Below are 122,542 nucleotides of genomic sequence, written 5' to 3'. Positions count from 1 at the left end.
TTCCCTCCACACTGTCATTGTTTTTGTAAAACGCTTTGATAGCAAATGCACGTTGCATTCCACGTCGCACCACTCCAAAGATCCATAACAACTAAATGGCAGGTTAGGTTAGAGAGGCTGGCGCCACTTATCAAGTGGTACCAATCGCCCACGGCTACCAACACAACTTTCAAAATTTCCCGTTTCTTTGAATCACTCTGAATAAAGCATTAACTACTTTTGGGATCTGTGTTATGATGCTAAGATGTTATTAGAAAAATAAAACAGTAAGCTCAAGAGCTATTTACAAAAAGTAAAAATAAAAAACTGAGATAAGCAATTCAATCGTTAAACAATCATTATTAATAGATTAGAGTACTAATGAAAAATAACCATAAAATACAAAAAGGAAATATTAAAATACATGAATTAGTAAAAAAGATACTTGTACTTTTAAATTATAAAACGAGAACTGAAAACTCAAAAAATGATGTAATTTTGCTATGAGCCACCCAAGCAGAAAGTTATATGTTTGCTATATACAGTAATGATCAAATTAATCCAAATACAGAGAATTTTTTGTTTATTTGTTTATTGTGGCTACACTGCTTGAGCATACCCATTTTTAAGTGTTCTATGTAATGGGAGGTTATTGTTTTTTGTTATTTAGCAATTTTCATGTTATAAATTTGTAAAAGTCTATTTCATTTTTTTACAAAATTATATTTTTGAATTTTTTGTTCAGTATGTCTTGAATATATAATAATGGACATTATTACAAGAAAGGGTTTGAAAATTGTTTCTCTTTCTGAGTATACCAGTATGACAATGATAAATAACTTCTGAGTGTGGTGCTGGACTAGGGACAGTGAATACTATTTTAAACAATTTAAAGGTTCCTTTTCAACTCAAAGGAAAGTCAAATGTGACCGTAAAAAAAAGGTTACTTTAGCACAGGATTGGTTATTAGTGAAACAAAGTAAATTTGATTAAAAATCTGCTGTAGACTTAAATCAAGAATTAGCAGTCGGTGAAACAGATTTACAAGTGACAACTGTTAGACGCCAACAACTTCTTGCAACTGGACAGAAACTTGGCCAACTAAAACATAGCATTTAACATCAGCAGTGTGCAAAATGTGTGGGCCAAAGCACATGAGAACTGAACCAGAGAATACTGGAAAAAATGCTTTGTTTTCCACCGAGTTACATTTTTACGTTCAGGAAAAACATATGGAGAAGGAATCCATATGTTGGAAAAGCATTAGATGAAAATACATACTGACCCTTTTCAAACAATCAGTAAAACATCCTAAAAACAATGTTTAAGATTCTTTCACAATTGAAGGTTCTTGTTCATCACTTCCAATTGGTGGTATGTTGAAAAGTGATGGATATAGAAAAATTCTGAAGGAAAGAGTTGTGACAAAACTTCAAAACAAATTCCCACAAAGTAATGGAATGTTCCAACAAGATTTGCCATACTGCCAAAAAGAGAAAAAATTTTCAAGGAATGAAATATTAAAGTGCTCCTGTAGCCAGCTAACTCCCAAAATTTAAACTCAATCAAAAATCTTTGGACAATAGACAAAAAACGACTAAGTAAATGAGGAGGTAATATAAAAGCATGAGAAAAGAGTCTGGATAGAAATATGAGCTTACAAATGAATTGTATTACAAAAATTGACCTCATTAAAGTAATAATATCTGTATGGTTTCATGATAAAGAAATTAAAAAGATGTGTAACATTTGTTGAATTGATACCAGATCATGTACATGAAGTAATTAAGAATAAAGTAGGGCATATTAATTACTAGATCTTCACAAATTGTACAGGTATGGTTTTTTTTAATAAAAAAACTAAAGTTACTTTTTATAAAATAAAATCTGTGTTCAAATTAATTTGAACACTACAGTAACTATTCCACCAAACCCTTTAGTTGAACTGTAAACTTCTATTATTTTTATATTTTCTGTTTATTATGAGTCATAACCATAATGGTTGTAATGTCACTCCAAAAGTGACATGACGTGATTTTTCACTCCAAAATATGGTAAGTCTATTCTCAATAACAACCAGTACCCTACTTGAATGTCCAATGTTACCAAGGCTCATATTCATAGAATTGCACACTTTCATGGAATAAATATTGACAAGGTTTTTTTTTTTTAATTAAGGTTTAACTAATTTAAAATATAGTATTAAATATGATCAATAAGCATTTAAAAGGTGAGGATTGAAGTCCGTTCTTTAAAGACACAAACATCCTCTTGTATATCAGCATCCTAATCCCACCCAAATGAAGGTGATATTCAGTCACTAAAGTAACAGTACTATTCATTACACAGACTGATCTTTACTGGAATAGTGAATATCATTACAGTCAGAAAAAGTAACTCTAACTAGTGCCTCTTGTATTTCACATTTTTACTTCAATGTACGAAGTAAAGAAAGTAACTGTGATCGCGAAAATTTCAGTTTCCAGATTTCAATGGAAATATCCATTTTGACCATCCCTGAATCCATTTTGACCATCCCTGAATCCATTTTGACTAATTTTGGTGTGATATCTGTATGTACGTATGTATCTCGCATAACTCAAAAACGATTTACCTTACGATGTTGAAATTTTGGATTTAGGACTACTGTAACATCTAGTTGTTTACCTTCCCTTTTGATTGCAGTCAAAAGCCAAAATCCAAATTTGTTTGGATTTTGGACTTTTTCTTAACTGCAGTAATAAACCCTCATTGAGAGTGTTTCAAAGATATATCATAAATGTTTCTGAGACAGTCTTTTTTCTAATTTAAAAATATAATTAAACTTTTGTAATTGCTATGTACATATGGGTTCAGTTGTAAATATTATTCACCAAATACAAACAAGAAGTAAAATAACTCACCATTTGGAGTGCTTTCAAAGTACCACTTCTTCACTCTCATTATGTTATTAATTGAACACAAAATTAAAATAAAATGACTAAAGTAGCCAAATCATTTAAAATGTAAATCGCTTTCTTTGACCATGGTCAAAGTCTAACTAAAAAGTTAGATCTGCTAAAGGTGAAGGATGCTTGTTGTACTATCCATTGCACATTTGCTGATCTAACATTTTCCTTTAGGCTCATTTGTCTATCCAGACTTTCTTCTCACACTGTTACCTCCAGATTTACTTATCCCTTTTCCTGCATTCTATTATTTTCTTGGGTGAATCCACTTCTTTACATTTTATTATGTATTACATTAATATTCTGCAGTCCCAATAATGTATACAGCTTGTCAATTACTACGTGCTTATCCTTTTAATTAAGACTTTTATTTTTCATCGTTTTACTTTTCATTTTTTGCCTCAATTTGCTTGCTGTTTTGTAAAATAACATGTTTCAAACAACTAAATATAAGGCTGACCAAAACAACCCCCTTCCTTTTTTGCATTTATTTACAAAATATTGATGATATTGTAATTCCACACATTTGATATAACATACTTTAGAATGTTTAATATATCTTTGTGAAATATTAGAATATAATTTTAGTTTTTACATCAAAATTAAAAATATTATTTCTTCTTTTATCCATAGCATAAATTAATAAGAAAGGAAATTATTTTAAATAATATTTCTGTTTTAACAATAAAGAAGGATTTATTTTTATTATTATTTTTATTATTAGGATTTATTTTCTTTATTATGAAATTCAGCTTTACTCTTAATTTTCATTAACCTTTCCATTTAAGATACAAGCTTTTCATGAAGTTGTTTTTTTTTTTAATTTTATTTCTAATAGATCAGTTTATTCAATTTATAGAGTATGGTGTTCAGGTTGTCTTCAATTATAATTAATTAGCTTAGTTTTTTCTAAAAATTATTATATTGATATTGATAAATAACAAAATAAATATCTCAAAATTATTCACCAACAATATTAAAATACTTAGTAACAATATATAAACAGAAGAATATCTAAATAATGATATTGAGCCAATAGTGACAAAAATTTATTTTGAGCTGGTTACTGATTTTTTTTCTCTGGGACCACAGTCAGATATTACTTCAGAGCATGAGATGAATGACAATTTTTGTAGTGTGTGAAAAATGCCATGCTTAACCGGGTTTGAACCCAAGACCTCTACATGAAAGCCCGAGATGCTGCCACTCATGCCATGAAGGCCTACACTGCTTGATTATCTAATTCCACAAAACTTTACTGCAAATTAAAAATAAAATTTTCTCTAATCAGATGTATTCAATTTTCTCTTAAATTGATATTTAAGTGAAAATTGAACACACTAACAAGTTGATGCTTTCATAACAAAAAATGTATTAAAATCTTTGGTCCTAAACAAAATTAATTTATTAATATCTTTTATCTTTAATTAATTTAACATCTCAATAAATACAGAATAGTATAAATGTAACATTCTACTTTCCACAGTCCCATAGCAGCTTCACTAAAATATAATACCAATTTTAAATATTATGTCAAATCAGACAAACAAACAGCAAGAACACTCACATGTTTGAGAGTTTTCAAATTATCACTTCATATTAAACAGCATTATATTATTTTATTTTATTACATGAAACATTAATCAGTAACAGACCTCTGAGGTCTCTGACCATGGTAAAAGAAAGTGGTTTCATTTTAAATGATTTGGTTACTTAGTCATTTTATTTTAATTTTATGTGTTCAATTAATAACATAATGGGACTGAAGAAATAATACTTTGAAAGCACTCCAATTGGTGAGTTATTTTACTTCTTGTTTGTATTTGGTGAATAATATTTACAACTGAATCCATATCTACATACCAATTACAAAATTTTACTTATGTTTTTAAATTAGAAAACAGATTGTCTCAGAAAATTTTAATAAAAAAAAGCAATGTTTCACAAAGAAAGGGTTAATTAATTTGTCATGTTCTTTGTATTTTCTTAAGATATGAAAAACATAAAAGAACCGAAATACAAGAGGCACTAATTAGAGTTACTTTTTCTAACCGTGATGATATTCACTACTCCAGTGAACATCGGTTTTTGTATAAAGAATAGTACTGTTACTTTAGTGACTGAGTATCACCTTCATTTGGATAGGATTAAGGCAATTAATCAATTCCAATTCAATGGACAACCAATTAAATCCAACCAAATCTTATTTATTTATTAATTAGATAAAGATCTAGCCAGATCACAATGAAATGAAATTGGATGGATTCAATGAATTTTTTTAAACAAGGTTGCAAATTTCAAATGTGAATCTAACAATTTACATATATTATGAGTGTGCAAGTACTCAAAGTTCTCAAGTAATCTTCAAGTTAAGCGGATTATTATAGAATCAACTAGAGAAGAGTATTTAAAAATATTTTTACTGAGAAATATTTTAAGATTCATGTATTCTCTATCCCCAATTATTTTTGTGAATAAGATTAAAATACTTCTACTGTGTATTTAATCTCAATGTAATATTTTCATGTTACTTTGAGATTAATTTTATATCGATATTGGAAAATATCACCAGTTTTTGAGTCTCCAAATAATTATGATCTATGTTGAAAATTGTTTGGAAAAATATCATTAGACTTCATCTAAATCAGCCGGTTTGGAAGTCAAGAGTTCCAGTATTCAAGTCCTAGTAAAGGCAGTTACTTTTACACAGATTTGAATACTAGATTGTGGATACCAGTGTTCTTTGGTGGTTAGGTTTCAATTAACCATACTTCTCAGAAATGGTCGAAATGAGACTGTACAAGACTACACTTTATTTACACTCATACATATCATTCTCATTCATCCTCTAAAGTAATACCTGAATGGTAATTTCCAGAGGCTAAACAGAAAAAAGAAAGATTTCATCTATATCATGGAAAGAGTCAGGGAAAATTCTGAAAATAGTCAGCAAAAGTCAGGGAAAACCACTCTCAGAATTTTCAGGGAACCCTGTAACACACGTTCTTATTTCACTAAGACTAATACAAACTTGTTAACAATCTGCTGATATGAAGATATTGTTTCTTCCTTACCGTTTTTCAAATTAGCAGCTACATTGCTTTTTAATCCATATCTCTTTCTTAGGATTTCATATATCATGTACTCTTCAAGTAGATGCTTAACATTCAATAGTATATACTTTCACTACACATTTACCTTTCTTTGTCAAAAAGCATTTATAAATTTCTGACTTTATATGAATAAAATTTCCTTCCATTTTGTATGAAATGATTTTATTCGCATTTAATTTTCTCCATTCTATACTACAAATGTTTCTGATAATCTTTGTTAGACTATTTATGATGTCTGTCACTAGTATATCTGTATTCTTACTATTTGTTGTCAGTCTGGTGGCTTCATCTGGGTTTTCATTTCCTGAGATACCAACACGCCCCGAAGTCCATATAAATACAAATAGTTGACTCATTTGATGTACATAATACACATAGAATGCACAGGATGTTTGGGACAAGAGCATCCTCAATGTTTTTTTCCCCGAATAACAAGTAATGTGAGAATTACCAATTAATTCATTTAGGGTAAAAATTAAAAGTCAGAAAGTATATTCTCTTCATAGATTGTTCTGTAAAGCTAAGAGCTTGCTATGAGCTCTTAGGGGGAGTAATATCCCCAATACAACCCAATTCTCCTATTCCGCATAATCTTATACAAGTTTCCGCAAAACAGTGCCGTGTTTTCATTGTGCAGTGTACGTGTATGCTATGAACTGTACAGAAATTACACACACAGTGAGCAAAACATTGCATACTATTTTAAACAGCCTGTCTATTAAAGAACATAATATATGTGTCTATGAACTGAGATCCTAAGGCGGAGATTATATGCTGTATGCGTAACCTGTCTCTATTAATGGTAATGAGTATAGTGGATGAAAAACATTAATAGGAAAAAAATTTTTTAATGTTTCTCAAAGTGTCATACCATTTCATGAAAATGCTATGACACTTAGTCTCTCTCTGTCTTTGTCTCTCTCTCTCTCTCAAAGAGAGAGAGAGAGAGACAGAGAGCAACCTGCATATCCTAAAAACTAAAATAGAATAATTATACAATATTATTTCCTTTTTTATTTCTTTTACTTTTATGATTCATACAGAATTTAACTACACCACTCAACAATCCCCTTCAATAAATACTATACATCACTCTCATTGCTCAGAAACTATCTCATATAACCTTTCCAATTTTCTTACATGGCATATTTTCCTAATACTTTCATATTATATAACCAATAACATTAATTATCACATGATGAATCTCATTGCAGTATATCTTTGGCAAATTCTTATTCCTAACTATCTTTAATCTGTTACATCTAAAAAAATATGCATACTCTAAAATTAGTCAAATTCCCATCTTATTATGGTTAGGGACACCATAATAAGATGCAGTTAAGGGTAAAACCAGAACACATTTCTCTTAATCACAATTTAAATTTTTTAAGCTCTCCTACTCCCATACCAAAGCTTCAAAATTTAGAACTATGTAAATCACTGACTGACAATTGTTTTATAAACATTCCCTACTTAATTTCTATTCACTGTCTAGTGTTTTTTAAGCAAAATGTAGTTCAGAATGCACAGAACTTAGGCCAAACTTCCTTTAATTTTTGCTGTCTGGCTGAATATTCTGTTCCCAGCAATAATCACACTGTAAAATAAAGCATAAGTAAATTGCTTACAAATTTAATTTCTTCCTCTTTCATACAACACCTCTCACACTTGCTACATGACTCTTTTCATAAATATTAATGGTTTAGTGTTTTAAGCATTAACTCCCAAATTGTCTCAATTTTCTGATATTGTGTTTATTATCCTTTGTGATCGTACCATAGTTCATAATAACAATATTATTACCCAACAATGGACAGGAAATTTTATAGCATCTGCTGGCAGGATGAACACATCTTGACTAACAATAAATTATGTGAAGTCATCTTTAAACAAGAAAAGTGTGTGTTAAAGGACACAAAGCTCTGAACACAAAGCCATAGTTGGATGCTAAGTTTTCAGCATAATTATAATTATCTATTGTTACTGAAAATTCTGTTTTCATAAACTGCTTTAATTTTATTTTAAAAATGTATTAAAATCCCATTTTTGTACTAAAACTATGCTTCCCACTGTTAGTAGAGCTTGAAAATTGACTGGTGGCCCCTGCTTAAATAAAGCAGAGGTGGATGAGGGATGAGAGACTGAAAGAAAAGTTGATGAAAGTACAGTAAATATCGTTTATAGTGATCTCCAAGGGATCGATGATTTTAGGTCATTATAACCGACAGTCACAGTAGCTGATGTTTAAATAGCTTACTGGTACTACTAATATATGCCATCTACACAGGTATTGTAATACAGTAATCATAATAATTTATTCCCGCAAAAATATTATAAAAATAAAAACAAAACTATGCAATAATTAATATAAATACATAGAGTAAAACAAGATAGAGCAAAATTGTAAAAATTACTTTTTCTGCAAAAAGTCTATTATTTTGCTGTTTCAAACATTTTGTGTTGTAATACAGTTTTTGAATTTTCTTTTCTAAATCAAAACAAAATTCTTCTTTTTTTTCATCAGAAACTTCTGTTAAACTAAGAAACCGGCAAACGGTTTTCATTGCCGCTAAAACTTCTGGAAGATTTGGCGGGTTGATGTCTTCATCGATGTCGCTATAGTGAACCTTCGTTTCAATACCTACGTCCCCGTCTACTTCTACTAGTACTGAAGCCACTACATCATCATCTGTTACAGTTTCAACATTTCTAAATCTTTGCCAATCTCTTGATAATCTGCAAACAATGCATTTATTTGACAACTGGTTTTGCAGAGTTATTACCCCATTCTTAAAGATCCTAAAGATTCTTCTTCAAATGCAACGTGGGTAACTTCATCAGCCTGTGGTCAGAATAGTTATTTGTGTTTTCTATTTTTGATCTAAATCTTGAATTATTTGTAAAATTAGGTGTTTTTTTGTAGTAGACTTTTACCGACTTGATCACGCCTTGATCTAAGGGCTGTAAGACCGCTGGTGTTTTCAATGGTAAGAACAGTAACGTTATACACGGAAGATTTTCGACGTGTGGATGAGCCCGTACACTTGTCAATGAGCAGCAGTATTTTGTCATTTTCAATATTTAATTCACGGTCCCATTTTCGTAACCGAGACGTAAAGTATCACTTGTCATCCAAGCTTTCTTGTTACTTTCGTGCATAACAGGAAGCGATTTCCAACTTTTAAAATATCGGGGTTTAGCACTTTTCTCTACAACCAGAAATTTTTTGAAGGTTCCAGTCATATTTGTAGCAATTATTACTGTTAATCTTTCTTTTGATTATTTTCCACCCGAACTCTTTACGCCATTAAACCGAAGGGTTCTTTCCGGCGTCAGTTTAAAAAAAAGACCGGAATCATCAGCATTACAGATTTCTTCGTCCGAATAGCCTTCTTTTAATTTTGGCAAAATGGTTTCTACCCATTTTTCTGAAACACCGGTCGGAGCTGCTGCGCCCTCGCCACTGATTCTCCCCGATACAATATCATGACACTGATGGAACCGTCGTATTCAAGCTGAAATTATTTCACGTGGTCTACCGAATTTTTCAGAAAAATCGTTTGCCTAACCTTGCAATATAGGACCGCCAATAGGGATGTTACTAGTCCTCTGGTTGTTAAACCATTTTAACAGTGCTTAGTCTACATCATATATTGACTAGGCCGTAATTTGTTTGATTTCAGAGAATTTGTTTCAAATTTTTCCCTTATTTTTTCACGGTTCTTCCGTATCACCGAAACTGTCGAATGACCAACGCCTAATTATTGGGCGATATCCTTATTAGTTTCGGCATTCTCTAACCTCCTGATGTGTGCCTTTCCCTCTCGCGTGAATTTTTTTTTCGTGACGTGATAATTAAACCACTATTAAATGAATTACACAGAATACGTAAAATAACACTCTGTACCCGCACGATCTGACACGCTCACAGCAAAAGATTAATAATAACTGAATGTATCTGTTTCATTTTACAATAATCTGGTACATGAAGAAGTTAAAAAAAAAAACTACAGTAAATATGGAAGAAAATTATTTAATGAAAATGGACACTATTGTTGTTAAACCAACATACTTACACACATGTTATTGTGGCAGCCAATAAAAATTGGCATACCGGTAGATTCTATTATACACTTAAGTGGACTGGTATCTGCTTATAGGCTATCCTCCGCATAAATTCACAAGATACTGTGAATTATGGGACACTCATAGCTGTTTATCATTTACAAGTGATTTCCATAATGCCACCTAAAAGAAGATTTTGCAATACAGTAGATTATTCAATGATACTAGTGTGCACATCTGATGCAGGATCTATGTATAGATAAATATATGGTGTAATTAATAATGCTATGTTTGAAATGTTTATTCATATTCTTGTCTCAAAAAATCCATTGCTGTTTGAAAACCCAGTCAACATTACACTTGCATTTTGCAAACAAAGACTCATCAATTTTAACAGTTAACCCTTACCCTCCTATTACTTTGGATATTTCTAAAAGGTTAGCAGCACACAAATCTCGCAAGTAGTTACACCAATCCACATACCTATTGTAGTTTGTTTGTAGCTCACGCTCACAAAACATTATATTCACCATCTTGTAGGTTCAACTTTCTTTTTTTTCTGGTTAGCCTTTGGAACAACCATCAGGTACTTCAGAGAATGAATGAGGATTGTATGTGTGAATGTAAATGAAGTGTAGTCTTGTACAGTCTCAGGTCGACCATTCCTGAAATATGTGGTTAATTGAAACCCAACCACCAAAGAACACCAGTATCCATGATCTAGTATTCAAATCCGTATAAATTTGTAGCTTCAATTCTAAATAAATAACTATACTTTCCTGTAAGGTAATCTTGAGTGATTTAACCAGGAATTAGGCCGTAATTGAACATCTTGTCTGCACTCAGTTTTATTGCAAGCCACCTTTCTTGACTTTCAGTTACACTTATTGGCAAGTTACAGCAATTATTACATTTTTTCTCCCTTAAAAAAGTATTTCACATTTCAAAGAAACAAATACACTATTCTTTAAATTTATGCAAATCAAAAATATTTCCGGGAACCTCCGTAGCTTTTTACAAAATGAAACTGAACACTATAATTCAGGTAATGTACTGATCTGACATTAGGCTGTGCATAAACTGACTGGTATGCTTATTGCAATGATGTGATTAGATATGTTGGTTTACTCCCAAAATACCAAGAAACATTTTACATTAATGGCTACTGGTTTCTTTATTATTATAACACACATCTGTACCTTGATATAAATATATAGAAAATGCTTGAAAATTGCAAACGTATAAAGGAAATTGGTCTATTTCAGAAAATAATTATTAAATTTTTTAATATTCTTTTTTGAAAATTTTGTCTTTAAACAATACAAAAATGATTAACATTCATTATACTTAAGCTTTATAAAGCTTTACATAAGCTTTTATAAAGTAAATATATAAAGAGAAAATTTTGCAAACTTAAATTTTTGACCATGATTGGTAAGTAAAATTCAAAATACAGTTTTGACATTTTTGAGATAGTTTCAAAAAAAAAAGTTTAAAAATACACTTGATTTTGCTTTTAGTAGTTCTTGAACAGGTGATGGCCAAAAATGGTGGCAACAAGTTCAGGCAACCAGCTGTGGATGCAGCATGCACTAGATTCACAACTGTTCAAACTACTACAAGAGTTTTAAAGATGCAATATAAATTATTGATTATGTAAAATGCATTAATATAATGTAATAACTAGATTTGTAAAAATATAACATTTTTTATTTGGATACCTTGCTTTATTACATTTATCTCAACTATATTTTTTTTTATGTAAGTAAAGTGGAGATTTAAAGTGATCAAATATAGGGTATGATTAAATGTAAAAGTTTTCATGATTTTATCCAAAGCTGATTTACATAAGAGAATGTATCTATGCCTTATCTATAGGTAGGTATAATGTGCTTACAGTAGGTATAAGATGTAAAGAAGCCACTGTTATTCTACAATCTCAAATCCTTTACAAGATCTCTTATATTTATTAGAAATAGCTTGTAAAGAAGTCTGTTCACATAGCAGGTGATTCATAATTTTTGTGTTTAATAATTTTACTATTTTAAAAACTGAACTAGCTCATAATTTACTATTACATTTGTTTTTCCAAATGTAGATTTTTCATTTATTATGGTACTTTTCTAAACAACTTTCCTGCCATTCACTAAGACTTAGAATAGCTCTGTGCATATATATGTAAAGATGATGAAGCCATTAATACCTTAACATTTTGAACAGCCTACTTGATCACTTAAACTCTTCTAACTTACCCTGTCTGTTTGTAGCTACAAATACAATAGCAGCTATCTGACCTACAATAAATTTTAGTTTAAGCTATCTCCGTTACTCGTTTTTATCACTTCATATTTTTTATTATGGTTTCTAATTAAAGACCAAACCATACAACCTACAACCAATCTACAACACTAAAGGAAAAGCTACCCGGTAGTTCTGAAAAGTTTTCTTGACAATAGTAATAAAAAAAATAATAATTTATTTTGATTGTCCATGATGGGCAGCTATTAAAACTACTTAAAACTAGAAAGTTTGAAACAACAAGCCAAACTAAATATACTGTAAGGTTTTAAATTAATGTAACATTTTCAACAAAAGAACTTCAAAAAGCTCTTGTGACCATCTTCAGTGATATAAAATCAAATTAAATAAATAAAATTATTATTATTAAATAAATTAGATTAATTAAACTAAATAAGTTATTAAATTTAATCCAGTTTGTTGTTTTAAAAGTTTATATTGAAATAAGAAAGGAATCAGAAAATTAATTATTTTTAAACAATTGCTAATTATCATTAACATAAAAACAAAAGATATTGTAATAAAACGAGTCGATATTTAAAAGTATGTAATTTAATCCAGGATATTAAAATGCTTTTGTTCGAAGATACGTCCAAGCCTCCATATTTTGTATACAGCGGCATATATAATTCTATAACTCCAAATAATTACTATTAACAATATTAAATAGTAACTTATCTCAACACCTGCTTTAAATTCACCATATCGCACGCAGTAAATTAACAATTGGAAATGACCGGTATGTATACATGATTATATAAACACAAATATATTTAAATTTATTTATCAAAATAGTTTATTCGTCCTAAACATTTCAAATTTAATTTTACAAAAATAATAAAATAGTTTTCTTTAGTAAACGAAAAAGCTAAATATATTCTTCGAACCCATCAGTAAAGGACAAGAGTAACTTTCGATTTTTTCCCATACATGTCATGTGTACCTGTACTATAAATGAAAATATACATACTAAAATAAGTTAGGATTCCAAGTAAAGATAAAATATTAACAAACAGTACAAAGATAAAAAAAATTAGGAGACGTATTCAAATACCATTTAGATATGTCTAAAGTATTTTCAAGTTTAAATTTATCTTTGATTTAATTACCTTTAGATAAATATTTTCAAATTTACATAAGAACCTATGAAATTAGGATTCGCAAAGTCAAACAGACAACTTATTGTTACATGAGGGGTAGTATTTTACGCATTTTAAATAAATAATTTATTACATATGCCTGTTAGATATACGTAAAATGAATCACGTAGTCAGCTGATTATATTAATTTTTAAATTCTCTTCGTTAAAATGGCTGCGTCGTTAATGAAGCGAGTGGTGAGTACGTCGATGAAGTGTTAATTCAGTATTTATTAATTTAATTTATAATTTTATTTATTAAGGAATTGATTTACGTGAATGCTGTATATTTATATCAGATATTTAGTTTTTTAAGGGAATAAATTTGACAAGGGTAAATAGTACGTGCCCTCAGCTTTGTTCTTTCCTTATGTAAGGTTAATATGTAACCTATTTTTAGAATTTAGTTTGTTTAAATTACATTGAAATAAATTACCATTTACTGGACTTTTCTCGTTCATTTTCATTGTTCGAGTTTTCTTTAGTAGATAGTATTCCCTCTAGTTTCTCTCTGCAGTATTTTTAATTTTAGTTTGAGGAGTACTGCTTTGTTGATCCGGGTGGCGGTTTTTCAGATTAAAATGTCTATTAGTATATTCAAATTAATGTTGTAAACCTTGTAACTGATTTTTTTTTTTTGCAAAGTGTTGTAATTAAATATTGAATATCATTTTCTTTTTTAATACTATTAAATATTGAGTTATTGAAGCAACGATTGTATGACAGCTTTATATGCGTTATTTTCCATGCTATAGTTTATTATTGGATTACCCATAACATTTTTTACTGAAAATAATTTAAATTCAGAGGACCTTGGATAAAAATTATTTATAAAAATCCTATATAACCTAAGAATTGTTTATATTTATGCATTAATGGATGTATTAATTTTTCCTTAAAGTATGTTGTGTAATTACTTCCATAAGTCGTACATACAGGGTGGTGCACTAAATGATCCAATATTTGGTTTTTTAAAAAATATTTATTTGAATCGCAGTACAGAAAAGTAAAATACAAACTGTATACTTGGAGATTATGTTCTGCTTATCACATGTTCAATATGACCATTGTCACATCTAGCAACTTCTTCAACACGAAATGTTGTTATAACTCAACAATACATATCCTCTGTTATGTCATTGCACACCTCAATGATCATCACTTGTTGTTCCATCACTGTACAACGTTGTTTAGGGAAAATCTTTTTCTTTAGAAAAAGATTTAGGAAAATAACCACACAGATTAAAATCAGAACTGTTTGGGGTCCAGTTCTGTCCACACGCAAAACTTAGGAAATTGATTTGAAATGACATTTGCATTAAAATTTTTATGCAGAAAGTCTAAAACGTTTGCTGTGTGCGGTCTGGCTCCATCCTGCATGAACCACTTGTTTTCTAATTGAATCCCTTTTCCGAGAAGCTGAGGAACAAAATTATTACACAGTATGTTTAGATAATTAACTGTCGTTAAAATAATGGCCCTGTTATCCCACGACTCAAGGTAGTGGCATGTATCATAATTCTTGGAGTGTAACCTTTTCATGAAGCACATGTAGGCTTTTGGAAGCCCAAAAACCCCATTTTGTTTATTAATAACCCTGTCTAGGTGAAAATGTGCCTCATCTAAAAAACCAAACATTGTTCAACAATACATTTTGGTTCACGGCCCATTCAGCAAATGCCATTCATTGATGTTTGTAAACTGTTAATTTAGGCAACACTTTTATTGTGTACGGATAGAAATGCAAATCAGTTTTTAAAATTCACTGCACAGATGGCCTAGAAATCCCAAGTTGTGCTGTTGAAAGCACTACACTTTTTATTTCATTAAAAAACAACAAAGTCTTTACGCACTGTTCAACAGTCAATCTTCCTTTGTCAGCCATCTTGGAACAATACACAATGTTTGGAAAGAGAAGAATTTTTTTTTTGTGAGGAGGGCATACCAGTAATGTACACCCAGTTTGGGGCAGTGTCGGATTCACCAAAGGTTCCGCAAGGTGTTAATTAAAGTGTGTATATGTTCCTGCACCCTACCGACTAAACCTAAACCCCCTCACCAACTTCCTCCGTCCAGGGCCAGACTGGCATTGAAGCATTACCATGGCCCTGGTGGGAGCCTTGAGACCCAGGAGATTCAGAGTCCCCATGCGTCATCACCATCGCCAATCATGCAAGCGCGGACCAGCGGACAGCTCAGAGGGAGCTGTCCTTCACCTAGTCCTCTGAGCTTTTGCAACAGCCTCCCTGGCATGGGTAGTAAATTTCCTGGATCTCTCCAAGTATGCCCTTAAGTACTTAACTACCCTATCCTTTATTATTTGTCCATCTACTACTACAAGTCATATCTTTCAATTTCCGTCGGCCAACCATCTGCAACACCACCATTTTATTGGCAGCCAGCTCCTTTTGTCTCTTCCTTCTTGTTCCAGCAGCCTTGATTACAGCACATCACATTATGTAGTTAATAGCATCAACAGTAGAGTGTCCCTGGATGAAGCCGTACTGATTGTCTGAGAAACCACCAGAGAGCTGTGTCTCCTCCAGTAACTGTCTAGCAATCATCCGTTCGTACAGTTTTTCTATTGAATTAATAAGATCTATAAATCTTATTCTCCTTCAACCAGTTTCCTGGTTTAGGGACCAGGACTAACCATGCAACTTTCCAGTTGTAGGGGAAGTCTCCCCTTCCAAGAGGCAAGTAACTAATATTCATGAACTGCTGTCACTTCTGCCAACATAAAACAAAAATTATTAACCTAAACAATTATTGCCAAAACAAACGTTGGATCATTTTGTGTTCTACCCTGCATAATTTAGTTGTTTCTGGTCAATTGATGGTGGCCAGAAGTCAACTGGAGCACTTGCGTGAGAAACATGCATAACATAATTGCAGATATGACACTCTCAAAAAATTAATTGAATTGAAAAAATTAATTGTGAAAATGAACAAAGCAGAAAACATGCTTCTGCAAATGGATAATTTGTGAAATTTGCAAACATACAAGCGTCCCTCATGTAAATGAATGAATTCAAGTAATGCAAAGCTTTTTATAACTTCAAATAATGGTTCTTATTTAGTAAAGTTCCAGTGATGGTAGTATAAGATGCTCATTTCATGAAGATCTTCCCTGCCATTAATGACTTAAGTCAGTCATCAGTTTGATAAGTAAATATCAAAACGTATTAGTTACACAAGCAATTTATGAAAGCAGTCGTACAGTTTATGGAAAAAATGAATGTCCTCATTTACACACGACACCAAAATATATTCATTTTTATATTAATTTAATTTGAAAATTGATTGGCCAGATGCTGATCTTTAGGCCACATTATAAAAAATATAAGATCTGCACAATGAAAAGGGCATTGTTTAAGTTCAGAAAAATCTCAAATTTCATCCGTGAAATATTAGTTTTAGTAGTTCTCAAACCTATTTCCATTAATATAGTTGACTTAGAATTTGTTCCCAAGATTTGTTTCTTTTGAATTATATTTGTTTGTTGTTGTAAATTAGTGAAAGTTAGCAAAAATCTTGAAAAACAATGATTTAAGAAAACATTACTATATTACTCTTTCCACAGAAAAATTATAAAATTTGGTTACTATTGCAGTGAATTAAGTGAAAGATCTGAATGATGTATTGGATGGTTTAAAAACCACCCAATACATCATTTATTTACTTTGCCTGGTTTAATTATTTACTTCAGCATTTCTCATCTGTTTCATTTCCAGTCATTTAATTATAGCAACCATCTACTTCCTTGAATGAAGTCCACACTCTTCTCAAATAAATTTAATAAAATTTCTCTTATTAAATGTTCCTACTGCACCATAAATTCAAATTTTTATAGTATTTGTGATAAATGTATTTTTAAGTGTTTTACTCCAAGTTATATTATTAAAATTTTAATTTACATCTTTTGTTTTACCATTTTGTGGGTGCATTATTTTATATAATAAATACATTAATTATATTATATAAATTATATTTATATAATATCTGCAAGGTCCTGAAAATAAGTTTTTTTAACATTCTTGGTTTTTTGTAGAGATGGTATTTTTATGTTCATAATTACCTCCTGAAACTTCCTATGAATTTTCACCACAATTACATAAGTTTGTACTTTTTTTCATGTGTTGACAACTTATAAAAATATAGAGCCCAGAGAGCTTGTTTCACAGGCTTTACTTCATCTACATCCTTCCTAATGACTAATCCATAATAAGTCTGGTTTATCTATAGCTATAGTAATTATCAGCATCTTTCATTCAGTTTTTCAGCCCGTAAAGACTCTTTACTTTTCCTTTCCTCTCATTTTTTTTTTAGCGATTCAATGTTTTAAAACCTACAATCTGCAGTCTTGTAATCAATGTATCTGAATATGGTTTAGATTCAATTAGAGATTTTTAGCTTATGAAATCCATATTTGCCATAACTCTGTTTGTTTTGCAATAGATTTAAAGAACAGCTCCTTTATTTCATATATTACCAAGCCAGTTTCATAGTTGAGAATGCCCAACCATCGTGTTGATCTTAGTTGACACAGTAGCAATATTTTGATCAAAGCTTTCAAATCAGAAACTTTACCACTACCAATACTAGTGCAAATAACAATGCTAATAAACACACCATTAATGAATAATGTATGTAATGAAGATTTTCAACTAACACCAATTATCAGATCACACCTAATAATTGAAAATAAATTGTAGTTAAAAATGTAAAATTTAAATTCATTCACAAAATTAAGGAAGTACATATTCTACATAGCTAGCTCCATATTTACATTATCTGATATAATCATCTCGTATGCTAACACACTATTACAATATAAAATATTTTTTAGGGTGTGATAAAAAAATTCACAACTGAAATCATTTTCCTAACACGAGCCTGATTGATTACTGATTATAATCATTAATTTTTTAAAAAGTATCACCAAAAACATGTAAGATTGTTTAGCTCATTAACCTGATTATGACATAAAAGTGATCTTATACATTTTATAGTGTTGTGTAACATCTTAGGTTTGTTTATTCGTGTTATAAATTTTTGATTTTATGGTGTTATCCCTCTTAAAAAATTTGTTGTGTATAACTAAGTATTTTATTTTATTAATATATTATATATTTTGTTGATTACATCTTGAATGAGTAGATATGCTTTTATGTGGATAACAAAAGGAACTGCCTTTGCATTGACAAATCAAGGGAAACTGATAAATCCCTGATCAGACCGCTATTAAAATAAATTATAAAACATATACATTCTATATTAATACTTAAAAATAATAAATGTATAAAATATTAATAGATGTGTGTGAAAAGTTAATAAATTAATGAAATGAGTCCAAAAGCTTTTTTTTTATTATGCAAATATTGATATTGAATGATTAATTTCAGTAAAATTAATTATTATTACATCATAGTATAAAAAAAAGGTATGAAGATTATTATTAAAAATTTGCTTCATTGCATATTTTAATTTATTTTTTCATATTTTCTTGATGCCACTCCTTGTTTATCCATTCACTCAACCAGGAAAAGTATGATATTATTCTCAGTTCCTTGCCACATCCTGCTTTGTGTCAGAATGAATCCCCAATTTATATGCAAAAAAAAAGAAATAATGAATGTTGTCATATTTTTTTTACTGAATTAAGTAAAGCCACTCCATTAAGTAAAAAATTAAACATAAAAAATGTAGCACTCAAAACTGTATTAAACTAAAGAATTCCTGATTTTTTTTATAGAATAACATTTCCCAATGCCTGAAGTATAAGGATCTTTAAATGTGGTTAGTTTTTATTTTTGTCTCTGTAAAGTTGTTTGAATTTTATAGTAAATGTTGGAAAACGTATATTCTCAATTATTTAAAAAAACGACACATTTAAGGTAGTGTAAATTTTAAAGATAATCAAAAATGTCTCTTCACTGATATTTAAATTTTATTGATTTTTTTTTTGATGTCTTAATAATATGTGCATATCTTTGAATCCTATAACCTTCTTGATAAAACTAGTTTTGTTGGTTATTTACTGCAAGCAGGGTGAGTAGGAAATTAAAAAGTTGGTTAGGAAATTATGAAGATAATATTACTGGAATTTTTTAAAATTAACATTCTCGCCCTTATAATGACAGTCTCCTGTAGGAAATTCGGGCTTAACAGTATTCTTTATTACATCTTATTATTTAATACTGAAAAAAAATCGCTGTCCACTCTGTGAGGAAATTTTTTAAAAAATTACCCAACCCTTTTTTTTATCATCACATACTATAGTTTTATTTCATTTATTAGTTTTTTTATTAATACATTATGTATAATGATTAATACTTAAAGAAAATTTAGACATTTTTAGTTGTTCCTTCACATCGACTTTTTATGTTCTGTTAAAAGTGAAAATAGTGCCCTTTTATTTGCAATTTACTTTTTTACTAAAAATAAAATCAATATACGCACTATTACTATTAAAAATAGTGAATTTTTTGATATTATTAAAACAAGTAATCTACTTTCTGGTGTTTTACGTTATCTAAATTAAAACAATTTATAAAAGATAAATTTATATTTTATTACCCATTGTAGCATGATCATAAAATTAATTTTATTAAATTGCCCACTTATATTTACTAAAGTTTTATTGGCATCCCATTTGTTATGGTATTTTACAAGTGGCAGATATATTGTGAACAACTGTGTGTATGTGAGATAGAGTGTATTCATTTGTCTCCTCCACTTGTATGCATTCTCATATAGTTGACGTGTTATATCCATAAAGCCATTTTGGCTGCAGTGATGTCAGTTATGATCTTCCTTTGTTATCAGTTACTTAGCTAAGAGATTAATTCTACTGATATACTATTTATGTTGGCTGTCTTATTTCTGACCAGAAATAAATGGCTGCATACTAATAGATGTGAATTTTTCTGTTTCTATATCATAACATGTGGTAGTTCTGTCAAGATGGCTTCTGTTGAAGTGATTGTAAAAGTCCAGTTTCCAAAAGTTGCAGCCTTATAAGAATTCCAAAGTAGCTGTGACTTTTATAAAATTTAAAAAAGTTTTTTTTTAAGAAGCTAGAGAAATTTTGATAAATTTTATTATAACATAAAAAAACTTTAATTGAATTTTTTCCATATTTTAAGTTTTGGTATTTATAAAATTCATGTGAAGTTTAAAATTTTTTTTTTAAATTCTATTTGACAGTTAACATTTTTGTGACAGATTCAAAATTAAAAATGTATATCTTAACCTCAAAATGTAGTACAAATTTCTCAATATAATGTTATAAAAATCAAGCCATCATATCTTATCGTATTATTACTAAATAATGTGGTTTATTAAGATCGTTATGATTGAAGTATCTTTATTTAAAACTTTTGTTATGGATCTGTTTATGAAAAATGTCTACTATTTCAAACAGAAATATTAAAAAAGCTTTATTTATAAAAACAATGTATAATTTTATAATGGCTACATGAAAAAAATTTCATTTTTATTTAGTTAATTTTTAAAGTATTTTAAAAAATATGTACAAAAACTTATTTTCTAAACATTAATTAAACATTTATAAAGCAGATCTCTGCAAAAGTATAAACTGAAAAAAGTAAAGTAGAAAAATTAACTTTTGAAAATACAAATAATAACGCAGTGTAGTGTTGAGATTATGCAACACAAATAATATAAAATAAGTAAACCATAACTCAAATAATGGAATTGATAACAATGAACTGTCAGTTACTATTCAAATTTATTATTTCTTTTAATAATATTAAAATTTAATTTTTATTGCTCATCATCCTTTGATTTAGTTATGATGCTTTTAAAATTTCAGATTTAGGTAATTTAAAATCATATTTCTATTTATTTTTATTTGTGTAGTATAAGACATCTTAACATACAGTACTAAATTATACATAATTTATGCAGAATTATGATAAATTCACTTTTGAATATTGAAATAACCTAACTAAACAAAATGTGAAAAACCAGCTATAGAGTTTGTAGTCAATATTCTTACATGTGAACCCTTCAAGTGTAGTGTGTTCTATAGCTGCTATGGTGTATAGTAGTCATGGACTGCTGGATAGACAAATTGACTTATTCTTTAGGATTTTGTTATTCCAAATTCCTGCTAATTATACTTAAAAAAATTATTTGCAGTAATTTTTCATCAGTTTTTTAGTTTTGCATTTTCATTATTCCATAACTCTATTAGCAGATTATATAAAAAATTAGTATTTTAAATATGCTTTAAGATTTGTTGTTTAAATATTTATAGATTGCAGATTTCAATGTGTGGCCACTTTGTTTTTAAATCTGTTTTTTCAGCTCTTGGTAAAGATAAAACATTTTTGCAATTAACTATCTTTTTTAAAAATGCAGTTTATTCATAATTTTAAATAAAAATAAGATGGAAAAATGCTTGTTAAGAAAAGAGGATATTCCATTAAAGCTGCTAGCAGTCCTTGGTTTTTACAAGTGAAAAATACAGTGGTCTCCCACCCTTCAGTGAAGCAGTTGTTCAGACAAGTACAATCCCAGTACTTTACGGTTACATGAAGAAAGTGTACAATCAGTGGAAGTTTTTCCCATTTGAAGTAACTGCAAAAGACCACTGTAAAGCAGCCATTCCTAATCAAAAATTGATCAAGAAAACCTATCAAAAGGAAAGAATTGTAGTAGGAGCTAATATCACAAACAATTAATAAATTTGAGAGAATTCTCTAGCTTTCCTGCAGTAAAGGAAGTAAAAGTGAAACAAACAGTCGTGACATAGACATTGAAAGTATGAATAAAACTTGAATATAATTAAATGAGTATATATGTATCATAAGTCAGTTGTATCAGATTAGAGGATTATTTTGTTCTGGTATTATTGCATAATTTAAAGTTTTTGTTCGTGCTCATAAAATTCTAAATTTAAATATTTCTGTACAGTGTGTGTTGATGTAATTATGTACCACTATTTATATTATTTACGAGTATTATATATAAAAGTGATTGTGTTAAATGAATATTAAATTGTTAATATGTTCGTACTTAGTAAATCAGAGTTGAAGAGAAATAATTTCTTCTTTCTTTTTTTTCTGTTACTGAAATGTTTACTTTGTATTGTTTTAATACTGAACAAAGATACATTACTAATTTGTTATCCCTTAGCCTAATTTTTAATGAGGTGAGATTATAGACTGTACTGTGCTAGAAGATTTTTTTTTGTCATCAAAAATATTTCTATTATTTATTCTTACACTTACTAGTAGACTATTCATGAATTAAAATACAAAGAGTACATGTAAAATATAGTAATGGGGAATAAAAAAATCATTCTGTAACCATGTACTATAACTAATATTTAGCCAAGGCTAAGAAGAGAAGCAGGTTAAACGAACTGCACTAGACAAAATATTATACTGAAGTGAACAATTTGCTGTAATTTTTTATTGCATGAATGTATGTTGTAAAACACCAATAGGATTGTGACAAATGTCACATAATGAAAAAAAAGATTTTTAGAAATACATTTTGATAAATTAAGTAGAGGAGGAAATCAGTTCTGGAATCCTTTAACATCGGTGTCTGATGAATTACAAAAACTAATAAAACAAAGAAAATAGCGAGAATAAATTGATTATTTTGGTATTATCTACTTAACTGATTATTTTACAGTGGTCTCTCTCATAACTTTCTTTCCATTAACAACTATTTTTCAGAGTTTTTATTTTTTTGTGTCTAGGTATAAATAAAAACTTTAACATAATTATGAACTGTATACACGTACATAATATTTTATCTGAAACGAAGTTAAGTAAGACTTGTTGCAAAAGTACAATAAGTTTGTCCTTGGACGTTTCCATAGACAACACACCTTTGGCAGTGGGGAATATGCATTCGATCAGTTGCTTCTTCGCTGTCGTAGTGTGTTGTTATTGTATCTGTACATTATATTATTTTTGTGAAACGGCGTAGTTTTTTTTTTTGTTTAGTTAACGGATTTTGTTTCTTTAGATTACAATACGCTTAACATAGAATACTTTTATAATTCCACTTTATTATCATGGAAAGTGAAAGGGCTGCTGGGATATACAACAAGATTAGGGAGCGTAAACTTATACATAGCCAGACAAGATAGTAGCTATTATACTGATGGCTGATAACAAACTTTAGTTATTAATTATTTTTAATTTGATTTCTTATCTTATCGGGTTTGATAAGATAGGTTGCTGTAGCTTGACTCTTTAAGCTGTTGTCTAATTTACATTTGTAATTTATCAAATCCTTTCTGTGTATAATTAAGTATGTACAGAATGCGTCAATAGGTCGGGTACGTCTGGCCTACTACTATGGAGAGATTTCCAGAGAAAGAGTCCTAGAGTACGATGGAGCCCGAGTCCGGTCAGGCTAGTACCAGTGTGACATGGAGGCTGACCAGCCGGAAGGCCTTCCCCCTAGGCCTGCTACGGATGGTAGGAAAGGGACAAAAAGGCTAAAAGTAAGGCTATCCTCTAAGGATGAGGAGGAAGGGAGGCCCCTTGGATTAGAGGTTCTTGTTAACAGATTCGAACGATTGGCGAAAGATCTGAGAAAGAATATTGATAAGAACGTAAAGAAAAGTGTAAAGGAGCTAGAAATGGAACGTAGCATAGCGGTGAAAGATCTGAGGAGGATGTATACTGGTACTTTTACCATTGGCAAAAAGAAACTGACTGCAGAGATGGCGACGCAGATACGGGTTGCTACGGGCTGCCTCATTGAGGATCCTCTGGATAACGGGGTACCGGCGTCCCAGATAGTCGACTTCATCAAAGAGGCTAGCCAAAGAAAGTCTTCAGAAGTACTCATGTTGGAATCCCGGCAAAAAATTGAGGGGACGCCCAGTAAGGTTGCAGTTGTTGATATGCAAGCATTGACAGAACCTAGGTCGATGGACACACTGATTGCCAGGTACCCACAGTTGCCTGGCTGCTGAGTAAATCCGAAATAACAGCTGGGAATGTCGTGTCGCCTGCTCTGGAGACGAGACTAATAGGGGAAGTTGTAGGTGTGGAGGCCCCGGTCTCCAACATGTTCCGTGTCGCTTACGTGGACTCGGATGATGGCGGAGATCTTGCGCAGGTATTAGTGGAGGTTTTTACAAAATCGGAGAACATTGGAGGCCGTCTAGGTCCGCTACAAGCGGAGATATACGGGCAGGACACTGCTACCTTGTTCCGGAAGTTCCTTGAATGTGAAGGGAGAGCGACCTGCTGTCGCTTCTATGTTACTGCCCCGGTTGGCAAACTCTCAGCTGCTTGGAGTAGTGATGTTCCTCCTGAGGGTAACCATAGGACGGAGACTATACTAGTTAAATCGGCGACGTCCTATGCGGACCTCCTTAAATCATTTAAGACGGAGATGAAAGTCCCAGCGGATTCAGAAATTCTCTGTATAAGGAAGGCTGGCGGCAATATGGAGATTCAAGTTGAAGGAGAAAAGGGAAACCTATGGCGCCCTTCAGAAAACACTTTCTTCAACGATAAAAAGTCGTGTTCTCACGAAGACCAGGACGGCCTTTCTCCGGGTATGGCACTTGAAGAACGGCATACAGCCAGGTGAGATCTTACAGGGGCTGTATACGACCTCCAGTCAGGAGTTGTCGGCTGATACGAGAGTGACAATTAGACCGGGTTTTGGAGAAGCCGCAGTGGCGATATATCGCTTCCCGGCACTGATTGTACAAAAGAGAAGGGTGAAGTTAGGGCTTGTGAGCTGTAGAATAGATGTTGATCTCCCTCTGCGATGCTGCCGATGTTTAGAAAAAGGACATCTGACAAGGAACTGCAGGGGGAAGGTTGTATGTTACAATTGCGGTGGGCGACGGACATAACGCTGTAGAATGTAGCAAAACACCGAAGTGTCTTACGTGCAATGCGGAGGGGCACCGCAATGGCAGTGCCTCATTCCCCAAGGGGGCCAATAGTGAGAATATCAAGCAGAACCGGGGGAGGACCGGGCGTACCACAATATGTAGATGAAACTGAAAATTGTTCAGTTGAACCATGCGGCACTGACGCTTGACCTGCTGACAAGGTATGTCTCGGAGCTAGACGTTGATATTGCGCTCATCTCTGAGCCCTACGTTCCTCGCTCGCGGCTGGAGTTGGTAATCTCTGAGATCGGGGTACGGTCATCTGGCCTACCTATGCGGGACGTTCTGAGAGAGCGTGGTTTTGTCAGGGCGAGGATTGGAGGCATTTATTATTACAGGTGTTATCTTTTGCCTAACATGTCTGTGGAACGATACAGGGAAATCTTCGTCTCGCTTACTAGAGACCTTGAAGCTGGCCGGCATTATTGGCTGGGGATTTAATGCCTGCTCGGTTACCTGGGGGTTACCCAGGACCGACGTGAGGGGCAGATTGCTGACTGAGGCCGTTCCATTACTGGATCTAGAATGCCTCAACTTTGGAGGCGCACTAACTTTCAGGAGGAGGGCCACTGGGTATATTATTGATTTTACTTTTGCCACGCCAACTTTGGCGGCGTGGATTCGGGACTGGCGGGTGCGTGAAGACTACGTAGCGAGTGATCACCATGAGTGTTACAGATGGAGGTTCTCCGGGGGCTGAGAGGCCGGTTTCCCGTGGCTGGAGTATGACGGGTATGGACCCGAAAGAATTCGCGGAGACAGTGCGGTACGCGAAGTTACTGCAGCAGAGGACGGGGTCGCATGTCTGGTCGACTGCTTGGAAACTGCATGTGCTGCTCTTTTCCCTCGCAGGTATTGTTGGAAGAATTGTTCCCCAGTATATTTGTGGACAGAAGACATCTTGGAAATGCAGGGAGTACCTTGGGGTTAGGAGGCTCGCACAGCGTAGTCGTCCCTACTCACAAGGACAGTTATACATGGTCCGATATAGGAGGTGCAGGAGTGAGCTCAATAAGCTTATTAGAGACTGAAAAAGCATCTTGGAAGCAGTTCATCTCAGAAATTGATACAGACCCTTGGGGGAATCCATTTAAAACTGTCGTTGAAAGGGCACCAAGAGCTAGAGTTCCCTTATCGTTGGACACCAGAGAGGTTCAGAACATAATTGAGGAACTGTTCCCTCATGGTGATGGGGTCGTTGCGGAAGCTGAGGACGATGTGAATTCCCCTCCACTTTTCAGCAAAGAGATTACAATAGCAGTTAAACGGATGCCTCTGAATAAGGCACCGGGACCAGACGTTTTGCCAAATTTGGCAGTTACGGTGGCTGTTGGGGGCAGTCCCTGATGCCTTTTTGAAGGTGTTTTAGATGAGGGGGTGTTCTCTCGGAGGTGGACACGATAGCGCCTGGTCTTGGTTCCCAAGCTGGGGAAGGACCCGGTGCTTCAATCCTCTTATAGACCACTGGCGATGATCGACACCATGCCAAAGATACTCCAGCTCATGCTGCTACAGACGCTGACCAGAGTTATTGAGGACGCAGGGGAGTTTGGGATAAACAATTCGGTTTTCGCAGAGGAAGATCTATTTTGGACGCGATATTGGAAGTTGTTGGTATGGCAAGGAGAATCATTGGAGAGAGGAAGATCTGTGTGCTCGTGGTGCTTGACGTTCGCAATGCATTTAAGTGTGTGACCCATGACGCCATTAGGACTGTGCTGGAGAGAATAAGAGTCCCCCCCCCCCATATCTGAGAAAGATAATTCTCTCCTATCTCAGTGAGCGCAAATTGATCTGCGAAGTGAAGGACGGAGCGGTCGAACGGTGCATTGATAGAGGCGTTTCACAAGGATTGATCCTTGGGCCGGCCCTTTGGAATATAGAATATAATGGCATATTTCGCACTCCTCTACCGCTGGGCGTTATTCTCGTAGGTTACGCAGACGATTTGACCCTCGTGGTTGAGTCAAGTACCCTGAAAGAGTCGATCGCTCAGATACAAAGCTTATACACAACAATCAAAACCTTGATGGCCGATGTCTGTTAACTATGGCTCCAATTAAGACGGAGATTGTTGTGATTACAACAACCAAACCAACATTGAAGATTGTGCTTGAGGGCCAAAGGATAATTTCAAGGACTGCGATAAAATATCTTGGAATATGGGTGAACGCCAGGATGCGTTTCGGCACCCACGTCTTGGAGGCCTGCTCGAAGGCTGAAAAGGTCATGCGTCTGGTTGCTAGATTACTGCTGAACTGTGAGGGACCGAGGCAATAGAGGAGGAGGCTGCTGTCTGGAATGATATACTCCACGTTATTTTACGGCGCCGATTAGGGGCCATTAGCTATGGGGTGTACAGGGATGCTCTTAAAATCAATACACAGAAGGAGCTCCTCCTTATTACAGCTGCATATCGCACGATTTCTCAAGAGGCAGTCGAAGTGTTGGTGGGAATATTGCCTGTCGATCTGGAGGTCGCCCGCAGGAAGAAGATTAAAGAGCAACGGACGTGCAGGAACACATATGCATTTAATAACATCTTGCGGAACCTGTTAGCGAGCCTGACACTGCTTTGCGCCCATAAACGGGGTTCCTGCACTTCTTTAAAAAGTTATTAATGAATAAGGTTATTTGGACGGTTTATCGGTTTTATTTTTTTTGTCGTGAGTTTGGAATTTGGTGGTGAATACTTAATGGTGAAATTTTGTGAATTTCGGTAAGCTGATTATATTTTTATTACAATTTTTGTGTATTATTACTGGTTGTATTTAACCTATAAAGTATTGGATTTATTCTAAAAGTCTTTATACGTGCTTGTGCAGGACAATTACGTCATTGTCCATATTAATAAACAAGGACCTTGAATAATTCTCCCCAGTTCTAGAAGTATATTATAAGGGGAAACTTGCAATCGCGTTATTTCCTTACTCCTTCAACCAAATCCAAAATCTTCTCGGTTTTAACCGAATCGTGACCTTTCCCAACTTTTGACCCCCCAAAGATTTTTTTTTTTACCCTGGATTCGGGGTCATACATTTTACCTACACCCCCCTTAAATAGGTTAATGGGATGCCTAAGAACTGGTTTTTCGGCGTATAACTCAGTTTTGACATCAGCTAGTGTGTATCTCTTTTCTGGAAGCAGATAATTCGAGAAATATGAGTACAGGGGACCCGGGAGAGTGCTGGACCGTTCCCCACTGAGATCCACGTCTGCATCTGGTAGTGGTGAGGCAGAAGTTATTCCGACGATTAGTGCAACGCCCGTAATAGAGACTACGTCGATTTCATCGGATAGAAGAGATTAAACCTAAAGACGACAGAAGAGGACGCCCCCCCCCCCCCCAGTACTAAGTAGAGGAAAAACGAAAGTGAATTATTTATAAAGCAAATTACAAGACATGGCAGGTGTATAAACAATTAAACAGATAACACAAAGAGGGAGATAAAATAATTGGCAGTTGGCTTGTCCCAGCTTACTAGCCAGATAGCTGGTTTTAAGGCAGCATTATCTAAGAAGGAATCTGTGCAGGGCACACAGGATTTTGCATTTCAAACTGGCACTAAGGCAGAGTATGAAATGACTATTCAGAAGTTGGCCCAAGGCGTTGAGAATGAGGAGGTTTCTGACCTCATTTTGAAACTATGGCCAAAGGATGCCTTCAGCTTTGTTAAAGTTAAGAAGGATTCATGCTTTGAGAACAAAGAAGTGGATACGGCAGTGGTAGTGGACTTAGCGTCATTAAATGACCCTTTGTGATGAATGTCTTTGGGAGGCTTCCTGAGGTCAGGCGTCTGGCGGATAAGAAGAGCCTGCGGGCTGGACAGCTGTTGACATTCAGTCCTCGCACTAAGGTCCTCATTGGTGGGACGGTGGAGACGGAGTCTCCTACGGTATTTATATCGGTAGTAGATACCTCTCAGAGTGAGTCGCAGGTAGTAATGGATCATAAGAATGGCATTGGGTGAAATTTTGAGCTATCTAATAAGACGATCTTCAGAGCATCTGGTGATAAAGTGAGTATCTATTTAAAGAAACTTTTGGAATATGCCGGTAGACGCAAGGTGATAAGGATGGAAGTTCATTTAGATCAAAGTTCGGAGCGATGCAAATTAAGTGAGAGGGCGCGTGGCCCCTTGTCGAAGACAGTAGTGGTCTACGCAGAACAGAAGTTACACGGACTTACTGCGTATGGTGAAGAGTGGTGTTGAGGGGATCTCTCGAAGATATTGTCAGTGAGGAAGGGCCAATCGGGCGAGGTACTCATAAGAGTTAAAGATGAGGGTCAAGGTCCAGAGAAGATAACGGACGGGGTGGAGGGCACCAACGTGAGTTGCACGATCAGAGCCCGATCTAAGAAGTAATCAAGGGCACAGATGAGCTCTCCAGTGAGAAGGAAATTAAGAAGGCTATGATAGATGTGGCTGGTTTGGAGGTCGCTTAGGTACAGCTGCTTTCGTTGAGACCTTCGTACTAAGATGGCCATGCTGTTGGTGCCCGTCAAGGTAGCTGACACCTTGAGTAATAATGGCAGAGTGAGAATAGGATGTGTCTCGTGTCAAAAGACCTTCATTTCGGATGTCAAACGGTACTATAGATGTTGGGCTGTAGGCCACAAAGCGTCTAAGAATGACTGATGTGATAGGAGCAGATCCTATTTTACCTGTTGCAAAGAAGTCCATTTCAAGGTCAAATGTGTGAAAAGTAATAGAAGTAAAAATGAACAATTCCCCACTGGAGGCTTGGCGTGCCAAACAGCTTAGAATGATAAGTTGATGTCTAACGCGAACAGGAGCAATTTATCTTATTATCTAGGTGAGAATATTGCTAAACGGTATGATGTAGACGTTTTGGTTACTACTGAGCCGAATAGGTTTGCACAGCCGCAAGAGACGGATAGTGTGCTGACGGGTACAGTGACGTTGTCATACGAGCTGTAAGTGACAGGTTGCGTTGGAAACTGCTCGAGAGAGTGTGATATAGTGGCTGTCGCAGGTCGTACTTATTGGAGCATATATTACTCGTAATTTTGGTCTTCATCAATATATAGAATTCATAAGTCGTCTGCAAGAGATTGTTGCCCGAGCAACCAAAAGGATAATTATATTTGGGGGCTTCAGTTGTAAAACTGTTGAAGCTGGCTGTTCGTACACAAATAGGCGTGGGGAGGTCCTTACTGAAATGTGCATCAGATGGGTCTACGATGTGTTAATGATGGTTCATCTAAATTCGAGGCCAGGGGCACACATCCGTTTTGGATCTCGCTATTATTGATGATCGTTGGGATCGACATTATGTGATTTGAGATTTCTGGCTGACGAGACCGCCAGTGACCATCAGGTGTTGCTTCTTGAGCTGAAGGATATGTCGTTTAGACTGAGGGATGGTGGGCCGCCACTGCATTTGTCAGATCGTCAGGTGGATGTCATTGTCAAGGCCATATCTTATAGAATCAGGAACGAGTTATACCTGTCACTGGAAACCCTACAAGAAGTAATTAAGCAAAAGATATCCAAGATAACATCAGGCGTGGAAGATACAAGGCTGTATACTGATGGACCTCTACAATCGCGCAAATGCATTGTGATTTGCAGGCAAGTAGGAGGCGAATGCAACAATTGCGTTGAAGTGGTGGTGAGGGTCTTGAGGAAGCTACTCGACAGTACAAGGATCGCAGGAGTGTCCTTAACTTTGAAATTAAACCAGTCAAGAAAATGAGATGGAGGGAATTGTGTGAGGACATAGAAGGTGATCCCTGGAGTAGGGCCTACCGAATCGTCATGAAGGGATTTGGCAGGCATCTGCCGCTGCTTGGCAAGGACTAGACGAGGAGAGGGGTTAAAAAGCTCTTCCCTCGTGCTGAACAGGTAGTGGCTGGACCTGTGTTTTTTGAGAGGAGGAGGTTCACAGTTCATGAGGTCATTCCGTCTGTCAATAGATTATGGAACCAAACGAGTCCAGGACTGGATGGAATCTCAGCTAGGTGCTCAAGAGATTGGCTGGTCTATTACCATGGACCCTGATGGATATGGTGAATAAAGAATTGGACAATGGATTATTTCCAACCTGCTGGAAGGAGGCTAAACTAGTCTTCCTTCCCAAGGGTAGAGAGGCGAGAACCCGGTGGAATGGTACCGCCCATTGTGCCTACTCTAAAATATGTCTAAGGCTATGAAGAGAATGCTATCGGTCCGCATAAAGAACTGAATCACGGTGAGGGCATACACGAAAATCAATTTGGATTTGTAAAGGGCAGATCGGGCATACAAGCAGTCACGCAGGTGGTCACTTGGGCTTCGGAAATTCAACGGGGCACTTGGTATAGGAGGACACGTGGTATACCGATGTGGATATTGCTCGATGTAAAAAATCCTTTTGGGTCGTTTTCTTGTTGAAGATGGCTAGTTCATAATTAAGTGATGGATGGATGATGGCGGAGACGTAGGGGCGTCTTTGCTTTCAGGTATTTGGGGGGGGGGTCCCACAGGGGTCTGTGTTGGGCCACTTCTTATGGAGCATTGTTTTTGATGATGTTCTTAGGATCCGGTTGCCACCGCATTCAGAAGTTATCACCTATGACACAACCTAGGACCTAGGACACGCCCTAGGCACCTAGGACAACTTTGTGCTGATGGTCAGCGGGAAGACAGTGCAGGAGGTTCAGGACCTTGGTTGATGATTGGATGAAAGACCATGGGTTGCAGCTTTCACCCACAAAATGTCATTGTATTACTCTAACTGTGAGGAGAAGGGTGGATCCAATTGTGCTGACAGTTGGGAATCATAATGTTCGGGCGGTGAGCTAGGTTAAGTATCGTGGTGTCACGATAGAGCAGTCATGTAAATTTAGTGAGCATATAATAGAATGCCAGTTCCAAACATCTTATTTGTGTTTGGAACCTTTAACTGATCCATTGAAAATGTTGTTATTAATGTAAATGATGATAGCGATTTAAGTGGTGATAAGTTATCAGGAATTAAAAGTAATGATATTATTTAGTAAGTAGCAGTTCAGATCAATGTTTGTACGTAGTATAGTACTTCTTCTCCTTTGTTCTTCCTTCTCGTATGCCAATCACTTCCCCTTCAAACATATTGTGGTTTGCAACAAGCTCAATCTGCAATAATATCACTGCATAATTAATTATTATATGTAGTTTACAAATTCCAGCATTTAGGTAAAGGAAATTAGTCATTACTGACATTATTATATATATATATCCTAAGAAATTAGTCGCATCCTATACATCTATGTTTCTGACTTCAATTTTGTAATTGTGTGATGACAGTAATCTTAATATAATAAAAGCTGTAAAACAAATTAACATCAAGGATGTTATTTACATTGTAGCTGGGGCATAGGGAATGAAATATCTGAAACAACATAGAATAGATCTTGGGGAAAAATTTGGCCTCCAGTAGTCGCAGATGAAGTTATCCCCAACACTGAGGAAGATAAACTCTTGTCATTAGTGCAACAAATAATGAGGCTACAAGCTGCTGTTGAACAAGGTGTAATTTAGTGGTTAAATGAAGATGTAATCTGGAAGAAGAAATGATCAATGATGAAATTACTATTGTCACAGTGATTAATATTGAACAACAAAAGTGAGAATAAATCTGACTGTGATGAACAAAAGATTTCTCACGTAGAAGGTAAAGATGTGCTGCATCTTTACTTTCAATATGCCCTGCAATATGTTGAACAGCAGCTGACTTCAACTCCAATTGATGTTCTGAATCTGCAAAGATGGCGCACAAATGCAAGAGTAATATGAAGCAAAAGAAAATCACAGATTTTTTCTCATAGCTTTTTCAAAAACAGGGTTTTGAACAAACAGTAATTTTTTACTGTACATATGCACTACTGTATTTAGTTTTACAATATTATATAATATAAAATGTGTTTGTGCATAATGTTGTTTGTGTTGGTTTAGTAGAGTTTATATGTAATATACTGTACATAATTTTTACGCACCATAAAATTTCATTTCATTTATCCTATTGATTATGGGAAAAGCAAAATTGAGGTATTAAGTCATTCATGTATACAGTATTATTACACATAATTTTATTAGATATGAAACTAGTATAATCCTATCATTTTATATTGTCTCTTACAATATGCACTTAATTTCACGGTCTAAATTGGGTTATATCACAAATACAGAACATATAATCAATTGGTTCTATAGGATTGTAAATGAGATGCAGTTCTATTATTGGTTGGTTCCACCCAATTCTGTGAGAGAGAGGATACAATATTTACATTACTTCATATTTGTTAACTATAGCATTGAAACATTTTAGATAATTACATTTTTAACGTAATTTGCCTATTCTACCATATTATTTTTTAGATTTAAATTTTACTTAATAATCGGAAAAGGAAGAAGAAACATTTTAAATCAGTTTTTAATTAGCAAGGAATGAATTGCAATGTATAAAAAATATACCTAAAAGAAGACTAGAAGGCTGTAGTGTATTTAAAAGAAAAAGCAAACAGTAGTAGTTTGAGTTATGGATGGTGTTTTAACAACTGTTAAAACACTCTCGAGACAAACTTGTCTCGAGATAATTAAAATCGAATAATTAAATAATTAAATAATTAAATCGAATAATTAAAGCCACAAAAATCTAAAAATAATTTTTTTTTTCAAAGGAAGTTCTTTTTTCATTTAAACCAAAACTGCTTTGTGAAGGTAATAGAATGGTCCAATTAATATTTTTATTGAGGTTAAGGCCTGGATAATAAAACTATATTTAATTCTGTGTGTATGTGTGTGACCAACATGCACAACTTTTAAATTTGAGTATGCCTACTATTGAGTATTGAGTATGCCTACTTGTAAAATGTTATAATTATTTGCAAATTTACTCATAATGATGTGAATAGAAATAATATTGACATTCTGAAAAACTGAATGATTATGTTTGAAGTAAAGTAGTAACGGTACAGGGAAGGGAACATCATATGTAATAATGCCCTTGACCCCACTGTTGTAAGAGATAAGTCTGCCCTTTTTCACCAGGGACAAATAGGCGTTAATGGATGTAATTTATTATTTTTTTTGTATCATTTTAAAATATTTTTTGTATAGCTATAAAATTTTTCTATTATAATTTTCAGTGTTATTCAAATGTCAATTTGAAGATCTTATTTGTGATGTTCATGAAATGGCATTTTAAAGAAAATTCATCACTGTTAATGTACAATAATAATTTAACTTCTTTTATTATTTTCTTAAAAAAGTAAAATTTTTATTAGAAGATGGGTTTCATCTTAGTGAAATAGTTTTATAAAGTGTAATTTACAACATAATTCTTTTTACGAGCATGAACGTTTTGAAAAATGTTTACTGTTACATAGCCACATTTTCTTATACAGTTATGGAATGGAAACTTAATATTAAAAAAAAATTAATGAATTTAAAAGTTCTTGATATTTCTTAAAAAAAGGTTTTTCTTGAAGATATTAAAAGAAATTTAATTCCCCCTCCCTGTCATCACCTCTGAAACTTCTTTGTTGTAGGCTTGATTTTGCATTGAATAAGTAAAAAATGAACTTGTGCAAATTTTTACTTTTTATTTCCTGTGTTTACTGGATTCGTTTTGCATATAGTTCAATCTTGTTGCAACATAGTGAAATTTATTCTTTTTTGTAGGTTTCATGCAGTTTGCCTTTATCTCGACACTACAGCAGCGGGCTACGTAAAGTAACTCTTATTCCTGGAGATGGTATTGGTCCTGAAATATCGGCGGCTGTTAAAGATATATTTGAAGCTGCCAAGGTATTATTGAAGTTCATTTAGCTCATTTGTTTTATATTAAGACATAAAATTCATATCCATAAATTTTGTCATTCAACAGTAACATTCCATTTTAGATTTAATTTAATATTAAGTATTATTTTAAATTAAATGTTTTAATAGGTTGGGCTTATTATTTGCTTGTACGAAGTAAAGGAAGTATTGTGATCACAAAAAATTCAGATTTCAGTGGAAATATCCATTTTGACTAATTTTGGTGTGACGTATATGCATATGTACGTACGTACATATGCATATGTATCTCGCTTAACTCAAAAACGATTAGCTGTAGGATGTTGAAATTTTGGATTTAGGACTGTTGTAACATCTAGTTTTGCACCTCCCCTCTTGATTGCAATACACTGAACCAAAAGTGTCAAAAAAAAAGCCCAAAATCCAAACGATTTGGATTTTGGATTTTTTCTTAACTGCAGTAATAAGCCCTTGTTGAGAGCTTTTCAACTATACATCATAAGTGATACTTATTTTCATTGGTTCCAGAGTTATAGCCAAATAAAATTTGTCCTAATGAAATATTTGGCTCTTACAAGAAAAAGGGACATCGGTTCGAATCTGACTTCATCTTCTTTTTTTTTTTAGTTTAGATATATTGATTTAATTTATTAATAATGATTAACTTCAGATTGTACAAATATTTTTACAATAAATAATGATTCAGTAACAACAATAAAAAAAAAAATCAGAAGTTATTAATGTAATAACATTTTTTGTACTTTTCGTTGTAAAAGAATGTGTGTTATTTAATAGGCATACAAGGAAGTCATGTCCACATCAGATTTTTCTTTATATACTGTTATATTCATTTGTTTTATTCAAATTCATTAAAAATAAATGAAAAAAATTATTTATTCTAATACTGAAGCTCTTTCTTCAGTGTGATTTCCAAGCTCAGTAACTTATAAAAAATTAATATGTGAAACATATTAGTAACGTAAGTTATTTAATGTGTACTTTATCTTTAACCTTGGTTCAGGTCATTTTGGCGATTGTTTATGCAATAGTAAACCTCTTAAAATATTTTATATATATATGTGTGTGTGTGTGTGTGTGTCTGCTTCTAGTTATTGTATTGAAATGATTATATAAGAATAAACAGTATTATTACAGAAATTCAAAAATGCAGTTGCCTATAAAATTGGAATAATATTTATCAAGTTAATCAAAAAGGTATTTTAACCATTTTCATAGTTTCAAAAATATTGTTTACATAAGAGAGGGAATAATGGATTGCATAAACTGCAGCTTATTATTAAACACGTCATAGTCTTTGTGCAATAATCAGTTATTGTTCGTAAAATTTTTTGCTTTTAGAAATATAATAGGTTATCTATTATTTTTTTGTTTTTTAAATAAGTAGCTGTCTGTGAAAATATTAAAGTCATATTGACCTTTGACAGTAATATATAGTTTTTAGTGGCAAGAAATATAACAGACATTTAAGTGAAATGGATTATTATTAAAATGTTAATTTTATATTGAGTTCAATTTCTTTAACTCATTTATGAATATAATAATAATGTTAATTACCCATTATTCTTGCTATATGTAAACTGTTGCAAATTTTAATTATTATTGATCCATGCAACAGTACATTTACATAGGTATTAAATACATATTTATATAACAGTATTAATGTACATATTAATAAATTTTACATAGATATATTAATTTATCATACATATTATCATTTTTTTCTTGTAACTTTGTTGTAATTGGATTTAAATGGGCTGTATCTAATATTATTAAAATTATATATTTTTTGTTTTCTTGTAACACTTGTAATCTCTAATGTTTAATTAAAATTTTTTCTGGTGTGGTATTGATTATAATTATATTGTTGAAACCTTGACTAACCATAGGTATTGTTCATATACTACATGATTATTTAATAAATCATTCTCTCTCTATGAATCATGAGACCTTGCCAATGGTGAGGTGGCTTGAGTGCTCAGTGATACAGAGTAGATGGACTGAAGGTGCAACCATGTCGTGGAGGTATCTGTTAAGAGCATAAGTCAGGAGGACTTGAACGGCCATATCAACATCACTCAATCTTCTGAGTACTGCGCAGCTGAAAGCAATGGAAAACTACAGTTTTTTTTTCCAAGAAAATGTAGCTCTCCGCATTTTCAAGTAAAAAAAGATGGAGACGCCTTCCTTGGTAAAATACTCCACAGGTAAACTAGTCCCCATTTGGATCTGTAGGTGGGAACTGATAAGGAAGGGGTCACCAGAAAATAGAAAAATAATATTTTACGAATTGGAGCATGGAATGTTAGAAGTCTAAAAAAAATAAGTAGATTAGAAAATTTAAAGAGAGAAATGGATAGGTTAAATACAGATGTAGTAGGAATTAGCGAGGTTTGGTGGAAAGAGGAAAACGACTTTTGTTTGGTCAGGTGATTTTAGAACAATTAACTCTGCATCAAATAAAGGGCAGGCAGATGTAGGTTTCATAATGAATAAGAAAATAGGAAAGAGAGTTGAATATTTCAAAAAGTGTAGCGATAGAATGATTGTAGTAAGGATAAAATCAAAACATAAGCCGACAATGATTTTTAACGTCTACATGCCTACAAGTCCCATGATGATGATAATGAGGTAGTGTGTGTATATGAAGAAATTGATGAAGTAAAAGGGGATGAAAATTTAATAATAGTAGGAGATTGGAATTACAACCATTGGAAAAGGCAAGGAAGGAAATATTGTGGGTGAATACAAGCTGGAATGAAAGAGGTGACTGACTTATTGAGTTTTGTATCAAGTATAATTTAGTAGTTGCCAACATCCAGTTTAAAAATCATAATAAAAGAATATATAAGTGGAAAAAGACAGGCGATATTTCAAAGTATCAGATAGATTGTATGATGGTTAAGCAAAGGTTTAGAAATCAACATGTTGACTGCAAAGCATATCCAGGGGCAGATATTGATAGTAACCATAATTTAGTGATAATGAAATGTAGGTTTGGGTTTAAAACCTGAAGAAAAGGTGCCGGATTAATCGGTGGAATTTATAGAAGTTAGTTTATGATGAAAAGGAGGTGAAGAAGATTTTTGGGGAGGACATTATAAGAGGTCTGAGTAAAAAAGATAAGGTAGAAAATATAGAAGAAGAATGGGAGAATGTTGAAAAGGAAATTTTTAAATCAGCAGAAGAGAACTTAAGCGGAACATAGAGAACCTGTAGAACACCTTGGATATCAGAGGATATATTTCAGCTGATGAATGAGTGTAGAAAGTATAAGAATGCTTATGGTGAAGAAGGTAAAAGAACCTATCAACAATTAAGAAATACTATGAACAGGAAGTGAAAATTAGTGAAAGAAGAGTGTATTAAAGAAAAGTGTTAAGAAGCGCAAAAATAATGATCATTTTTAAAATAGACAGAGCATACAGGAAAGTTATGGAGAATTTTGTGGTGCATAAGTTTTAAAGTCTAATGTGTTTAAAGATGGTAAACTGATTTATAATATGAAAGAAAAGGTTGATAGGTAGGTGGAATATATTGAAGAGTTATATGGTGGAAATTAATTAGAAAATGATGTTATAGAGGAAGAAAAGAGGAGGTCAAAGAGGGTGAAAAGGGAGTTACAAACTGAGATCTGAATTTAATAGAATGTTAAAAGATTTGAATGGCAGAAAGGCTCCTGGGATAGACAAGATACCTGCAGAATTACTGCACAGTGCAGATGAGGAAGCAATAAATAGATTATACAAACTGGTGTGTAATATTTACAAAAAAGGGTAAGTTCCATCAGACTTCAAAAAGAGTGTTATTGTCATGATACCAAAGAAAGCAGGAGCAGATAGATGTGAAGATTACAGAACAATTAGCTAACTACTGCAACAAAAATCTTAATTAGAATTCTGTACAGAAGAATTGAGAGGAGAGTGGAAGAAGTGTTAGGAGAAGACCAGTTTGGTTTCAGGAAAGTATAGGGACAAGGGAAGCAGTTTTAGCTCTCAGATTAATAGTAGAAGGAAAATTAAAGAAAAACATACCAACATACATGGCATTTATAGACTTAGAAAAGGCATTTGGTAATGTAGACTGGAATAAAATGTTCAGCATTTTAAAAAAAGTTAGGGTTTAAGTATAGCAGTAGAAGAACAATTGCTAACATTCGCAAGAACCAAACTGCAACAGTAATAATCAAAGAACATAAGAAAGAAGTTATAATAAAAAAGGAAATCCGACAAGGAAAAGGAAAGGAAATCCCTGTTACTTTTTAATCTTTACATAGGAGTAGCAGTTACTGATGTTAAAGAACAATTTATATCAGGAGTAAAACTGCAAGGTGAAAAGATAAAGATGCTATGATTTGCTGATCTTATAGTAATTCTAGCTGAGAGTAGAAAAATTTAGAAGAAACTGTGAATGGCATGGATGAAGTCCTACGCAAGAACTACCGTATGAAAATAAACAAGAACAAAACAAAAGTAATGAAATATAGAAATAATGTAGATGGACCACTGAATGTAAAAATAGGAAGAAAAAAGATTATGGAGGTAGAAGAATTTTGTTATTTGGGAAGTAGAATTACTGAAGGTGGATGAAGCAGGAGCAATACAAAATACTGAGTAGCACATGCAAAACAAGCTTTCAGTCAGTAATATTTGCTTACATTAAAAATTAATTTAAACGTCAGGAAAGCATTTTTGAAAGTATATGTTTGGAGCGTAGCTTTATGTGAAACTCGGACAATCGGAGAAGAAAATATTATCTTTTCTTGAGAAGAAAAGATTAGAAGCTTTTGCATCCTGGAATAGTCGCTTTGGTATTGGAGGGACAGATAGATGGGAAAAATTATGCAGGCAGGCAATGTTTGGAATATGTAAAACAAATTGTTAGGGATGTAGAACGTAGGGGTTATATTTCAGTATACCCCCTATGTTCTACATGAAACGACTGGCACTAGACAGGGAATCATGGAGATCTGTATCAAACCAATCAAAAAGTAAATAAATGAAAACAAAAAAATAAATAATCTTAGAATAATCACATTTTATTTCTTATATTCTATAAAATTCTGCATCTTTTTTCAACAGCTATACATTATGTTATTCTTATTAATACATGTTTTTTGTTAAATTTATTTGTGAATTTAAAACTTTATAAAATTTTGTATTTAAAATAATCTTATGAAATATTTTGTATGATTTTCAATTTATAAATTCAAGTTTGGTCTAGTTTGACATATCTTAAACTAGGAGCACCATAATAAAGCATTCAGTTTCATTAATGAAAACAAGTCAATAAAAATATCAGAAATTTTAATGAAAAGAAAACCACAATCGATAAAAATAAATTATCATATTTATAAAATAAATTACCAAATAATTTGTGAATATTACAAACAGAGGGGTTTACCTGAAACACACAAGTTAAATAATCCAACTAGAATATTAATTAATTCTAAAGAGAACATCAGCATTTATTCTTAACTGGTATAGCTATCAAAATATTACAATTAAATACATTTGTCAAATAATGTACAAGTATTTATAATATTATTCATATAACAAAAGCAGTATTTAACAGTGGTAACAAAGGCTTGTTATGATCAGTGTCATGACAGTTCAGGTAATGTATTTTATGCTGACAGTTTTGAATACAGTGTATGGAATGACAGCTACTGTAAAAAATACATGTTCTGTTAGTTAGTGAAATTATAAGCAGTTTATTCATAAGGTACAGTTTTATTTAAATTTCAAGCTCTTTGGCTTGCCATTATACAGAACAGAATTGTTGTTAGTACACCTGTGATCTGGTTTTCAATAATCATTTCAGGTTCTTCTATAAAGCCTTTACCAATCTGCACACCATCTATAGAAGTATAACAGAGGAGTTATATATTTATTTTGTAAAAAGGATATTTGTAATATTATTTTTATATGTTCACATGTTAGTGTATAATTTAGTCGTGCTGTCAAACTTAATCTGGTGATTTTGTGTTGTGCTTTGTAAAACATGATACTTTTTTAGCGACCAAATGTTTTTAGATTTTGTTCAGGATGATAGGGTTAAAACTGAATCCTTAAGATGGAAGAATTTCATCTATTCTAAATTTTTAGGTTAACATTGTTTTACATCTTGCATAACACCAGCCTTATTATGAATTTGATAAATCATCATTTATGTTCTTTTAATCAGTACTGCATTTCCACTTCCATTTAAGTGGAATTTGGAGCAGGATTATAAAGTTAACTTATGTTGTAGAACAGAAAAATCATGTCAGAATTATAGTTCATATCATATTAAATCAGTTGCTGGTAAACGATAAAAACTTTAATAATGAAATAAATAGGGCACATAATTGTACAAAAAGTATTTACAAAATGATGAATTATTAGACTAATAAAAAATGTTTAAGTTAAAAGTTAAATTAAATAATAGAGTGTTACTAAAAACATACAATGCATTAAAAAATATATATATTTAATATATAAAAATAACAATGTATAACTGCAATTGTATTTGATAAAGAGAGATATTTACAAGGATATAAAATAAATAATCAGGTTTATAAATATATGAAAAAACAATGAAAAGTAACATAATTATATCTTACATGAGTGCAATAAAATATGTATTGGCAGAATGAGCCTGTCCTTAATACTGAGATTAAAAATATTATCAAAAATCTCAAAAACAATAAATTCCCTGGTATCGATGGAATAAGCTCAAAAATTGTTAAATTAGCGGTAGATCATATATCACATGTCTTAACCTTTCTTGTAAATATAAGCCTCCAATCTGGAAAATTCCCGGACGCTTTAAAAAAAGCAGTAGTAATACCTGTCTTTAAAAAAGGAGATAAAAACTCTGTTACTCAATATAGACCAATATCTCTACTCTCTATCTTCTCAAAAATCTATGAGAAATGTATGAAGAACAGATTAATATCGTACCTCAATAAAACTTCTTTTTTTAGTAAAAAGCAATATGGATTCATGGCTGGGAGCAATACTGAAAAGGCGCTCTTAAATTTTACTACCCAAGTATTTCAGGGCATAAATGATAAGAAATGTGTGAGCGGTCTATTTTTAGACATAACAAAAGCTTTTGATTGTGTAGACCACAATGTCCTTCTATGCATTCTCTGGATGAGTGGTATTAGAGGTGTTTCATTTGATTGGTTTGAGAGCTATCTGATCAACAGGCGACAGTGCGTGAGAATAAAAGGGTGTTTAAGTAACTTTGCTGGGGTACAATAATGGAGTCCCACAAGGATCCGTATTGGGAGCCATACTATTCATAATATATGTAAATAATGTCTGTTCGGCCCCGCTTAAAGGTAATGTATATGCGTTTGCAGATGATACTGCCTTTTGTTATGTCTGCAACACCTGGGTAGAAGTGGCTGAGGTCATGCAATCAGATTTGGACGCACTGCGGTTATGCTTTACAAATCATTATATGATCTTGAGCGTTGATAAAACTTTGTATATCAACTTCTGCTTAAAGGGGAAAATAAAATTGCCTCTTACAATAAAATATAAATGTAAAAAATGTGTGATAAATAAATCCGACTGTTTAGAATATAGTGAGATCGAACAACGTGATATTTGTAAATACTTGGGCATTGTGTTAGATAGTGGTCTAACCTGGAAGAATCATATTGCGCTATTAAAGCAAAAACTTTTAAGCTATCTTAGGATATTTTATTTTTAAACAAACTATTCCCAAAAATAACCATGAGAAAACTTTATTTTGCTATTGTGCTTAGTCGACTAGACTACGACATCAGCTGTTGGGGAGGAACTAATGTTACAAATTTAGATTCCATAATCAAAATCCAAAAAAGATTCGTTAGAATGATAAGTAAAAAAAGAACTTCGGATCATTCTTTGCCAATATTTAGGGAATTGTCTATACTACCGCTATGTTATTTATATGTTTATAAAGTAATGAAAATTTTCTTTATCAGAAGTGGTCATAGAAATAGTATGATAACAGAGTACGAACTTAGAAGTAAAAGGAATGTATATGTCCCCAGAGCAAATAAAACGAGTTATATGAAGTTCTTTTCAAGTACTGCTCCTAGATTGTATAACATACTTCCTAAACATATAAAGACCAGTAGGAACCTAAACACTTTCTTAAAACTACTAAGACTATGACTAATTAATATTGATGACGCTGAATGTATGTTCCATATAATTACATGATTTATGATTACATATATAATTAATTATAATGCTTTATACTATTGGTCTTAACATAGCAATAGATTTTTTACATATGTAACTTAAAGGGTAGCAACCTTTCATCCATTTAAGGTTTATTAGTAAACATAAATATTTGACGACGATTGATCTTCTCTATACTTAACTGCAGAAAAGATAAGTTTCCACCAGAGTAAATCATGAATTGAACCAAAACTAATCCTCCTATATAAGTTAAAACTGTTTAATTTTTCCCCTTACTCTAACTAAAAAGATTAATAGAAAAGGGATGGTGCCACAAAACGGATAAGACCCTTGTGGACACCTAATCTTTCATCTTTCACAAATAATATAAATTAAGTATAATTAAGTTAAGTAATAAATATTAAATTGTATTATAAAACAATGTTAAATTAAGTATGATTAAGTTAAGTAATATTATAATTAGTATTAGGATTACTCCATTAATTATTAATTCTGTAAAAGTGAAAGAAATAAAGAATAAACAGAACATTTAAAATACAATTTAGTAATAAGATTTTTTCAGTATAACAATATATATATATATACGAGAGTAAGTCAATTATTATCCGCAATTTAGTTATATTTTGTTTATGTTGGTAGTACTATTGTGTTCCGTAGATGACGCATGCGCGGTTTAATTGATGTTATGTCTGTGCAGGTTTGATGCTGCTAGGTTAGTTCCATTATCGCTGCCCTGCTGTTAACTATGGCTGCTCCTTTTTCTGTTTGCACCAAAGAAGAGCAACATTCAGTGACATTTTTTGTGGTCAGAAGGTGTATCGGGGGCCGAAATTCATCAAAGACTTTCAGTACAGTACGGGAACAGTGTGTTGCCGCAACGTAGTGTCTACGAATGCATTGAAAAATTCAAAAATGGTCGCACAAGTGTTACACACGACAAAGGAGCCGGACGACTGTTTACAACCACAAATGAGGAAAACATTGAGCGTGCACGTGGCATGGTTTTCTTAGATGATGAAGTGGCACATCGTTTGCAAATTAGTTACGATCCCAAAACAACTCTTGGACATCCTTTAAACAAATGCTCTTGGACATGTGCCAAAAACATTTGGATCGCTAAAGTAACGAACTGGACATCTTCTTAGACAGAATCATCACTGGTGATGAAACATGGATCCATCATTACGAGCCACAGAGTATGGAATGGAAACATCAAAATGCGCCCTGCAAAAAAGGTTCAAGACCCAACTATCCTCAGGAAAACTGATGCTTACAGTTTTTTGGGACTCCCAAGGCCCATACTGGAATATTATGAGGAAAAGGGCATGACAGTAAACAGTGCGCGTTACAGTGAGATGCTTACTGCCAAGCTGAAGTCTGTAATTCGAAGCAAATGCCGAGGACTGCTGTCAAAAGGTGTTGTGTTGTTGCATGACAATGCCTGTCCACATACTGCTACAACGCTCCAGAAACTCAACTTTGAAGTACTGGCTCATCCTCCGTACAGTCCTGATCTTGCCCCTTCTGACTACCACTTGTTTGGTCCACTCAAAGGGGCCGTTGATTTACCTCGGATGATACAGTGAAAGAAGCGGTGCATTCCTGGCTTGCGACTCAATCGAAAACCTTCTTTTATGAGGGCACCAGGAAGCTTGTGCAATGATGGACCAAGTGCGTTGAAATGCAAGGGGACTATGTTGAAAAATGATTTATATGTAAGTTTCCTATTTGTATTGCAATAAAATTTATAACTACATTGCGGATAATAATTGACTTAACCTCGTATGTATGTATGTATATATACATATATATATATATTTTTTAAATATAATGGTAAAAATAACTAATGTAGCAGGATGTCTTATAAACAATGAAGATAATATCACAACCAATGAAAGTAATAATACATATTCTAGAAGTATATGATAATCCCTCACATTTAATTGAAGTAGACAGATATTTATATATAAATTTAAATCAAATTAAGTCATGAATTTAAAAGCATGGTTAAGAGGAAACTATTTAATCTAATTGGCAGTAATGCCATCAGTCATATCAGAGGAAAATTGGTCTCCTTCAAATAGCGGTACATTTAACGATTGGTGGGAATATTTTCAAAAATTTGAAAGCACTCTTATTGGTGAGTTCTTTAACATAATTTGATTTGGTAGTTTATTAAAACACATAATATTATATTGTTATTGTAATGCTATAATTTTTATGAAATAGTCACAACATTGATTATTTCTTGCCTATTGCTTATACTTGATAAATTAGCAAACATATTAATGTTGCACATATAATATTATCCATGCCAGTCTCCATGGTGATGAGGTAGAGCTTCTGGCTTTCATCTGCAAATCTCTGAGTTAAAATACTAGCTTAGTGTTTTCTTCATTCATTACAAAAATTAATTCTCACTATCAGTAACTGTGATCGGGTCAAGTGCCTGTTGTAATTTAAAGAATGAAGAATTATACAAAATAAACAATTGTGTCAGGCCTGTAGATCAATCAAGATTTAATTTTAGATCTTAGACTATTTAATTAGATGTTGGCAATCCATAAGGCAGACTTAATTTTATCTGCTGTTCTTCTAAAGAGCTCTGCAGTAGTTGTACTACGACCATAAAATGTTTTAGTCACAATATCCATCTTTTGGGTTTTCTAAGATTGTTGATAATGTCTAGCAGTATCATGTTATTAAACTTATGTCATGTTATGTTAGCAGGATTGCAAATGATATATATTACAACTTATTCAATTTTCTTAAGAGTGGAAAGAAGCTGTGGCGCTTAGCTATCTTCATAAATTCTATTTTTTTATAATATATACATGATCGTCAGCTATATTCTGAATTTAACAAAAGATATTGACCTTAATATCAATAATAAAACATCAGTTTTCAAGTATTTGAATGTATTATGAAATACAAATACAGAATCTCATGCTATGTTTACTTCTGAATTTTTATTCCACATTCATGTCTGCATTTTGTTGTAGAAAGATGCTTTGTGTTACATTGTTGTACCCGTATATTCTTGTTCACTTTAGTCAGTATCAGATATATTTGATATACATCCAATAATTTTGGGCATACGCATATGTGTTTCACTGCAGTTATAACCAGCTTCTACTTAGTTTCTAGTCATATAACTTAGTAATGAACAAATTGATGTTGCCACAAAGAAAGCTTATACTCAGCTAACCTTCACAAAGGAATTTAGAATTCCGATATTTGCTTTTTGTGATATTAATAAAGTGTAGTATGGTATAGCGAGTGACTGGCAATTGTTGAAAAAACTTTGGCAGATTAAAGACATTTAATGCCATGAATGCCATCAGTGTGAGTAATTGCATAATTATATTTTGGTTGTGCTTGGGGCTCACCAGTTTAGAATACTGATTTCTCATGATGTTGTTGAGCCTACATATTCACTAGGTAACTTGTCATTAATTGGATTTCTGTACAATTAATCCATTTTTTTTTTAGCTACTGCATCGAAAATATCCTTTTGTGTATATTTATGGCTGTTTTGTGGAGGAAGTAGGTGATGTAAAGAAAAAATATAATTGTTTATAATGGTATGTAAAGAACAGTTCAATACATAGCATATCATTCAGGTAAGTGTTAGGAACTTGGTTTTTTATTTACTGAAAATATTTTGGTCATTTTTAAAATGTGTTTACAGCTCTTTAATCTGTATAAATAATTTTATTGTTTTGTGTAGGTGCCTATAGAATGGGAGGTAGTTGATGTTACTCCTGTCAGAGGACCTGATGGTAAATTTGGTATTCCTCAAGATGCAATCGATTCAGTTCAAAGAAATAAAGTAGGTCTCAAAGGTCCACTAGCTACTCCTATTGGAAAAGGTCATCGATCACTTAACCTTGCTTTAAGAAAGTAAGAATTATTTCTTGACATTGTTTTTAATAATTTACATATTAAGTGATGGAAATTTTTAAGTGATTGAAATATGTTATTGAAGTATAAAAGAATTTCTTTGAAATATAACATTTTTAGTTTTCTTAACTAGCTGCATATTTTGACATGTGCTTAATGCTACGTTGTTACTGATATCTTAAATTCATCATCTTAATTTAGTTAATTTTATGTGTGGTTTTATTAAAATTAATTTTTATTTATTGGTGTACAAGTAGTACAATGTCTAAAAAAGCAGTATGTTTAAACCAGCTAACAGAAGAAAATAAAATTACCCATTACAATTTTATTAAAATTAAAATTACATATTTTTATATAAGTATATTGAATTATACTCCTATTATTGTAAATTATTGTATTCAGATCTTATTTAAATCAAAAGAAGAATATAATTTGCATACACTTTTTTTTTATATTTTGATATAACTTTCTATGTTATATAAATACCATTGTTCAGGTATAGACTTCAGTGTCCTTCTTAATCAATTTCAGGTTGTTAACTGCTATTAAATCAGTTTGATTGCATTTTAATAGAAAAATTGATATTAACTTCTTCATTTATCCAGATGAAATTGTTTTGTCCAAGTAAAAGTTTAAAAAAGTGAATATAAAATTCTTAAACAGAATTATCATCAAAAACATAAAGGGAGGTCTGCATTTTAACATATTCACAACTAAATTTATTGTAAAAACCATTCTTAAGACTGAAAAGTAATAAATTAGATACAGTAATAAATGCATTGCATCTGATTCTTTTGCAGCCTCCAATCCTGTTTTTTTTTATTTTGGTACTGTTTTCAGAGGTTAAGAGTAGTCTTGCTTCTTCAGGGACTACAATAATTGCTACAAACTTTACTTTGCATCTAAACTTTAATATATAAATTTATGAGAATGAATTCATGTTAAGATATAAATAAAATATATATTTAGATATACTTTGTAAATATTTGCATTGAAATTCTTACTTTTCTAAGTTATTGATTTGCAATGAAAATTACAAAAATATTATAAGTAATAAAAAATAAATGGCAATTAATTTTCATCATTCACAATATACCTAGACTTACCATTAGTTATGAGACAATAGCTTTTATTAGAACTATTAGAATTATGATTATAAAGATTACAGTTAATGGAAATTAGAACAATCGACAAAAATTATACTAACTAATCAAATTTGTCATAAGTAGCCTGTATTTTATTGTAAAAATGGTAAATTAATTTACTATATTCTAACAATTATTTTCAGGTTGTCAAAAAAATATAGCCTTTTCTAAAAAAATGTTGTAAGACTTTATTATTTTAACCCTTCAATCCGGCATTTAAACTTTTAAAGCCCTACCCTACTGGCAGTAATTTAAATGTCCAAGCAGCAGATATGTTACTGTACTGAAAGTAAAAATTTGGTGGTTGGGTTTCAAATAACCACATATCTCAGGAATGGTCAAACTGAGACTGTACAAGACTACACTTCATGTACACTCATACATATCATCCTCATTCACCTTCTGAAGTATTATCTGAACAGTAATTACCAGAGGCTAAACTGGAAAAAGAAAGCTCTCTTGTAGGTTTTGCTTTCTTCTCAGTGGGTGAAATCCTTTCTATGAAATGCGTTGCAGTAAGCCTCTCTGGTGAGGGTGTTTTAGAAGGTCTACCAAGTCCACGAGGAGCTTCTACTTTTTCATATGTTTCAGTGAGTTCCTGTGAATTCACTTAAAAATTGGCTTAATTTGTTTTACATTTTGTGATCCATTGTATGAGATACATATTGTAAACTTTCATCATCACTACTGCCATCACTGTGTTCAGAATAATATTTATTTTTTTTGCAATTTTCTGGCACAAAATCTTCATTGCTTTCGTCACTATCAAATTCACTGCTACTATCAAATATTCTAATATTACTGTCATATATCTCATTTAAACATTTGATAATCTGTTCTGATGTAAGATTATGTGACATATTTGGTCTGGTCATGATCAGTTGTGTCACTGCCAGGCGCAACTGATTGAAAAACTTCATAAGATGAGAAAAACTTCACTGATTCAACTTCATAAAAAAAAAGTATTTCATCAGCGATATGCTACCTTATGCAGTTATAAAAACATGGAGGGGGAAACAAAGCCTCGTGATAACATGTACCAAGTTGTACAAATGCACATCAACAGATGGCAGAGTTTTAAAACAAGCAGTGCTTGCATGTGAGACTATTGTAAAGTTCACCTGCCAATAAATATAACTTAATACATACGTGGCAGTCTCGTGCCCCTGGCTTGAAGGGTTAAAATGCTTAAATTTTAAGAAATTATCACACATTACTTATTTAAATTATATAATATATAGTGTATTTTGGAAAAAATAGTTGTTAATCTAATATACATGCTTGTTCTTCATGAGATTGAATTTTGTCTAGTTTTCTTTTGTGCATGCTGCAGGTTCCAGAAAAGGAAGACTGAAATTCCATTCTGAAACAAATAGAAATAAAAAAAAACTAAAGTAAAAAGTTGCAATACAATATTAAAAAATTATAAGCATTTTTAGCACGCTAATAATATCACGTTTGCATTTTTTAATTTTAAAAGTTCTCAAATGTAAAGAAAAACTAAACCAATTAGAATATAATTTATATGCCAATTTCAAAATGAAATGAAAATTTAAGTAAATAATCATAAAAAAAAGGCTAATTGTATTATAATTTGAAAAAATTTTCTCAATCAAAACTATGATTGTGTAATTTTAAAGCAAACTGGGTTTTTTTTTTATATAATGATACAATTTCAGAACAAAAAATGTAATTTTTTAGTTTTGTTTGTTTTTTAAAAAGAAAAAAATATTTTCTAATATTTTTTGTTACTACTAAGTTAATATTAAATATTTTAAAAATGTAAGAATGTGATTTTCTGTAATCTCAAAGAAATTGTAAATATACTACTATATATCTTTAATAAAGCTGTTCGAATATAAAACAATGAAAAAGTAAAAACGAACTACACAACCAAACTGAAGAATCATTTCTTCATTGTGTACTGCTAATACACAATAATAAAACCCTTACTGGATGTTGGCAAAGATAGGAGGAATAAAAGAATGCATTATTACCCTTTTTGTGAAGGCAGTGTCATGCACACTGAGCAATCCCCATCTGTGATGCTGCCTTGGTGACACCAGCACTGAATGTGTTAAATTAGTTTGTTCATAAACTTTTTTAACTAAATATCTTATTTCCAGGTAGATTTGTTTACTGTATTTTAGTCATAAATAAAATTACATGACCAATTTCATTTTTTTTTCATCCCTTTCTTACCGATTAAATTCCTTCCTCATTTTTTGTGATATTATTTATTTTTTGTAAATGATTCTTGCAGGTGATTCTACTAAAACTTTAAGAGTATATATTTTTTTTATTAACATTGTTATTTTTCCCTTGTTTGAACAGTGTAACACGTATTGTGATTATAATTTCATTGCATCCCTGCTATTCTCATACAGTTACAAAATATTAATTGTGAGAATCTCATGGAAGAAAAAATATTTGCTCTATTTATCATGTTTTAACTATCCATCCTTGCTTCTGCTCTTAATATAATAAGTGCTAGAATTTTTAATATGAAAATAGATTTGATCACTTCAAGCAGTAATTAATGTTTGTGCTTTTTCTGTATTGTAGAGAATTCAATTTATATGCAAATGTAAGGCCATGTCGATCACTTGAAGGATACAAAACTCTTTATGATGATGTAGATGTTGTTACTATTAGAGAAAATACAGAAGGAGAGTACTCTGGTATAGAACATGAAATTGTTGATGGTGTTGTACAGAGTATTAAATTGATTACTGAAGATGCGTCTAGAAGAGTTGCTGAATTTGCTTTTAAGTTTGCTAAAGAACAGAAAAGAAGTAAAGTTACAGCTGTACATAAAGCAAATATAATGTAAGTTACTTTATTTACTCCTACTTTTTAGAAACATTTTAAACAAATATTTTGTTTTTATCATGCATTAAGAGTCAAAAATTTATATACACGTGTGTGTGTTTGTGTAAGTGCATGGAATAAAAATATTGTGCACTAATAATATAGTAGATAATAGTTAAAAGGGAAAATAACATAATCAAAGACAACTCTTAGTTTGTAAGTTCCCATTACTTCTCGTTTTAGGTTGTTCATTTATTAAAATCACACACCCAGTAAAACAGCGTCATAAGTCTAAAAAGACTTTTGAGAAAAATACAGTTGAATTGTTAGAACTCCAAAATAAAGTACATATACCTTTACTCAATTTCAATAATATTTTGTGAGGTATGACTGTATTTTTCTGGGAAAGAACACGAATTTCTGAACCATTTATTATAAAAATATCTCACAATTTCATGAAAATCTGATTTATGATGTTGTTTTACTGGGTGTGCAATATATTAGTTATATGATTTATTATATTTTATATTATATATTTTAGTATATTAAATTATGTTAATTTATTTATTATATGGCATAACGACATCCTTTAGTAGAATAGTCGAACATAATTAGCTCACTTGGAAACATTCTTCGATTCTTTGGTAATTTTTAGGCTTGAATTTTATTGGGTTTTTTGTAAGCCACATTCAGAAGGTTAATTTCCAACATTGTCAGGCAGAGAGGTTCTAGAGAACCTCAGTTATCTCTTCTCATGTGTATATTGAGCTCTTCTCTATTTTTATTTACTCTACACATCATAATGGAAGGAGCAGTTTTATTTATTACTTTTCAAACGTGCAAGACAGTTGAAGGACCTACTGACAATAAGCTATAATAATCTCTTATCCAATTTTTTGGATGAAAGAAATTTAAAGCCAGCTAAGATTCATTCCCAATTAGTGAAGTTTGTGGTAGTGAGTGATGGAATGATAAGAGAATGGTTTAGATGTTTAACAAAGGATGAGAAAATACGTATAATGAAGCATGTAACCTGCATGCTCTGTTTGAAATTGAGCATCCTTATAAAACATAACCTGCTTTGTAATTTGATGGCTGTTTGATTTACTTGTGCGATCAAGTGGTACCAAGATGGGCCCATTCTTACTTTACTCTTCAAGTTAGTTAGTTACTCTTTAGTCTTCTTTTCCTGAATTGGATAGAGCAATGAGGTACAATTAAGTTACCATCTTCATGTGATTTGATGCCTCATAATTTTTCATTGGGAAATTGCTAAAAATTACATTTTCTTCAAATCTTAACTATCCCTTACCACCTCAAGCTGTTGATTAAAAATTTAGTTGAGTTGATAAATCACAACAAAACTTTACTGGAAAAAATGTATATGTCATTGTTAAGTACTATTATGAATGAATAAGGACAGATGGGCAACACTGAATGTTTCCTCTGATTTGTATTAGACTTTTAATAAACTTTGTTTATTAATTAATAACTGGAGAAATTGACTTTTAGCCCCACCAGTATTTAAATTACATTACAGAAAGTACTGAATCTAAACCAATGTGGACAAGGTGTATTTTATTAAAGATCAAAATGTTCATTATATTACGTGCTGTGGGATACATATAAAAGTAGTGTTCATTCAACTTCAACAAGACATTATTTTTCTTATTCTCATATTTATCTTATAACATTTCTTATAATAATTATAAGAAATATAATACATTATTCTCATTTTGTCTTTTTTTTTATTTATGTAGGCGTATGTCTGATGGATTATTTCTGCGTTGTTGTCGAGAGGCTGCTGAAAAATTTCCTGAAGTCAAATTTGAGGAAAGGTATTTAGACACAGTTTGTCTTAATATGGTTCAAGACCCATCAAAATATGATGTTTTGGTTATGCCTAACCTGTATGGTGACATTTTGTCTGATATGTGTGCTGGCTTAGTTGGAGGTCTTGGTCTTACTCCAAGTGGAAATATAGGATTAAATGGAGCCTTGTTTGAATCTGTAAGTATATTCTGTATATAAGATTGTAAAGGTAGACATTTGATGTTTTAATGCTTTTACTTAATATTTAATTTTCAGTTCTATATCGTTTTATCTTTTTTTTTATACTTATCTTATGTTTTCTGTGAATTTATGGATAGCTGTCTACATTTGTGTAATCAGTTGATAAGTAATAATTAACAATAATAATTAATTTGAAGTAATAATTGATTTTAAGACAGAAAACCAATTATTTTAAATTTGCTTGAAGATACTTTATATTAATATAGGAATTAAGAAATTATATTAGGAAAAAATAAAGCAGCTTATAAAAATATATATTTTGCTAATATTCATTGTATTAGTGACTGCCTCCTTACCCATTTTGTTTTTCACAAAAATTGGTACAGTGAATTATTTGCATAGGATATTGATACTATTCAGTTTTTGAGGAAACCAGACTAAGTATGGATTCAGGAAATATGGACTATGGAGTTACACCTTGAAAGTGTAAATTTGTGTTATTTGAGTAGCTCAGAAGCCAATGTGGTTAAGTCCATTTTTTATATTTTCTGATTTTTGTAAATTTTAATGGAATAAATAACATTATTGGTTATTAAAGGATTTACTCATTGCTTCGTTTGTTGTAGGTCAGACAGCCCTTTTTTTTATACCTTCTGAATATGTTTTAGCCATTTTAGCCATTGTGAGTAAGTCCACTTTTTATAAAAAAATTTTACATTGAAATAAAAACTAAATTAGTCTTCTTCTTTCAATATTTGTTGGTAAATAACTGAAAAACAACAAATTCATAATAACTGTAACTGTTACTTCTGCTGTTCAGAATTGTTTGAGACACGACATGAAAAGAATGCAAATTTTTATTGAGTTTTATGTATGTGTTTTCTTTTAATTTGAAATATCTAAACTTTGGTTAAAACATAAAAATATTACATTGAAGTGTTTGTGAAAATTATTGTGTTATCGAAAACATTAAATATTTTTTCTGTAATAACTGTAAAAACTCTGACTTATTAAAATAATAAAAATAGATTTATTATAAGGGTATAAAAAATTAAAATGTCAAGAGAAATAGAACACAATGAAAGTGAAATGCCATTTTATCCTAATTCAAGGAGAATTAATCATATCAATACTGATACATCGTCAGATAACGAAAATGTAGATAATAATGCAAATGACCGAGAATTTGGTAGGAAACGTAGCAAGAATCCTGGTAAATGGGCTCAAAATACTGAAATACAAAAAAGGATACCAGGTAAACAATATCTAAATAGAAATAAAGAGAATAATTCCTGCAAAGAAATTTGATAAACCTTGTAACTGTTTACAGCTTTGTAATTGCAACATAACCTTTTCTCAAAGAAAGACGGTGATGAAAAGTTTTATACAAGCGCTTAATGGTCATCATAAGCAAAATATTTTTTTAAGGAGTTTGATTAGATTTTGTGCTCTCAAAAGACAATGACCCAGAAATAACACCAAAGGATCAAGATCTCAGTATTTTGAATATTTTATTTGATTTAACAGTCAAAATGTTGGTGTTTACAAAAAATATTTTAAAGAAACATATCAAATTAGCAACGGGCGACTTATAATTGTTGTTCAAAGGAAGATCTAAAGGACCAATGAGAGCAGCATATTCCAGGTAACAAAATAGATGATTCCCATGTAATAAAAGATATAAGTTCATTTCCTGCTATTTCAAGTCATTATACAAGAGCTCATAATCCCAGACACCGATACTTGGATTCAGACCTTTCTATTGCAAAAATGTATAATGTGTATGTCGAATAATGTAATGAAATTTAAAGCCAGCTAAGATTCATTGCCAATTAGTGAAGTTTGTGGTAGTGAGTGATGGAATGATAAGAGAATGGTTTAGATGTTTAATAAAGGATGCGAAAATACGAGCAAACTGTACCAGTAAATGAAAAGTTTTACTACCAAATATTTTCGACAAAATTTAACTTGTCAAAAATGTGATTATTTGGTAACAAAAAAACAATCTACAAAAGATGAAGAAAAACATGTGGCTAAAGTTGAACACTACAAACATTTGCGAAATGCAGAAATTGCTCGTAATAGTATGGTTAATGATTGATTAAGAGCTTCAGATGAAATGTACATGTTTAATTTTGATTTAGAAAAAGCATTATCATTTCCAAAACTTTCCACACCAGTGGCTTATTACATGAGAGACATATGTATATAATCTTGGTTTTCATGATTTTTTTTTTTAAACTAACGAGGGCTACATGTATGTTTGGCCTGTAACCCTAGGATCATGGGGTTCACAAGAAGTGTCATGATGTTTAACTAAACACATTAAATTATATGCAAGGGATTTTCTAAAATTTATAATGTATTTAGATTTGTGTACAGGACAGAATCATAATATAAAAACTATTAAGTTTCTGAAATTTATTCAGAGTTAAGGCATAAAAGTTGAATCAATTGAGCTTAAATTTTTATTAAGTGGGCACAGTTATTTGCCCAATGACACCGATTTTGCAGTTATTGAAGCTCATGCAAAAAAAAATCAGTATATTTTCTTATAATCCTAGCAACTGGTATTACATAATTCAAATTAGTAAATGAAAAAACCCTTTCAGTGTTTTCAAAATGAATCACCAAGATTTCTTTTCTACAAAACCATTGGAAGATGCTATTACCAACAAAAAAAAATCAAGTGGAATATCAGTCAATTGACTTAATATGCGACAGATAAAATTAGAAAGGTCAAACCCAAGCAGCAATTAAGTTCAAATATAATTTTGACAAGGATGATACCTTTCATGTAATTGACATAAAAAAAAAATCAAAATAGGTAGGCCAGCAATCTTAAAAAATATAAATCAACCATTATTGTATCCTAATGGTAGAACAGTTTCAAAATAAACAAAAAAGAACATGATGAATTTATTAAAGTATATACCTCTAATGAAACACAACTTTTACAGGACATTAAGATCAAAATTTGATCATGTTGATCATGATCAAAATTTGACATTTAAGAACATGTGGAGATCAAAATTAGATTTGGATAACTCGGGAGAAGGAGATGTTTCTTATTATGAATAAACATAAAACAGATGACAACAAATGTTATTGTATTATTTTTACATAAATTTCTTATATTTTTCAGCTGCCAAAAGGTATAAGTCCTAAAGTTTTTAAGATGCTGCCATTGTCCCAATAAATACTTGCGTTTTTATTTACACATCCTGTATATAACATGTTTTGTTTTGTAGCAGAGCCTACCCTTAGATAAAAAGCATTATATACTTTACAGATCAAATTAATAAACCAAACATTTTAAAAATTAATGTATTAAAAACATTAACTTCCTCAATTTTTGTTTTCTGGAATTAACCTCATTGGCTTCTGAGTGACTCATTTTTTACTCTTGTAATTTTTTTTAATTTTAAACTGAATTTCTTATTTTGATTTTATATATAATAACTTTAAACAGTTTACCTTTCAAAAAAATTGATCTCCTTAATTTCTTAGTTTTTTGCTGTTTTAATAATTCATTTTATGAAAGTTTCTTTTACATTTTCCATTACTTTAAAAATAAATTAAAGAAATATCTAAAAAATAATTAAAGTACAAACTTACAAACTTCCTGTTTATGTGGATTTTAAAATTTAACTCTTTCCTAAGTATTAGCAGTGGAGATAATGCTTTGAAGTTTTTTTTCTGGAGGAAAATCTCAAAAAATCCACACCAAATAAAATTCATCATTTTAGATGTTAAGTGTTAACAAAAAACCAGGCTATAGTTTTTTACTGTATATTAGGCATCAAAGTGTAATGGCAGCAGTAAAGTGTAGCACATACAATACAAGAATTAGAGAGTAGTAGATAGAGAATGAGAAGAATCAGAGAAGCAGATATATGTATCAGAAGCAATATATATTCCTGAATTTATCAGAAGAATATGAACACACTTCCAATTAAACAGCATTACAATATGAAATTCATATTAGTTGTGATAAACCTTTTATTTGTTTTGGACAATTTGAGCACCTTGGTTATTATTAAACTTCACACTAATTTAATTATTATTGTTACCAACAATTTTAATTTATTTACATATAAAAATTATTTTGTCATTTTATGTTTATTAATCTCTGAAAAACATTTTAAGAACCTTAAATCACTTATTTTCCATTTGCCAAAAATATTATGGAGTAATAACCATAATAGCATTATTTTTTTTATATTTTTTTTTTTTATGAATTTTTGTAGTTTTTTGTAACATAGGAAACTACTTTGTGAAATTATTATAAACTAATTTTAGTTAAATTATAAAGTTACCATTTATTTATTTGTTTGACATTTTAGAATATTTTTTATACACTTCCTCAGGTGAGCACATTTTATGGTGGGAAACATTATAATTCTACATTTAATTTTCTACATGTGTATTAAATGTTTCAAAATTTCAGTGAAAAATATTGAAAAAACTAATGGTTTTCTTTTTCGTTCAAGGTGAAAGTATAATGATATATTTTTCAAATCTTTATTTTAGTAAAGTAGTGGAAGTATATTCAGAATATCATTTTACTGAAATTAATCTTTTTAAGGTTCATATTATTCCTCTGTACTGCTATATTACTTTTTAAATTCTATTAATATAAACCATCTAGTACAGAATATTGAGATAAGACATACATTAATTTAATTTATCATGAACGTACTTTCACAGGATCGAGCATCCTCAATCATGATTAAATATATCATCTTCAGTAATGTTAGAAACATTACATCATGTTCATGGTTTATTTTAATATTTTTATATGTAATTTAATTAAATATTTCAACATGTCTGAGGATGCAGGATCCCACAAAATACTTTCACGGTAAAATTAAGGTAATAGCCATGTCTTATTTCAGTATTGTGTACTAGGTGGTTTATATTAATAGAATTAAAAATATATTCAGAATAGCACAGACATCATGATAGCATCTGATTTCTTAGCACTGTGTTGTTTTTAGTTTTTTTTTTAATAGAACTAAAAGATACCAGAAGTAACAGAACTCAGTAGACTCAATAGAACTACAATACAACTATAATAACTGTAAAGTATTAGTTTTCTATTACAAACTATTACTTACAGTTTCTAATAGAACTATAATTTAACATTCAGAGGCTACTAATGCTATCAGAATGATGTTTGATAAGCATACGTGTATGCTAGGCATCCTTCATAGCATTTTGCATTTAAGTTCCAGACCTTATTCTGACTTCTACTCTTTTATAAAAACCTAGCATATTTTCCCTTTCTAGAAAATAACAATCTTGTGTAATACATAAATTTCTTATTTTGCTGTTTCTACATTCCTAATTATTTCTTCAGCCATTTTTCTACTGCTATCTATGATTAAAATAAGAAATTATATCTGGATATTTATTTTAAGTTATTTAAACAATTTTCTTTGTATAAAATATAATAATTCAATGTCTTCAAGAAAAATGTTAAAAACCCATGTTTATAAGTTTGCCAATCATCCACATGATGATTTGGTCATGTCTGAAATATCAACCTTTCTTTATATCTGTTGTGACCTTTGATCATACTAGGCTTTGATGTTATTTTTTCTCGGTCATCAATCTTTTTTTCTCATCATTTCCGATGAATGTATTGGTGAAAATTAATAATACTGGAGCCTTAGCTATTAATTTGTTATAACTAAAATAAACTATAGTCTACCTCTAGTTTATTACTTATTTCATCTGGTAATCCTTATCTATTAGACCCAATAGTTCTAGTGAAAACTGTGTTTTCAGTGTACTGATTAGCAAAAAAGATGATGAAGAAACTTTTCTCTAAAAATATGATATTCTTTTCAGTCATTGCACAAATATAACATTTTTTTTAGCGCATTCTATTCCCATACAAATCTTCTTTATAACAAAACAAATTAAGAATATACACACAGTATTCATAATTCAATATCCTACTTACAATGATGTTTGTTTGGTGAAGAGGGAAATACCTGTCTTGCTTCCATACTCACTGAAAACATATATTGAAGGGGTATACAAATATTATAGAACTCTGACAAGATGATCAAATAATGGTTGAAATTTATCACAGGAATTATAAATCTGGTTCATTATTTTTTGGAAATTTTTTGTTAGTTACATGGAAAAATTTATCATTTCAAATCATTTATCGAAAACATATTTCTGTAACTAATAAGTACTGTGTTGTGCTAATAGACGACTTTATTGAAAAATTTTTGATTAAAGTATATGCAATAAAAATTTCTTATTTGTGTTCTGAAACAGCAATCTATGAATTTAATCAAGATGATATGTTGTGTGGGGTGTAACATAGTTATCAATATCTGTCAAATTCTTTCATCTATTATTACTACTATACTGAATAGGAGTTATGATTGTGGGACAGTGTTTTGGACTTGATGATTTTAAAAATGAAAAATTGTGAGAGCTGTGAATCATTAATTTTTGTCAAATTATGGTCATAACTATTAGCATCAGAATCCTCTGAATCACTTATCATTTCTCTGTTTATTACTACAGAATTATTTGTAATATCTGTTCAAATTTCTATGTCACGTTTTAACATTGTTTGCATCTTCAGTTATGAAATTTGTACTGGGTAAAAATATCTAACTTCCCTCTGTTTAAGTTGTTTACTGCATTCCCTTCGTTTGGAAATGCAGTAACTTTCCCTTTGTTTACTGCATTCTGGGATATAATGAGAGATTATTTTCATAAACATTAGAAAACAAATCTGAATTATCATAATTTGAAAATTCCTACCAACTTCTGTTTCATTATGTTTTACTGTCACTCATTTTATCGAGATTAGAAAAAAACCAGAAAACAAACTACAACAGCTACATAGTATGAATTTGTTTTTAAACAGTAATGAAAGCAACAGATATGCACAGTTCCCATCTGCAATAACATCTCTTCTAAAACAGCTGTTTTTTAACATTTTTTTAATCATAAAAATTCTTTTACATTGATGTTATGAAAAAATAATGTTAAAAGAAACATGTATTTTAGACCAGTAATGTGTTCCAGCTGGTATTTTTAGTTAGGATAGAAACTTTTCAGTATATCATAAGTCATCTTTAAAAGGTTATTGTTATTTTCTAATCTTTTTTATTATAGGTTCATGGTACAGCACCAGATATTGCAGGTAAAGATTTAGCTAATCCTACAGCATTGTTGTTATCTGGTGTAATGATGTTACGCCACATGGAATTAAATGAGCATGCTGATGATATAGAAAAAGCTTGTCTAGATGTAATAAAAGAAAGCAAATATCGAACTGGTGATCTTGGAGGTAATTCAAAATGCTCAGAATTCACAGATGCAATCTGTCAGAAATTAAGTTAAACAAGTTCTTTATTAGAAAGGAATTAATAATAAATAAAGAAATCTCTAGGTAGCAAATTTAATTGAAATATTTATGTAGGATTCAGTTAGAGAATTAATTTATTTATTTCATAGCTATATTTCATTTAGAATAATTTCGTTTGTAACCTTAATAAAGCGGCGAGTCATTTATGTTGTAATGTTTCAGTTTGTAATTCAATTTTAATTCACATTATTATCTTATGTACTCTTTAGTTTCATGTTATTTATATTATTTCATTAGTAAATAACTAGGAATTTAAATTTTGTTTTTAATGAATTCATTTTAGTAGTAGAAGCTATTTAGAATTTATTGATTTTTTTTCCTATTTATTTGATATTTTAATTTTTTTGAGTTCATTTTTATTATTGTTTTAATGTGTAATACTTGGTCAAATTTTATTTCTTTTCATGTATGAACACATGTTATATCAACTTATCCATTTATGTTCTTCATTTTGTTATTACATTTCTAATAAGTATTTTTTATCTGTGATATACAAAACATGAAGAATACAAAAAAAATTATAAATTTAATTACTATATATGTTTGTTTTCTTGTTCTGATAATTTTTGTTATTTAAAGTTTAACTGCTACAAAAGTAATATTAATATTTACAATTCTTATTATATTACATAATAATATTAATTTTTAATTCGTGAATTTAAAATTAGGAACAATTTTTTCTAATTGATATTTGATTAATGAAACACTATCATGTAACTAGTGTATTTTTATGGATGAATATTTATTAATGTGTACTTTTATTTATTAGCCGTACTTGTTACCCTTCTTTTATATCACACAATAAAATGTATTCTGACTTATAGTGGTTTTCTTTTTTATTTCTTTTTTAATAAAAATGTTATTAATGCTATGTAACTAACTAATACATCAATTGTGTAGTTTGTTGTGTAATGATATGAACTAGATTGTGAAATAAACATTTTTTTTGTATTTTTTAAAAAGCTAAATATAAATTTTAATTCAGTGTTGTTTTATAGAATTTTGTTCTATCTGTAATTGAATAAAAAGTTTGTCAGCTGTCATACTGATTAAAGACAATTTTTTCGAAGTGATAGTTCAGTTATTTTTTTTTTATCTTAACTTTCTTTTATCTTTTTACAAGACTGCCCAAAATGGTGTATAATGTATTTAGGGTATATATATATATATGTATGTTTGTTCCACCATAGCAGCTCAACATTCTGTTGAGCTGCTATCGTGAAATCGATTTAGATGTATTACTCCGCATAGGAATCCTTACATTACTGAGAGTCATAGGCTACATAAATATGTATATATATTAGTAGAGATTTGCCAGTTGAAGCACAAACTTTAATGAATTGTGAATTGTAAGCTGGGTTTAAACTGAATGATCCAAATTAGTTGAATGAATAATATTACATAAATAATAGAATTAGATTTACTTTAACTAAAGTAAAGTAGGGTAAATAAATATTTAAAAATGATGGGGGCTTCCTGTGGGGACTGCATGTAAGGCTAGAGTTGCAAGGTGATGCGAGCACATTATGTGAGGCTAGACCAGTCATCACCATCAACTGGTAACAAATGGGGTGCTCTTATAATATCTCGCAAACAATCGTCCAATTTTCAAAATTCAGACTGGGTATTTGCTAGTATAATACGAAATCAGATGGAACCAAACCAGAACAAAAATTAACTGATAAACTCAGAAAAATCAAGTGGCTGTGCCTGTGCTGCATTGAGACCAGCTTGAGCCTGGCAAGCTCTCACAAATGGTCTTTGTAGAGTTTGATGACGTATAATTAGAAATAGTGCTGTCAGCAGATCGAGGATCAAGGCCACTATTATCGAATTTGATGCTTAAGGGGGCAGGACAAAGTGGAACAGCGCATGCTGCCACTAATATTGTGCTAGGCTGTGACTGTGCATAAACTACAAAGGGCTTACATAACACTGAGTTACATGAGAATTGGAGAGTTTAGCCATTAGTTGTTTGGATCCCAGAAAATTGTTGTATGATCTGCACAATAAAGTCTCTCAAGAAACACTTCAGAAATCTCATTTAGGTTTAGAATGGTATATGCCAATTAAATAAGTAAACTGAAATGTTTACAGCTTCCTCATTTGGCTCAGTGCGTTAAATAAGTTATATCCATAGGTTTTATAATTATAAATTTTTCTCTATGATCACTAAAACGTATTAAATAATAAAAACAATTATAAAAGTTAAAAAACACAACTGCCAAAAAAGTAAAAATAAATTTAACTTAAATATGGCAATAAATTGAATTAAAAAAAAGAAAACAAGCTATGGAAATAAAGGACTAAACATCATTATGCTGTATTTAATTAAATTAAATAATGGGTGACCAATATACTTTCAGGCCATTTTAATCTGTTTAAATATATTTTTCATGTTGTAGAAATAGCAGGATTTAAAGTTGTCTAATGATAAAGTTCTCACCAGTTCTTATATCGATAAGAAAATTTTGTCCTTCAATGAAAATATTTAAATGCAGTTGGGGAGGGGGCTATTTAATATAGAATAATTACTATTCAGAGCCACTGCATTTAAATATCTTTGTTGAATGATAAAATTTTCTTATTTTAAACCAGTTAAAGAACTGGTGAGAACATTATTTTATTTAATTAAATATTGCATAATGATGATTAGTCCTTTATTTACATACCTTGTTTTCTTTTTTTTTAGTTTGATTTATTGTCGTTTTTAAGTTCAGTTTATTTTCTTTTTTTGGCAGTTGTTTTTTTTTTATAATTGTGTTTTATTAATTCAAATTATATAGTTAGTGTTTTGCAGTATAAATTTTTTAAATTTATTTAATGCATGTTTGAAAATGCATTTCAAAAAATAAAACACTACAAACTGTAAATCAAATGTAACTTGTAGAAAGCACTATTGCTGTCACCCAACTAGCACCTAAACGGAACATTGAAAGCTGATCCCTATTTCTTAAGTAATGTTAACAAATACAGACTCCGTAGACATTATTTGTCTTATAATTATTTAGCATTTCTGTTAACTCTAATAGAATGCAGCAATTGTTGAATTTAGTTCAGACTAAAGCCAAATGCTTATGTATCTAAATAGTTAAAAAGTTAATAAAAACAGATGAAATGTTGAATGATATTCACATCCTAGGATGTGTAAGGATCATCAGTACCCTAAAGGTATTACGATTTACTGAAATTATACATTTCTTTATTTCATACTATGTTAACTATAATTGGCTTACACCCAATTCCAGTTACCTTCTCTTGTTTTCTTTTTTATAATAAGAAACTATTTTTTTAGCATATGAAAAATTCTAAACCCAACTGAGCTTAAAAACCTATATGAAAAAAGAGTTGCTACCACTGTACCATTGGCTGGCAAAACGTTCTAAGGAAAGTATATGAGAGGAGGAAATAAGAAATGTTTAGACCATTTTCTACAGGAAGGTCAAACTCTATATGGGGATTTGGCTATCTAGACAGGTGAATGAACTTTCTGTAACAAATATATTATATATTTATGAATAATTACAAAAAAAAATTATTCAGTACTATAATACTGTTAACAAATTACTGTAAATATGTATATATTGTATTTACAAGCTGATGGTTAATGCTAAATTATTCACACACACAAGAGTATAAAAAATTGAAAATTTATAATTACAGAAAAAATCAATAAAGAATTGAATCATGACAAAATGATATAAATTTGAAAATTTTTGAAATCTTATATGAGAAAAAACAGAGTTTAGTTCTATTGGAAGAAAAAAAAATAAAATAAAATAATAGGGTAAAAGTTTTAAATATATTTGTTTCTTTTTTTTTTACGTGTAATTTTTTCATCTTCCAGTAATACGAGACAGGTTTCAAAAGTAAGAGCCAGTTGCTAATAAAAAGTGTTTAGCAATGATAAGTATTTCATATGCACAGCAGCTTCAACCACTTAATTAGATAGATATTGACCTCCGTGTCAGTCTGTTGTTTACCTACTGTGATTAGTGATTGCTACCAAAGTAGACATCCCATTAATGGTGAAATCCGGAGTGTAGTTTGATTTTTCAACATGAAAGGTTAAAATGCTTTTTAAATTCATTGTGAATTATGTGAAATTTATAGTTTTACAGTTATGAGTAAAGGAAAGGTAAGAGTGTTGTGAGTTTAATGAAGGCCATATAAATGTTCATGAGGAATACCTATAGTTTAAAAAGCCGAGAAGTTAATGTAAAAGTTTAAGAACTGATGATTTACAATTAGTGTTAAAGCAAAATTTCACACAGTACAGAGAAAAAAAGATTACTGCAAAATTAAGCTATCATAGGCTGTATGAAAATTGGTTCCCGAAAATGTTGAGTGATGTACACAAAAACCAAAGTATAACAACTAAATGCATTTTTGAACCACTTCAAGAAGACAAAATATATATAGATTTATTCATTCCATTACATTAGTGAGCGGTGCAAATTTTTTTCCCATACCATCAGTAATGAAATATGAAATTCATGTCAGTGTTGAGTTTAAATAATCCATGAAGTATCATTCAAGTTCAGTGAAACCAAAAATTTAAGGAAGCCCAATCAGCTTGAATGATCTTGCAAATGTTTTATGGAACAAAAAGTGTACCCTACTAACGGATTTCAGGGAGCTGGGAACAACATTCATAATCGTACTTTATAAATATGCTTCATATTTTAAAACCTAGATCAGTATTGTAAATTTGAGTTCATTCTGGTACATTTTCTACTAATTTTGAGTAACATCACATATTGTGGGCTGCATATCATTCATATTGCTTGGAAGTATACTTCATCATGCATCTGCAGTATAAAATATTATAATTTTTAACTAGAAATATTCCAGTTGAATTTTAATTTAACAAAAAATGACCTGCAAAAACTTCTTTTTTTTATAGTGTCGCTTTCATTTCTATTATTCCTTGATCCATCAGTTGGGGTATTATAGTACTATTTGCTGGAAAGAAAAATGTTTTTTTTTTATTTTTACCTCTTTTTGCTGAAGATTGGTTTCCATAATTTTTACTAGTTTTGATTTCAACCCTCACTTTTTGCTTGTTACTGTTAACTTGTTTGTTAACTGGCAAAAAATTAAGTTCTTAAATGCCCTTGATTTTTAGAGGAAATTTAAGATAATCACTGACATGTGAGCAAACAAAAATAGTAAGATATCCTTTTCTTATTTTGTACCAGGATTATACTTTTCTGTTGAAAATGTTCTTTTGGTAGGTTTCCAACTAAAACCGATCTCATCTCAAATTAACAATCAACTATAGTTACACAAGTGTATCTGTTTCCATTAGTCAATTTTCTCATTGCAGGAGCAAGAATCATTATCAACTAGTGAGAGCTAACAGAAATTTTACACTGACTTCATTAACATTATCTTTAACTTTATTCTACTATTTCTGTTATAAGTAATGAAAATAGCTGCATTTCAGGAAACACGTGAGACAAGGGTCAACAGGAGTGCCTGAACTATGTAAAATGAAATCATTAATGCTGAAATTTCTTATGAATTTCAAGAGCTAGACTATGAGATTTCTTAATGCAATCCCAGTCTGTTTGCCACTTGGGCAAGTGTGTCAAAAAAACGAAATAGTTTGACTAAATTATTTAACTTTGAAATTTCTTGCATTAATAGTTTTGCGGTGTAAAAGGTAAGAAAAATGTAATCGGTCAGTCTTCATAAGAAATTTGAAGCTATAATTTTTATGAAGTTATAATTTGTTTAAATATTCAGTTCATTTATATATTAGTATACAGTAAAAGTCTGTTGCAACAAGATTCAAAGGACACAGTATGTGCTCATTATAAACAAATGAGCTTATTAATACCACAAAAAATCTTTCCTTCCAAACTCAAGTAAATAACATATACTCAGCATTAAAGAATTCAACATTTTATATGAAATTTGACTAGAAAAGGTAAGAAAAACAAAAATTAAAATCATATTGCATAAAATTGTAAGCACATAAATATTACTGTACATGCATTAAAATGGGGAGGTTATTTTCAAAATTGAACTTGTATAAATTACAATCTAATATGTACACTTTTAAGTGCCACGTGGATTCACAGAGTTACAGATCTAATGGCTGCGTGAGTCGAATGTGTCACCACATGTTAGGTTTAGTTATATGGCCATGTAACTCCGCTCTGGATTCATAGTTCCTATTAAAACACATGGCCAGTATGTCATGAAACTGTTATTAGCCTGTTGATAGGGAGTCCACACTGGTGTCACATGGCTATTACGTTATGATAAAGTAATGAAATAATGCAGAATATCAGTATTACAATATGATGTTATTTTTAATAACAAAAGCAATTGCAAAAAATCTGCTAGAAAATGGGCTTGAAAGTAAAATATAGATAATAAAATTTCAACTTGAAAATAAAAAAAAAATAACTTTTCAGACAAAATATTTATGTACACCAAAAAAACAGTTCAAGCAAAAGTGTTTTTCACACACCACACATTTATATTTGGTTTGAGTAGTTTTTCGCATGGCAAATCTTCCTGCCTTCGGCCTTTGGCTTTTCTTCATAACATTTATGACATCGCCTTCTTCCTTGTCTGCCAACATCGACAAGGCGGTGAGGTTGGTCTACTGGTGTCGGAGGAGGAGCAATGGCACTAATGTTGATCCTGTCAATTCTTTGAATGCAATGATTTGCATGTTTCCATTTGTAAGCTGATTGTATAAGTATAGCGCATTTACTACATTGGTTCCAAGAAGAATTCCACAGCAAGTTTTCTGTACCACATCTCAGAGACAAGCAATAACTCTTGATTTGGTCCGAAGTATTGATGAATGCCTTCCTTTCCTTTGTTGTATTCTATGACACACTTCGGTTTCTGAACAGGATTGTTTCGTCTCTGAACTTCTATCATATCATCGGTGTGTTTGGTTGTCAACATTAGGACATCTTTTCTGCCATGCCATTTTAACACAACTACACTTGGGGATTATTCTTTCTGTTTCGTTTTAAAGTACCAACCAGGTGAGTGATTCGTTTCAGTAGCTCATGGGCTAGTGCTACTGAGGTGTACCAATTATCAGTGCAGAGTGTACGCCCCTTATCCAGTAGATCGGTCATGAGGGCCATAGTTACTTTAGTAGCAACAGAGCTTTGACCTTTATCATCTCTGCAAATGATGTACTTGGAATCGGCAAAAGAGGATGATTATTATTATCAATTTTGTCAGTAGTAATACTAGGACCAGGCCTACCTGTTTTTTGAATGAACATTCTCTTTTTAGATGGTGGTTCATCTTCAAACTCAGAAGTTGAAGGCTGATATTCGTCTGATAGGTAAACGTTGCTGAAAACTTCATCGGACAACAAATCCTGCCAGTTTTTGTAATTCTTTTTACATTGATTCATAACTTCTGTTCATTTTTCAATAAATAAAACACGTAAACCGAAATACAGAATAATAAAGATTGGGTACAGAACCGATATGTAATATAAAAATTGTAAATGCAGAATAACACAGAACTACTTGTAACTCAATTCGTGAACATAAACTAAAACAGCAAATATATTCGACATTATGGTGGCCAATCATAATGTTTTAACTGTTATTGGCCGCGTGAAGCCAATGCGTCATCACACAAAAAAACAATCGCTAAAAACGTATTTTTTACTCAAATGAGTGATAGTTATTACCAATTCATTTTTTTTTGTGATACTGAATTAAATTATATGAGAAAAAAAACATTGGCCATTAAAATCATTTTACTTCCTGTATAGGCGGCACTCAAAAGTGTTAATTAAACATGCTTAAAAAATATCAGCCCACACAATTCTGTAGGGTTACATCGATAAAATGTTACATTTTTTAACCCAACTTAAAAAAAATTGTCTAGTTGCTTGCTTTTTACTTTTATAACCGAGATCGGTTAAACAAAACAATTTGTTAAACTATTTAATCATTGCTATAAACTCACTGCTGACATTATTTGTTTCATAAGCAATTCTAAACTGTCTTTAACTCATGGACAGAAATGAGTGGATTCTCAGTCATTGTCATCATTTTCACTTTTGTTTTTGCCCGTGTTCCACTTCATTAATTATTTCTTCATCTACTGGACTTTTAGTTATTAAGACAACATCATTGGCAATCATGTAATCATCCATATTACATCACTTAAATACAGTTTTGGAATCAATGGTACAACTCCACTCAGAGTGGTAGTTCTGGTTCATAAACTTCTTCAGTTGCAACTGTAGCAAAACTGGATTTTTTGAATTTTAGTTGAAGATACATTACCCCATCATCTGTTAATTAATCTGATTACATCTAAAACATTTTGATTAAATTCGTTTTTATTTTAAGCAGTGAAATAATTGTACATAGCAATAAACATCTGAAGTGAACTTTGAGTGGACAACGCCTTGATCCATTGACAGTAGCTTTGCAGTAAAGTTTGAAGCAAAACTACAATTTTTATGTTAGTGAGGTAACCAGTACTGGATATGCTTGACAGTTATCAGTTTTTTTTTCAGCTTGCACTCCCAGTTATGAATTTCAGCTTCTAAGACTGTAAAAGTCATGCCTTTATATTGGCTAAGAACTTAACCTGAAGTTTTGACGGTCTTAAAACAACAAAGGTTTTTTAATTTTCCAATGACCAACGTTTTATTTTTTCAATTCGTCATATTTGAACACACAAGAATAGTAAGCCTTACTTTTGAATTCATTCTGCCAATAAATTTTTCTTCAGGAGTTAATTTATAAAAAAGGCCAATTTATCAGCATTAAATATCTTCCCATTCATAACCCAATTTTATTAGTGGCCATTTTTCACCCAGCCAACTGCTAACGTCAGAATTATCTACACTGCCGTTGCCATCGCTAATTTTTGCAAAAATGATTTGATGTCTTATCTTCTTTACCCGAGACTGATTTTTTTTTAAAGCTACCCTTAACTTATCATGGTTCTTCCAAATCGTTGAGACAGTGTAAGTAGAAAGCTGATGAGTTTTACTTATCTCAGAATTAGATTGCTCGTTTTCTCATTTCTCAATAATTTTTAATTTGTTGCAAATGAAAAGATTTTTTCTTTCAATACCTGATATTACTTCTGTGCCATAAAAATTTATCAAAAAACACCACAAGCTTACAGAAAGTACACTAACTCCGTTCTAAGTGAAACAAATGAATGTACTGTACAAAGCAACCCGTTTATCAAATGAATCAACTTCCTGAACTCAACTTTAAAATTACCTTTGCAATCACCACACTAACCTGAGTAAACTTTATAATAGTAGAGGAATGGAATTTCCTAAAATCCAGAAATAGCCAAACAAACTGTTCATGGTTTACTATCGCACCTGGGTTGTTTCTTATTAACCATTTTCATTTGTTGTAAAGAGATCGGTCATTGCCTCCCTAGTCTAATTTAACGTTGTTATAACATAGAGTATTAATGACATTTAATTTTGGTATCTGTATTTTAAAATCATTCACATTTTTAATTACTCAGGGAACATATTTATTATTTGAAAGAAAATAATTTGTTCATTGTAACTGACTTTTAACTTCTTTATTAGCTCGTTAAATCAAACTTTTCTATACATTAATAATAAAAGAAACAAACCAATTATTTTATTTTTAACTTGTTACAAGTGGATTCTCATTACAAGCAATTTCTACCGTATTTTACATCAATTAAATGAAATAATGATTATAATAAATAAAATTTTAATCAGATTCATATCATAGTTCCTAGTGATTGTTCCCCATCAGTACGATCATCTGAAATGCATATTTTTCATCTTCCTTATCATATTCATTTTCAAATTCGTACTAGTAAACCTTACCTTAACCATTATCAGAATTATATTCTTTATGATTACTCTTTTGTAAGCCAGATGTGAGTATAAATAAGAAGAAAAGATCTGTTTTGCTTTGATGAGAAATATTATTTCTGAGTGTAATAAAAATATGTTTATTAAAATAATATGTTAATCAAATGGAATTTAATTTGAACTTAAAAATACTAAAATATCTCATTTCTATTTTGGCAGGATAGTGAATTATTTTAATTTAAATCCTGTTCCCTTTAAACATTCAATATAAATGTACTAGTTGACATTTATTTCATACAATATGTTTGTAACTTTTGTACACATTTACTTGCTTATCTGTTCTTATTTTTAATTTGAAGTGTTTTAAATATATGCTTTTAGGTGTATAATTTTTGTCTATTGTTTTTATTAAAATATATATATTGTAGTGATGTAGTGTACAATAATTCTGTATTTGGCCAAATAAGGTAAGAAAGTAAAGGACTTGGGTCTATGGTAGCAAGTTTGATTTCATGAAGTTGGAAAAGATGTTTGCCTAGGTATATGAGTTACTGATAAGCAATAACACTCATAACATATTAATTATTGTGAAAAATGTTAATATAATTTATAGCAACATTGTAACAATTTATATTCATTAATATATTTATAATTCTTCCTTGTTGCAAATCTTTTTAGTAAGAAATTAAATTAAAAGAATTGTAGTGCTTAAAATGTATTCTTTTTAATTTACATTGGAAATTGATTATGTATTATGATACTGTTAGTGCTACACTGATAGTGGAAAAACTCTTAAAAGTGAACTGAAGAAAATATTTCAAAAACATTTTGGTATTAGCAATTAAAAAAAGTATTATGTGCAAGTGAAGAATATACTACATTATACTCTTTCACTATTTAATTGTTTAGAACTTCACTTTTCATAATGAAACACAGATATTAGATATAATTGATGATGCATTTTTAATCTTCTGCATGTTAAAAGTCATAGTGCATAAATTACTAATATACTTTTAAGCATATAGTTATAATCTTGAAAATGAAAACTGATATATACCTTTATTGGCATATGTTTACTTATTCATCTAAGTAATGTTTCTATCATTTAAGGTTTAGGGTCTCTTGTGTTATTTCCCTCATTTAAACATGTTTCTATGGTATTACATGAAATCACCATATATGGAGTAATTTATATTAATTTTGTGTAAGCCATCAGTTGCTCTTTCAAATACAGCTGAATATCTTATTAAAGTTCCCATTCTGTAATTATGATTGTACTAATTTTAATTATGAAAGTATGCATTAAATTGGTTCATTCATTAAGTAGAACAAAATTTTAAAATGTTCTCTAAATAATGAATAAGTAGTGGTTTTTTTTATATGGCCAATTTTAGTATTAATCATAGACATATTTGTGCGGTCACAATTTTTCTATTACAACAGAATTTATGTTACCTTTTATAACTAAAAACCTTCATAAGGTTAACAAAAGTGGGTAAATAATATTCATTTTTTTACCTACATACGTGAAAAATTGTCTATTTTCATAAGTTTTGTAAGGATAAATTTTTTGTAACCTGAAACAAGTGAGAGTTCTTAAAGTTTGGATTTTTCAGCTTTACAACCTAATATTAAATTTGTAAAAAGACACACCTACTGCTGAGAATGTTTCCTATTTTCTATTACCTCTGATATGTACTTAAGTATTACTTACCTTGTTAAGTATTTTAACAAGGTAGATAAAGTGATTGCTGAAAAGTTGGCAGTAATCCACCTCAGTGCTGACAATTATGTTTTCTAGGTAGCTCAATCATTTCTACATTATTATTATAGAATGTAATTTTTAATTTTTTTAAAGATGTTTTGTTTGTATACTTTTAATCCCAAAAATATTGTATTAAAAGATATGTTTGAATGACTGTTAATGAACATTGCATTTTTTTGATTTTACTGGCTATAGCGATGTATGCTGCTACAGCAGCTATAGTTAGGAAAGTATATAGATCTGTCAAAAAATCTTAAAAATTTATATTTTTTTAAGTTTTGTGCTTTAAGGTGACATTATTAGAAAATGATAGTTAACAAAAAAATAAATTTAAATAAATTGTAAAAAAAAAATGTTTTTCCAATGCTCCCAAGTCCAAAAAATCTATTTTGTCAGACAGACATTTGTGCATATGTATGTTGGCCTGTATTAAGTCATATAACTCTGGATCCCATTGACTAATGTTCTTCAAGTTGGTAGATAGGTACAAAAAAAATAGGTAAATATTTTAATGATAATCTTCAAAGTACTTATTCAAACATAAGACTGGTAACACAGGATAAACTGGGCAGTGGTAATGTCTTTGCAGATCTTTTTATCTGCACATACCCTTACAATTTTTTTTGGGTACCGTCTTCTATCCTTTATGAAGAAACATTTTTGATATATGTTGAAGAACAGCAGTAGGTTTTGTTGTCTCATTTTACTAGTTGTTCAAATATTTCATTTGTAAAAACAAGTCAAAATATTGTCTAGTCACTTCCGGTAGATAAAAGTTTCAAGCCAGGAACATTAGTATATGGTTGTTTATTGAACTGAGATCAGTCTTTCCATCAATTTTTAGTGGACTGTGTTATTGGTAATGTAGTCCTTTGTTGTGTAGAAGTGGAAGAAATTAGGGCAGAGGGAGACGGGTCTACAGGTATGCTGACGTTATCTGAAAGGGGTTGTAGGTTATTGATCACTTCATCATTATCAACGCTTTCTAAAAAATTAGATTCACCTGATGAAATAGAGACATCATCACTATCTTCAAGAAGATTCTTTAGTTGTTTGACAATTCCTTATATACCTTTCATTCTTAACTTTTTGCTGAAATTTATTAACTGATGTCGATAATACTGGACTGTGACCAATATAAGACAGCTATCAAAAAATAAACCTAAAAATTTAACCTCAGGAGAGATGGTAATTAGCTCTCAGTTGGGAAGATTTGTGGAATAAAACGGTCCTACAAGCAAAAAAGACTACACATTTTGTTTTCTCAGGTGAAAAGGTGAAGCCAGTAACCTTGGACCAAGCTTCAAGGCAAGATCTAGTGTTCTTAGTGGTCTCTCTGATGTGGCTGATGAATGGGATTTGATATCACACATATATATATTATATTTATTGATGATTTTGCTATATATATATATATATATATATATAGAGCAAAATCATCAATAAATAAAGAACATGAAACAGTTGACTGCACACATTTGCAACACTGTTGATGGCTATAGCAAACATGGTGGCACTTAATACACTTCCTTGAGGTACTCCATTCTTCAAAGTGACACTACCCAAAAAAAATCTCCAAAATGAACACGGAAAGTTCAGTCATTTAAGAAACCCCTAATAAAGGCAAGCATATTGCCCTTGACTCCCCTCCCTTTTTTAAGGATGTTTAGAATACCATGTCATACACCTTCCTTAAATCAAAGAAGATAGCAACAAGGCACTGGTGGAATAGGAAAGTGTTCTGAGTACCTGCTTCCAGTAACATTAAATAGTCAACGGAAGATCTCAACAGGGAGCTTATGGACAGAAACCATACTGTTCTGAAGATAAAAGGCGATGTTTCTCTAAGTACCATGTAAGCCTGTGGTTCACCATTCTCTCAATCACTTTGCAAAACACACTTGTAAATGAGGTAGGGCAGTAGCTTGAGGGGCATGCTTTGTCTTTACCAGGTTTAAGTATTGGTATGACAATGGCTTCTGACCAGAAGGTTGGGAAGACTTATGCAGAGAATAAACAATTATAAATATACAATAGGTGTTGTAGTGACGAATTGGGAAGGTATGAGAGCATACAGATGAATGTTGTCAGGTCCAGGGGAGGTGTCACATGAATTTTTTAGTGCATGCAACTGTAAATGGAGCGTTCATTGAATCACCAGCGTTTAATGATACTATTTCCATCAGTATCTTGTATCTTTGAAATTCGTAACTATATGAGGAAATGAGACACCAAACGGAAACAATATGCCAAGTTAGGTGCGACTGCAGAAGATGACTAAGAAGTTATCCTTTGTGAATAAGTCCGAGAGTAGATTATTAAAAGGAAGAGTAGTTAGTAGCAAGCCCATAGGCTAGGGCTATGGGGATACCAATGCCCAAAGTCTTAAGAGATAGACTCCCTCATCAAGAGTACTCCAATTATAAGGAAACCGACAAATTTATTTGACTGTTGTTAAAATTTTATTTTATGTGTAACTTTCCAAATAAACCAAAGTTTTATACATATATAAAGATCTGTATTAAAAATATTTAAACCTATGTTTGAAATTGCAAGTTGCGAACTTTTACCCCATCTATGGAGCAAACATTTGCACTTGACACTTTTTTGAAAAATGTTTTTGATAGTTTTGATTTAAATAAATAATTATAACTTTGTTATTTAATGAAACACAAAGGTCTAATAGTAGATCTGAGAAAGTTTGAACATTTTGAAACTATTCCTTTTTAAATTATGTCTATTCAAAGTTTAGGTACTCTTGCCCCACTCTGCAGCAATAAATTCAATAAAAAAATTTGAAAGTTATACTTATATTGAAGTTGTATACATCTGACCATTGGTTTTTTATTCTCAAACAACAAACTGCCATGTTCACAAAAACACATGACATGTTTATCTATAATAAAAAAGTTCCATATTATAATACGCAAAACTAAGTATAAATTTCATTAACTCTGAATACAAGTTTATCAAAATTAATATAAATAATTAATTCATATAATATAATACCTTCATCCTTATAATAAATTCATTTGATAGTCATCAGAGAATCTCTTATATGCTAAGCAGTGATTCATAAAACATATTTTTTCATAAATGACCTGTAAACAAAGTTGTTTGGAGGCTTGACGTACTCCAATTGTCTACAAGTATAGATCATGCCTTTACTGTTCTGCAATACATCTACAATCATTTTCATTCAAAACACACATGTGCGCACGCGCACACACACACACACACACTATGAAACTGTGCCTTAAATTCAGGCAGAATTGTATATCAGTGTATACACAACATCAAACAGCTTACTCTCAATTTCTAACACTTTTTATTTCTACTTTCAACGGCATAGTTCCAAGTACAAATATTAAACCTCCCAACAGTATAGAACTGTTACAATATGAAAAAGAAATTCCATTTTAAATAATTTGGTTTAGCATTGAAATAGAAATAAACAAAAAAAATTCCTCCATCACAGCTTTACAAAATGGCCATCATTACAGAGATATAAAAATAATCAAATTGTATTCTTTCTTGATTTTTATGAGAATGTAACATAAAACATGAATCTGTAATAGCAGGAAAAGTAAGTGACATATATTACTAACACATTTCTTATTAACATATTTATTTAACTCATATTTCATAAATAATAATATATATATATATATATATATATACATACAAAGTAATATGACCAATGGTATAACAATGCAATTGAATGTATAGAAAACAAAATTTTAAATTATTGCTTCTAGTATGGCTTACTAAATGTAGCTGCCACACGAGACTGTAAAACAACCATATTATGTAAATTAAATTAATTCATGAATAAATCTACTAATTGTCCAATCGCAACCTACCTAACACTCAACAACAATTTAAATAAATAATAAAAATAATAACAAATATACAAATTATAGCCTGAAAATGACTTTTGTAAATATATTATGCACAATAAAAAATACATTTTATGAAAATAATGAAGAAAACATAAAAATAATTTTACAATACATATTGTCATTTCAGTTTTGCCTGTTACATAAAACATATTCAAAAAATGGAATTTATCAAAATATACAAAGTTATAGAAATTAATTTCTTTCATATCAAGCCAAATTAGATAGGATAATAAAAGGGATGTTTGTTAATATTTAACTGCAGTTTACATTTCAATGCTTTTAATATAAAATTACAATAAAGTAATTTAATGTAATTAAAGTGTGTCAAGAGTACATTTTATAATACTAAGGGTGAAACTTTATCTTAAATACATAATATGTTTTAATTTCACATCACAAATGCAAAACCCAAACGGAATCATACATGGAATTAATTATTCCAGATAAATAGACATTAGATTTTTTTTAAATCGATACAATTTTAAACTGGCATTTAGCTTTGTTCATTTTGCACAATATTCAACATAAAAGTTTTCTGACTGACAACTTCAATGTTGTACATTTCCTGTTCAATTCGTGGTTTTCTGTTTTCTTTTATTATACATCCAATCTTGCATTACCATACACACTTCCTTTCCGGTGATAATTCTGTAACACCGATTTGAAAAAATCTTGTAGTTTTACTTGGAAGTATTCATCACTTGTTTAATTAGTAAAAAATAAATGGTGGTTAGGTTTTGTTTACATATAAGATAAAATAATGAACAAACAATTCTACATAAAAATTTTTTTATGAATGTCTATAATTTATGAATACCTGCTTCATTATTATCAGTGAAAAATGTTTTTGTAAATATCTATTAACTGTTTTTTTTTCTTTTTTTCATTTCAGAGGATGATTTTTTGCATTATCCATGATCCTTTTTCATAATATAAAGTGGTTTGCATATGATCTTCAAAAGTAACTTTTTCTTTTGAGATCGTAACCTATTATCTGGGTCAAAAGATATAAAAATTTAGGAAACTATAAACCATAAAATTAATTGCTGAAATACGTTATATAAACATAACTGAAAATTGTTCATTTAATTAACATTAAACGTTAATTACATCTTTTTAATTAAAATAAGATCCACAACTATTTTTATTTTTAATTTTTTCTAAGAAATATTTTAATAACACATTTCTGAAATAGTAATTAAATATACAAAAAATAAAGTTTACAACATACGCATATTACATTTATATTTATTATATAAAAAACCAAATTAAAAAAAATTATAATACTGCAAGCCAGTATTTAAGTAATTCTTAATAATAGTACATTACATTTTAAATATATGAATGTTAAATTTTATCAGTTGTTTTTACAACTTAATTATGTTTATACAACCAGTGTGAATTTTTTTCATAATAAATATCACTAGCTTACAGGATATGTACAAAAATTAATTTTACTGGAAAAATTAATACTAAAGCAGCAGCAGTAAATAAGTGAATTTCAGGTAAATATTGTTAACTGAATTTCTAAAAAGTAAATGGCATATTATTAAACATAAGCACCAGTTACATAAAAAAATAGCAATCATTTTTTATTTAAATTTGGTTTTCAGTATTAATGCACATATAAACTTTTATGTAACAACCTTTTAGGCAGTTAAATAACTTAGTGGATAATGAAAATGGCAAAACAAAATTCAGAATAATTGAGTGCATTAAACTGCAAAATGACAAGTATGGCATGAAATGCAATTACAATAAATTTAAACACAAACAATACTGCAATCATTTTTTTTCTTACAATCACAGTCGCAATGGAGTGAAAACGGAAATCAGAAAACAAGAAGGTGAGTTAAACAAATGTATATATTTATTAGTGGCAATCTATTACCACTAAAACCCAATACAATGAGCATTGGAACTGTACACATAAAAAAAACAGGATTTCACTAATAGCTTCTTAAGAAACATACCTTTTTCACATTCTATCCTAAACAAAACATAAGCAAGATGGAAAGTTAATTCTCACACATTACACATTAAATCATTAATTCTTTATTTAAAAAAGTTATCTTCATTAATTTTCAGTAATTTTCTTTAGCTTATTTTTTCAGGGGGAAAACTGTGATATAAATGTATTTAAACAGAATGAAATATCTTAAATTAGATATTAAACTTCAACATATATAACAAACAAGGTTATGTAATATTAATAAAAAGCAAAGAATTTTTAAATGTTACTACTCTTTGTTTACCCCACAACCTTCTTATCCAATAACCGTTTTTTAAAATGCTTATCAATTCAATAAATTTTTTTTTAAGAGTTGAATGAATTTGATCGGCCCTTCAATGTGGTTTTATTAGTAATAATATTCACCAAGTCAGCTTCATTAACAAATTTAGAATTTTAATTGATATTTGAAAGTGTTTAAAAATGTAAAACCTATAAATCATCAAATAAATATACATAAATCTGCAGTGTAATTAGCAGCATAAATGCAGAATTTTTAGCATATTAATGTGTAAACTTGCAAACATTTTGTATGTAGTGTACAGCTACCTTATAGATATAATAAAAAACCTTGGAAAACCTATGAATGGTTTTAAAATTTTAAAACCATTCATAATCAATTTTACACCATCCTCAATAAAAACATAAAGTAATAGTGTCTAGAAATCTTACTTGCGCGTATAAATAAATTTAAATGTGTAATAATTTTATACTGGGCACAAAGACAAATCAATAAAATAAATTTCTTCATATTAATGATTTTAAATGAATATAAAACAATAAACATGCATTATTCAATTCATTTCTTTTGGATACTGATAAAGACAGATATTTATACTTAAAATAAAATTGTGTAATTTTCAAAATATGAATTTTTGATTTTTTTCTAAAATTATAAGCACATTACATACAGAATAATTAATAAACTACCAATAAAATATAACTCTATTTAACAAACAAAAATATAATGAAATTAGTATAGGTAAGGATAAACTGAAAAAAATATTAAAAAATTCACAATAGTCTGGTGTTTAATGAAAAGACTATTTTTAGAATATAAAAATGTTCATTAAATTTCTGCAATGCACACTTACAAAAAAATGTATACATCCATTAGAATCTCCATAATGACACTTCTTCCCCTAAGAAACCTAAGTCTAACTGGGCCCAGAGTACTGATGCCAACACAAGGTCCATTTATTAAAGTAGGGGAATGAAGCTTTACATTATATACAAAGACGTCATGGTCTTTACCACAAGAAAGGCCGATCACTCAGTGGAAGGCTGAAACAAGTTGCTTATGTAGCCAATACAATTATACTATCTATCTATCTTACTGTGGTGATGGTGTTGCACATGCAGGCTCTGTAGATGATACCTTTAACTGTTCTAATTGTTGGTCTTTTACATGTTTCTCAACCTGCAAAACAAATGTACCTAGCATAAAAAAAAATTATAAATAACCAACTGTTTTAAAAGCAGCTCATACAAAATATTAATCAACTTAAGCCTTTGTAACACTCATCTTCTTCTATAGCAGAAGCAATCATGTTTATTTATTGAGAATAGAACTTAGGTTCAAGAAGGCGAGCTAGAATGAATAACTTATACTGATGAAGAACCAACCACCTGGATACAATTGAAATGTAAGTCACCTGCAGCAATAAATTCATGGAAATATCCAAAAATCAGTTTCATAATTATATTCATTAGGCAAAAAAAGTAGTCTTCCGATTACTTAGCAAAATTTATTTAAAATTTCCTATTGCCATAATATTAAACTACAAGGACTGATTCAACGTATATTGCTAATTTAAATAACAATTCTGTAAAATCATAAATCGTAAATTTCATTATCAAACATTTGTTTTATTTATTAATTTGCTAGTATACAAATAATTTAACATAGCACTCTTTTTTAATTAACTCTTTTAACTGCTTTTAAATTTTTTAATTGACTGTTAATATTGGTACTAATAAATGAACCATGAGTGAAGTGAAAACAGAATTCAATGCTGAGGATACATCTTTCATTACTTAGACTAGGTTTTATTGAATTTCAATTGTTATTCTAACTTATATTAAAAAAGTAATACAGTAAAAAAGAAATCTAGAAATGCCCAGGTATAGACCAATACAGAGTAAATACGCTGCTGGTAAACACTGTCAACTGCACATTAGTAATGATTGCAGACTAAATAACCAGAGAAAAATTAAAAAAAGAGGAATTATTTATAAGGCCTTTATTATTACACAGTGCAATTTTTTTAAAAGAATTATTAGAAAATGAATTTGAAAATTCTTTTTTAAATCAATATCATTCACTTACTGTTCAATTTGCTTGCATACTGTATAAGTTCGTTCAAAAAAACAATTTAAAAAAACAGCAGTATACAAAATCAGAAATCTTATTTTTCAATAGGAAAATTTTTTTAAAGGTGATAATGGGAGTGTGATAAAGCTCTCGTCATCTGAAATATTGTGTAACAATACTGTTTTATGAAAACAATTCTGTTGTTTGGTTTGACACAGGTGGATATTGTTATTTTTTGAAAATAAGCAACTACTCTTTTTAGCACAGATGGCACATTCATAAATAAAAAAATAAAATATTTTTAATTTTCTAAACATCAGTAAACATGATTCATGTTTACAGGAGCCAAACAATGATCTGACGACCAATTTTTGTATACTGAAAACTCATTCTGACTTTTTGAGAAAACTCCCAGAGATGTTATAACACATTATATAAGAATATACGTAAACATAATAAATAATTAATGACAAGGTTAGGATTTTATACAGACACTTCAAAGGAAAACATTACAATTTGATTTTGTTGCAAATCAAATCAATTAATTGATCATCCCAAAAGAACTTGTCATCAAATAGAATACAAAAATTTAATTTTATAAAGATAGTAGATAATTCCAATTACCATAAATGGCAAAAATACACATGCCAACAGCAATGTTACATCTACCTGAGAAGCACAATGCAAATTTTTATTCATATTTAAAGTTGGACGGTTACAATCCATCCATAGAGTAATGTTTTGAACAGCTAATGTAAAATTCTTAATTTCTTTTAAATAATTATCTTCAGATATAGAAACAGTTCGATATCTATGAAGACACATAACAAAACAGTAACAATAAACTGTTGAAGATTTTGAAGCAATTATTAATAAAAGCCAAGGAACAGAGGATACTTCTCTATGCCACTCCACATTCTATATCTCAAAGTGACGATCTAAATTTAAATGTGTATTCTTATCAAAAGATAAAATTTCAATTACATTTTATGGTTGGGAATTTTTAATCAACTGTAAGCAGCTCCTCTTATATTATTAGATTTTTTCATCAGTAAAAAATTAAATCTAAAGATTCATAGAAATTACCTAAAATAGCAAAGTTATAAACTGAATTTAAAATACTTTCCAATAACTGAGAAATGGTTGTCAGTATACAACTTTTACTCTAAAACCTTCCTGAAAGCCTGTTAATATTACGCTTTTCAAAAAATTACGCGTTAATATTACGCTATTAATATATATCTACTTTTCATAGTTTTTCAAATACTTTAGAAAGTACAGACAAAGATGAAAAGCCTACAATTTGGTAAATTAAGTGTCAAACCTTTCTTAAATATGGGAAAAACAATAATCTTAAGGTGGCTGAGAAATATTTTGGTGCTGAAAGATTAAATTATTTAATTTTTAAGAGGGAAAGCAATGGTATCTACTTCTTTTAAAATGCTGGTATGAATCTCATCAACACCAACAATCGTCAATAATGCAAGCTTATTCTTTTTATTTAAAATACAAGTTTTAACTTCCTTGATGTAAATGGAAAATAAAATATTCATTCATCAATGAAACCATTCATGGTGAATGGCTTTGTTTGAAATATTGGAAAAGAAATTACTTAATTACTCTGTTAACTATAGGAGAGATGAGAGTTAATTAGTTAATTAGTTCAACCCTTCTGTATTTTTGGAAAAATTATCTGACCTGTATTATTCCCAAAACCACTTTCACGTTTGAAACTGCCACATATTTTTATATTTAATGTTTGGATTAGAAACTAGATTATCACAAAATTATCTTGCATAGTTGTAACTTTTTTTAATATTTCTGGAGATTATCAGACACATTATATTTAGAGATTTCACAAATATTTTTTGGTGTAAATCTAGCTACTAAACCTTCCTTACAATTCCTTTAGTAATCCATTCACGTACCTAATTAAGTTTAAAGTGTTTTTTTAAAAATAAAGAACAGGTTAGAAAGAGGGCCTTCTAAAAAGCATTAAGAAAATCACTAAATTTTTTATCTAAGCTAATTTTGTTATTTTTCCAATTTGTTCCCGACATAAAAGTTTTCACTTTTATTTGAATCCTCATTACCCTTTTAAAACAATAAAAGTAATCAATCTAATCACACATTTTCAGTATAAATAATGCTACTGCAATTGTGAAAGACTAATCTGCACAAAAGAATAGAAAATTATCTTTAATGAAAAAATTGTAACAGATTACAAACTGTGTAGACGGTGTGTTGTGTAACACAATCTTATTAACAGTTCATTTGTCACAAGACTAGAATTATCTAGAAAATTAACATTGAAATCACCACATAGACATTTGAATTCACAAGGAATTTTAAAAAGAGTTTTCAATGTTTTATAGAAAGGTTTCAAAACAACTAGGAGATCCATAAATTTTATGGTGTGTGTATGTCCATGCAAAGTGTTAAGAGTTAATCTTTTCTTTGTTTTAAAACTGTACATAAATATCATTCATTTGGTTTTGTAAGAAAGTTTTCTCTTCTTATGTATTATTTCAGTATCTGCCTGTATTTATCAATTGTTTTATTCAATATTTCAGATGTTCATAAACAATATAAAAAAAGTAAATGTAACTTAATATCTTAAAATTATTGATTGACAGAACTCATCTTTAGCAAAACTTATTTAGTTCTTTCTTCTTTCCTATTCTTGCATTACGTATTATTACTGCATTAATAGTTTTAATTACACTTGACTGTCTAATTTTTTACCTATAATAATAACCAGCACAAAAAAATAAAGCGAGTGTGAAAAAACAGATGAAAGCTTATTCTAATTAAAAAAATTACACACAAATTACAAAACAAAAACACACAGAAAACATTCTTAATCAGATACTTACTACTTTTTTTATATGTGTATACGCCTTACTCTCTGCATTGCCTTTCACATTCTCTGGTCTATAAGGTGGTGTGATAGTAACTTGATTAAGAACAACTATATTGGCTCCTTGCCAGGTTACTTCATTGATTCTGAAAATGTACAACGTTAAATTTTAACGATACAAAAAAATAAAAAAATAACAAAGTGAAAAATAACAGATTTTACTCCTGTTTTCTGCACGTGAATTTTTCTCATTAAAAAACAAATACATGATTTTTTTAAACATTTATTATAAATACCACTGGTTTATTATGTAACATTATTCAAATCAATGAATCCACCTTTAGCAAGCCTTCATTGTAAAATTTCAGTATTCCTCTTTCATCAATCCCTTTTAAAACACTCAAATCTTATAAAATAAAAATTACTTTTCTAGATTGTGAAATTTTAAGTTAAGAAAATGGGGCAATATTTTAAAGTAATACTTCTGGCATCTTCACTGCCTCTGTACCAATGAGATGTTCCTACTGAAAATGCATTTTCATAATATATAAAATGTGAACTGATTTTCTTTTATTTTGTATTACATCTCACAAATAAGATTTAAAAATGTATTTTTAAATTATTATTTTTTCAGCTACAGTTATATTCAACATAATTAACCAAATAACTCACTAATAAAATCATTAGCCATTAGCTTGATTAAAAGAATGCATTGTAAACTTATCAAATTTACACCTTAGACCAGGCCTGGTGTACCAGGCATGAATGATTTAATTGGCTTTTAAATCATTTTTATCAATGCAAGAAAGATATTAAATAACCCTGCAAATAGAGACAAGAGTTCTGAAAATGCATTGTTTATATATGATATAGTGGACATAAATTCAACACGTCCTTTTTTTTGCTTTGAGGCTTAATTTATTATCAGAATAATCAGCACAGGTAAACATATAAAATGTTACCAAGATTCAAATATGTATATGACAATTTGGTTCTCAGATTAAACTGAAAAAAAAACATACGTTTGAAAATGACAGTAATCGCTATGTTGATTTCAAGCTACAACTCTGGGCACCTTTCAGAGGTTTACACCATTTTCCTATTTTAGAAACAGTCCTGGGATTCCTTATTATGGAACATTCAAGTTCCTAAATCACATTATACTGAGTAACAGTGATGTTGGAAAATCTCTGGTCTTTTAATGCAGCCTTTGCAACAGCCAGAAACGAAGGGAGGGGGTTGGGTGAATGAGCAGGATAAAATTCTAGAATTTTTTTGCCAAAAACTATCACATGAAGAGCATAACATGGGTTGGTACATTATTGTAATGGATTGTCTCAGGTCACAATTTAGGTGTTTTCCTTAGAACAGAATCTCAAAATCTTCATTGTCAACCATTAATCATATACTTAATCGTCTATTAGATCATTCCACACTTGTGTCCACCAATTGATTTTGAATGTTGTTTCTGGAGGTAATCAATCACATCCTCTCACCTATCTTCCTATCTATCTCGAAGGCACTCTGAAAGTTACAAGCCTCTGAGTAACATACATATCTATCCCTTTGTGCTCTTTTATTTTTTCAGAGCATCAACCAACCCCTACTACTAAACAACTCCACTTCAGTAGCAGTTTTGAAAAATTTCACTCAAAATTCAATAACATGCTGTTCAAAATCACTCATTTTAAGTTGAAGTTTACATGCAGATCTTTATTATTTTTGCAATAGCCCAGTAACAAATAGCTCTAAAAGCCTAACAATTACACAAATTGGTTAAACGCACAAACACTGATGTGACTCCAAACAAATCAACACACAGAAACTTCCAGGATTAATTGTCACACCTCATACATAAATATAGTATAAAACCAGCAATGGTTACTATGGAGGACAGGATGATGTAAAAGAACCCAGTGTTTAAACAAATATGGAGTAGAATCTGATGAGTGGTTCTAGGTTGTGAAGAATTTTAGTTGTTTATAAGAAGACTGAAATTGGGATATGTATATTCACCCAAACATTCTATGAAGAGAAGCGATATAATTTCAAAAAACTGTTTCTGTCATTTTAAATCGCTTATGCTACTTTCAGCTGTACGTTACCATTCCAGATAATTACTTACAATAATAACAACTGGGAACCAATTATTCTCAGTTGCTTTTGCTACTCCACTGTTCATCAGTTTTCAATTGAGTCAACTATATATTTAGTTTGAAGGATACATAGAGTTTTACACTAGTATATATACATTTTTTAAAAACATAATTACATTTTATATGACAAAATTATGCAACTGTGTTATTCTGAATACTTTTACTTAATATAAAATAAAATAAACTGTTAAATGTGAATTTTATCTCCAATGACACTTCTTTAATAACTTGAATTTTTTATCAGGAGAAATTCCTTACTTGATAACATCAGTAATAATATTTTTTTAAATAATGAACATTTCAACTTTGCCACCAATTTATACTAAAAACAAATAGTGCTTGCATAGCATGTTTATTTATATCAATAGTCATTTGGAGGAAATAGTGGTCCACATTCACATTAGTTGCCAAGCACAACCACTAATTGAAATGAGAGCTAACATGAAGTCCCACAAAGTGAGATCAGAGCCTATTTTTTATCAAGAACATAGTGGTTGATATATCTGTAATCACAAATGATTTTTTTATAGAAAAAGTGAAGGAAAAAAATTAGTGAAAAGAGCAGGATTTACAGTCAAGAAATTATCAAATAAATTTCAAAACATTTCATGTTCAGTGATTGATTAGTTTCTTAAAAAAACATCAAAAAGACATTATCCTGTTGCCCAGATATTAATTTGCCAAAAAACATATTTTCTTTGATTGAAATGTCCCTATTGCATTCATATCTCACAAAACAAAAGGACTGAGAAATGCTTTGTCATGTCTTGTTGATTCATCAAATGGAATAGTAAAATATTCATGACTGAATTATCTAACCGCAAACATTGGCAGCCATGTCATTAGTTTGTCTTGATACTGTATCATTAGAAAGCAAAATTTTTTTGCTTCTTCCACTATTAAAATAATGACCATATCAATTTACAGCAGGCAATATGAGATTTTCTGCTATCTTAATTTTCTAAATCAAATCTTTTCTCCATCAAAATTGTGTACAGTTCGGAAATCTTAGCTACTTTTAATGCTACAAGATAAGATGCTTCAAGTGTACTTTTATCATTGTGGCTTGATTTACAAATAGAAGGTTGTAGATTTTTCAAAGTATGCAATTTTTTTTAGAAAAATTTCAAAGGATTGCTTCTATAATCTGGAAGTTTAGTTATTATGTGTTGAATTAATTTTGATGACTTCCTGCTTTCACTGTAGAGAGCTTGAAAGCTCTTTGCATACTATAGCTTATACTTTACATACTATAGCTTTCCATCCAATGAGATAAAACCATAATTTAAATAACTGTTGTACAATCTTGTCTTTTTACCAAGCTATTCACTGGATGTGAATGGCTCGCTTCATTTTTTCACAAATTAATCATTTTCTGTTAAAATTTAACTGAAAAAAAAGTTATACCATTTGACTGCACACTAAAATCCTCAATACCTCAATTATTATTTTCAATAAAACTATGCTTTTAGAAATCTAGAGGCACCAGATGAACGATTCACATTTGAAACTAAACTGCCATTCTGCAATCCTTTACACCTTTTTTATACAGCTGAGATCAAGGCTCGTTCAAATGTATCATATGCATGTTCGAACACGACACTATCACAGTAAATATAATGCAAGCTGACCAAATTACAAGGAGTTGGAACCTATAAATTGCTCGTGTCTGTATACTTAATGCATGCATGTTCATCCTGTTGCTATCAACGTAGCTAAATAGTTTTAACTACATTTAATTGGGTTGGGGTTGGGTAGTTGAAAAATATTCATTATATATATTTTTTTAATTTTGGGGATCATGGAACTAAAAAAGGTTGAGAATCACTGCACTAAACTACCCAGCAGATTATGTCTTAGCATGATAATAAACAAAACTTGAAACATAGGGCTTTTGTTATAATTTATGCATATATTTATATATTGTTATAAATTTTCTTTTCTGGATTATAATCTTCTGATTATTTTGTGCAGATCAGCAAACTCACAATGAAATTCTTCAAACTTAACCCAATCCCTCAAACACAATTCATATCATTTAAAACAAAAAACCTAGCTCTTGATGATGTTCCTTTCATACACAGGAGATAGAAAATATAGCTCCCAGCATTTGCCTTTAAAAGATCAAAACCACCCAAATTTAAAAAAAACGGTAAACATACATCCCTCAAAAATTGAAGGAAATTTCTTTCCTCAAAGCCATTTTTTTATGTTAGGGAATGAAGTCACTGGGAGTCAAGTAAGCATGCCAGCCTCCATAGTGCAAGTGGTAGTGTCTTGGCTTTTCATCCAGAGGTCCTGGGTTTGAGTCAAGAGATGGCATTTCCCCACACTACTAATTGCCATTTCATCTCAACCTTTGAAGCAATACCTAACTGTGGTCCTGGAGGGTGTTGGAGCAATTCAGACTGTAATTCATTGATTTGTGGCATTGCAATGACTACTGTGGGCTGAAGCATTGTCTTGATGGAAAGGCACTTTTTTTTGCCAATTGCGATTTGTTTTTCCCTTATTTAATTGCTGAAATTCTGTAATAGGGTCATATAATACACAATTTATTGTTTAACCCTTTTCAAAATAATCAAAGAAAATTATTCCACATACATTCCAAAAACCAGTTCCATAATGTTTTCATTTTCACATTTTCCTTTTTTTGGGGCTGGTTGATCTTTTCCAACACTTTGTTTTGACCGTTTCACTTCTTGAGAATGTAGTGATGAACAAATTCTCATCAACCATCACAAATTGATGTATTTGAAAGAGTTTCCCAGTGTCACATCAAGCCTTCTTTAATTCCTTTGCACTTAAGCGTTTTAGAAAAAAATATTTTATCACTGCATGAATTTACAGTTATTGTATTTTCCAAAAAATGCTCTAATTCAACTTTTTAAGAGACTGTAAATACTATACTAAATGATGCATAGACTTGAAATATGACTATTGTCATTCATTTAAAAATGAACGACAACAGTCATTTTTTTCTTATTTTATTTTGATCAATTTGTTTCATAACAAAGAGATATTTTTACATAATTTTGTGACATTTGGGTTATAAAACAAAAGGTAGTTGAGAAAAAAAAATAGTTTATCAAATTATCTTTTTAGTTGGGTTTACTGGCTGATTGCTCTCAAATTGTCATGAAATTTTTCACCAAGATTGAACTGCCATAATTCATAACCCACTGTGAACCGCATAATAAATCTTATACCACCAGTAGAATACAAGTAAAATTAAGTTTACACAAAAAAAGATAATTCTCACTCTGAATGTTATTTAACCTTGAATTCATCTATCTTTAAAATTAAGCTATTTCAGAGTATTAAATAACTGGGAGATTATTTAGAAGTTAACATAAATTATTTTTAATTCTGTTAAAAGCTACCTATCCATATTAATTGAGAGAAAACTGTGATTTTATTAAGTTCTTTCTGATTTATAAGTACAGGAATATTTCAGGCCTCGCACAGACATGGCATTAGTTTGCTGGATGGTCACATGATTCTATTCTTCATTAGTTTCTTACAAGTTTCAAGGAAGCACATCAGTTCAAATTCAATTTCATAAACATTTTTTTTAAAACTTTTTTTCAATTTAAATATATTGATTTATTTATCTTTGATTGTAAACAATTTTTAGAATTTTAGTATGGATACATCTTTTCTTTTTGTTATGACATTTGTTAAGTGATTCTGGTCATAGAAAAAGTATAGTACAGGGTGTCCCATATAAAACGCAACCCACTGCGTTTCCATGGGTCACTCATCCATAAAATTTCAAAAGTCAAGCTTAACCCCCTACTCGTTACTGAAATGGACTCGTCCTACATCTGAACATCGCGGCGACGCAGTAGAACACTACCGATAGTAACAACAATGCAATTATAACGTTCAATGTATTACTAGAGACAAGATGGTGTTTTCGCTAGATGAACGTGTTTTCATTGTTGAGTCGTACTTCAGTACGAAATCAGTGGTTGCAGTGCAAGATTTGTTTCGCCGTAAGTACCCAGACAAACCAGCTCCTAACAAAACATCAGTATTAAGTTTAGTTGCAAAATTTAGAGACTGGTTCTGTTAATAACAAGGAAGACAAAAGATCTGCGTCAGTGTTGAATACAGATACAGTCACTGAAATGAAAGACCGATTACTCGCCTCGCCAAATAAATCGATCGGATGTTTGTCTGCTGAAATTAATTTGTCTAAATCAACTGTTCATCGGGTGACCAAACAATTACAATTACAACCTTATCGCATTCAAACGATTCATCAATTTCTTGAGCCCGACAAAAAAAACGGCTACAATATTGTCAATGGTTCCGTCGATTTCTGCGTGAGGGAATTAATGTTATGGATTCATTATTTTTCACAGATGAAGCACGATTTCATTTGGATGGCTACGTAAACAGCCAAAACAGTAGAATTTGGAGCGCTGAAAATCCCCACGTTTATCACGAAAAACAATTACACCTGCAGAAGTTGGGTGTGTGGTGTGCGATATCCCAGAAGAAAATAATCAGTCCTATTTTTTTCGAGTACACCATTAATGCAGAACGATATCAGGATATTTTATTTCAGTTCATTGCACTCTTGGAAGAGGAAGACAGACACTGCTGGCTACAACATAACGGTGCGACATCGCACTACGCAGGTTCAACTTCTGATTTCGTTGAAGAATTCTTTGGTAATCGTGTTATCGGTCGAGGCTTGTGGCCACCAAGATCTCCAGATTTGACTGCGGCAGATTTTTTTCTATGGGGTTACCTCAAAGAAAAAGCCTACAGCAACAAACCACGAACACTTGAAAGTCAATATTGAACAAGCTGTATTAAATATCCAGCCACAAACTTTGAAAAAAGTTGCAAGAAACACTATAAAAAGAATTGAAGCTTGTATTTAAGAAGATGGCGGCCACTACCAACATTTACTCTAAATGTAAGGTAATGGATGGTAATAATAAAAATTACATTTACATATGCCTTTTTATTATTTCAATACCTACCAATATAAGGTTGGGTTGCATTTTATATGGGAGACTCTGTATATAACTCGACTTGTAACACATATCACACACTCATGAAAATACATAACTTTTTTCACTTGTGCATAATATGAACAACTCTTGTTACGTAATATAGTTATAATATGTAACTCTTGTTACGTAATATAGTTATAATATGTAACTCTTGTTACGTAATATACTATTCTAGATCAGTATTAATGGTATCTTTGTGAGTTGCTGATTAACAAAAGTTTCAGATTTCTGGTATGCCGTATAAATAAAAATTAATATTTAAACTACTCTATTTAGTGAACTCCTGTATACTGGTAAATAATGTTTAACCAGTATAAATTTGAATCAAGCACAGCAAAAAGTGTGTATATGTAATTTAAAGACATACAAAGAAGTCACGTGATGTGGTGTCTACATCAATAGTTTTATAATTACAACAGTAACCATTTTAATATAAAATATATTAACACACAATATTTCAAAAACTGCTATACCAAAGGCACATTATATTCTAGTATATGCTAATCTTAAATGTAAAAATAATTAACAAGAACAGAAAAATTCAATTTTTCCAAAAATGCCCAGTGCCTGAAAACACCACACCATACGATTTATAAAAAGTTAAACTATGAAATTACTTTGTTTTTACAAATCTATTAATCATATCTAGAATAAGCATTTTATATACTTTAAATGATCATACTTATTATTAATTATATATGAAAATAATAATCATATACTATGAATTAATACATACGTTTTTGTAATTGTAAGGAAGAGTTTTTGGCCATCAGGTGACACTCCAGCATTAAGTGCTGTAACCAATCTTCGCTTTTCCTCTACCTGATTTCTAACTCTAGTATTTAACTATTAACAAATAAAAATTCAGAAGAATAAGTACATTATTTTATCAACAAAATTCAAAATTAAAATTCATATTCTTTATAAAAAACTAAATATCATCAAAGTAAATAAACAATTTTTTGATCATGTAGAGAAAAAAAATGAAGAATTGAAATGTACTAACACTAGGAATGAAGCCCAGAATTAGAATACCATTTTGTTCTTTACAAATCTACTCTCAAATTAACTTTTTGATTTCAACTACTCAAAAACTGTGTTATTAAGCAAGAAAAAATTAAGTAAATGGTTTCTTTCACTCTTAAGATAGTATTTGTCATAGGATGATAATCTAACCAGGCATTGTAATAATGAATTAAAAGAAACAACCATGATCAACTACATTAAATATAAAGGAAATTCTTATTATATCTAATACAGGTGAGCAACTTAAAATTGAATTAGTTAAAATAATGATGCAGAACAAGGTCAGTTTCAAATAAAAAAAAAAAGACTAACTTCCATTAAGACTCCAGAGGCTTTAACTGATATTCAAAGAGATTCTGCCAGTTTAAAAAAAACATACTCATAAACTACAACATATTGGTGTAAAATACACAACTTGCCTTCACAATTTAAATTCCATATTGTTTAATAACCATGCAATCACTTAAGAGAACAGAAAAACCAAAACATCTCAATTATTGTAAGTGGCTTCTCAAATACTGTTAATGATCAAATAGACTCAAATTCAATGCTGTATTTCATCCCAGATGAAGCAAAGTTTCATTTATCTGGGCATCTTAATTAGCACTACAATTCTAGCTATCGGATGACTGAAAATTCTCACCAGATGTTTAAACATCAACTTCACGATGAGAAAATCCATGTATGATATAGTAACTGTATAGTGGAACTAATATTTTTTGACAGGACTGTCAACACAGAAGTTACCAAACAATTTTTGAAGAATTCTACTCTCAGTTAACAGATATGAAAACTAGTACAGCTTCTTCCAACCAGCTGGAACAACATGCTAATGGAGCAACTACTAACTAGCATGCATTCATGCAGCTTTTACAACATACAACTATTAAGCAGAGGGCTGTGGTCTTTGAATTCCCCAGATTTGTGATTTTTCCTTTGGGACTGTTTCCTACACTTTTAACAAGAAATCAAAGGCATTGACAACAACTTTTTATATCACATAACTGTCAATATAATTACTCAAGCACTAAAGTGCTTGAGAGATATTTAAGGTGCTCACTCCGAATATTTTTTGTAAAAATATGGTAAATAGGAAAATATTTGTTAATGTATAAATTCAGTAATAAATTTATTTATGGTTTTATTTCATTCTTAGAATGTTATGTATTAGAACTAGGGGGACAGTCAATAATTAAAGAGACAAATTGATGTAGAAATAAAACAGTTTGTAGGAGGAGTTTTATACTTTTATGACTAGGTTGGCATCACTGGGATAAGCTGAGAACAGCTGACTAATAAAAATTTTGTTTATAACCTCAATATTGCATTCAACGATGGCGTGTCTGCTAGAAGTTTTCACATTAGTTGAATAACATTCAGTGATCTGTTTTTTTGCTTTCTGAAGGAGAAAAACTGGCTAAAATCTTTTCTCAAATGATTTTAACTATGGTGAAAGTTGTATGAACTGAGGAAATCTCTTGAAGTGGGCAGAACAGATCAAAAATGGTCAAAACTTAGTGACTGATGAGCAATGTCCTGGCCGGCCAGTTGAAGTGTAAACTCCTTCACTTGAAAACCGCACTGATATTATTTGTGAAGACCAACGTATTGCAGTCGAACAAATAGCAAATCAGTTGCAGTAAGTGTTGGCACAGTTCATAACGTTATCAGTAACAAGCTCAAGTACAGCAAAACAAGTGCAAGGTGGGTCCCGAAAGAATTAATGCAACAACACAAGGAAACAAGACAAATTGTATACAGACTTGAAAGAACACTATGAAAGGAAGGTTTCTAAACAAGATTTTAATGTGTGATGAAACTTAGGTTCACCATTTTGAATCAGTCCAAAAGACAAAGCATGGAATGGAAGCACACCAGCTCACCTGTTCAAAAGAAATTCAAAATGCAAGCATCAGTGGGAAAAGTCATGTTGACCATCTTTTGGGATGCCCAAAATGCCATCTTGTGATTATTTGGAAAATTAGCATACAATAAACAGTGTCTACTACCCAGACATGCTGATGAAAAAAGTAAAGTCAGCAATGAGAGAAAAACATTGTGGATCTCAAAGAAAAGACGTGATTTTGCTACATAACAATGCTTGCCCTCACAACGCCTAGTTGACGCTAGAAACTATTGGAAAAATAGGTTGGAAGATCCTCCCTACAATCCAGATTTGGCTCCCTTGGATTTTTATTTTTTTGGTCCTCTCAAGAAGATATTACGTGGAAAAAAAATTCAACAACAACAAGGTCTAAGAAGTTGTGGGAAAGTGGCTCAAACAAGACAAAGAATTCTTTGCATCAGGTATAAAAAACTAGTTCTTCGTTCCAATAAGTGTATTAATATTGATGAGGATTATTATGTTGAGAAGTAGTAAGTCTCATTTTGTAAAAATACAGTTTTTTCTACATCAATTATTGAATGTCCCTAGTATATTTACTCCGTAGTGGTTCAGTATTAAATTGCTCAACTAGAACAAAGCCTTACTTTTCAACAAAAAAAATATATTTTCATAAATATACTTAACTGAAAAGTCAAGAGTTATGGCAAAAGTGTCTGTACAAAACACCTACACCACTCCAATAACTAATGAACAATCAGAAACACCACCTAATTTCTCAATGAATTTTAGTATAACTAAAAATGTCCTTTGAATTAATTTATATACTTTATTGGTACCAATAATGCATTTTAAAAGATATTAAGAAATATAAATCTTTATCTATGATACACAATGAGTTTTGACACTTGTAACTACTACTGATGTTTATACAAAGTACAGAGAATTAGAAAAATCATAAAAAAAGCCAAATTTCATATTGAAGAATGATCTGACAGGGTAATAGAGTAGAGAAGGGCTGGAAATCAAGAAACTAGGGTTACTAATTTAAAAAAAAAAATTATACAATGTTTAGTACGCTTTCTAAAATCAACTAAATAAATTGTTGCTGTTGCAATATTACTTCAACACAACTACCTAAAACTGAAATTGGAACATTTTACATCCTACATCAAAATATTTAATATCCTTTAAGTTGTTGGAGATAAAACAAGCTTATGTTGGAGTATAATTAAACAAAGAGTAAAAATAATTTCTTTCTAATTCTTTCAACATCTGATGTTAGTGACCTCTTTTCTGTATAGATGCTATTTTAGCTTATGCCAGTCTGTTTTTGATATCTTGTCAAATCTATCAATCTATTTTACTTTTTTTTAAAAAATTCTCCATTTTTCTGGTGTATTGTGTTCTATCTAAATATTACAACTCATTATTCTTCACTCTTGCCATTTTTTTACTACTTTGTTTATTATTATTTACTTTTAAGTGAAATTTCTCTACTGGCAATGATAATATAGCATTAATTACTTAATTTAGCATTCAGCAGTAAATCTAAATAATTTTGTTTATTCCTGGACTCTCATTTTATTTTATTTTTTTAAATTACTTCATTTTTGTTTCTTCCACATACAATTAAAAACGCTACAAGTCAGGCTACATCCTTGCCATTCTCCTATCTATATCATACCTTATCTTTTTACAAATCCTCATTTCCACAACTATAACTACTAAAGTCTTGCAAAAATTGTAATTAACCTTTCCAATCCCATTATGCTTAAAACCTTTAACATCCTATTACAGTCAATATTATCAAATACTTTAATAAGATTTACAAAATTCATGTAGATAGCATTATTTTACTTTAAACTACCTTTACAATTAATCTGAGGGATGAAATGCTTCTCATGTTCCTATGTATTTTCCAAGACCAAATTGGTCAGTGCCTAGTACACCTACCACTCTTTCTATTCAACATATTTGTTAGTAATTTGGGAGCATGAGATGTTAAACTAACAGTTCAGTATATCCCGTAGTAGTTATCTGTAACTCTGTTCTTCAGCATTATAAAAAATTTAAATGCAATGAAATTTCATAGTACTTCTCTATAGTATCATAAATTTTGTCAACTAATTTGTACAGAGTATTTAATCCTGCTTCTCCAAGAGAGAATACTAATTCATGCTGTTCACATCAAATCCTACTGCTTTATTCCTGTTGAAGTTTTATTAGATCTCTTAACTCCTGAATTTAATAGTTCTAACATCTTTTACTCTTTTTCCCCTACAATACTTTAGATTTTAGATACCTTCCACTGCACAATGGATTTTTGTGACCAATTAGATCTCTTTCATTCATCCCAAATAACAGTTTACTATCTGGACCTCTGATGTTATAACATTTTGATTTCAAGTCGAGACACAAAAATTATTTTGAATTTCTATAAATTTTTATATTAAAATGATTTTTCAATTTTAAAATACATAACACTGTTTAATTTGTAATGTAGTTTTAAGAGATTTAATGTAACTTCTTATTCACTATGCAATGAAAACATTTTTAAACATATTAAAACAGGTAAACAAATAAAAACTTATGACTTCAAATATATGTTAGATACAATACATGATAAAAGCATTTTATGGGACTTAGCCATGAAGTAGAAGCCTGATTAAAATACTATTAAAATAATATTAAATAACATGCCACAAACAAATTTATTGTTACAGACAAAGTACACAATACTCAGTAAAATTATAGATTAAACAAAACAATTTGAAAACATAACTGAACATAGACATACAAATCACAAAACAGGTATTACTTACTCTCTGTAAATTAAGAGATTGAGGAGGATCTGGAACTGAGGTTGCTTCTTTCTTTACTTGCACATCACTGACTAAAGATAAATTCACTATATGAACATCATTTAATGATGCACGACCATTTGAAGCTGGACTTTCTGAAGTTTATAATAAGGAGCATACTTTTAAAGATTGTTTGGACTACTATTATTTAATCCAAATAAATATATACCTATATATATATATATATATATATATATATATATATATATATATATATATATATATATATATATACACATAACCTCACAAATACATTAACTTATTTCGTACATGTTGCAACCAACCAAAATCTTAATTTTACAAAGTAAAATTTGATCTACAAAATGCAGTTACTTTATAAAGCACAGGTTCTTTTTTATTATCGCACTTTTGATGTTAATGCTGCTTGTTAATTTAATTTTTTGCCAAAATCTTATCTTATACGCCAACATTCTAAATCTACTTTAAAATTTATTTTTCTAATTCATTAAATTTCACCTTCAATAGTCTTTCTTTGATGTGGTGTATTCTCAATTTATTTTATTTCTAAATTTTTTTGACACTGACATTTTGCAATTTTACATCCAAGACCCTTCACTTTCTGCCTCTTTCATTATTAATCTCTAAAAAAAAAATAGATTTTCTCTAACAGATCCTGTCTAAAATTCTAAATCTATTACATACATAATTCTTAGTAGCTAAATTTACAGTTTATCAAATTTAACTTGGTAGATGGACTTTTCAAGATAATTCAACTTGATAAGAAAAAGCACCATAATATACTAAATCTACAAATATAATTCTCTCCTATTAATAATAATACAAAATAACAATAAAAGTAATATTTGATAAAATAAAAAACAAATTAAAATAATCTTGCTTAACATAATCAGGAAAAAGTGGTTAATTCCAAAACAATGAAATACAGTGTTACCTGCAGAACATCATTCACAGGTCCTCTCACTGAATTCTTATTTTTATATAGCATGGTCATAAAAAATTAGTCATCTATTAATATTAAAATAATATAAAATAAATAAAATGAATTTCCAGTTTAATATAAACACACACTAAACAATGTTTTAAATCACCATTTTCATCTTCACTTCTACTACTATTGTTACTTTCAACTGAAAAAACTAAAATTGTTGAAGACTAAATTTTTCAACAAGTTCTTACATTTGGAGGCTTTGTGCCTTAAAATTTTTTTTCAGCATATTGGCAACACTTTCTCCAGCTGTCTAGTATAGTGATTTAAAAATTTTTATCTGCATGCTTAAAAAAAATCAACGACCTATAATTTAACATTACAACCAGTATTTGTCTTCCCATTTTTTGTCTTCAAGCCAATTAATTGTACGGGATTTAAGTCCAGTGATTCAAATGATAAGAGTAACAAACTATTTCCTTCACTTTTAAGTTGTTCATCCTATTTGAAGGTTTTGCCTTTTTCTTATTAAGTTGAATTATCTGGGAAAGTTCCATTTTCAACATGTATTCCGTCAAATGGATTAAAACTTATTTTTCTTTAGCCAGTCTACTACAGATAAGAAATTTGGTGATTTATCTTCTTAGGTGTTGTGGTTTAGTCGTTGCTCACGTAGAAAACAGTACGATCCTTCTACAATTGATAATCACCCAATGATGAAGATGATTTCTGTCAGAGATAATTTCCATAAGCAAGACTGTTAGGATAAGCTGATATCATAAACACACACGTAGCGGGCAGAGGGCAATAGCCCCCTTAGCCACCCCTCCCCCACAAGACAATTATTAGACAATCATTCAGGGGTTAAATCTTGCATGTTGGGTCCAAAAAATCCATTTTTAGCATTTTACATTTTTGTAATGTATAAAATCTCAAAAGTATTTTCACACAATTTAAGATAAATCTCTCTCTAGCCATTAATCCCCTCCTATATATAACTCGCCATTACTCGATCCTGCAAGAATAACACCATTACTCAACATGTGAGTGCCGCGCTCACTCTGACACAATAATAATAAAAATAATTGATTACTGGGGATTTCCTGCAAGCCAGAAATACAACACTTGCTTATTGCATTCCAACACATGCGTACACAGCTAGATGGCATTCCAAGAATGTACCGTAAACATAAAGATAACAGAAAAGAAAATAATATCAATGTGAGCAGACCCTCACACGTCGAATAAAGGTGGGTTAATCTTAAAAATGTGTAATTAATTTGTTTGGCAGATTAGTTGTTAGCAGTTAGCTTTCCTTAACTAAAGAGTAATTAACAAGCCATTAGATTAATGAGTATTTAATGGAACAATAATAGGGGTTTTAAATAAAATTATTTTCTAAGCTTTGTAATGAAAAATCAGTTAATCTGTCGAGCTTTGGAAGAGTGAATGTCCAAAAGTGAATGCATGCAACAGACCGTTATTTTAGACATTTATTCATTATTCATATTAATTTATATACAATTTACACCATGTCACAGCGAAAAGTGACACCTTCAATTACATAACTTTTTACAAAAAAGAATAATAAAATAGATGTGCGAGTGAAAATTTTAAAAGTGGGAGTGCAAATGGAGATGTAGATCACCAGAAATTCAAATGCCAATGATAAATTTCGACCTGAAGTATTTGTTATGGTAATTACAACATGGAATATTCTATGCCAGAATAATCATTTAAAATTGAAGATTTTAACATCTGTTCTGTTTCCTGCAAATTCCTTTGTTTATCCTGTTACTTAAATGAATAAACAGTAGATTTCAACCAAACTGGATTAAAATGTACCCCTGGTAAGATTATTCAAAAAAAGAAGCTGGTGTGTTTTGCAAAGTTTGTCTTGTTTGCAAATGAGGGACTTAGAAAGGTCACAAAATCTCAGGTCAGTTAATTTCAAGTCCTTTCAAGAACTAGAAAAAGACTGTGGAAAACTTGAATAATCACAGTAATCATGCATATCATTGATACAGTATTGTCAAGTCTGAAAAATCTGTACGCATTACAAGTGGAAAAAATCAAAATGTTATAACTCAACTGGATTCTTTGATGGCAAAAGAAAAATGTGAAAGTAGAGCAGCAATAATCCCTATAATAGAAAAAATTTGATTTTATAGTGAACAAGAATTACCCCTGCTAAGAGTTCTGCTATCATAGCAGACCTCTTTTAGCTTAGAAAATCCTGCAGTGAATGACAGAAAATTTCAGTCTTCAGTGATTTCAAGCTAATGCTGGTGATATCAACTTGAAAAATCATCTTTTAAATTCTAAAAAGAATGCTTCTTACACAAGTCCTGACATTCAAAATGAGATCATAAACACAGTGTTTAAATAATACAAGAAAAACTTGTAATAAGTAGAATAAATTGTGTTGAGTTTTTTTCTATTTTAGGTGATTGTGTTTATATGCCAGTTACGTTGACTTTGAATCACAAAAACCGATACTGCAGGAAGATTTTTTGTTTTTAGTTCCGCTTTACAATGCAGGTGCTGAAAATGTGGCCAAAGTGATTTTAGAAAAATCTGTATTATTGGTCATAACATGGAAAATTGTGTCGGCTAAGACACAATTGTATGACAGTGCTAGAACATTTTCTGGGCATGTCTTCTCCTTATTAATTTTCAGTTTAAGTTTTGTTAGTACTTTAGAGAGTGTTTCTAACATAATCTCCATTCCCCTTGCTGATTCTGCCAATCATACAATACCAGCTGCAAAGCAGATACAATGGACGGATTTTCCATTAATTCTGATTCCTTTTGTTTTTTTATTATTTCATCATCAGCCCCCTTAGCCCCCCCCCCCAAAAAAAAATCCTAGCTACATGCCTGATGAATAATTATTAGTCACCATTCAAAACTGGAATCTACACACCTTATCTTTCACAACATTGACATGCTTTTTCGTATCAGAATGAACTTATAAAATAAAGATCTTGTCAATAAATCAAGAGGGGTTCTTCCTATACAGCTATTTCTTTTAAATTAGTAAATAATATATTGTATATCAAATTTTTCACTAGAATTGATATATTATTTTAAATTATTCTCCACCCAAAATCAATTTCTGCCAACAGAGCAGCTAAGCTACATTTTCATAATTAAATACACCATCAGTTTTCAAATTGACAGCTAACTTTTACAGAGAAAGTAAGTAATGTTACTGCTACGTCATTGTTATCATAACTATCTGTATCAGCCACTTTTCTTGCAGTTTTCTGTTCCTAGATAACACTAGCAGTTTCAAAGTCAACAACAATCTTTTAATTCTTAAGATTTCCCAGCAGCACTAGCAATGCATTTAAAAATTTTTGTTGGCATTTATAATAATAATACATCAGCTTTAGCATCATCAGTTTTAAATTTTACATTTTAACATTCATGGTAACTTCATTCATTTGCAGGCCAATCTTTACCATCCAATCTACATATGTAAACTTATAAAGGAAGCATTAAAACATACATAAATAAAATACGCTTACCATCATTAAAAATTAATAAAAACACTTACAGAAGCATTGTAAACCTAATAAAGCCAATGATTCTTAGTGTCTATTGACAGTATTACTATACACGCAGTGGGAACACTGAATAATATTTTGGTACGTAAATAAAAAATAAAAATAAAATTACATTACAATATTAAATGACAGAATATTTAATATAGTGCTGATAAAACTTAGATGAACAGTGCTGATGACTTATTACTGTAAGTATACATTGTATATATACTACAATATACCTATTGCTAATATAGAAAATACTTCGGAGTTTACTGTATTACACTCACATCAAAGTTATAATTTTTTCATTTAAAAATTATTAATTTTCATGAATGAAATAAGATTTGTTCGACAGTTAAAATTTTTGTAATTGCAAAATAATTTACAGCTTTATTAAAACGCAATAAGAATGGTAATTTGTAATAAAAAAATATGCATCAGTTTTAATTTCTTGTCCTAATTTGCAAGTTATTTAAGCTTTTAGGGATCACAATGTCAAACACTTTTAAAAAAATAAATAAATAAATTTAACTGAAACTTTCCAGGTCAAACTTTGATAACCATTTCTAACTTTCAAACTTATGTTTCATTAATTAAACAAATCTAACCAACTTAAAAATAAATTAAAACTGGAATAACTAAATAACCATCTAAAGTTTGGCTAAAGAAAGAGATTTGAGACTGTTTTGAGGCTTTTATCTTACCCTTATCAAATTTAATGTTATCCATGATTATTTTTAAAATAGTGGACCTTTTTGAAAGGAAAATTAAATCAACATCTCAAAAAATTGTATTGTAGTCATTTTTAATGGTAAAAATGTTTTATAATAGAAATTAAATAATATATAATTACCCATAAAATTGCTCATATTTATCATAAAATTTGAAAATATTGGAAAAAAGTTTGAATGCTTTCAGATGATTCTTTATGCGAGGGATACTTGAGAAATCTAAAAGAGGGATAAACTACAGTCTAGTAGTGAGAATGTCAAAATCTAAGGTAGCAGAGTTCTATGCTATCATTTGGAACAATAGATATTGTGCACTTAAGAGATCAACAGTTTACCTAAAATACATATTGAAAAAAAAGAACAGATTGCAATTTTTTTTTCTTTTACAAAATTATTTTATTTTTGATTCATGTGCCTTCTTTTACTGGCAAAACTGCAAAATAATAAATTTAACTTATAAGCCTAATTGTTTATGTAGTATATAACTAATAGATTTTATTAGAAACATTGTCATGTATAGTAGTAGTAGTAAATATTACAATTGTTAATTTATACAAATATATTAGAAATGTGATTTGATTGAAATAATATAAATTATTTATTTTTGTTACAGATCTTATATTTGTTATATTGAGTTATGCTACTGTATAAGTTAATTGATCTAAGAATTAGATGAACTAAAAATCATACAGAGTAATAAATATTTGTTTAATTTCCTTTAATAATATGAGTAACAAATAAACTAGCAAAATAATGTGCATGTTCACACAAATCTTCTCACATTATTATAATAATGTTTATAACGTTATGTTTTGTACAAGTTATATAAAAGAGTAACATGTAAAAAAATGTCATAAAATTTGTTTTCTTAAGTTTTCCTGAAAATATATGCTGTACATTTCTTGCCACTTATGGAGAATCTTAATAAAATATCACAAAAACAAAATAGGCTTTAATTTGGTACAAATTTTTTGTACAATTAGTTATAAAATATTTAAACAGATGTTAAAGTTTCACATTCATGTTATTTTATTTTGTTAGTCATCTGTAACTAATAAACTATCGAAACTCAACGAATAGTCATTTTACTTGTTTATTAAATATTAGTAAGATAGAAGATAATATCATTACCAAAATAATAATGTGTGAAAAGTACAAGATACTGGCAGCCTAAACTAAAAGACTGCAGCCCGTGATTTCTCATTTTATTTTGCTTGTTGTGCAACTGACTACGGAAAATTTCATGAATATAATCAGCAATTTGATAACATCAACAAGCAAGATCAAACAGACATTTCTAAAAACTAACAATATTTAACAAAAATAGTATGCAAAATAATCAAGTTAACATACAATGTAATATAAGTATTGCAATCAAAATTTTTAATACTCATTACAAATCAATGTTGGACAATCATGAAGAAAACAAATCATCAATAAATTTTTCAATGTATTTTTTTTAATAGTTTTGAATCTATTGATAGTTCATTTTATATATGAAAGGAAAAAATTAGTTCTACACACAAAGTAGTTCTATATATAGACATTTACACGTAAACCTACGGTTCTACTAAAAGTTGCTTGAAAAGTGTAGCAATTTTTAATTCAAAAACAATTGATTAATTTAATATTACTTATTTGAAATCACAATTGCATAAATTTATATAATTTTGAAGTTTATTCACTACCCTAAACAAACGCTAAAAACTGTTGTATAAACAAAATAATTTCAATAATTAAGTTACACAACCAAAACACAGTGTATTAAAATATCATGTCAGAAATATTAACAACGCAACGAATAAGTTTATGATGTTCATTGCCCAGTTTATAACATATGCACTTTGAAATGAAAAAGATAATTTTGTCAAAAAGTTATCAGACTAGATTAAACAGCAGCATTTCTTTTCTTAATTTGCTGCAACAACTTCTCTTCTACTGTATATCTTGAAATTTCTGAATTTAATTTTGAACTATAGAAACTTAACTGATTTCAACATCAGTTAATTAAGGAATCACACTACATGGATTGCTTTCCTCTTGCCTATGTTCCACAACCATCATTTATTTGGAGTGTAGGAGTACACTCCAAGCAAATATTTAAAAAAAAAATTTAATTCATTAACTTATGATGTTTGATACCAGCAATTATTTTTCTGTATTAAATATAAAACCCCATTTCTTCCCCTCCATAAAAGTTGCATAAATGCAATAAGAAAAACTATATCCTGACAGTTCCAACCATGCAATCTGTACAAGCAATCCTAGAAACCAATACGTTTTTGAAATGTACAAATACAATTTTTGTAAATTAAATTTTCTTTTTTATTATTTTCTTTATTTAACTGTATATCACTCCAGACACAACATAGAGATTATTTTAAAACACATTTTGTAAACAACACACACCAATAATACAAAAAAAAATTTAATCCCAATCTCCAAGGCAAAGCTGTAGTATCTTTGACTCTCATCTGAAAACTTCTGGATTTAAATTCCAGTTATGCTTGGTGTTTTTCATTCATTAAAGTCATTTTTTTATCACTTTCATAACTGTAACTGGTATCAGCCTGTTGTTTAAATAAATATTTTAATTTATTAAAATTTTATATAAATATTTAAAGCGGTAAAAAAAACATTAACGCATTTTAATAATTAGGACTGGCACAACAATGCATCACATTGCAAAGAAAAAATGATAAATAAAATCTTTATATTATAGTAAAATGGAGTTATAAATGAAATGTAAAATAAATAATATATTCCAATAACAGAAAACTGCAATGTAAATACAATAGTCTAAACCTAAATAACCTAACCATGGGTTCTATAGTATGTTCTTAATTTCAATAAAATCCATTAGTGTAGATTGTGTAAGAAACTGACCGAGATGATTTAATAAACAATTATAAAAAAAAGTTAAATAACTGTAGCTTTAATTGCCTCTGAAAACTTTTAGTGGGTATCTATACTTGTATAAAAATAATTTATGACGTCTAAGAAAGAAACAACCACTAAGAATTGAAGGACATGCATGCCATTTCAACAGAATAAAACAAATTGCTTTCTGTTTTCTGTGTTCTAATGAAGTAGAAGACAAGCTGTTCATTAAATATATTAAAAACATAGGAAAATGTTCCTGTTTTAATCTGAATAATTTAATAACTATTGTAGAAGTACTTTTCATACAAGTGATATTTACATGTAGAACTAATGTGGATGTGAGTGTTCTTTTTCATCCGTCTAGTAAATAAATTAGTTAATAAATTTTAGAATTCAAAACTAATGGCAGATAACATTCAACAAAAAATAATAAAAGTAAATAAAAAACGTAACCAGAAGCTAGAAAGTGAGTGTAGAATGTTTATAACTCATAAAAATTACTTAGAAACATTGCAGTGACATGTTTCTATAACTCAGCAAGTTGTGAAAAAGGTCAACATATTTTAAGTTTGCTCACTTCCAGAGGCACAAGATGAATACTATTCATTAACAACCTATTAACCCAATACAAAACAAATATTTTATTACTCAAAGACATTTTCTAACAGAAAACCAAATAAATAAAAAAAAAAATAAGCATGTGTTTGTTTTCAAGCAAGAGATGGATGTTCTGATTTACGATGTGTTTAAAAAGAACACAGGAGCAAAAAAATAGATTTGATGGCAAAACTAAACTTCCACTTCTGTATGAAAGTTAACGGTGAGCACAAATTTCATTTTTAGTCTATCAGATAAAAATTATAATGAAGCACAGTGAAAGTGAAGTTATCCTTATAAAACTTAACGCTACACTGCTCTGTCAGTAGATCAAAATATAATAAGATTCCACATAAGTTATAATAATTATATCTTATATATTACAATTAAATTATAAAACTGCTGGCTGGAGTGCCAGAATTGTAACATTTCCGTAACCCTCTGAAAATATTACATAACAAATGCTGTTTTCAAAGTAACTGTTTACAAGAAAAGCACCTTTTATTTAAGTATTAAGTAATTAAGCCATAGAAACAGTTGTAGCAACAAACCTACTGATATCAAGATATTTGAAAAAAGATGATTGCAATCATGAAAACTCACGTGGCAAAGAATCTTAGGCATCAACATCAAACTTCCAAGTAATAGCTTACCACTATTATTTGTTAAAAATCAAAATACAACACCTTTTAGCACAGATGTTAAGATAACTCATGGTATAGAAAGATAATAATGATGCAAATATGATTGACAATAAGATGATGCAATCTTAGATTCTATCATACAGAAATACACTGGGTGTTACTAATTAAATTCTGACTGCTTTTAACACCTGCCTTAAATGAGCAAATAAAGGGGCATTAATGCAACAGAGATTATCTTCTTTGAAGAATCTTTAAAAAAATCTTGAAGGAGTCATGTAAAGTACTATTTAAAATAGTGTAATCTTTAGAACACATGACAAACCCTATGTAAAGTATAGTGATATGGTGAAAGGTTGCAGGTTATTGTTTTGCTTTATAATTAATTAATAATAAACTTTTTCAATAACATTTTTATTATGTTATATAAATATTTAGTAATACATTTATCATTACTTTTTCACATATACCTCTCCATGTTCATCATTAGTTATCTGGTTCTACCACATCCTGAATAATTTATCTTATGTTCTGTGTAATAAATGTTTTAAAACATTTATAAAATTAAAGAGAAATGATTAGTCATATTTTTTTCTTAAATGGTATTAACCAACATATTTTTGTGTCTTAAACTAGTTGTTTCAATATTATTCAAAACAAATCTAGCAATTCATCTTTATTAGTACTCCAGTAAATGTAATTTACTAGAAGGCTCAGACATGAGTGTGATTTGAGGTAATTCTGCAACTGGTGCTACTGATGATTCCTGTAAGATAATGTAAGGCAAAGTTAGTAAGTTATAAATGACATGTGGTCAGAGCAATTCACTTTCTTCTGTCAAAGCTGCTATATTGTAATGAATTTCTAGACTACCTCAAGTTGTGTGTTGGATGGATGGCAATTTCTATGCAACAAGCTATCACATATGACTTAACTAAGTTACCAGTACATTATTAACAAGTATTAGTAAACAGACTGGGCAAAAAACATCCCGTGAAAATACTGTGAAGCTACATCAAGCTAGTATTATTTCAATAGTTCATTGTTCGAACCTTCTCTTATTGAAGTCACTTGAATACAATAATAGCATTTAAAAATACAACCTAGGAGCTAATGTAACTTTTGAAAAATATTACAGGCTAAAATTTTGTATTTAGCTGATGTTTTCACTTACAACAATGTTGTAAATTTCAATTACGTTTTTAAATAATTTTAAATGAAAATGTTTCATAAAAAGTTGCTAATAATCTTTACTTACACTTCAGGAAAATAATTTAGATTGCAATAATTTCAACATTAATATTTTATTACAATTGACATACAATATTGCTCTTTGGACATTTTGTATTTAACATGTAAGCAGTGTTATATCAACAAATAGATGAGATGCACGGGCATTACTCAGGATTGATTTGCATGAAAGACATGAGATGCGCTGGCACTATTCAAGATTCCATTACATACAGGACATGAGTAGCCGAGTAGCATGAAGTTGACAAGCCCAAATTACTCTTCATATCCAGGTCAGAGATAAAGAAAAATATAATTATAATACGTACCCTCAGAATAAAGAAGCTTTAGAAATTATTGAAATATTAAATAATAATAATAATAATTATTATTATTGTTTAATATTAATCACAATTATTGTGATGAATAATAAATGATCACAATAATAATGTGATTAATTTATCAATCACATAATAATGTAATATAAAAGATCTTTTGATGAAGAAATTGTAAACCTTATTGTAGAGGGAGGAAACAGAAATGTTACAAATTCTATGATGCAAAATAAAAGAAAACGTTCTTATTGCTGCAGTCAGTGGATTGACACAAGTTCTAATGAAATGTGGAATTTTTTTCCATAATAGTATACATGGAGGTAGTGAAATATTAAAAAATTTCTAACTACTGGGATACATCAATTCTTTATAGTAATTGTTCAGTATCCAAAATTGTGAGCAGAAATCTGTTTCAGATACTTCTGAAATTCATTCATTTTGCCAGCAATACAAAACAGCTGGCAAAATTAGGAATCTAGCAAACAAAATTCAAGAATTGATGAAGAATATGTACCAGAGAGTTTATTACTATAAATTAATCAATGATTCCATTTAGAAGAAGATTATTCTTTAGGCATCGTTTCAAACAAAAGCCACAAGTATGGACTCAAGATGTTTAAACTTTGTAACCCTGTTAAGTTACATCCTCCAACTGTTTGTATACTCTGGAAAATCTGACAAATTCAAATGGACAGGCTGAAAGAGTTGAGCTTCAACCTGCCAATAAATATTTGTATTCTGGAAGAGTAATTATTACTTATAACTTCTATATGTCAATTCCATTATTAGACAAAAATATCCATTTGCTAGGCATACTCAGGTGAAACAGAAAACATTTGCCATTTGATGCGACAGAAAAAAAAAAGTTAAGTTAACTGGAATGCAAAATAAAGAAGACACTTCATTGGAAAATGGAAGAGGCGACAAAATTTCTTTCTGAGTACAAACACACATAAGGAAAGATTACCACAGGAAAAATATGTTGGGAGAACTGCTAAGTAAACCAGCAGTAATAATAGACTATAACAAGGGTAAGCAAGGGATATATCTTTCTGACCAGATGGCCAGTTACTTTACTGGCCATCAAATATCATTAGATGATATTTACAAAACATTAGATGATATCATAAGGTTGCATTTGAATTATTACTGAACACTTCAGTAGTAAATGTTTGGCACATTTACAATACTCTTATAATAAAATTCAGATTACAACATTCTGGGAGGAGAGTTTTTAAGATGCTCATAAAAGATAAATATGGAAATCCTATTGGTGAACAAACTATTCCAATTGAATGGGACGTCAAGAAACACATGTTAGAAGCCACTTCAGAAAGAAATCAACAAAATCAGAGAATTTGGCAGCAATATGCACACTGCTATGCAGAAACTGCGAAAGTTCAAGGATGAGCTATGGCACAAAAAATGTAAAACTTATATCTACAAAGTGTAATAAATGTAAAACATTAATGTGGTTACCACGGTTTACCAAACATCACTAATTTTGTATTATATTTTTATTATTCTAGTTACTTAAAAAGTAATACCAGTGATTCAGCACATGAATGATGTATGCACCAGTATGATGCCGTGAATAGTACTGGAGCACTCACTTGGGGTTAATATTCAATTTTAACTGCTATACAAAAAAAAATTTGCCTTAAAAATTAAAAACAGTTGTTATTTATTATGGCCTGACAGGTAGGTTTTCCCTATACATGATGGCCACAAAGTGATCCAATATTTGTTCAGGCAATAACTGTTTAGGTTAATAATTATCATGTGTTTTATTTTGGCAAAAGTGACACACGTTCATGAATACTAGTTTCTTCTCTTTCTGTGTATCATTCCAAAATGGCTGACAAAGGAAAATTGACTGTTGGAACAGCATGCAAAGACTGTGTTGTTTTTTAATGAAACAAAATGTGTGGTACTTACACAAAGACAGTTTCATGCACATTTTCAAACTCTGGGGTCACAGTCTTTTTAAGCAATAAATAGACTTCACAAAAAATTTTATAGTAATGGTTCAGTATTTGAGAGTAAGCAAGAATGGCCTGCTAATGTTCGTTCTCCACAGAATGTCGAAGCTGTCACAGCAGCATTGCTGAGAAGCCTGGGCAAATCAACAAGAAAAGCAGCAGCATAAATTGGGATTTCTGCATCTGTGCAGAGAATTTTAAAAACTGATTTGCATTTATATCCATATCAAATAACAGTGTTACCTAAATTAACAGTTGATAACAACCATCAAAAAATGGCATTCACTGAATGGGCTATGAACCAAGATGCACACACTGTTGAACAATGTTTGGTTTTCAGATGAGGCACACTCACCTAAACAGGGTTGTTAATAATAAAATGTGTTTTTGGGGTTCCGAAAATTCACATGTGCTTCATGAAAAGGTGCATCATGCTCCAGGAAGTACAATATGGGCTGCTAACTCAGTTCATGGGGGTAATAGGGCCATTCTTTTTTGGAACAGACGGTGAAAATTGAAACGTGCTGCATAATAATTCTGTTCTTCAGCTGCTTGCAAAAGGGTTTCAATTAGAAAACGAGTGGTTCAAGCAGGATGGAGTCAGACCACACGCAGCTGATGTTTTAGTTTTCTGCATGATACTTTTAACGCAAATGTCATTTCAAATGTTAGGTCACAAATAAATTGGTTTTGCATGTGGATAGAACTGGCCCCCAAACAACCTGATTTGAATCTGTGTGATTATTTCTTTGGGGATTTCTAAAGAAAAAGATTTTCCCTAAACATCCTCATACAGTGATGGAACTGCGAGTGTGATCATTGAGGTGTGCAACAAGATAACCGAGGATATGTGTCGTCAAGTTATTAACAATATAGGACTTCATGTTGAACTTGCTAGACATAATGGTGGACATATTGAACATATAACAAGCAGAACATAAGTTCCAGGTATATAGTAAACACATACTTTACTTTTCTGTAATGCGATTCAAATAAATATTTTTTAATAAAACCAAATGTTGGATCATTCTGTGGCAACCCTGTATATTGAGGCATCAGAACTGTTTTTCCTTATACACTACAGCAGCTAACATGTTAAACTAAAAGTATAGTTTAATATATTTTGTACCATTTATAGGTATTTTATCATGAAAGATTACAAGAGGAATTATTCAACATAATGAAAAATAAATAATCAGTTTTGATCCATCTGTTAATTCTAAAAACATACACTACTACAAACAGTCATTACACTTGAGAAACAGTAACTAATGGCCATAAACTCTATGACAGTGAAATTCTAAAAACTGTAACAATTGTTTTTTTTTTTAAGCGAGTACTATAAAGAAAATATGATATGCCACCCATAAAACCAGAAGAAGTAAGATGGGTAGAGAAGATTAGCCACCTTTTTTGTAAGAATTCTAACTAACTTTCTTTAAAATACTAAGTTTTTTTTAAAGTAAAAAATAGTATTTTGTTATTTATTTGATTTACCTACAATTATTTACTTAACCTGTAAAAAATACAAGTTGTGCACTTTAAACCTTTGCCAAACAGAACTTCTAAAAAAAAGCAAAAAGAAAAAAACACGAGTTCTTACGCAAATTATCTGTAGTCATCTATATATTTAAAGTGTAACAAGTACTGTACTTCTCACTGGATGTAATTTTTAATGAAACTTTATAATAGGTAACTATGTAACTAATATAAATGTATGTGAATAAGCTGACTATATCTTCTGTTACAGATATTCATAAATCTTAGAATATTATGAACCCCAGAAAAATTGGGATAATCTACTATCACTGAAAGTCCTACAGTTTTGCAGCATATCAAAACACAAACCCTGGAAAGGTTGTTTTCAGGGTATAAAATGAACATAAAACTACAGATTTGATACAAACTGCAAGGATCATATTTCTACAAGGATTTACTGATACTTATAATAGTTAACCACACTAACATAACCAATACAACATCAAAATACGCACTTGCATACAAACTATTATACCACTATACACACATCTATAGAAATAGCGTAAAAATTGAAGAAAAACAGGTACCACAATTTCCAAATCAAAATACTTCAGTATAATTATCACTGTAATGAGTTTAACACAATCAACGCAAGCTAGGCGTAAGGATTCGCAAAGCCACTATATTATACCTTCCAAAACAATTTGGTTAAGATAAATTACACGGCATGGTTCCAACGTTATCAACCAACTCTCTCAATGGTACATTACCGAAATCTTAAGTTACAGTGATGAAAGGTCTGTATCCAACCGTATTATGTATAAAACGTCTAAAACCCAAACAGATCAAACCTACGACGAAAATTTCAGTAAAACACGTGGTTCAAATATAAAATGTAACTAGATAAGAGAGCAGTAAAAGCCCATACTAACACGAGTTCATTCTTCTCATTCCATTAAAAAATATAATTTTAAAAAAGGATACTTAATATCAACATCTTCGTCTGAGGATCAAAAGCCAGAACTTCACCTTCTATTTCCTTATTGTAACATGTTTTACAGAACACAATACTTCCAATTCCGAAACAATCACTAACTCCAGCCATTTTCTACCTCATACCTCCTTGCCGTTCCTGAGAAACCAGTGTAGCAAATTCAGTTTTGTATGTTATTGAATAAAGAAAATGTAATTTCTAACATTGGTTTTCATGCTAAATTAATTTTAAAATAGTCGTTTTTTTGAACTGTAGTATAAGTAATTTTTTTAAACAAATGAAAATAATAAGGTATAATTATAAACACAACAGTAATTAAATGTAGAGAACAATTTAAATTATAATTCCACATATTTTTCAAAAATGAGTAATAAGTTTATTGTAAAATTATGCAATCATTGTTAGTAAACTAGTAAATGATCGACTGTAATCTCTATCTGTTTAGTATATAAGAATGGGCTCAGCCACAAACTTCCGCGATATTCAAATCTATATAAGACTTCTGAACGAAGCGGTGTGAAAAAGATTTGACTTTCTAGCACAATGAGACATTCACTTGTAATTCTTGTTTTATAAACTATAAAACATTCGCATTACTGGGACTAAAAAATACAAATGTGTATTCATTACGCTCACAGTTATCAAACTGAACAAAACAAATATTCATACACAATGTATGAGTAATGGGAAATAAGATTTATGTTCATGAGATTCTAATAATACATTCTTGAACTAATATTATCATTGTCATGAAAATTACTTGTGTTTCTAAATTCTTAAAAATAAAATGGTTATTAAAAAATGTAACATTGCAGATTCATAATCATTTACTGAATTCATATGGTTTACAAGGTACTTTATCAAAGGACTAATTTCATTACACTAGTCACAACTAACATTACTGATCTATAGCTTGAAACTTTATAATAGGTAACTATGTAACTAATATAAATGTATGTGAATAAGCTGACTATATCTTCTGTTACAGATATTCATAAATCTTAGAATATTATGAACCCCAGAAAAAAGTGGCACTAATCTACTATATATATATATATTTTTTTTTTGTTTAAATTCCCTTAGAATTTTAATTAATTAGCTATATTTTTAATTTTATTTTATATAGTGTTATTTATATTTGCAGTGGCTGGTGTGGTTATTGATGATTTTCTTTTGACTGTTATAATTTAGAAATAATTATTAAATTTTTATTTCTTAGTTATACATTCATTCTATAATTCATTAGATAGAATCTCTAAATGGAGCATGTTGTAACTTTATTAATGTCTTGACATTTCACCCAGAGGTCATGGGGGTCAAATCCTGGCCAGGCATGGCATTTTCACGGGCTACAAAATTTCATTTTCACATTCCCACAGACTGGACAAGCCTTAGGCTTATGTGTGGAATTAATTCATCAGGCAAAAAAAAATATTTTTTTATGAGCTCTGTAAACTTTAATGGACTTTTTTATTGTTAATTTCAAAATTGAAGACTATGGGACCAAAACCAAACCAAACTGAATATATCACCCTTAAAGATAACTGTTGATAACCAGATCATGATTCAGCCAATTACTTATTGAATTGAAAACATGATGCTTTTGGCACTAAAATAACTCAGAATGTCTACAACTCATCAGTCAGAAATATAGCACTGATTAAAGGCTTTCTCATAATTATGTTACACTGCTAATGTCAAAATGACATTATAAATAATAATTACTCTTTGCAGCTACTACTTCTGTGATGCTATTTCTTGGTAAATACACATCTGAATATTAGCCTCAGACTAAGTGAATACCCTTAAACTAAATTAATAGATCAGGTCATTATACTTGTGGATTGAATTTAGATCTTTCATCTTCCCAGGTATGATAGCAATCATACTTTTAATGAGATACAGCATGCTAGCAACAACTATCAGTCTCTGAATACGTAACAACCTCATATATTCAACTCCAATATTAATTCCTTTTCTCTCATAAATGACAAATAGGATTTCAAGAAATATCTTACAGTCATGATTACTTTTACTCTGAGAAGAATGTTATGTCAATATAAGTTCTAATGTCACCTGCACTCTTATTGCAGCAGTCATACTTGAGAGAATCCTGACAGTCCTAAAATGCATTCTATTCTGATCAAAAATCTTCTACATAGTTTTTAATCCTGAAAATTTTGAACTGTTACTTTGTGGCCTCAGTTTCTTTTTAGTCACTTAAGCCATTGTCTATTATTGCATTATTTGCAATAATAGAATAATTTCCTATTATTGTTGTATGCCTGATCTAGACATGCAACAATATCTGTAGTTGTACATATGATAGAACTCACAGTTCCCCTGAGCCAAGGTGCAACAGTTCCCATCCTCTCAGAGGCTCTGATCTTTACTTAAACCAATTACAAACCTACAAAAGAAGTTTGTAAAAACTGTCTTCTCATATAACTAGTTATTTGTTAGGTTTTTCTTTCATTTTAACAAAGATTATTTACTTTAAACAAAGTGTTTTACGAGATGCTTATTTCTTTTTATAAAAAAAAATTGTAAAATAACATTAAAGAATAAAATTAAACTTTTTTTGGCACAAGGAACGAAATATACGATCCTATTAGAACTTTTCACGCTGAATTAAAATATGTAAATAGATTTTCTCCATCACCACAGTTGTTTTGTGATATCTCAGTAACTTTAAAAGAAATGTAAGAATTTCAAAAATGAAATTAAAATGAGGTAATTGTTTTCCTTTTCTGTTAAGCATCTGGAACATTCCTTTCTAACATTAAACAATAATATGTGAGGATTTTGCACTCCACTGTTGCTTGTACCCGTTATTGCTGGTGGAAGCATTCCTCATATTCATGACTGACAGCAATGAGATTTTTCAGAAGAAATCAAGTCAAATCCAACAAGTGAAATTTTAGGAGCATATTACAGCTCATATGTGTTTGTATATAACTAATAATTCACCCATAATGTAATGGAAGTTGTGAGATTTGTAAAACTAAAATGTTTTACAAATCGCTTTTAAATTGATCTCTATGTTGATTTTTCAACTTGACTTAACAGTTCTTTGAATTGTCCATCTGTAAAGTTCCTGAGGACCTGCAGAAATCCTTTCCTTGATTTTAGCACCATCTAATATGAGAAAATCTTTCTTTCAAATAATGAAATGCCACACCATTTTTGTACTTCAGTTTAACAGAGTTTTTGAAAAGCTCTAATTTTATATGGAGTGAAAGTAGAAGACTCATTTCCAAGTTAACGGTGAGAGATGTACAACATTTTACTGTCCAGCCATAAGTGCTTCATGCTTTGGCCACTCCTTCCTAATATAATGATTTGTCTTACCACTGTTGTCTGTTTTACACAAAAAGCAACAAAATTTAATGAAGCCAAGTGGCAAGCTCATTATAACGCAATAATTTTAAAATCACAACATATAGTCTAATGCAGCATTTCTCCACCTGGGGGCCATGGTGATATGAAAGGGAGGTTTTAAAATTAGCCTACAATTTTACATGTAAACAATAACAAAATCATAAAAAAAAAATTATTTATTATAAACATTTTACTTACATTTATAAATACACATGTAAAGAAAGTAAATTAATGAAATGGTTGCATTTGTTTTTCATTAAAAGTGTCCATATTCCATATGCGGATATATATATCCTATATTTAGTTTTTAGTGCAACCATCTAAATTTCCATATTCACATTGACAAGCAAGCCAAAATGTATCTAAATTGTCAGATGTGAATTGTAATTGTAATATTTTGTTGACAGAGATTTCGATGAGCTGGTTGTGAATGTTAACTGGTAACTTAGCAGCAGCAACATTTTCAGTAAATGGATTCAGTACCCATCTCTTTGAGAAATCATTTTTATCTTCTGGAAAACACTTGGCCAACTGAATTTTTAGCTCATGCAAATGGATCTTCATGCTATCCAACTTTGGAGAATAATAATATCTTCTTCATCTAGGTTTTTCTCAGTATAATTTGAAGTAAGTGGAAACACATCAAAATTTTTGCTTTGAAGGCAAATAATCCTGATATTAAGCTTCTCAATGAAATAATGAACTTTGTCTATCATTAATAAAATGTTTTTATCATATACTTGTAAATTCACATTCAAGTCATTGAAATGTGAAAATACATCACCTACGTAAGCCAGCAACATATACTCATTATTTTGTAAAAACATTCAAAATGGCGTTTGTTTACACTGAAAAACATTATTTATTCGTCTTGCAATTCCAATAACCACACTTTCCCCTGCGATAACCATCTGACTTCTGTATGGAAAAGAGATTTTTTCTTTTCACCCATTTCAACACATAGTTTAGCAAACAGCCCATTCTGCAATGGTCAACTTTTAATAAAATTAACCATTTTTACAACTTAACAAAGAATTTGTTTGAGATTTTCTGGCATATTTTTTGTGGCAAGAGCATGTCTATGAAGGAAGCAGTGTGTCCATTCTGCCCTTGATATAAGACAGTCTTTTATTTTTTACAAAAATCCACTGTTCTTTCCTGTTATCACCTTTGCACTATTACATACTGCAATACATTTTGTCCTATCTGTTTTATAGTTTTTAGTAGCTTCATATAAATGTCAAAAGACATTATCCTATTGCACGACCTGGTACTGATTTGCAAAACAACATATTTTCTTTGATTGGTCTGCCCCATCGCATTCATATCTCACAAAACATAAGAACTGAGAAATGCTTGCCACATCTGTTGATTTATCATACTGATTACTAAAAAATTCACTTGAACTCACTTGATAAATTATCTGATCATGAACACTGGTAACTATGTCATTCATTTGCCTTGATACTGTGTCATTAGAAAGCAGAATTTTTTTTCAGTTTTGTTGCTTCTTCCAAGCCGATTAAAAACACTGACCACATCAATTGCAACAGGCAGTATGAAGTTTTCTGCAATTCTATGGACATGCTACATACTCTTAATGCTACAAGATAAGATGCTTCTAGTATACTTTTATCAGTGTGGCTTGATTTACAAATAGAAGTTTGTTGATTTCCCCAAGTATGTAATTTTCTTTAGGAGAATTCCAAGGGTATGCTTTTTTGATCTAGATGTTTAGTTTCTAAGTGTCAAATTAATTTTGATGGCTTCATGTTTTCATCAAAGAGGACTTGAAAGCAAACTGATGGAAAGCTCTGTGGCTTTCCATCCAAAGGGGTAGAATGATATTTTAAATAATTGATTGCCATTGTACAATTATGTATTTTTACCAATAGATTCACTGGATGTAGATGGCCCACTTTATTTTTTCATAAATATATCCATTTTACATAAGAATCTAATTGAAAAAAACAGTTATACTGTTTGACTGCACACTGAAAAACTGAAACCTTTATTATTATTTTCAATGAAACTATGCTTTTAAAAACTTAAAAGGCATCAGACACACGCTTCACATTGGAAAGTAAACTGATGTTCTGCCATCCCTTATGATTCTTTTATACTGCTAAGAGCAAGACGTGTTCAAATGTATCATATGTATGTTTGAACATGATGCTGTCACAGAGAATATTATACAAGCAGACCAAATTACAAGGAGCATGTACACATCAAGTTGGAACCTGTAAATTGCTCATGTTTGTACACTTCATACCTGCATGTTCATACCCATCACTATCATGCAGCTAAATAGTTTTAACTAGATTTCATTGGCTTGGGGTTGGGTGGTTGTGAAATATTCATTATATACTTTTTTTTTACTTTTTGGGGATCATGGAGCTAAAAAGGTTGAGAATCACAGGTCTAATTGTAGCTGTACTAATGTTTTCTAATACTGCTGTTAAACTATGTAAAATTAGGAACCTTCATTTACAAATATTGTAGCACCTAAATACGGTGCAAATTAATGTGAATACAGATGCTATTTAATAAAAAATAAGTTTAGTTAGAAGAAAATCATATCTGTACAATTTATGAATATCTAGTGATTAATATGTACTCCTTTATTTTTAATCACTTCACATATACAATTTAGCATCAATTCAACAAGTGTAATACACATTTTTTTTTATTTCTTCATCATGAAACCACATCAATATTATTGCTTTAATGAGGTCAATTTTTGTGGAAGAATCCATTTTTGAGAATTGTTTATTGACTATTCTCCTAAGATTTTCAATTGGGTTTAAGTCTGGGGAGTTGCCGGGCCACGGAAATACTTTCATGTTTCATTCTTCAAAGACTTTTCCCACATTTTTAACAGTATGGCATGGCGATAAATCTTGTTGGAACACTCCATTGTCTTGTGGGAATTTGTTTTGAAGTTGTGTTACAATCCTTTTCTTCAGAATCTTAATACATCCATCACTTTCAACATACGATCAGCAGAGGTTATATTATTTCCTACTTCCAGTACAAAATAATGAACAAGGATCTTCTAATGTGAAACAACCCCAAAACATTTTTTTCGGGAGATGTTTAACTGGTTTTTGAATATGGGCCAGTGATGTATTTTCATCTGATGCTTTTCTAACGCATGGAATCCTTTACCCCTGAACATAAAAAATGTGACTATTTTATTATGAATATAAATGTGACTATATTAAATGTTTTAAACAAAACATTTTTACAGTCTTCTTTGATTCAGTTAGCATGTGCTTTGGCCACAAGTCCTTTTTTTTTGCACGTTCTGGTGTTAAAAGCAGCATTTTGGCTTTTCCTATGTTGGAGTATCTTTTCTTTTACGACCTCATTTGACTTTCCTTTGAGGTGAAAAGGAACCAGTTTCTTTAAATTGTTTTAAAATAGCATTCACTGTCCCTATTCCAACACCACGCTCAGATGCTACTAGTCATTGTGTCATACTGTATGCTCGGAAAGAGAAGCAATTTCCAAATTCTTTCTTGGAGTTATGTCCACTAATATATATTCAAGAGACAGAACAAAAAATACAAAAATATGATTTTGTAATAAAAAATTAAATAAACTTTTACAAAGCACTATTAATAACATGAAAATTTCTAAGTAACGAAAGAATAATAACCTTCCTTTATTCAAACAACCTAAAGAATGCATGTGGTCAAACACTGCAGTCACAGCGTAAAAATAAACAAAAAATTTCCTGTATTCGGATTAATTTCTTAACTATTGCACAACCAATACACAATTATTTTTTTTTTTTTTTGTCTTGAGTCATTTGACTGGTTTGATGCAGCTCACCAAGATTCCCTATCTAGTGCTAGTCGTTTCAATTCAGTATACCCCTACATCCTACATCCTACATCCCTAACAATTTTTTTTACATATTGCAAATGTGGCCTGCCTACACAATTTTTTCCTTCTACCTGTCCTTCCAATATTAAAGCGACTATTCCAGGATGCCTTAGTATGTGGCCTATAAGTCTATTTCTTCTTTTAACTATATTTTTCCAAAAGCTTCTTTCCTCATCTATTTGTCGCAATACCTCTTCATTTGTCACTTTATCCACCCATCTGATTTTTAACATTTTCCTATAGCACCACATTTCAAAAGCTTCTAATCTTTTCTTCTCAGATACTCCAATTGTCCAAGCTTCACTTCCATATAAAGCGACACTCCAAACATATACTTTCAACAATTTTTTCCTGACATTTAAATTAATTTTTGATGTAAACAAATTATATTTCTGACAGAAGGCTCGTTTCGCTTCTGCAATTCAGCATTTTATATCACTCCTGCTACGTCCATCTTTAGTAATTATTACTTCCCAAATAACAAAATTCTCCTACCTCCATAATCTTTTCTCCTCCTATTTTCACATTCAGTGGTCCATCTTTGTTATTTCTACTACATTTCATTACTTTTGTTTTGTTCTAGTTTATTTTCATGCGATAGTTCTTGCGTAGGACTTCATCTATGCCATTCATTGTTTCTTCTAAATCCTTTTTATTCTCGGCTAGAATTACTATATCATCAGCAAATCGTAGCATCTTTATCTTTTCACCTTGTACTGTTACTCTGAATCTAAATTGTTCTTTAACATCATTAACTGCTAGTTCCATGTAAAGATTAAAAAGTAACAGGGATAGGGAACATCCTTGTCAGACTCCCTTTCTTATTACGGCTTCTTTCTTATGTTCTTCAATTATTACTGTTGCTGTTTGGTTCCTGTAAATGTTAGCAATTGTTCTTCTATCTCTGTATTTGAACCCTAATTTTTTTAAAATGCTGAAAATTTTATTCCAGTCTACGTTATCGAATGCCTTTTCTAGGTCTATAAATGCCAAGTTGGTTTGTTTTTCTTTAATCTTCCTTCTACTATTAATCTGAGGCCTAAAATTGCTTCCCTTGTCCCTATACTTTTCCTGAAACCAAATTGGTCTTCTCTTAACACTTCTTCACATTTATCTGCCCCTGCTTTCTTTGGTATCATGACTATAACACTTTTTTTGAAGTCTGACGGAACTTCCCCTTTTTCATAAATATTACACACTAGTTTGTATAACCTATCAATCGCTTCCTCACCTGCACTGCACAGTAATTCTACAGGTATTCCGTCTATTCCAGTAGCCTTTCTGCCATTTAAATCTTTTAATGCTCTCTTAAATTAGATCTCAGTATTGTTTCTCCCATTTCATCCTCCTCAACTTCCTCTATAACACCATTTTCTAATTCATTTCCTCCATATAACTCTTCAATATATTCCACCCATCTATCGACTACCTTTCGTATTATATATTGGTGTACCATCTTTCTTTAACGCATTATTAGATTTTAATTTATGTACCCCAAAATTTTCCTTAACTTTCCTGTATGCTCAGTCTATTTTACCAATGTTCATTTCTCTTTCCACTTCTGAACACTTTTCTTTAATCCACTCTTCTTTCGCCAGTTTGCACTTCCTGTTTATAGCATTTCTTAATTGCCGATAGTTCCTTTTACTTTCTTCATCACTAGCATTCTTATATTTTCTACGTTTATCCATCAGCTGCAATATATCGTCTGAAACCCAAGGTTTTCTACCAGTTCTCTTTATTCCGCCTAAGTTTGCTTCTGCTGATTTAAGAATTTCCTTTTTAACATTCTCCCATTCTTCTTCTATATTTACTACCTTATCTTTTTTACTCAGACCTCTTGCAATGTCCTCCTCAAAAATCTTCTTTACCTCCTCTTCCTCAAGCTTCTCTAAATTCCACCGATTCATCTGACACCTTTTCTACTGGGATGTCAGTAGCGACATCCCGTTCTCATAAATCTCTTCCACCGTCACCCCATATACTGGAGGATATGGTTGAGGAACCTCCCGACCCAAAGGCGTCGGAGTTATCTAAGTTGAAGAACACAAAAAAGAAAAATAGAATCACGTACAACTGAATTCCCTATGGTTTCCTGAGTATATTTATTATTTATTATAATTATATTTATATTTTTTAATTTATTTTAATTTTATGAACATTATTCAGTGGAATGTTCGGGGTGTACGGTCCCGCATTGAAGATATTGGAGTACTGGTGCAGCTGCATCATCCGATTGTCATGTGTTTCCAGGAAACTCATCTTCTGCGACATGACCCAGTCGCACTCAGGGGATACTTTTGTGAGAGTACCGACTGTGTACTGGACGGTAGAGAGAGTGGTGGAACGACTATTTTCATGAGGGATGAGGTATCGGTATAATAATACAAGGATTCGACTGACCACTCTCGTTCCTGCTGTTGCAGTGAAGATCTCTGTCCCCTTCAAGTTGCAAATCTGTAATCTGTATCTCTCGCCTAGTTCAGTGCTCTGGATATCTCAAACCTCCTCGCACAAATACTATCTCCATCATTAATAGTAGGAGACTTCAATGCCCACCATGTTTCTTGGGGCTCGACTTTCTGCTCCACTCGGGGAAATATAGTACACAATGTGAGACAGGACTTGGACCTTTGTTTGTGAATGATGGATCTCATACATTCATGTCTTTATCATCTGGTACTGTGTCTAATATAGATCTCTCCATATGCTCGCCGGCTTTACTCCCTCATTTTGATTGGTCTGTTTGTGATGATTTTTATGGCAGCGATCATAAACCAATTGTTATTGGTTTCGGTGTGGAGCACGAGATTCGGAAAAGGCCACGGAGGTGGATTGTTAAAAATGCGAATTGGGATGGATATCGTAAGTCCTTCCAATCGCAGTATGATGTTGGTGCGAACGTCCTTGAGCAACTTTCCTCTCTTACGTCCTTAATACTTGAAACTGCCAGCGAATATGTACCACAAACATCGGGTAATCCTAAACGTCCTTCCGTTCCGCGGTGGAATGATGATTTCAAATGTGCTATTCGGAATCGACGGCGAGCGCTACGCAAATTCAATAATAGACCTACAACTGAACATCTAGATATATACCACAGGCTAGGGCAGTGTGCTGTCGGGTCTTCTTGACCGCTAAGAGGAATTCATGGACGAAGTATGTAAACTCCATCTCACGCACTACTCCCACGTCTACTGTGTGGAGAAAAATTCATGCAATTTTCAGGTCGCCAGGGCAATCTATTCTCACTCTCGACGATGATGAGGGGGAACTCCTTACGTCATCTTCGGCTGTAGCAAATACTTTAGCAAAATCTTTCCATTCGGTGTCTCTCACCTCGTCATATAATAACGACTTTCAGAGGTACAAAGTACGGATGGAAGTATTGCGGTTGAATATTGGTGTTTCGAATGGTGAATTGAACACTCCGTTCTTACTTAAAGAATTGTTGCACGCACTTAGGAACTCTCGTGACACTTCCCCTGGACTAGACAACGTTCGCCTTTGTATGCTTTCGCACCTTCCTAACTCAGCACTACAACATCTTTTGAGTATTTACAATGGTTTATTCTCCGGACATGTCTTTCCGCCCGGCTGGTCAGAAGCATTTATT

At 30.7% G+C, this 122,542-nt stretch overlaps 2 protein-coding genes across 2 annotated transcripts; one reads left to right on the top strand and one right to left on the bottom strand.

Annotated features, from left to right (window-relative positions):
* The first annotated feature begins 13,585 nt into the window (after positions 1 to 13,585).
* Positions 13,586 to 61,793, top strand: Idh3a (isocitrate dehydrogenase [NAD] subunit alpha, mitochondrial). Its single transcript, XM_075355134.1, has 6 exons — positions 13,586 to 13,739; positions 35,121 to 35,246; positions 47,172 to 47,344; positions 51,055 to 51,318; positions 53,061 to 53,310; positions 60,466 to 61,793. Exons 1-6 carry the CDS (start codon positions 13,713 to 13,715, stop codon positions 60,691 to 60,693), a joined length of 1,068 nt encoding a protein of 355 aa, XP_075211249.1. The 5' UTR covers positions 13,586 to 13,712; the 3' UTR covers positions 60,694 to 61,793.
* LOC142318738 (protein LSM12-like) lies at positions 49,738 to 111,789 on the bottom strand. Its single transcript, XM_075355145.1, has 6 exons — positions 111,645 to 111,789; positions 96,283 to 96,416; positions 91,325 to 91,434; positions 83,416 to 83,545; positions 79,563 to 79,645; positions 49,738 to 49,852 (listed from the first exon to the last, which is right to left on the bottom strand). The coding sequence occupies exons 1-6, from the start codon at positions 111,763 to 111,765 to the stop codon at positions 49,753 to 49,755; spliced, it is 678 nt and encodes a 225-aa protein (XP_075211260.1). The 5' UTR covers positions 111,766 to 111,789; the 3' UTR covers positions 49,738 to 49,752.
* Between the last annotated feature and the right edge of the window lie 10,753 nt (positions 111,790 to 122,542).

Source organism: Lycorma delicatula, chromosome 1 (genome assembly GCF_047948215.1).
Source record: "Lycorma delicatula isolate Av1 chromosome 1, ASM4794821v1, whole genome shotgun sequence".
Lineage (NCBI taxonomy): Eukaryota > Metazoa > Arthropoda > Insecta > Hemiptera > Fulgoridae > Lycorma > Lycorma delicatula.
This window is presented reverse-complemented; position numbering and strand designations above follow the sequence as displayed.

What these genes read in the sequence shown, in the direction of transcription:
- LOC142318738 (XM_075355145.1), bottom strand. Translation starts at nt 111,765, where the DNA reads ATGGCTGGAGTTAGTGATTGTTTCGGAATTGGAAGTATTGTGTTCTGT. An exon ending in GACGAAGATGTTGATATTAA is followed by an intron (nt 96,417 to 111,644) that starts GTATCCTTTTTT and finishes TATAAACTTCAG; the next exon opens with AAAGTCCAGCTTCAAATGGT. An exon ending in ATACACATATAAAAAAAGTA is followed by an intron (nt 79,646 to 83,415) that starts GTAAGTATCTGA and finishes TTTGTTTTGCAG; the next exon opens with GTTGAGAAACATGTAAAAGA.
- Idh3a (XM_075355134.1), top strand. Translation starts at nt 13,713, where the DNA reads ATGGCTGCGTCGTTAATGAAGCGAGTG. An exon ending in CGTCGTTAATGAAGCGAGTG is followed by an intron (nt 13,740 to 35,120) that starts GTGAGTACGTCG and finishes TCTTTTTTGTAG; the next exon opens with GTTTCATGCAGTTTGCCTTT. An exon ending in ATGGAGCCTTGTTTGAATCT is followed by an intron (nt 53,311 to 60,465) that starts GTAAGTATATTC and finishes TTTTTATTATAG; the next exon opens with GTTCATGGTACAGCACCAGA.